Genomic DNA, 144,179 nt, shown 5'->3' with positions numbered 1-144,179 from the left:
ACTGAGTGTTGCCACAGCCCCAGGCACTCACCTTCCTGCCCTTACACTGCCCGTGGGCCAGTCACAGCATCTCTGTTCTTCACTGAGTAAATGGTACTTTTTTTCACTCTTCTGGTAGGCATCTAAAAATAAGTCAGGTAAAAATGTTTATTTCTTGTAGCCCCTGTGAGAGTGACTGTTGCACTGGTAGCAGGCACAGAATATGCTACCAGGGTGGTTTTGAAAATCTTCAGGGGTGGAGGTTCCCCAGCCTCCATGTTTCCCTGCTCTCGTGTCTGACACAGCCATCACAACAAAGGTTTTTCCTTTCATCCAGGTGGGATTTTCCTTGCTGCAATTTCTGCCTGCTGCCTCTTGTCCACCCAGTCTTCTCAGGGTAAATTAACCCAGTTCTCTTAGCTGTTCTTTACACATCACATCCCAGTCTTCTAACCATCTTAGTGCTCCTCTGCTGCACTTCCTTCATTATATTCGTATCTCTCTTGCACTGGGAAGCCCAAACAGGACACAGTAGCACAGGTCCAATCTTGCTGCTGCTGGAAACAAGGAAAGGACCACTTTCCTTCACCTGCTGGTTATGCACTTGCTGATCCAATCCAGTCTGGAATTAGCCTTCATGCTGCTGTCTCACGTTCAGGCCCGCAGGTCCTTTTCTGCAGAGGTGCTGCCCAGGTCCCCAGTAGGTCCCCACTAGTGCAGGTACTTATTCTAGATGAGGTGCAGGACTTTGCATCTGTCCATGCTGAACTTCATGGGGTCCCTGTTGCCCCATTTCTCTATCTTGTCCAGGTCCTGAACTGCAGCCCTGGTCTCCAGGCTATTGACCTCCTCCTGCTTTGACATTGTCTCTCAGTTTGTTGAGGAGGTGCTATTCCCCAGCGTGCAGGTTGCGTGACACTGGTGTAAACCAATTATGGCCTCAGTATTGACCCCAAAACTCACTTATGGACTGCCTGATGGACTCTGAATCTGTGACCACTCCCTCCAGAAGCTAAGCATCCAGACAGTTTTTCACCTGCTTTCTAGCCCATCCATGCAGCCCATACCACCTCAGTTTGGCTACAGGGATGCTACAGGTGAAAGCCTTGCTAAAGCCAAGGCAGGAGACATCCACTGCCCTCCTTACCCCTGCAGAGCAGGGCACATATTCCATCAGGAGGGCAGGCAGGCTGGTCAGGGACACACTTCACCCTCGGACAACCCATGCTGGCTATTCGTAGTCACTCTCCCGTCCTTCATGAGGTAGACAAAGAGTCCCTCAGGACTTGCACTGAATTGAGTCTGACCATCTGGTCCTTCCCCAGATTCTCCTTTCCGCCTTTTTTTTTTCCCGAAGGCAGCTCTCACGTTGAGCATCGATCGGCAGATCAAACACAGACCTGGCTGAAGCTGATGGATGTACAAAGCAGCCTTCAAGTATGATAAAAGTGAAGGTCTCTGTGCAGTGAGAGCTGCTAGAGAAGCCACCATGCTCAGCACCTCAGTGAGCATTGTGCAGCCTGGAAAACACAGCCCAAATGTTCCTTGTAGGGGACAACACAGGACAGTCACAGTTTATAACTGCAATTACAATTGCAGAACTTTTGCAGTTTCACCAATAAATAACCCATGGTGTTACAGTCTATTTTCAAACAATTGAAAAAATCACTATATTTTGTTCCTCAGGTTGAAGAAATACAGTTAGTCCCCTGATGTGTTTACATTTCTGCTGGTACTTCTTAATCCTTTTAATTGCATGTATATTGCAGAGTTGAATGAGAGGCACAACTTCGGACATGAGGATCTGGTCCAGTTCAAGCCCTTCTGATGTGGCTATTTCAACAGTGAAAACAAAAGCAGCATCAGAGCAGGTGGGGAATACTGTGTTATTTCTGGAGGTATGAGGGAATTCTTTGTACTTCCTGGAGGCAAACAGTATTTCTCTTTGGTAGTGGGGGAACTGATTGCTTCTCACTATTTTTTTTTAAATCCCAGACATGGAAAACCTCTATTTTTTAAAACTGATTTTACATCTTTTCTTGATGTAGCTATATATAGGACCCTAAAAGCTTTCACCTAACTGGCTAATTATATTTTGTTTTCAAGAGAGAAATGCTTTAAACTTCCCATAATATTAAACAGCTTCCAAAGATGCTTTGAATATTGACCAAAGGCATGACATGGGGATGATTTGACTGTCAAAACAAAGCTCCCAGAACACCCCTAGGAAACTGGGCATCTCAGGATGCCTGACAGCAGGAGCTGAGGGTTAAGGCAGCATCTACACTGCCTTGATTGCCCTTAGGCACCCTGCTATGCTGGCCCTGGCAGGTAGCTGCTCTGGATCGAAAGCACAAATTTGTCTTTTAGGATGAAGTTTTGAACTTTTATTCTCTGATTGTGCAGATCCCAGAATGACGTGAGAAACTGCTAAACCTGTAGTTCCTCGCCAACAAAAAAGCTCTTACCTTTGTGCAAAGCCTGAAGTGCTGACTGTCTCAGACCTGAGGGTGTCTCCAAAAGCCCGTGGAGAGCTATCTGATCCTGGTGATCTGCAAAGCTATGAAGCCCTCTCTGCTTTTCAGGTTTCTGATGCAAGTGCCTTGCATAATACCACAGGCTTCCAGGTACAGGGAGCGTGGCCAGCCCACAAAGCCGAATGCATATCTCAGCCACCTTGAGGCCAAAATAACCCGACCTCTAGATGATCTTCGGAAGATGATGAATAATGTATTGCCTCTCCCAGAAGGCTGATTTTTGCCCGTACAGTAACTGACAGTTTTCCTGACATCCACCAACTGTGTTGGCTTGTATATTTTCAAAAAGGGTTCTGGGGTTATTGAGGGGGAAAACCTGTAGAGCAAAGGAAAGATCACTTCAAAAAGAAGTCAAATACTATTGCAACCACCAAATGGGAGTGACTTTTGGGACACACAGTAACTGCAGCGTTGGGATTCTCCTGAGCACAATAAAATCTATCAAAGAAGAAACAGCAGGAACTGAGGGCTAGGAGAGAACTTCCAAGGAGTTAATTAGTGCTGTATTAGTGTTTGTGGGTAAGCAGACCTGTAAGTAAGGACATACATTTGTGAGGTCATTTAGAAATTCCTGAAGATGCTCTCTTTCTTGGCAAATGACAGCACCAAGCCACTGCTGACACACATCCTACCCACTATGAGAGATAGTTTACATGTCACTCATTATGGAAAAGGCATTACAGAATAAAGTCCAAGTCCTTTGGTTCAAAGAAATCCCCAGGACTGCTTCAGACTAGCTGCTTGCCATCTACAGCTGTTTCCTGCTGGGCTGGGACTGTTTCCAGGAGTCATTGGATCCCCAGGATCAGCTGGATCATGGCAAAATCATCTTCTGGTGAAGGAACTCCCTACAGTGGACAAGAACCCTCCCATGCAAGGAAAGGCTTGTTTCCCTCTGCTCTCCCTTATCCTGGAGCTGCCATTAAAAAGGTTTAGAAGCAGCAGCCTCATGTCATGAGTCACAAAACTGAGTTTTAATTCCTGGAGGAAATTTTTTAAGTGATTTAATGCTTAGAAGTTTACACTTTCTGAGGGGTGGGCAAAGCTCCTAAGCCCTGCTTTGGTGCTTTTAAAAATGTGCCCTGCCAATCAGCTGCAGATGTGTTTGCTGGGTAAGAAGGGTGCTACTGGAGATTCCCCTACTTTTTTCAGCTAGACCATTTCCTGGGAGCAAGCCCTGTAAAATGTCTGAGCTCTCACCCTCATGGATGGCAGGAATGGGCTGCACTTCCTTCTGGTGTAGTTTTTGGGCAGTGCTGCCCTTTGATGCTCTGTCCTGCTCCCCTTGCTATCCTTCTCCCAGTGCTCCACTGGGCTGGCTGCCTGTTTGCTCTAGCTGGACGCTCACTGTAAAGCTGGGGTTGTCTTAAATGCTTTTAATAGTGGGGTGGCCTGCTATTCTTAAATGAAAATATATACTTAGACACAGCTAATTTTCAGGAAACCACATTTTCTGCCAGCATAACTTCACTGGAGTCAATGCAACTTCTTTTCCAAGAACGCCTGTGTGCAGGGGATCACATCCATTATCAGGATTGGAACTGCTTGCAAATAAGAGCACAGACCTCTTTTGAAACATAATAAAAATGAGTGCTTCTGTAGAATTTATTATATATTCATTATGCTCAGGCTGACACCACTTGTGTTCCTTATGTGCTTTTCTCAGTTAAATTCTTAAGCACTTGTATAATTTCAAGCACCTGGAGAGCTTGGCTGGCTTCACTGATGCTGTTTCTGTTTAGCCTGATGCCAGGGTTATGCTGCAGTGTGTGCTACAGTCTAAACAGGTAGAACTACTGGTTTTGACTTAAGTGTGTTTTGTCTCTTATTTCTCTTGGGGTTTTATCTTCTGAAGTGGTTCTCTGAACTAAGTACAGCTCCAAGGTCTTCTCCATGCCTTTGGGAGATAACATCCACCTTGTTGGGACTTGCTGATTAAACTGTGTGGGAATGAAGGGCCATTTGACTCGCCAGCCTGTCTTAGGCCTGCTGTGATCCTTTAACAGCCTGGGAGACACAGCAGGAGCTGGAACTTCCAGGGTCTGTGCTGTTGTGCAGAGAAGCTGGATGCTTAACTGGAAGAAAGCAGGGATACATGAGATGGGAACTGAGTGTCTCAGCACCAAGGGCAGTGGGTAGGAAAGTAGCTCCAGAAATACAGCTCTGAGTATAGCCACCCATTACAGGAGAAGGCTGTGTGTGTGGCTCCTCCTGTTCCTCTGACCAGTGGGTCAGTGCTCACCCCTCCCTGAGGTCACGGTAGGCTCCCATTGCTCCCCTGCAGGCTGCACCTACCTGGCTGAGCTCAGGCAGGGGCAAAGCTCACTCCTGGGGAGGGCTGAGGTGGACACGAAACCTTGCTCAGTCTTTCTGCAGCCAGCATCTTCTATCACAAGGAAAGATGACAAATTGTTTGTTAAATTATTTAAGATATTACTGACTGGTTATGAATTATTAAAGCGTTTATTACTTACCATTTGGATGGCAACTCGGGGCAGAAAATCACAAGCCTTTCAAGAAACCTGAGGCCAGCCATAGCGTGCCAGACATGCCGGGGACTCGGGGGTGAGCCGAGGTGGTGGGTGCAGCAGCATCTGGTGTGAGAAAAGGCACGGCTGGAGCCTGGAGCGTGATGCAGCCTGCGCTGCTGCAGATGGCTTTGCCACTGGTGCTGCAGTCTCACAACCTCCTGCCACTCCTCCCAGTGCTATTTTTATTTAATATTTGCATGATGGCCTCGCTAGGACCTCTTTATACCACATGCCATATAACCGACAACAGAGACAATCCTTGTCCTGGTGGTTTTCTCCCCACTACTGCAATTTTCTTACAGATTCAACTACCTTTAGGTAGGAGGGGACACTACAGAGCAAGAGAATGCTAATTCTCATCAGCAAATGTATGTTTGTTTATGATCTTGCTCTGTTGAAGATATTTGAAATTTTTTGTACTAGCCTATTTTCCCCCTCCTTTCCAGCCTCCCTCATGTTTGGGGGTTTTTTTTTTGCTTTTTGTTTTAATCTTCCCATTCCTTGAAACTGTAACCATGTGCTGATCATTAGGACTTCTGTTCAATGCATACTTATCCTTTGTGGTCAACGTTCACGAGCTGGAGGTTAGTGATCAAAGAAAGAGTGTACCTTATCTTCCAGTGTTATTTTGAGGAAGACAAAGCAAGGAGATAAGCGTAGTTTGGACATGAAGCTCTGCCTAACAATGTTAGACTGCCTCCACATCAGAGTGGAGACAGTCAGGATTGGGCAGTGGTTAAAATATAACTACTTGGAGCAAAAATTCTGCTGGTGGGTTCTGACCACACAACATGGCTGCTCAAAATTGAGAAGAAGTTCACAATTATCCTTTGAGCTGTGCTAGTTTGGTTTGCACGCATAGATATATCACAGCATCCAGAATCCACAGGGTAGCCAGCGATTGCTGGAAATCTCTGAAAGTTTTGTGAAAACAGTCAGCTGAATATGTTTGTCCTTGAAATGCACTGTTTCTTATTTAGCATCCTGTGCTCATTTTTCCTCCCTTGCAAACATTTCAGTCATTCAGCCCAGGAACTGATTAAACCACCCAGTAAACACAGTACAGATGTCAAAGTGAAAAATTCACAAGCTATTCATAACAAGCCATCTGCTGAAAATAATTTGCCTAAACTATTTGGGGAAATTTTACAAAGTAATGAAAATGCTCAGAGATATTTGGGAAGATTCTGATTACCAAAAATCATGAAAGGGCCTAATGATATGTTTTGGATACAACTGAAACCTTTACAGCTCGCTGCAGGATTTGGGATAATAAATGCTCTTTGGCCTGCCATGCTAAGTACTGGCTGCTCAGTTTTGAAGCACGTAAACCTTTTTCATGTTCACGATTACCCTACAAGAATGCAGTTTGGGCATAGTCCATGGTCTGATTTATATTCCCAGGGCAATAAATGGCCAAACTCCCACTCAGGCTGTATTCAGACTATATTGGAAACCCAGCCTTTAGAAACTCAAGCCATCCGAACAACACCAGGTCATGCCCAACCTTTGCAGACCTTGCTCAAGAAAAGACATACCTAACCTTCAACAATTTTTCATTCAGGTAAATCATTGTTTTTCCTTGGCTGTTCAAATTGTTTCTGTTGTACGTTATCCTGGTTTTAAGAGCTCGTGCTGAGTCCCAAAGATGGGCTCTTTCATGTGCCATGGCTCCAGGAGCATGTTTCTCCATTCTCTGCATCTTTTCATTGCCTGGGTTTACACACTGGTGCTTTGACAGACACCTGAGCTGGCTAAAGTGGTTTTTGTGTGTGAAATGCAGATTTGGGCCCCTGGGAGATGTATTTGCTGGTACATCAGACATCTCAGTTTTAAACCACAAGCAATTTCCTGAAGAAGGCTTGAAATGAAATAAGAAAGAAGGGGAAAAGATTAGTATCTCCAGGGGACATTTTCCAGCACATCACTTAAATCCTCCTCCCCAGCCTACAGGCTGAGTAAAGGTTAATCCTATAGCAACTAAAATCCCATACAATCCACACTCCCTCAATGTACACATTTCCAGGAGGAATTCCTCTGACTGAGCATAGTTGGCAGCCACACAGAAAGGTATCTCAGCTTAATGGCCACAAGTCAGTGGATATCTAGGTCCATCAATCTCCAATGGATATAAAAGCCACACAGGGACATTGCTGCTGTGCATGTGCGGGATGGGGGCTTCCTTTGTGAGGAAACCATGTGGACCAGGAAGAAAGACCTCTCTGAAAGCCCACACCCTCTTGGGTTGTCTGACCTTTCACTCTGGGATTAATGGGCCTGGGGTCAAACAGATAGGTAGGTACTTAATGAATTTTTCAGTAGATGTTACATCTGAAGTCTGTGTTTACTGAGTTGTTCCCATGTCCTGTTTCTTCTTTTCTTTGGAAACTGTCAGTATAAATATTCTAAACAGACTGAAAAGTCCATGAGTAAAGCTGGTTGCTGAACTTCCCCAGTGATGAACACAGGGAAATTTGTTTTATGTTTGTAGTCAGAACTTGTTTTCCATTTTCAAGTGACTTCTGGTATTGAAGTCCTAATTAGGTACTTTTAAATAGAGATGAGCTAATGCATTGTCCAGCTGCTCTTGCCACTATCCTGTACTTGCTGATAGTTGCCCATCTGCTCTTTGCCAGCTTAAAATAAACATCCACTAGTAAAATGAAAATACGTTCATTTAGAGTATTATCCTCATGCTACACAATCCAGTGTTTTCCATCTAAAAGTTCATTCTGTTCAATAAAAAACCACAAAAAATGCAGTAGCTTGTGTTAGCAGAGGGACAAACTGAACTCACTTTACGAAAATATGCCATTAAATGTAGCTGCCAAACGAAAAACTCCAAAACCTGCGTTAGCCTACTTCCCTTGATCTTTTACCTTCTAACACCCAGATCCACGAAGCTGTTAGCGTGTCGGATTCTCGTTGACTACAGCGGGAGTAAAGCTCCTGGGTGCTATCACAAAGGTTTGGTCTGAGGGTCTCCAGCCTTGCATTGTGCACAACCCTGGCGGAGCTTCGGCACGTGCCGTTGCCTGCGTTTCCGATGGGAAAACGATGGGAAAACGGGGACCCCCGCTGCAGGTCTTTGGGCAGAGCCCCTCGTCTGCTTCCCCGGCGGTGGGGCCGGGAGATCGCGACTCCCGCCACGGAGCAGGCGATTGCGGAGAGCTCGGGCTCGTTCCGGAGGCAGGAACCCGAGATGCGAACAGCGAGCACACGGCGCGGTCCCGGCGATGCTCCCGGCCAGCGCCGCTCCCGCCAGGACGCGTCCCCGCACCGCTGCCGCCCCTGGGCGCTCCGTGCCGAGGGGAGCGGGGCCGGGGGGGCCCAAGGCGGCGGGGCTGCCGGCGGAGGGGCGGGGGGCCGGCGGTCCCGGCAGCGGCAGCAGCAGCGCCCGCCCGGGCTCGGCGGGTTCGGCGGGGCTCGAGCGGCACCCAGCGGTACCCGGCGGCACCGGGACGGGACAGCGCCGCGGGCTGTGCGGCACCGCGCACGGCGGAGGGACAGCGGCACCCGCTTCTTAGCAGCGCCTGTCGCGATAGCACAGCGGGTGGTGGGTGCAAACCGAAGATGGGACGGCTTGGACTGGCTGTAAAGAAGGAGTAAGGTTTCTTACAGTCAGGGTGGTGAGACACTGGCACAGGTGGCCCAGAGAGGCCATGGATGCCCCATCCCTGGAAACATTGATGGTTAGGGTTGGATGGGGTCTCTGAGAGTCCTGATCTAGTTGAAGATGTCCCTGATCATTACAGGGAGTTTGGAACTAGATGACCTTTAAAGGTCCCTTCCAACCCAAGCCATTCAATGAATCTGTGATTCTGTGATACTGTGAGTCTGTGTTTCTGTGAGTCTATTGTTCTGTGACTCCTAACCCTGGGAAGGCCTTGAAAACTGGTGTGGTTTTCTGCTTTTGTTTTTGTTTTAATAAAAATCACACACACATGGAGGAGTGGCAGAGGCCAGGGAAAGCCAGAGGGAAGGTCAGGGCTTGCTGCTGCTGTGCTGGGGACAGGAAGGGAAAGGGCTTTGGAGCCTTTCTCTCTCTGCTACAAATATCAGGGAGCATGGTTTCTCCACCCTCTAGCTTTGTCCCGAGGAAATCCTACCAAGATGGAGCCAGAAGTGCTTCAGGGCTGGTTTGCATGATGCAAACTTGACCTTCTTCTGCCAACAAGAGAAATGGAAGAGGAGATGAAAATCTGTCAGATTTAGCGGCAATCCCAGCCAGTGACATTTCAGTGGAGCTGCTGTGGGCTGGGAGTGCTGCACTTAAGAATAGATTTTTTGGCAAAAATAATTTAATCCACTGCCTTAGAGTAACAAACACCATCTTAATCATGTCTAGAATGGTCTGCATGCTTGTGTGAACCAGCCACAAAGCCCACAGCCCATCCCTTGCCTTCATCCTCTGGGTCTGATCCAGAAACTGTGCCAGTTCTGCCAAATTTTGCTCCAGCTGAACTCCTCAGGCAAGTGAATCTTAACCCTATCCCTTTTTAGGGTGTTGAACATTGCTGTCTTTGTAAGAAACGACTATTGATAAGGATGATCCAACTGTGGGTTTGAAAACATGATAGATAAACAAATAGTGCTCAAATGGCTGCATTTCAATGGAAGTGGTGTTTAGTGGAAAAAATATTTTAGGAAAAAAGCTGTATTTATTATTGGTTTAAATCTTTTTAGCATGATTACAGACTGGGTAGACAATCTACTTTTCATGTGGTGTAAAAGAATCCTCTTAAATGAATAAAATATGGGATATCTTAAGAGCTCAGCTTAAAACCTAGCAAAAAAGAGGAAAGAAAAAAAGCAGAGAGAACACAGGCAAGTCCCTGTCTCAGCTCTCATTGCCATCTGAGAATTCGTGGTTGGGATGCTATGAAAGAACAACCCCTGGTGGGACAAGAATTAAAATTAGAAGAAGAAGGAAAAAACCCTAAAATACAAAGTGACCCATGAAACCTAGCCCAGAAAGAAAGAGGGCTACCAGAGGAAATGAAGTTAAGGATATGTTTGGAAGGAGTTTGTTTTCTCAAAGCCTTCCGTTTCACTGCAGCTGATTTAAAACTAGGGTTGTATTTCAGCAGCAGCAGTTGTAGGAGTGCAAGAGGGGAGTCTGCCTCCTCAGCCTCTGCCAGCATGCTTCACATGGAGTTGTTTCTGGGATTGGGCTTAGAAGCTGTTCTTGGGACCAGACCTGGAGGAAAAGCTGCCCTTTCCTTCTGGTGACCCAAGCAATACTGCATAGGGGCACAAAAGGTGTCCCTTAGCCTGGCTGCAGACAAACCCAGGAGATTGTTGCCCAGCAGTTTTCCCCACTTGCAGGAATGGTCAGCAGTAATACAGGTCTGTGCCCACCAACACAGGGATTTGTGCAGTGCAGCAATTGTACCAGATTTTGCTGAGGAACCAGTGCCATGCCATTTAAACTTTTTGCATCATAAATGCTTGTAGAGTCATCATTCCCCCATCAGCTCAGCTTCTTCCCTCTCAGTTCAATGGCTTCATAAGTATGCCTATTTACTTATTTTATTTACTTCTTGCCTTTGTTGAAAAGACAGAAAATCACTGAATAATACCTTTTTTTTTCCGGACAGTTTGTCTATTCAGCTCACTTACTGTTTAGAAAACATCACTGGAGGAGATCTGAGCAAGCCGTCGCAGAGCAGAGCCAACCCTGAAATGCTGTGCCAGAAAGTTAGCCCCAAGATGGTGTTCAACACAGCAAATTCCCATGAGGAGCTTGGGAATGGCTACAGGAGCAGAGAAGGGGTTTATTCCAAAGGACATGGGCCCTCAGGGAAGAAAGGCAAGCATGTTGTGTGGTGGTGAGACAGCCTTACTCCTGGTAGTGACTTCAGTGCAGTGAGATTTTCGTGTTGTGGCTAGAGCTCATTTTTTCCTCATGGCCAAGTGTTTGTTAAAGCAATGCCCTGCTTGCCTGTTGCCTGCCTCTCCTAAACACACTGGGCAGTGGGAGAGGCAGGACATCAAGCCAGGCTCAAAAATAATGTTTTAGCAACTTCAGTGAAAATGTCACTCCTCCTGCACGTGTACCTAGTCACACGGCACACTCCATTCCCCCAGGCGGGCTGTTTTCCAAAGGCTGGGCTGTCACAAACTGCTAACAGCAGTGCTTTTCATCTCACACTGCTGCTCCAAGTGGGCCACATGTGGGCTGTTCTCCACTTCTGGGCACAGACCTGCTCTCCTCAGGGCAATCCCACTCCAGCCAGCGAAGCCTTGCTCCTCTGCACACTCCCCCTATTACATTCTCCTTAACCACAAAATGCTTCTCTTTCTCGCCCCACACTGGGAAACTCTGTGAGGACCATGGCAATAACAAATGACCCCTGGGAGTTTTGTAGCTCCTTGCTAGGTCAGGATGTCGTGCAGCAGCAGGTGGTGTCTGCTGTTGCATCTTTCCCAGTTGATGGCAGGAGCAGCCAGCTGTGTTTTCCAGAGGCCCAGTTTCCAGCCCTCCTCAGGGGTGTGGTGGGTGTCTGTGATGTCCAGTGATGTCAGCTGGAGGTTGCTGACACCATAACGCAAACGTGTTTCAAGGGATGGTTCAAATAATAGATAAGCTATGGGGAAGTTTCTGCTTACCAAGGATCTTTACACTTGAAATACTTGTACTAACCATGTCTGAAAATAGCAGTGTGGATGGGGAAATATAAATTACACTGTCAAAACCCGAGCCTAGTAAATGCTGCAACGGGGATATTTCAAGTTCATTAGCTCTTTACAAAGCCATGCTTATACTGATTTGGATAGAAAAATATCTCCAGAGAAGGGGTGCAAATCTGCCATCATGGTCCAGGGACTGAAGAGCCCGGTTGTCCCTTGCCACAGCACAGGTGCCTGGGTGCTGAGCGGCATTTGGGAACACAACATCTCACTGCACGTCATGGCTGAGGACACTTTATTGCCTTCTGTCAACACCCCAGCACCGAGCTAGGAAGTAATATGTGCTTCTAGTGATGTGATCCCTCAGACAGCATTTTAAATCAAGCTTCTGTCTGTGGGGAGACATGAGAGTTCCCGTGACACCATTTTTATTTCAGGAAGAATAAAGGCATTCATCTCCGCAACATTGGATAGATTCACTGCCTTATCCCAATAGGGCATCTTCACATAAACAGCTGAATTAAACTGCAGTCTGGAATAGCAGTCAGGGGTAGGAAACTCAGGCACTAATTTTCTTTCTTCACTGAAACTATCCATGTTTTATCGCTCTGAAGGGGTTAGCCAGCAGTTTGTGCTGTGGCTTCCAAATAATGGCACCATTTTTCCTCTGAGTCATTTTTGTTTGAATGCTGATAACTGGTATTTATATTTTCAAGACCAGTTGTGGCCAGGACTGTGAGAAGAAAATCAAAAGCAAGTTCCAACCTTTATTTTCATGGAATCTGGCTGAGCCATGGAGGTCAAATTGCAGTTTAAATCTTTAAAATGCAGTTTTAGTTCTAAAAGGATGATTGCACCAAGACAGCCAAAAGAGGAATGGTGATAACAATTTTAATACCAATGGGGACAGCTGATTTGAATTAAGCCTTTTCTCTCAAGTGAGAGACAGCAGCCCTTACAAGGACCACAACTCTGCCATGGTGGAGCTTTTCATGACCATTCATAGTCACAACCTTCCTGAATGCCGTGTAAGCTTTGCAAATATTGTCCCAGTTTTACAGATGTGGGACTGTGGCCCAAGACTTGGCCTGGGACCTCCCCTGAGAGCACTCAGCAATCCTGCAGTTGAGCTGTAACTTGTGAGAATTACTTCCATGCCCTTCTCACCTTCCTTGCCCTACACCAGCATCCTCCAGGCTGGATCTCACCCTCTGCCCCTTGGGCTGATGACAGCCCTTAGATGCATGTTCATGCACTGCCCAGCTGCTTTGAGTGAGGGCAGAAGAACCAGAAAGCTCCTCTGGCCCTTGAACTGATTTCATTCTCCAAGCAGTAGCAAATAAAGATAAGGAGAAAAAAACCATCAGCGTGTGGGGTAGAAAGCAAAGCTGATGAAGGATATAGATATGTCTGCTCACCACAGCCTATGGTGTACTTAAGTAACATAGCAAAGATTTTAAAAATCCAATCCTTTTATTTTAAAAGTAAGCATCACTTGTGAATATACAGCTGGGTGAGTTAATCATTTGGTGTTATTTTTAGTTATTTGATTTGTTTATGCGTTTTGAAAGTTGCTTCAGCCTCAGTGGGTCTAACAACCCAAGAGGACAGGGAAATGCAAATTGTGTTGTCCTTGTATCTTTTCTCCTTTTTAGGTTTTGCATCAATCTGATTTTTTCAGGTCAGTTTATATTACTGTTGGAGCTGAGTGTGTCCATCACCACATTGTAAAGATGCAAAGCTGCAAAGCCACAAATTCACAGAAGGTTGCTGCTTTATCTCACCTTTTCACAGACCTGTCAGTTTTCCTTATCGCTGGCAGAAACTGGGGGCAAAATCTGCACGTGAACTGCTTACAACGGGACCCGCCCTATTCACCCCGTGGGATAGGACTTCCCTGTCTTCTCTCTGCCTGCCCTTTGCAGAGTTTCCAGCAGCATCCTGGCTCCCAGCAGCTCAGACTACTGCGGTAAGGGGAGAGCTCTGCTCCATGAAACCCCTTCTCCCTCCTCCCAAACACTGCTGCTGGAGAGACACAGAGATTTAGCATCTCCCACCTGACACCAGGGCTATTTATGCAATATATTCCCCCTCCTTTTGTCCAGAAAGCTTCATCCCTCTGTCACCCCAACTGGGGTGACTCCTGAGGAGCAGAAATCCAGCCCTGGGGCGTCCATCCTGCAGAAACTGCACCTTGCTGGAGACAAGTACTGCACATGGCTGCAGCTGCTCAAGCCAACTGCGACAGCAGCCGCCGGCCCCCACGCACCAGGTCCGCGGCTCAGGTGTCCTCAGGAAGGAGAGAATTAGTGAGGACTTTAATGCTGGATTAGGCTGCCCCAAGTTTTCCCTTTTTCTCCTACCACCAGCTCAGCCCAAGGAAGCAGGCAGTCTCCGGTGTGGGTTACAGCCTGTGACTGCCCCTCGGAGTGGCCAGGTCCTCTCCCTGACCCACAGCCCCTTTGCCTCTCCAAGAACCTTGAGGTGGCTGATGCCTGGGGGTGTGCCCCAGGGCACCCTGAGGGCACAGGGATGGGAGCTGCTTGAGGTTACAGTTTACAACCCCACCCTGTCCTCTGCTGTGCAAAGTCTGGAGCTGAAATGAAGCATTTTCTTGAGAAAAAAGGCTTTTGCCTCTTCACTGTCTTTTTCAAAACCCATCCACCTGAACATGGGTAGAGCCCCCTGCACAGACAAAATGTTCTCCCCTGTGTTTTTACACATTTCCTTTCTACACAAAACCTTTGGGATATTCCACCAGGCTGCACAGAAATCTGCAGCCGTCCTGGCAGACTTTAATGGCCCTTAACCCCCGGAGGGCTGAGCAACCCAATGCTGTGGCCTTGCTCTTGCTCCACAGAGGGAGACACACCATTCCCCCTGTGGCCTGAGCTGAAACCATTAATGTAACTACTGGGAATCTGGAGCTGATGACTTGTTGAGTGGTAGCTGGTAGGCTTCTTGGCTGGATTTAGACAGCCCGCCAGGCTACCCTTCCGCAGCAGTCATGTGGAAAGCCGCAGAGAGCATCAGGATATTGCAATAATTCTGTCTTTCTGAAAAGCCAGTTCAGTGGCTGAATGAGCTCATGTGGATTCAGGACAAAAATCTCATAGTCATGCATCACAGAAATAAGAATTATAAAAGATTTCATATATGATTTACCCCTGGGACTTAGAGATTTGCCAAAACCACTGTGCTGAAAACCAGGAGAACACACAAGGATATCACTTTTCCTTCATTTCTCATCTTTCCTTGAACATCTGCTACTTGTTGTTGCTAGAGGGAGGTTTGGGATGAGGAGACACGCCAGATCTGACCCACTGTCGTAATTCTTTTACTTTCTGCTATGTGGTATTCACTTTTTAACCCCAGTTGACTTTGAACAGCTCAGCAAGGCTTATCTACTACCGTGCTTGGGAGCTGCTCCTCACCTTCTGAGAATTGCCCATCTAAGTTTCCTCCTGATAATTCATCAGTATTTCCCAAAGGGTAATTAAAAAGCTTTGGTTAACATCTGTCCATCTGCCTGCTGAATTGAAGACACCTTGGAGGCAGTATTTGTTACAAATGTATCTGTGTCAAAAAGCTGGAGCGTGATGACCCTGCTTTGGCTCCCAGTTCTAGCAAAGGTGCCAAGTCCTGAGGAACTGTACCTTAAAAGAGCAGGTTCCTCCACTGTCGTGTGGTTTCAGGTAACCAGTGCTGTCCTCTCACAGAAGGATTAGCAGCAGGATTGACAAGCCAGGAGGAGTCCAACTGCTTTTTGTGGAGACACAACCTCGGAGAAACCTCTGGCCCTGGGGATTTGCTTTTCATTTTCTGCTCTACAAGTGCAAACAGAGTAGAGAGGCTGCACCCAGGCTGATGGCTCTTGACCCTCCTCCTGCTCGAGATGTGAGGCAGCAGGAGCCTGAAAGTCATGGCTGTGACACATTAAGTAATTGAATTCCATCTGCCACAGCAAGAGCCATGCTCTGTGCAGCACCACTTGGCTGCTGGTATATGAAGTTTCTCAAGGAGAGCTGAAGCAAAATTCTCACTTTGGGAACATGGTGGAGCTTTAGGAGTTTATGCAAAAATGCCATGAGGAATCAGTGTTTTTCACAAGAAATGTTTTGAAGTAAGCCCCATTCTCCTTTAGCCAGTGTGATTATCCCTCAGTATTTTCAGTCTTGTCTAAACCAGGCTTCTCTCAGGGAGGTTTCACTTCCAACACACATTTTTGTTCATAGGACGAGTAAGAGAAGGTGGGACAATCTCATGGTACAGACCCTGAGCTGAGCTACAGGATACACCGAGACAACTCATGGCTCAGGCCACAGACCCTGCCTGCATGTAATCGTGGCACTCAGAGCAGAACCCCGAAGCAGATGGGGCACAAGCATGTTGGGCTTCTGTTGAATGTGTCAGAGGTCCTGGCACATGTTTTGCATCGGATCATGCTGTGGGCATGCACTTCATGGACCAGAGCCCAATTCATTGCACACTGCCCATGTTCTTGTTCCCCTGCCATGAGCTCTGCAATGCTGCTGCTGTGGGTAAATGGCCATTGTCAGCCAAAGCTTTGTAAAAAACCTCAAGAAAAACATCCAGAACTCATCTCACCAGCACAACTCTTGTCTGCTTGGAGAAGTCACACTGCGCATCACAAGGTTTGTGTTCAGCCTCCTCAGCTCAGCTTGGTGAGCCTGTTTAAGCTGCTGAAGATGCTCAGCTTAGGTGGATATAGGAGCAAGTTTTCCTTGCACAAGCAAGTCAGTTTTTGGGAAAAGTTTTCATCAACTTTCAGGAGAAACTTCAATCTGTGCTAATAAAAATTCACCGATTTTTTTTGACCTGACACGAGGTAATCCTGTGACTTCCAGCACTAACACAGCCCCACTCATTTCAGCAGTCATGTGGCTGACAAGACACAGTTTGGTGGACAACCCCTCACAACCCCAGTGGGAAGAGTGAGCCTTGACAGCCCCCACAGCTTGGTAAGAGCAAGGTTTCAATCCCCAAAATAGCATTCTCTGCTCGCCAGCAGCGTGGGGCTGCTGTGCCAGGGTGTTTTAAGCCAGGACATGCAGTGGTGAAGTCCATAAAAACCAGTTGTCAGAGCCTTTGGGGCACTGCTGTCCCTGGGGGCTCCCGGGAGCCCACAGGCATCTTGGTGACAATGTCCCTGTCAGCTGAGGCACAGCCTGTGTGAGCCCCATGGGAATGGCACCCCTGAGCTCCCACATCCTTCCCTGGGGCTGCATGTGGTCTGGCACTGAGTGTTTTTAATTCTGATGTCCCAAAGGTGCGTCTGGCGGAGCGAGGGGGAGGTGTGTTGGCATCTATGGTTGTAGCAAGAATTGACCAGTGTGAAGGACAAAAAAAATAACCAACGGATCCCATTTTACAAAACGCAGGTCAGAGGGGTGCGAGTGCATTAAACCTGCAGTCTCACAACACTGCCTCGCCCTTCCTCCAGTGGGTCACGTAGGATGTTTTGGAGATGGTGGCCCACACACATCCTTTTGGACTGTGAGCAGGGGTCCCTGCTGCCTGAGTACATCTTACAGGTTTGAAGATCCTAATGGCCATGAACTTCCCTGTGCTCAACCAGGAGGGCCAAGGGCTCATGCACCACCTGATGTCTTCAGGTACCACTTGGCACCACTGGCCAGGCTGATCCAGTCTCCCATGAAAACTTTTTCATCAGCTGGCATGAGGTCCCATCTAGGTCAAGGAAACTTCCTATTGGAAGGCTCAGTTCTAACTTTTTTTTAAAGCAGCTCTCTGATTTCTATTCTGAGCTAAAATTTTTAAGGATCCTGAGGCAAATCTCACCTCGGATGGCAGATCTTGGTATTGCAGATGAAGGAAATAACCAGTAGTAAATAACATGACATGCACCAGGTTTTCCACACATCATTACAGAGGAAGCCAGGTGCCCAGAATAGATTTACGACATACAGAAGCAGAAAACTGCAGAAGTAATGAACATTTTAAAGCAGAGAACATGCCTGTTTAATAGATAAATCTTCTCAATTAAGGAAAAGGGAGTATTATTCTGAATATACCCTTTTGGAGTGATTTTCTAGTATCAACCTTTTGGATTTTAAATAAATATCTGCTCTAGATCCCCATGCATCCATCCAGGATATTAGCTGATGGCAGGACAGCTTGTGCAAAGCGTGTGCACGCAGATACTGGTGGCTCCTGGAAAACACTTGTTTTCTGTGTGACAGCCACCACCTTTCTGTGTGCCACCGTTATTTTGAGCAAGGTTGGGTGGATTGGTATAGAGACAACTGGCTTTGAAATCCTCTGCTGTGCTTTATAAGGAAGGATCCCAGGGATGCAGGTTGTGGGAGGAGGGCTGAGGCACAGGCGAGCCAGAAGGAAGCACTGGGAACATGGAGGTGGGGAGCTTTATAGGATGAAAGGAGGGGACAAGGACAAACTGAGGGGACAAGTAAAATGCTAAAGAGAGAGTGCTACATTGCTGAATATTTCAGGCAGTTAGAATAACCATTCACACCTCAGAAATGTCAGGGTTTATTTAGCATGTCATTTTTTTGCCCTTTTGCCCCCAGCCCTGGAGAGGAGAGAGCAGCTGCATGGCAGCCCCAGAAACCCAAATCCTGCCCCCTCTGCTTTCTGCAGAATAAATGTGTTATGGGAGCTTTGCTTGCAGTATTTGTGCTTTGCCAGCTCCTGCATCTGCAGGCCAGGACATGGTGCAGATTTTGTCTGCCCCTAGGATGCTCTGAGCTGAAAGCACCCACAGATTGGTTTTGCTGCACGATTACATTTTCCTGCTGCAATAAAAATTAAACCATTGAGTAAAATACTCCCAGTAGGAAACATGAAAATCTGCAAATGGAAAGCACAGGAAAGGGTTTTGTTTCCATGCCAGCCCCATATGCACTGATGAACAATGAAATATAGTGACTTCTGCAGCATTCATAAATGCAGACTGCCAGGGCAGACTTGGCACTGGCAGAGGCAGAAGATGGTCTCTGTGGATCTTTGGTTGGATCCAGAGGGTGGACTGTATGTTCCTCACTGCACCAAAAGGAAAGAGAAGGCAAAGTGTGAGTCCTGACTCATACCTGCACTGAGCACATATGCAGAAAAAAATTACCGAAGTTTTTCAGATGTTATTTGGGCAAGGAAGAAGCAAAGGAGGATGGAGGGATTTCTCACCAGTTGGGAAAAATGAGAACGTAATTGCAAAGATGCAATATCCTCTACCTTCCCTGCTCCAGGTCTTGAGTTCCCAGCATGAAATGTGCTGCTTTATTCTGTTATGATGGGCACAAAATCAAAGACAGCAGTGCAGCCATGTGGGCCAGCCATGGAAAGCCAAGACTTGTGGGCTCATGAAAGGAAAACTCTGGGTGCCTCTCTGCACCCACCTGTTACAGGGTGGGGCTCGAGCACCCCAAAATCAGTGTGGCTCTGGCAGGTGACCCAGTGGAGGGGGCTGGCCGTGTGAAGTGACTGCAGCAAGGAGACAGGGATGGAGCCCTGGGCGCCCACCAGTGCTTTTCCCCAGGCAAGGAAGGAGTCGGTTTCAGGCGGCAGGAAGGTGGATGGGGAAGGATAAAAAGGAAGAACCCCCCGATCAGAGGCCACAGCTGATGGCCGTGCCCAGGGCGCGCGCCCCGGCTGCTTCTGGTCCGGAAACGCCGTCGGGGGGCCCAGCAAGGGCGAGCTACGCGAGGAGAAAAGCAGCCTCAGAGCATGTCTAAGGTCATGACACTTGACCTTTCCATTTCTTTTCCTTTTTGAAGCCTGATTACGTCTATTTTTAGGCCCGTGCTCGGGGAAGGAGGGGGAGCAGGGGTGGGCTGACCCTGCCTGATGGTGCAGCTCCACTGTGTTCCCTCCTTGTGCCTGCCCATGTTTGCACAGTGCAGCAATGGCCCCATGTGCCCACGCACACTGAGTGAGCCAGGGATGGTACCAGGGTGTTTTCAGCACCCCAAAACCCCTGCAGACATAGGTCTGCTTGGCATGTGTGAGGAGGAGGAGCACATGCTACAGATGGTTTGGACAGGGAGCAATACTCCATAGTGAGCAGCTTCCAAGGGGATTCGCTCTGGGTGGTGGGGGAAGACATGGTTTGGTGCAAAGCAGTGAGGTTGCTGCAGACCTGTTCTAATTGATATAACCCTCTGGGTGCTGCTGATGAGTGAGGGGCTGCTGGGAAGGTATTGGAATGGAGGAGGGACTTGGGAATGTCAGAACACAGAAATCGCCAACTTTGAGACTGATTATTGCAAACCAAGTTAGGCTTTGGGTTTTTATCTTTAAGACAGGCCAAATCACACTTGAAGAAACAAGGAAAAGGGTATGAAATAATCATGGGTGGTGAGAGCAAAGCTGGTTCCTAAGTCAACATTCTCTTCACCAAGTATAATGTCTATTTTATTTTACCATTGTAGCTTGTCTGAGCAATAAGAAAATAACAAAAAACCCCCATAACCTTCTGGCAGACTGTTTTGCCAGGCAGACACAGTTTGTCTCCCACTTCAGCTGCCTGGAAAGCCAGCAGCATAGTGGGTCTCCCCAGTGAGGCTGGGCTTTCCCTTCTCTCCCCGAGACCTAGTGCGACTTCATCCAGTACGAGTTTTGCATCCTGCCTTTCCCAGCTTCCAAAAGCAAGTTGGGAACAGCAGTGGTGAGAATAAGGGCTGGGTGCTCTCCAGTACTTTGTGCTGTTTTATACATGGGCATTTGGAAAAAAATAATGCTTAGGGCCACTTTGGTGATAATGGCTGGGAGAGGGGTGGACTTGTCTCCCCAGGAACCAGTTCCTGTGATCATCAGTGTTCAGCTTTCCAGGGGATGTGAGATCATTCCCTAAACGTAGTCTTCCATGGGGAAGCACTAAGAAAGTGCTGCTTGGTCTGGCTGTATGGCAGAATCCCTCTCTCTCTTTTAATTTTAAAGCAAAGGTTATCCTGCCCACCCAAGGCCTGACTTGTTTCACATCACCCATGCAGCAGCATCTCACAAACATTCAACAAAAAAAAAAACTGGGTGCCTGTATTCCAGTGTGATATTTACATGTTATTTCATATACCAAATGCACACACACACACACACACACACACACACACAAAGCTTTCTGCTTTGTGTTTTTTCTTTAAAAGGCCCAGGGTATGGTCAACCAATTCTCTTGGCTGCTTAGCAACAGGCAATTGAGCCTGCCTATCAATTCTCAGTTTATAATAACCTGAGGCAGACCTAGATTTTTGTTTTCCCTTGAGCTTTTTTCTTCCCTTCCCTCTATAATAAATACCAGAAATGTAGGGGCAGCATGTGTCAGAAATCTCCCAGTGGAATATCTTTCATTGCGCTGGCGGGGCTGCTCCTCTGGCAGGACAGAGCTCCAGGTCCCCCATGCCCTACTCTCCTTTGTTAAAACATTTGAGAGATTCATTCTGCATTAGACCACACCTCATCATAGATTTATCATTTAAATAGCTAAGTTAAAAATATAAATTTTCTGTTTTGTATGAAAAACAAGACCCAAAGACTTCACCTGGACAGAGAGACTGAATGCAACCCTCAAGATACACAAAAAACCTGGATATGTCTGTCTTTGAATGTGCTATAAAAAAAAGAATATAATTAATTTTACTGGCCAGTGGAGCCCTAAACAGCATGTCCTGCACTGCAACTTAAAGGGCTGGAGCTGAGGGGCCTGGCTGTGTCCCTGGGGAAAAGCGGCAGTGGTAGAGCATGAAGGCATTGGGAACAGAGCGTTGTGCCTTAGTGAGCGCTGAGGAACTGCTGCCTTGTGTTGGAGGAGGGCAGCACGTGGTGCTGATCGAGAGGTGGGCATTCAGCCCATCCTGAGGGGTGCCTGACAGGCAGTGGGTGGGATGTGGTGGAGTCTCATGGCCAGCTTTGCTGTAACAGCACACTTCCTCTGGAACACTTCTATTCTCCACTGGCAGCACTTTAGGGATGCTGCTTGCTAACTCTCAGTGCCTGTACTCAGGAAGGAAAAGCAGCCCGTAAGACCTGGAGATAAGGCAAACCTCTGGAGATAAAATGTGAGCAAGTGGGAGAAGCCTGTTCACCCACCTCTGCCCCATGAGCAGGCACGTTCATAGAGCTTGGGGTGGGGATTGTTTTAGATGTGACCCCTCCATACCAGGATGACTACAGTTCTCACAATTATCCTGTACCATACCTAAGCATTTCCATCATAAAGAAGCATTTCCAGGAGACTGACTTTTTTTACAAGCAGGTGAGCAGGAGTAGCCCAGCCACCCTACATGTCCTGGATCACTCTAGAAAGAATCAACATCCCTGGTGCTGGTCTGCAGCCCTCAGCCTCAGCACAGCTCTCGTGCTCACACAGCATGGTGCAAAGCCTGCAGCCCTCCTGCCCACAGCCATGCTCTCCCTGCCCGTGGTGGTCCTTGCACAATCTCCAGGTAGCCTCCAGCTCTCCTGGCTGGGCTCCCCACAGAGGATTAGCGTTTTCCCTCACGTGGGGAGTCCTGGCTCTTGGGGAGAGGTTTTGCACCATCCAGCCCCTCACTTTACCGACACATCCCCGCCCAGTGTGGGTCCCTGCACTCCCCAGGCATGGCTGGCCTGTGACCCACAGCAGCAGCAGCAGATGCAACATCAGATGTAGCACTAATTGCTGATGACCAATGTGACAAGAACACAGCACTGTCCCTCACGTCCCTTATGACATCCCAGCCTGTCTGAAGGGGACCAGCAAACAAAGTGTTGCAGGGAGAACTGAGCCACTCTCCTTTCACCCAGGTCTTTGCAGGGTCTGCAGGCAGACTCTGATCCTTACCTGGTCTCCACTGTAGGCACATCACAGGACCAAGTGCTCCCTGGAGCTCATGACCTGAAGGATGGTCAGAAACTGCTGGCAGTGCCTTTGCTTTCTTGATCTTTCTGTGTGGACCAACAGGTTCTTCAAACTCTGGTTCATGCTGATTCTGGAGATGGCAGAGATGATGTGGATGGAGAAATCCAGTAATATGCATGGATCTTCTCTCACAAGGACACCAGAATGTTCCTCTTGCTGCGTGAGTGGAGGTCATGCCAGGGAAGCAGAACTGGGGGTCCCCATGGTTCTAGCACAGCTCATGTGCTCACAGCCCTCCCCTCCGAGCTGGAGACTGCTGAATTGATCATATAATACCTTCACCCATCTTTTGTTTGCCAGAAATTTAGCTGAGGATACAGCTTTTTGTAAAATAGAATGCCTGGAAATGAAATGAGAGGACTGGCCTAGGTGTTCCTTAAAGTGTAACTTAATGGAAGCAGCACATCACTGGGAGTGCACGTGGACAGGACCTTTCTCCAAGAGGCATCCTGCAGGAAAGCCACATCCCTGCATGATGAAAATTCAGTCAAGTGAGTTTGTCAGTGTGAAGCTCATGGTATGGTTCTCTTCAGAACCTTTTTACAGTGGGAGGGAAGTGTCACATTGTTTTTGTTGAAAGTTCAATTATAACCGTGCTGAAGAATGTACCAATCTATCTTCTCCCTCGTGTTGTGCCCTCCTGTTAGGGCAGTAAAATTACAGGACAAAGCGAGCTCTTCCTTTCAAAACAGGATATTAAGGGAAAAAAATACTTTTCACAAAATCTGTGCATTTGACCTGTTCATAGCAGGAATTAAAAATCTACAAAGAATTCCAGAACACTAGGTGCACTATTGTTTCCACAGTAATTTCTGGATGCAAAGCTTCCAGCAGGGCTTACAGAAATGCTATGCAATCCTTCAGGAAAGGGGAAATATTATAAAACACATTAGCTGTCATGTAAATGAGAAAACTTCACTGAAGCCACACAAGGGTTCATCATCACAAAATTGACAGCATTTGAATTGTACATTTAGCTTACAGTAACTCTGGTGCAATTCTCCACTGGAAACCCACTTCTGCAATAGTTAATAAACTTCTAAAAGTTCACTTGTGGCTAAGAGTGTATGTTTAAGAAAACAGAACAACCAAGAAGAAAACAAAATACTGGAATAACTATTCAGACAAGACATTACACTATTTTAGCACCCTGAATTAAACTCTGGCTCTCAAAATGTTGACATTTTCCTGGATACACTCTTCCCATAGACCCCTGTACATTTATGCACCTGTACATCTGGTGCATAAAGTGGAATGAGACCCTTTCCTGCAGCAAGGATGCAGCACTGGCAGTATTTGAGGGAAACAGCTTTGCTTTACCAAAAAAGAATCAGCAACAACTACAAATTCCAAACCAGAGTAACACTGAGGATAGAAGAAACGGAACTGGGAGTGCAAACTGCTGAGAAAATGGCTCCAGTGTACAAGAAAATTATTCTTACCTAAGCTTTGTGTGTGTTCAACTATTTATTATGGTCACATGCATGGTGATATATTAAAATTCTTGTTGGCAAAATGTCCATTCAAAATTAAATGATGCTTTAGCCTCACCATGAGGATTTTTGTTGTACCAAGTCACGTTTGTAATAAACTTTATTAAATGTGATAAAGTATTACACAGCTCAAACAGAGAAATCCAACAGGGAAATCATGTCCAATTTTGTTAAACTAAGTAGCAGAGCTTTGTTGTTGGCATTAGAACAGCTCTGAGCTTTGCTAGAGGTATGTTCTAGAAAATCTCCTCATAGTTCTTAATGAATAATTGAAGACAATATATAACCGAGATGCTTGTTTGCTACCTCCAGAGTTGGATCCTAGAGGACCATTAAATTAATTTTTAATAACCTATGCTATGGTTAAAGCTATAGGACACAAATACTCATTATAAATATACTTATCATATAAAGAAAAATCCCAAGATTATAACCTGGCTAGCAGGAGGTGTACAAAGACTAATAAAGCAGAAAGGGAAACATTAGCACAGCTTACAGCTACTCCAAGTTATTTTTCAGATATCGTCTGTTTGCGCCTCTTACCTACGCGTTCCATGACTTTAGCAGTGCACCATGGTGAATGCTTAAATTTTCCAGTGCAATTCTCCTTGCTTTTGTGGTCACCTTTTCCCCCCAGAAGCTGGGAACTGATGAGGCCTTTTGAGTGTACGGGGTCTGCACAAGATCTTACCCATCTAAATTATTTATCAGTGAGGAGGCAATTTCTGTTAGTGCCTCAGGGTGATGCTGCAAAATGTTTCACAAATTTATTATCCAAGAAAAATTCAGTATAATAAGTTGTCTGCAGAATAAATTTGTAGAGAACAATGTAATCATTAGGAAATCCAGGCCATTTAAAGTAATTGCTAATTGCACCTAGGCCTCCATTAATCACTACATAATTGTGTTTCACCTAATATTAACTCAGGAAAGGCTGGTTTATCTTTGGAATAAATGAACATAATAAAAGAAGGGAACAATGAGGGAATGACAAAATCAGCACAAACTTTAAACCAAAAAAGAACAGAGGAGTTACCAAGTACCCCGTGCCACGGATGACTCAATATTTGTATAGAACCTTTACAGTTTACCAGCGAGGTGAGCAGCATGCAAGAATGTACTTGAATGCGGGTAGACTACATGTTGTGGGGCTATGATGGAGCGTGAGGGTTTACGACACAGTGCCTGTGCCCAGCAAAGCTTTTGTTTTGTCAGAAGCAGAAAGCAGTTTTGGGAACCCTGGTTTGCAATTTCTTGGCAAACTCTCACCATCACAGCCAATGGTCCATACTCAAGGCGGAGAAGCCTCACTAATCCCTGAAATGGCAAATGGAGGAGAGGAAGGAAAACAGGAATGTGCTCAACACCCAATCTCTTACTGTTCTCTTCTTAACTGCTTTTGAACACAGGCATTTAGAATAAACCTGTCTATGATTTGTACCTACCAAGACTAACCCGATGAAGGAGGAATTCAGGACACAGGTACCTAGCCAGAACAGAGAGATTTCCTCCTTCTCCAAAAGAAACTTCTAGTCCCAACCAGCTATGATATACTGTGCTCACTATACAGACTTACACAGCTTTACTTGGACGAGAGAGTATCTTCAAGAGATTTTTCAAATAAAGACATGATTAAATTTCAAGGCTTCTTAGAGAGACCCTTGAGCTGAGAAGGTCCGTTAGGACTCCTTGAAGACATCTGAAGATACCTGCACACGCAATAAGGTTTCTATGGCTTTCCCCTGCCACCCAGGTAGGGATATGCTACTAAATTATAATTAGGAATCTCAGCTGGAACCTGTACTTTAAAGCTGCTCAGTGCTGGTCATGACAAACTGCATTAGGAAGGAGATGGGTAAAAACTCGTAAGTGCCAAGCTGAAGCAACCCTAAATTTGGTTGTTCCTTTTCCTCATTTTTAGGCCAGAGCATAAAGTGTAGATGAAATGTGGCTCCTGCCAGAAGGTTACAGTTATGGTTTCTGTACCCAGTAAAAAGGGAAAGAACTGTACAATATATGTTATTTTTTTTTTAAGTCCTGACTTTGGCCATGAGGGGTTTAGATCTGCAGGGCCTGTTGTCCCACCCACTTTTCACCATCTCAAAATGAAGCACAGATTACTGGCTTAAACCAGAATGCATATATATCCCTCAATTTACAGCCCAGCTTATTTTCCCTTCAAAGTCTGTCATGCCAGGACAACAAAGGCCTGAGCAGTGAAGAAACATTTGCAGTCATATGGGCTTTTAAATTCTGATTCATTAATTTGGTTTTTTTTGTTTGTGGCAATACAGAGTGCAAGAGACGGAGCTATTCCAGACATCATACAAATACTGACCAAGGCAAGATTCCCTGTTACTAAAACCTTTGTGAAGTGGTTAGTCACATCTAGATTAACACTTTGTGACCTTTAGAGAAAGGTCTAGCAAGCACAAAGGTTAAACAGAGAGGAATGTGCATCTGATCATGCAATACACTAATGGCCCTGTGTTTAAATATCACCTGGCTGGAGGGATTGTCTGTGTCAAAGACAGCAACATCATCCTCCAGGAATCTTCCCTTATTTGAATTGTGCAAAATTGAATCAGAGAAATGGCTCAGAATGCTGTAAGCTGTTAATTCTGTCAGCACTGCTACAAACCCCGGTAGTAGTTTAGGAAAGGCCCTTCCTCACTTTTGTTTCTGTGGTTATTTTTATTTATTTATCTGTTTTTTAGATAAGCAGGGCTCCTCAGGTCACTCCACCCGGGAGGTTGCTGTGATCAGATGTCCTCCCCTGGGGCTCCACAGGCAGTCCTGATGAAGACATTGGCTCACCCTTGGTAGCTCGGCTTCTCTGAGATGTCCCCTTCACAGCACCCTGCTAGCAGGGTGAGCCCCAAATCATACAGTCTCTGTACAACACTGCCCTAGCTGCCAATTGGTGAGAGAAATCAAATTAAAGTTATATCTAGGGCTCCTTGTTAAGTACTTTATCACAATTTTAATTGTGTGAAATTGAAGGATTTGCATTTACTTTTTTTTTTAGCACTGTGTAGAAGTTACAGCTCTGTCTCAATGGACTGTCTGAAATCAATACAAGATGAAAACAGACGTTACCATGTCCTTTGATTGTAACACAAGCAGGATTCAAAAACTCAGTCTACAACTACAACCCACTGACTCAAGATGAACTTGAAACATCCCATTAAAAAAAAAACCAACTCCAAATGACAAGTTCCCAGGAGCATGACAAACCCGATGGGTAAAATAACGTGTGGGCTGGACAAAGCACTATCAAGGAAACGCCTTGATCTTGAACTGTGGCCGCCAGATCACAGAGCATCTTGAGGGAGGACATCAGGTTCCCATCCGATTGCTGCTTTTAGTAAATGGTCCCAGAATATCCCATTACAGAGAGAGGGTGCACACAGCTACCACAGGCATTAGCTGACTACTCAACTATGTCCCTGCAACATATAAAAATCAAATGACAAAGGAGATGATGAAAGAGAAACAATAAAAAAGAAATTAAAGCTGACTGGTATCTTAATCTACAGTAAATTGCCTTGTGCTGTCCTGATGAGCTAGGTAGGGGTGTTGGTACTAAATAAGAAAATTAACCCTGCTCTTTTTATTTAATCTCAGTGTTAAAAACCGTTCCATGTTGCCATTGCAGCCTTTACATTTGGCACAAACTTGGGTCACTCTCACTTTTCTGAAATCTTATTATCTGTTAAAATCTAAGAGAAGTTTACAAAGCGGATAAGCAGCTCAATTTCAGGCATGTTGGGGGTGTCTGTAGTTAGCACAGTTCACAGCACAGACATTTAAACCTGTGCTCTTTTGGTAAATACGTTAGGAAAAGCAAAAGGGTTAAAAATCATTAACTAAAATATGGAGCCACACAATAGCCAAAAGCTATGGAAATAGAAGATCACAGAAGAGACCCTTTCAGAATATAAAAGCTGGCAAGAAAATATTAAATTTCAGGTCTACTAAATAAAATATCTTCTAAAGGTTTTTCGTCTTAAAGACATTGCTGAGATCACAATCAATCAGTCTGGCTACTTAGATGCAGCGCCCCATCGGAGGATTTAGCAAAAATGAAGTACTAAATTATTCAGCATTTAAGCAATTGTGTAAGGAATATGTAGCTGAAAAGGATAAACTGCAAAACAAGATTATTTCCCCATTACATCAGTATATACTGTAGTTTTAACAGGGCTTTCCAGGGGGATACGTAGACATTTTTTCCATGCACAGAATTGAGACCCCAGCTTTTGATCTTGTATTTTAAAGTCAGATTACTCTAGTATTTATATGTAGCTGAAAAGGATCACCTTTCTCTCTCAACGTTTAAAATTAACATTTTTACTGTATTTACAGCCATGTTTTCTCTTTCTCAGCTAGGCTACCTTTTTTATAAAAATACCCAAAAAAACCTCCTGCGCTTTTCTATTAAAAATTTGCGTAATGTTAAGCTTATAAAGAAAGACTAGGAGTCCCATCTTTGTATATACATACTACACACATACCATACATGAATATGTCCAGGGAGTCACAGAGACAACACTTTTCAGACAAAGACAATATATTTTCAGAAAGACAACTGGAAATTACTGTTTAAAAATTTCAGTTTCCTCAGAACGATTTTTCTAGCAGTCATGTACACAAACCAGATGAGATTTACATTTTCCATTAAGAGTTCTGATGAATTTTGGATATGCTTTGATACATCAGCTCTAGTCTTCTGGAAGACTTTTCCTTTTTAAGTCTTCAAGATTCATTATCAACCTTTGAATGTCTTACAAAACATGAATACAAGCCTCCTGGTGCTGGAGACCGTATCCCAGCAATTAATAGCCGTAAGAACAACAACAAATGTGCATTATTGCATGCAATTTCATGCAATTTTCATACACAGCTGTTAAAACATAGGCAGGAGTTCTGTAACACTGCAATTCACAAACAACCGATACTGTAAAATGTTACGCCAACACCTGACAAAATGGAAAGTGTTGTTTGCCAGTACCTGCATCTCAAGGACACAGTATTTAACAGCATCAAAATAACTTGTTAAGGTGATAAATTTTGTCTCAAGTCCCCATCTCTTTTATTTTAGCATTGAATTTCCTTCTGGCAGCTGCACTAAAATACTAAACCACTCTCAGAGGCTGAATGACACGATCTGGGCATCACGGCTTATTGACTCATGATGGATAACCAACACACATTTCAATTCTTTGATCAGTGGTAGGGTTTCTTACTTACCTTTCAAATGTATGGTGCAAATTTCCGAACAGTAGAAAACCTCAAATCTAAGCCAAACAATAATGATTAAAACAGCAAGACACCAAATCCACCTAATTTAATATTAGGATTTGTTTTTAAGGAGGATGCTTCTTGAAACTTCATATGGAACGTTTTTAGTTGTTGGTCACAGAGCAAGCAGGACTTTGTACTGGATAAAACTACAGTAGATGTTAGTAATCATTCAAATCTATTTCCACAATGAGGTGACCACACTGTCTGTTGAGTTTGAGGTGTTCTGCACTATTTAAAAACACAAGAGTTTCAAATCATTATCTGTTTCCACCCTGCCATAGTGGCAAAAGATTTTCAGAGTTCTAACCCCTATTTTTTCCCTGCCATATATAAAGTGTTAGAAATCAAAATGTAATTCTGACAGATTTAACCCATATATATTTACCTAAATGGATAATTCTGTTACTTTGGTGATAGTTTTCAAAATAAATCAAACATGACCAAATAAACACCTACAACATGCACCTTTTTACCCCACTGTTTTCCTAAGTATCTTAAAGAATGTAAAGAGGCCCATATGTTTGTAAAGGCAACTTGATCATTCAGCAGCAAAACCGTCTTACAGAAAGTGCACTGTAAAATAACACTGTTGAGACAGACCTTACACTGCTGAATTACTGACCTATACTCAACCTTCATTTTTATATTGCTCAACTTCTGAGCAGTTTTAGAGATTGTATAATGCATCTCCTTCAAAACTCAGGAAAACAAAACCTAACAGAGGAGGGGAGGCCCACCGCCATGGCATGTGAGCTAACCACCTCCCTGGTGGGAGGGTTGCAGGACCGGAACGCTGGTTAATTGCACAGACCCAAGACCCTAGCCTGGAGGAAACCATCAGGCAAGCAAGCTGCCATGCCACCCTTTGAGGGGTGACACATTCTGCCAGAGGATTTTGGCTATTTTCCCTTAGAAGGAATGGTGAGAATCTTCAGATGCATCCCAGACTAGCAATGTTTTACAGCAACTACTTCACTGCTTCTACTTTTAAGCTCAGCCCCAGTTCCCCTTATCAAGCTTTGCCTTCTCCAACTCCCATTCCAGGTCAGGGTCTCCATTACTTGTGGAAACATCCCATACTCTATTTCATAAAGGCTCTTTATGTCTTCTTCTCCCGCCAGTTTCAGTTGTCTGTTCTGTGCCGCGAAGAGAAGGTGCAGTCACTGGTTTCAGTGACATTGGTGTCAGTCCTCACAGGATCACATCAGGCTTGTTTGCATCCACTCACCTTCCCTCAGACCTTTTATCATCTCCTCTACAATCAAAGTGGACAGCTGCTTCCTCCCTCAAGCTCCAGAAGGAGTCATTCAACTCACGCAAGAAAAAACCCCACTACTATAGTCTTTTTATTCCCAAAGATATCCTACTTCAAAGAGCTGAATGAGGGAATATTGCTAAGCTACAGTGGGTGGGACTGGCTCACTAGCTTAGCACAGCTGGGTCACAGAGTATCAGCAGTGCTAGATGGACTGAGGGAGAGGTCATGTGCCATGGAAGTTAATTTAGAAGAAACGGTCAATTGATCTTCAAAACCTCTCCATGCATTGCTGGTAAATCCCCTGGATTGCAGGCCTGAGGAAGTCACAGCTTCTGTCTTGACGTTTTAGAACAGTCCTTTCTGAGATCACAGTGGGGGTTTTTGCTTTAAGTTTGACATCTTAATAAACAACTTGATACTGAGCCTTCTAACAGGAGAAAACAGAGAACCACACCAATTGCCCTGCTCAATACAAATAAAAATACAAGGCAAGTAAGCATTTGACAATTCCTTTTCTTTTTGCCAGTTATGGTAAATTCAAATCCAGAAATGTTAAGCAGTTGGTCTTTCTCAAATGATATTTTGCGAAGTAGTAATCCAAATATCAAAATGCATCTTGGCATGTATTACAATGAAAAAGTGTTGACATGCTTTCACACTTTATTTCATTTTTTTCCAAAGAATAAAGTACCAGTAAGGATCCACATGTTTGCCATACTGCAAACTCCTTGCTCTTACTGAGAAGTACTTACTCCTGCAGACAATCCCACACAGATCAGTGCTTCCTTCCCATAGATGTCACATTAAACTACTCAGGTTTTAAGGGTTGTGTATGGGATTTGCAATCTGTTATAGTGTAAGTAAAGAAGATTGTCTGTATTTATGGAGCAAATGCCAGAAAACAAGAAGAGATTGATGTCTGCTTTAAAGTAACCACAGACAGTATAACTGGCATATTTTGGAATTCTAAGGCAACAATGTTGGACCAGCATGTGAAATTCTGCTGTAGACACCAATGTACTGCTTTCTTCTGCAAAGGAGAAATATTCTGATGTTTTTTCCCTTGGTTTTTTTTCTAATTCAGTGATAAGCAGCAATATGAAATGCCAGCATTGCCACCAGATAACTTCTGTACTTAACTTCTGCCTTCAATGAACCCCTTAAGATGGCATGTAATGTCCGGCTGGAGTAGCACACTCTTTATTTCAGATGATCTATCCGGCAATATTCATGTATATTAAAAATACACATGCACATTTTTGCAGAGTTGCAATTTAATGTATTTTCAGAATTCACTACAAAAATGCTGTTTCACAACTGTAACCATACACTGGGACTCCTACAGTAGTATGAATAATGTACAGATTCTTTCCCAGGACTACCAATACTGTGCATTGTGCAAATTGTCTAGGACTGCAATCCTTCCTCAGCAGCAGCCGGAAGAAAATTTGTGAGCTGAATACTGATATCAAAATTCAGATTTAAATAATTTACTCTTAAAAACATTCATATTTATAACCTCTTACAGAAAATAAAACAATTTATCTGATTATCAGATACATCCCTCAGTTTTTCCAGTTCCAAGGTATACACAGGTCTCCATCCTGCAGCACAGAGTAGAAATGGGAAATGCAAAGGTGCATGCCTTGTAGGTAGGGCAACGATTCCTCCAGCAGCCGCTTACAGCAATCTATCATCTGTGCACTGGAAACACTGGGTTCCTTATACAGCCGATCCAAAGAAAATCTTTCCGTGGAAGTATCGATGAGCTCTCTCTCTGTAATCATCATCCTGGCAAATGGAGACAACACACAGCGACAAAATTACAACTTCATCTCTTAAAACCCCCACCTTAAAATAAGCATTTCAATGTATACTGAATATCTATTCAAACAAGAAATATTGAAGTAAGTAGATTATATGCATGTAAACAAAGGTGTCAATTCATGTACAGCTATGGTAGAGCTGAGATTTTTGTGCAGGTTGTTGCATGTGTCTATCTCAGAAGTCAGAGTGAACGTTCTTCCATGACTGTGGGCACCGCATGCCCATGGAGTCACATTTCAAAGCCTGTGCCACGACATCGTTTTGCTCACTAAGTAACTGGGAAAAACACAAAAATAAAAATCCTGTAAGGCTCCCTTTTTAATGTAAGGAATGAAAATACTTACATAACATTGGAAGTTTAAGTTTATGCACAAAATCATCTTCATAATTACTCTTAGTTACACCAGTACTCTGTATGTCATCAAAACCAACAACTGGTAAGTACAGTAAACTGATGCATATTAAGTGTGCTAGTAACTTCCCAGTTGCAGAATTTTGTTGATCTGCTTGGACCCAATGATCTTAAAGGTCTTTTCCAACCTAAACGATTCTATGAATTTTGAATCCGAAGTTTACGGACAACTTTTTCCTCACTCCAGAGAAATAAGACACCACGTGGCAAACTCAAACTACTCAGAAGCAAAGTTAATGTGTAGATTTAATTAAGTCACTGGAGCTGTGACTGATCAACTAATGAAGAGACAGTTCAGGTTCAGCCAGCCCCACTAGCTCAGGCACTGTGCCACATGAACACAGCTGCATTTCCAAGCCAGCCTGGCTGCAGACACAGCACCACTGCTGCCCTGCAACACAGACCTTGTGCTAGACAGGGGAGGAGCTACAAAGCAGCAGCAGCACTGGGACGTTAATCAGCCCAAGCTAAGCACGACAGCTACTCAGACCATTTGCCTCACATGAAAACGCTACCGTAGGGCCTTGCCACCACTCTCTCCAGAGCTCAGGATGGGACCTCTGTGCCTCTGTGTACTTGCATGGCACTGAGCTCTGCTGAGGCACTCAGATCACTGCACAAGAGCCCAGCCCACTCTGGCAGTCAGCAATGAGCTGAGCCAGTGAGTTAACCAGAGCGAGCCTGTCCTCTCTACGGAACATTTCCAAATGACCTTCCCGAGTGCATTCGCAAATACCTACGCACCAAGATTTCCTGTTCTGTGAAATCTTAGGCTCCCTCGAAGGAATTCCAGTTAGCTGGAGAATTGCAGGTTTGTTTTCAGTCACTTCCACAGGAAGGTTTACACCTTTATTACCACACAAACCTGATACTTTACAGAAGCATGGGAAGGAGAATCTTGCATTACTAGAAGACTTGACATTATCCACACAGATAACAGAACTTTCTAGAGCAGCAGAATTTGGACTTCCTTGAGCATTCAGGTTGGAATTCCAGCCATTCTATGCTGTTTACTACATGTAGAACATTCAAGTCCATGTGCAAAGTACAGCCAGTCCATCTCAAAATATTTTCTGCTGCAGTTCACCGCAACAATTTTCCTTTATCTTAAGGCCTTTTTAACCGCCACATGAGGCTAAGGAAAATCAGAAGAACAGAATGAGTTCTGTCCAAGGAAGCATTAAGTGGAAAAGGAGTTTTCAGCTTCGATAAAAGACAAGTAAAAGGAAATATGACACAGCTACAAAAAACCCCAGAGGTGATAGAGAATGACTGTTTTGTATTTCCTATCACACAAGAACAAAAGAATGACAAATGAAATCATCAGGCTGTGGGTCTATAAATCACAGAACACTTCCTCCCTCTTTCATATACACATGCCATATGTGGTTCAAATATGCAATTTGTTGCCATTGGATATTTGGAGCCACAAAATGCAAATTGGCTCAAAAAATAAGACAATTAAGAGGAAGGGAAAATAAAAAGGTCGACTGAATGCTGTTAACATGAGATAATGTTTCCAGCTTCAAGTATTTTCTCAAGTGCAGTCAGACAGAAACTGGGAAGGAGTATGGAGTAAAAAAACCCACCACATTTTTTGCCCCATCCATAAAGCCTCTCCTTAAGCTAATGGATGATGGGGACAGACATTGCGACCCAGTACAGTTGTTTACTATTTCATACAAACCAGCAATCATCCAGCACACAAGATACGCATCTTGGCTCTTACATTCTTACAACACAGCTGCTTGTACTCTGAGGGCACAGTTTTCCTGGATCAGTGTCTTTATGAAGTGTGGTAGTGTGAGGTTTTTTGGAGAGTGAGTTACCCAGATGCAAATGCATACATTTCCTACAACATCCCTCCCAAAATCTACAGACAATACTTTCCCAGCTGTCACATGTGGACAGCTACATAGAGAGCTATTCAGTAGTTGCAATTTATATGGCAAAAATCTAATTTCCAAGATGGACTAGGGTTGTTGAAAAATTCCAACAAATCATGTTTACTGAAGTCCACCTGCAAAACATATCTTTCCAAATAATGAGGTCTTAACAGAGCTAAAACCATAGTGCCTTCAGCATCTCATGCCTAAAATAACTTCACAAAAACAGATCTGGATCTATACATCATGTATACACTCGTGACAGTGTGATAGTTCAACAGCTCATTAAAAACTTTCCAAAGCAGAAAAATAAACTTGCAGTAACAACCTCTGAAAGGACAAGTACCTACCACCCACTTAACAACCCCAGTATCTCTACTTCATCCTCAAGGACACATGCAGTGTACAAGGTCAAGAAGCAGATTTACAGTTCTGATGGATATTACAAAGCATGGCCCTAATATTAAGTATGGTGCTGTGACTCCCTATTGTAAACTCTCGCATCTCACTCGCACCTGTGAGAGAATACCCACAAGGTGTTTCACTCATCATTCTTCCCAGATTTTTTTTTCTTCGCCTTGTTAGGTACAAAGTAGTATTTTTCTCAACTAAGTGACCAATAACTAGAAATAACAATTCTCTAGTTGGTCTCAGTTATTTTTATTTAGATTTCACTGCTTTTTTGTCACATTTTAATTAACATTAATAAAAATCCTTGCTTTTCTTATTCATTGAGAAGGTGTTTTCCACCTCTTAGATGGGGAACTAATCGTAAAACATATTATGCAATTTTGTCTTGTAAGCAAAGGTATTTTACTTCTGAATGAAGTACAATTGTCTCTACAAGGTGACAGAGGGTATTTTCTAGTAACTGTTTGCATTCACTAATGCTGTAATTCTTTACTTAGTAAAGCTGATGGGTAGAGCTCTATTTTAGAAACAAAAGGGGTTTTCCACCAAAACAGTATGAATACATTCTTTAAAATCCTCCTCCTTCTCCAAATAAAAACCAGGACATGCAAATATTTTTAAAGGGCTAAATGTATCGAGTCACACGAACACTTACTCCTCCTTTCTTTTCAAATTCTCTCTTGCTTCCTGTGCTTTGGCAAAAATAAACCATTGAAGAGCTGCTGGATCACAGACCGTTGGGATCATAAAGTGTCCAAATTCATGTAAGCTTGGTGCATATCTGTCACTAATGAAACATGATGAAAGTCAAGAAAAAGGTATAATTTTTGAATGCAACTATTTATCTATTTATGTAAATTACTTTCAGAAAAAATCTAAAGATAAAAGAATATAAACTAATCACAATCAGAATAATTGGTAAAAAATTATCAGGCTTGGTTCATGACACTAGAGAAATACAGTAGTAATGCTTTTTTAAAATTACATTTCAAAAGCAACTGGCAAGAATACTCAAAAAATATAAATACCAACATGACAGCACAAAACTTTTGATTTAACCCAGCACAACACTGTAAAATAGACAGAACTTTGAGTCCAATTTGAATGAAATTAAGCAGGATTTTCTTCAGTCTGATTCCTTCTTAACCCATAAAAATGCACTTAAATCCTTCAGAAACAAAAAGACTTTGACATAATGAAAATCCGAGATTATATTACTTTTCTTCTTAGTGAGAGCAATAAGCAGTGTAAGAAAAAAAAGAAAAGAGTAATTGCTCTAAAAGAAATCAACTTTCCCTGCAAATACCTACCTTTCCAGAATCATTTGCAAGCCTCGCAGACTGCGAGGATGAAAAGGTAGTCTGCTGTCACGTAGTTTATTATAGAAAGAGTTGAGAGTCTCATAGTACTCTTCTAGAGTCAACAGAGGTTGCAGCTCTTCAATATATATTACTTGGATGCCTCCCAGAAGTTGGCTTATCCGATCTTCCAAGAGCAGGAGCTTTTTTTGAAGCATATAATAATTTGGCAGTCTCTCAAAAATCTGTGCATACACATGAACAAACAGAGCTTAAAAGTTAGCTTTAATAAATTAAAAAAATAACAAGAAACTATAAAAGAGACACTTAACAATGCAAACATGGAACCCAAGGGGAAAAATTAAAATTGAAGAATACCAAAGATGAGAAAAATAAAGTATATGTGTTTTGGGACAGGATATAATGGAACAAGTTTCTAAGTATTTCCCATATTTATAACATAAAGGCACCAAAAGGACATAAAACCATAGATGGATGTCCTCTAGATATTCAGAAATTAATAGTTTCACATAAACAAAAATACATAATCTGACACCTATACAGAACATTTATCACTACAGTTATAGTGGTAGAGCTATTCCTCATACAGTAGTCACTACCTACCATCCACTCTGTTGTTATTTTAAAGCAGTTTTTCATACAAAAAAAAGCTGCTGCTGGAACAAGTCAAGTGATTTCAGAACTATCTCTTTAGAAACCCAGGAGAACAGCAGAATAGATAGTAGATAGTTCTGACAGTAGAATCAGAACAGCTTTTGGCACAATAACAGTTGGGTCAGCTTTTGCATTTGTTACAGAGAAAACCAGCAAAAATCCTTTAAATATTGTACCTCTGACCAAGCATTCTACAGACTGACTTGGACAGTATTCTACCGCTTCCTTCTTCTAGTACTTAGTAACAAAAAGTAATAGCACTTAGGATTGCTTTCTAAAATGGGGTAGAATTGGACAAACATGCTCTCTAAAAACCAACTGACTCATCCACCTCATCAAAATTTTCACTGACTTTCTGTGTAACATTTCACATGATCTTTAGTGCATTTCAAAATAAAAACCCTTTGATTTCAGGTTCAAATATATACCTCTCTTTTGTCTTCCCAAGCAAATACCATCACTACAACTAACTACACACATTACTCTATCTGCATGGCATTTTGTGTGGCTTTATGACCCCTTTGGAAAAACCTGCAGCAAAGGTTAGAAAGACGAAGCATTTATCTTTTCAAGGAAGTTAGTGTTTATTTTAATATTAATCAGAACACCTTTATTCCAACGACTGTCAACACTCTCAAATCCCAGAAAATTTTCTATTGAATTCCAGATTCTCAATTTAAGTTCTTAGTAAATCATTCACACTAACAAGCCACAGTTTGTTTTCTCCCACTCAGTAAAACATATATAGGCAAAAATTCAAACTACCACCAGAGAAAGAAGATTGAGTGTTAACTTTTCATTTTATTCACTGATTGGAATACAGAAATAGAATATTCTGATATTCTAGCAGGGTGAAATTCCCAACTATGAAATTCCACCAATAATCTCCTTTACAAAGAAATATTTTTTCATAGCTTTATCAGTAATGTTTCAGTAACCAAGATTAAAGAAAAATTCCTGAAGTGACATGTTGATATTGCCACATATTTAGTTTTTGGTCCTTTGCATACAACACTATCATTTAGGATGTCAGAAATCTTATCACTCTGAACTTTACACAAGCAGCAGCAGAACGGGCATAGTCACTAAAGATAAAATTCTGCAACATCCACATTAGCTGCCTAAAAGAACAAGATGGAGTGGTAGGGTTGGTTAGTAGTCATTGACTGAAATCATCAGTTCACAACTTCCTTTAAATCTCATATTTACAAAAGATTGGAATAAAATCCATTAGCTCTTCACGGGAATGAGCTCTTTATGGATCACAAAGTACTCTGCCAGGACTCACTGCACAGACTGGAACAGTGCATAACTAATTAGTTTTCTTTACATCTAATCAGAAGCAGTACTGACTTATTAATGAAAGCAGCAGCAAAGATCTAGCAAAGACTCTTGTTAGTAACAGCATACACAGGATTAAATTTAGAATGCAGTGTACACCATCATGCTAAACACATTAGCTAAGTGTTTGCTTTAAATTACTCATTAGTTATCTGCACCTATTAATTTTTGCTACAGTTTAAAAAAGGATGTCACAACAAGGAGTGTTATCATTTACTTTGAAATCTTCTTACTTTGGTCCAGTGATGGTGAACATCCATGGTCCCCAGCATTATGTGACCTGCTGCACTCATACCTGAGCGATCTGTAAATACCACCGTGCGTCCTAGAGATTGAACAAAGCTCTTTACTAATTTGGGTTACTGCAGTCATTCCTACAATTACTGAAGACTTAACTATGCTGCTAACATGTCACAAGCAGCGCATTTCTGCAGCACAAACACATGTTGAATAGATGCTTCTGTTATTCTCAAAATTTTGAAAGAGATTCTTGAAAAGTCCAGTTTAAGAATTTTTTTCATACAAACCTGACCCAGCATTTGCCTTCTCTCTGTTTGAACTTGATAAGAGTTTTAGTTACTCAGACTTTTTTCTGACGACTGTTTTAAAATATGAGAAAATCTCATCAGAGAGGATATCCAAATAATCTGTACGAATCCTGTATGAAGTAGGAAACACACGCTAAATGCTTGAAGCATATACAAGGTAGAAGTTGGTCAAAGAACTATTAATAAGGCCATTCAACTCTACTTCACAACTCTCTGCAACATGCAAGCTATAAGAAACACTTGCACATTATGTTTTCATTCTTTTTAAAAACAGAGACAACATAAAGCGCTAATTCTAGATGGACTTTTAGGGGGATAAATCAGTTTTGAGTCTGTTTTTTTAGCTGAGTACAAAGATGGTCAAGAAATCTTTAGGGTAATAGCACAGTCAACTATTTATCAAAATAAGCTTCCACAAAAGTCTTCAGTGTGATGTATTAATCTACAAGACAAGGCTTAAGTAGAAGCTCTTGCTCTCAGAAATCAGTTTTCCAAAACCCCAAAGAAGGAGCAACACTGGCTTCAAGGCATCTAGTTAAACCTTGTACCCAAAGGCAACATCAACTGTACTTGTAAAATTACTGACAGGTACTTATCCAGTGCATTATTAAATATCTTCAAAGATGGAGACTACAACAGGTTCACAAGACAGACTTCTCTAATGCTTTGAATCTTTAGCATGCTCAGGTAAAGAACTAATTTGAAATCTGATACAATTTAAAACTACTACTTATTGTCCTACTCACTCTTGTCTTTTGGCAAAGGATTAGGTGAACCCTCAAATGAAAGTCACTCAAAACTGAGTATCTGGAGACAGGCATAAAATGTGGAATTACAATTAGAGGAAACAGCTACTGCCACAGGTCAAACAGATGTATGAGAAGAATGGTAGGTCAGGTTTACAGAATATTTTAGTTTTTCCTGAGAAAATACCAACTTTAATACAGTTATTTTATGGAACACATGAGAAAAGAAAGCAGTACAATTTTAAAGGTATTCTAGTAAGTCCTCGCTAGGGTTAGAGACTTACTCACATTTTTGTCTTGAATTCACCATGGGCTACTATCTATTGCTACCTCCACCCTTTCAGAGGTTCAGTTTACATTTTTTACTTTCATTGCTAATATTAAGTCTGGTGCCTTCAACAGACTCCACTCGCATTTATTAAGAAGTAAACTAGAAGCTGAGTGCAGTGAATAAACTCTAAGGAAAGGTCACTTTAAAAAATACCCAGCAGCTTAAAATGTAAGTTCTCACCAGCTTTTCAGTAAGCCTGACAAGTTTGTTTTTGCAGTTATCAAAAGAATTTGTAAAAAGAATCCCTTGCAACAGAAGACCCATGCTCATTTCCGAATCAATACTATATTAGGATATACGAATCAAGCAACAGAAATACCTTTAACGTTCTTTAATATTTCAGGTCGCTGTTGGACCAATCGACCCAGACTGTGTAGCTGGCTACAGCGGTGAGCAATACCCCAGCTCCTCTGCCACCTAAATGAAAATGTAATTGAAAGCATTTAATCCTCAATATTATTTAAAAAAAAAAAAATCACAGAAGTTAAGATGCAGCTCAAAGCCTTGTAGCACAAGCAGAATAGCACCCCAAAAGTAATAAAAGCAAAGGCTACTCAAAACCTGTCCAAGTCATATGCTATTTGAACTGATAGAAAGCCTAAATAAAATTACAGTGCTTCTCAAAGTGAGTCCCAAAAAGCAAACAAAGAAAACCAAGACCAGAAAAAATAAATATAAAACCAGGTAGACAGACATAAATCTCTCCCCCAGTAAGAAGGGGGTTAGTAAGAGAACAGCAACAGACAAGCCAGTATTTGGTTTGGTCATGGAGCATGCAGTTTGTTTGGACACTGCGTAATGTTTGTCCAGAGGAGCAAATACAGTATGTAAGGACATTATCTTCTTTTCCTTTTTCTTTGGTTCCTAGCCCAAAACATTACTATGATTCCAATGGAAAGTTGCTATGTATTATTCATATTTTACAGTGGAGTAATTTTTGTTAAACCATACAGGAGCCAGGTGTTACCTTGCTGGCTTTAATACACATAGTTTTGGCATCTTTTTCATTACAGACTGATCAGACAGATTGCTAAACAAATTTCAAAAAGCATCTAAACTGTGACGTTGTCCCAGTGTATTGGAAAAAAATACACCTTTTTACAGACTTTTAGTTGATATAAAACGGTCTCAAAGTGGAAAATTCCCATTCCTTTATTGTACTGTGTCTGTGAGGAATTGAGTTAATTTTCTTCATAACACCCATATTTTTTTATTTTTTACTCTAACAGTGATCATAAAACATCAATATTTTGGCTATTCTGCAGTGCTGGCACAGCGTCCAGGTCTTCTCTTTTTCTTCCCACCCTGCCCCCCACCATCAGCAAATAGGCTGGGGTGGACAAGATGCTGGGAGGGGACACAGCCAGGATGGGTGACTCCAACTAACCAAAGGGATATTCCAGACCATATGTCATGTTCAACAGTAAATGCTCAGGGAAAGGAGAAGGAAGGCGGACCCTCATGGTTATGGTGTTTGTCTCCCCAAGTAAACATTACACATGCTGAGGCCCACTGAGGCCCAACTGTCCAGAAGGGACTAAACACCTGCCTGTCACTGGGGAACAGAGAATTAATCCCTCCTTTTGCTTTGCTTGAACTGTGCTTTGCTCCACTTCAGCTATTAAACTTCTACTTTAATTCACAAATTTTCTTGCTTGTGCTCTTTCTATTCTCTTCCTCCCATCCCACATGGGGTGTATGAGCAAGTGGCTGTGTAAGTACTCAGCTGCTGGCTAGGGTCACCCACATAATCTCTTTTAGGGAAACCTAACTGGCAAAACCTCACTCTTTGGGATGCAGAGAATGGCACTACGCCACAGCACATGTGAGGCAATTTAATCTAATACAAGTAATTCAAATAATTATTTAGTTACCTAGCAATATCACTTTGCTTTCAGCAGCACCAGACAGGAGTGGAAAAAGGTGGCCATTTCTTCAGCTGTCCTAAACTTATACATGGAATAAAGCCAGTGACCCAGTCATTTTTCAGATCTCTGTGAACACTAGCATGAGGCTCCAGAATCACAAGTAATAGTGTCCTATTAACACAGTGGCTTGTCAGGTGTCCGGCACTCACATTCCTCCCTGGATTATAACAGTGTAACTCATGGAAGATTAATAACTCTTCATGGAACACAATAATTTTAATGTATTTCAGAAGCACAAACTATTTAAGAAAATTAATATAAGCCATGAATAAAATCAAACCTACGCGTTTAATACTGAAGACTGTTTCAGAATGTTAAAAACCTTCACCACAGCACAGTTACAGAGCATTAGAAATTGTGTTCAAAAAGCCTGGCTTCAGCTTAAAGGAAACCACAGTCTTTTGCAGGGTGAAAGGACAAAAGCATGATTTTAGAAGCTCCAACTCTCTCTTTCCTGGTTAAAAAAATAGAACCTAACAGACTAGCCCTTGAAATAATCTCCCAAAGTTTATTTTTCCATTTGTGAATACCTTCGCTGCCACTTCCCCCACCCTGAATATCTCATTTCCCAACATCCTCAAAGGCACAAAATTTAAAAAAAGATAGCAAATTATTTTCTGGAAAATATTCTGAAGAATCAAGATCTCCAACTGCAATCAGATCTTTCAAACAAACGAATCTCCTCCTCCTCTGGAGAGTGAGAAACTAAACACTAGAAGAAAGAACATTTTTATTAAGCATTCACAGGATCTCATTATGTACCATGTGCAAAGTTGCATTTCACTGCTGGCCTAGTTACCTTTGTAGATATTAACTCGAATTCCGGAAATGCAGTTTTAACCAGCAAAACATCCAAACTAACACATACACACTAGATCTATTTCTGTGTCTGCCTCAGCTGGAGCCTACACTTTCAGTTACAAATAGGAGGTTGCTCGGAGCAGACTGTAACAGGAAACTTTTGTCCCAATAGAATTCTTCTAGAAAAACACTCAGTGCAGTAACACTTCTTCATATATGAAAGATAGCTGTTTTGCTGAAATAAGCTTTTAAAGTTCATAGCATAGTATTAGACAACACTTCCTTGCTTTGACTGTCTTAATCCAAGTACAACTGATCTAATTAATTACCTGATATCTGAGAGCTGGAGTTCATGAGAAAGTTCAATTTTTAAACGTTCTAATTCTTTTCTAAGCGGCAAACTCTTTTTCAGCTTTTTTACTGCACTTGCTTCATTATCATCGAGCCAGGATCTGGAAGACAAGGAAAAATACTCAACAGTAGAAGCATGCTGCTGTATGATCTACCATGTAAACAGTACAGGTAACTCAATTCTTACTGCTAATGTAAGTGTTTCAAGTCAAATTATCAGGTAAAGGGATTTTTTTAAAAATAGAGAAGATGAAATTGCTAAGTGCTTCACCCTAAGATATCTACAGAAGAAACCCTGGCACTTAATGTCTTTGGAGGGGACTAAGGAATCAATAGAGAAGATGAAATTGCTAAATGCTTCACCCTAAGATATCTACAGAGGAAACCCTGGCACTTAATGTCTTTGGAGGGGACTAAGGAATCAAACTGAATCAAAAACACTGACAATGTTAATGACAATGTTTTAAAACTGTAAGACTTGGATGTGTGTGTAAAAGGCATAAACCAACAGATCAGTGAGACTTCACGGGACATCTTCAGAACTCTGTGGTCTAATTAAAGAAGTTTCCACACATCTGCCTTTAAAAAAAACCCCAAACGAACCCAAACACAACAAAACCTAACAAGAAAACCCCAACCAAAGTGATCATAGTAGACTATCAAATATGGGAGGTGGTACTAAAGGGCTAAGTTAGGTAACTTTTACAGAGCTGACATGAACATAGATTGAACAGGTCAAAGTTTTATAGTTTTTTTGCCAATAATCACAACCAGACAAACATGACTCATTGAGTACATCTAAAATTTCAGTAGATAATTCCATTTCTAGGAAAAGATTACTATTTAAGAGATTTAGCCTTTGTTCATAGTATGAACTTATTTTCATACTCTTTTACAAACAAATAGTTCCATTCTCATTTTAATTTGAAGCAAAAAAATTCAAACTCAAGTAAAAAGGGAGGCCTGATGCCAGCTGTCTATGTATTAAAACGAGACTGTTAATACATAATTGTCCGTGGCATTCCTTGTAAATGTGTAAAAATAAGTAAAAATATTCTTGAGTACGTTAAATCTCAGTTAACTGTTTTATAAATGTGCATATTACAGTAGTTTTGTGAGGTGGTATGCAGGACAAGGGGTATACTTTGCTCTGAAGATCCTTCCAGCACAGCTCTGCATTCATTTCAAATGGCACCTAAAACTCATTGTCACAAAAAGATTTTAAAGGCCCCAAAATGCCTGTGTCCCAAAATGAGGACATACAAATTTTTTTTAAACCACCAACTTTACTACATAACTTGCTACATGTAATGCAAGTTCAGCATTTGTAACTACATTGACTTAAATATTAAGGTTTTCCTGCAGAACAACAAATGAGAAGCCCAACACTAAGATACCATGCCTATTAAAACCTTTTAACCTTAGTTTTCATGTATTATCTCCCACCCTCAACAGAATGTGATAATGAAATAGGAACAATAAAGTTAACAGTCATATAGGTTTGTGTTACAGAATTCCTGTAAGAGGTAAGGAGCTATCTGGAGCAAGTGGAACCTCTGTTTTCTTTTGAATTGCCACCAATATTCCACAAATCTGAAAAACAGGATCAACCAAAACTAGATTGACCAAACATGAATGCTGGGCAAAGAGACAAGAATGTTTCAGCTTTGCTGGCACTGTAGTTGTCCCAGGAGCTCATCTGAACTCTAATTATAAAAAGCATGGCAAAATTACATGTTGGACAATAAAGTTTTGTATTGTTCAGAATGTTTATTGCCTACCTTTAAAAAACTCAGCATTAGAGTAAGACCAATTTAGATTACAAAATTTCAGTTCAATGAAAGCATTACATACATTAAAGTTGTTTCCACTCTCTGGGCTTGCTCTAGTTCCTCCTCAGGATCCTTGAATCCAGTAAAGGAGTAATAGGTCTTATCCCATTTGATAGGTCTGTTTACTGTGCTTTTTGCTTCCTTGTGGGGCTGAGCGTTCACATTCAAACTCTGAACATGCTCTGTAGATAAACTGCAGGAGTTGAGAATATCTAATACTGTGCTCAGGAGATCCCTAGTATGTAACGTAAAACTGACTGCTCGAAACCCTGTAAAAACAAGTATTATTTAATTAAAATTATTTAAAATGCATTCCCATTTCTTTCCTCTTACACAAGAGCCTAAACAAGGCACAGATAGCTGGAAATTATGATGATGCTATTATTTCAATACTCACTGCAAAATTCACATGCAATTTAACTATGTCCAATCACTTAGCTACTGGGCCTACCTTCCCTGTTAGAAAGCAAGCTTTTGACTCAAGAGCAGAAGACAGCTTCCAGTTCAAATATTATGTTAAGTACACCAGACATAACACTACTATTTTCTTAAAAAACAGCATGATTTTGTTTCCTAGCACAAGGACACCTCACAATTTGCAGTGTTTTGACTGTCAGGATATAGAACGTAAAACTCTTCTGTTAGGTAACACATATTGGTACTGGAGACAAATATGTACAATCAAGTTAATCAATAGCAACATTTAAAATTCGGCAATATTTTTTGTATTCTCAAAGATAAGAGACAATGAAGTAAATTGGAGCTTCAGATGTTATACAGCTGCTTAGAGAGTAAGTTCTACAAGTGCCCTGACATTATGTACTACACATGAACTGCAATGAGGACAAGGACCCAACATTGCTCCACTTAAACATGGCAATGGTATTAAAAGCAAAAGTATAATCATTTACATCCACTTTTTTTACTTCCTTATACTGTAACTTGACCTCAACACTGTAATGTCTCATTCTTTCAAGGCTTTATAAAGCTTAAGATGTTTAATTACTTGGGATGGTCCCACCTGCCTGATCTAATACAGATTTTCACAGTTTGACAGGATTTTATTCAGTTGTGAAGTTATTATGACTGCACAAGGCTAAGCAATGGTCTGAAGGAATTTAAGTACAGGAAGATACATTCTACACGATATAAAAGCACCTGAAGCACTGAAGGATTCCTGAACATTAGAAGAGTTTGGTTCTCTTTCTCTTACATAAAAGGTAAGCTGAGTTGGCTTAAAGGAACGAAATCCTGGTTTCTGTAGGTTCTCCAAGTAGCCATTTAGCCTCTTCAGAGAGTTTTCATTTACTTCCTGTTTAAAAAAAAAAACAAACAAAAATTACAGATGATGAATTAGGCCATTTTTCATCTAAACCTTTTTAATCTTACATGCAGAATTAGGTTTCACAAAATTCCAGTTGCTTTTAACAAGTAGTGATACAGCTCATATTCTCAGCATTTGTAATTACCTTGCATGAATAAATTTGTATGGTGTACACACTTGTACATTTGTGTGCGTTCCAAAATGCACTGGCTTTCAAGCTTAAAGAAATTAATTTATTCAAATATAATGCACAGCATTTCAAAGGGACAAAGTAATATGTATTATAAATTAGCCTGGAAGGATTCAGTATTTTCTTTATAACGATTAGAAAATATGATTAACAAATAATGAACTTTTAAGGGACCTATCCTTGCTAAAAATTAAGGAAGTGCATCTTTTTGTTCTCTGGTACCAACGATATTGAATTCTAACATTACTTTTGTCTCTCTGGCAGCAGGAAAACTAGAAAATTTCCATCCTTGAAATATGAAATATTTACAAAGAAAGCATACAAAATATTTTTACCCTCTCTTTGGGATGCTGGCCAAAGAAATCTGGATGTACAGCAAAATAGAAAGGTCTGAGAGCATTGATGGCATCAGCGCCTGACAAAGTTCTTGACTGAAGAACGCATTGCAGCAATATCTTGTCCAGACATAACCTAACAAAGCAGTAAAATGTTTATGCATGATGCTACCAATCAAGTGACAAACTGATATAATTACATTAAAATGGGGAAGAATGGAGTAAACATTCATAGTTGCAAGTATAATAATTTAAAACTGGAGAATTTAAATTAGGAGTCTGAGTTCTGGATCTTTCCCCTTGGGATTAACAAAGCTGTGTTTTCACAGCAGCAATCCAACAGGTTTGAAGAATGGTGGATGCTAATGGTTTAATAAGACATGTAAATAAGTATGGTAACTTCTCTCTCCTTTCTCAAATATGCCTCACATAAAAATTCCCCAGTCAAGTAGTTCAAACTGCAAATACTGGCTTTAGTGGTATTTTTCATAGACATTGCTGAAGCTGCTTTTAAAAGTCAACCCTTATATATCTTTGAACCTCCAAGTTAAAAAGCCAAACACAGTATTTTCCAAGCAGTACCAAAAGAATCTTAAATTTTACCCAGGAATAATAAACCCAATTAAGTGAAAAAAAAGTTCTGCATTAGATTGTGAGTTCCATACTTGTGTCCAGTAAAAAAAAAAAAAAAAAAAAAAAAAAATCTACTTTCCCAAACATATTCTTTTATAGAAAACATCAAGTAAAAAGACAATACTTTTTGTCTTCTCATCTTCACTAAATTACGAGAAACAAGGACTTAAAGAAAATTACTGGTAGGAGAAGAAAACTGTTTTACCTAAGATCAGAAGGAAAAGTTAAGTTGAAGAAGTTCTAGAAAGTTCAGAAAGTGCAAATTATTGAATACCTGCAATTATGTGGAAATTGAACAACAGTTCTGTAACAAGTACACTTGTGTAACAGAAGACTGAAATGGAAAGAGAAACCAAGTCCTTCATTACAGACCACCAAAATATCCTGCCATAGCTCAAAGGTAATATTCAGGTTTAGCAAACTAAGTACCAAGAGAGTATACACAAAAGCAGCAAGAAAATGTGAACTGGAAAATATACAACAACAGGTTTCTCCTTCAGCTGATTTCACAAGCTAACAAATTCAACAGGCCTCTTTCTGTGATTAACATTAATTTTAGTTTGCAAATCATAAGGGCAGGGACTCTGCTCTGTTAAGAAGTACAATGCCGTTCCACTCCTCACAGTATCATTCAAACTGCAACCCCTAAACAGGAAAATATACAGCAGATTAGAGACAAAGCTGCTTCCAATTCACATAGAACTAGTAACTGTATTAATAATAGTTTGCAGGACTGTTCTACAGAGAGCTCTTTGTCCAGCATCCTAGACCAAATAATCATCCTGGACACAGAAACATGTGAGACTTTCCTGACTGCTGTCATTAATTTAAAAATATTTTTAAAATCCCCAAATTTGTCCTCAGACAATATGCAGAATGTTTTATTTTGGCAAATGATAAATGACAACATTTGAGTTGTCAAGCAGAAGCAGTGACCCTTAGTTTACCTTTTTTCTGTCAACCTTCCCAACTCTTCAGTTAGAAACATGAAAGCAGGTAAGACTAATGCTTTCTGCCTAAGAGGTGGGCAAATATTTAATTACCAGGTCTTAAAAGTCAGCTTGCTGAAAACAGAAGTTATTGTAGAAAAGTGGGACAACAAACCATGATATAAGGCTGATGAAATTCCAAATCTGCTATGACTTCAATAAAAAAAGTGAAAATGTATTACTGGCAAACACTTCTACTTCCTTCTTGGCTGCATCTCAGAGACTCTAAGACTAAGACTAGTCATGACTACAGCCCATGATCCTACTCAAACCTGCAGGAGATGGTGAAGTATCACAGCAATATAATGTTTTTAGGGAGAGTGAAAGCTCTTAATGACAAAATCATGTCACAGTTGCTCAGTAATGCAGCAAGAACACCTCTACTGGACTAGACAGGGAGCAAAGCACTCTGGATAGAAGTCCACTTTGTCAGATGCTTTACCATTCTGGGTCTGGAAACACCAAAATAATTGTCTTGCTGAGAAAAAAAATAGCAAATTTTTCTCTTTTTTGGGTAGCAAGTGGACACAAAACAGTAAAAGGAAAAAATAATTCCAGCAAAGGAAAAAGTAAACTAACCAGTTACCCTTCTAATTGCAGATTACTGCCATGCAAGAAATTCACATCCTCCCAGACCAAGCTGCTAGAAGGAAGAGGAGCTCAGTTCTCTGTTCACCTTATTTGTACACCATTTCCCACATCCACTCTCAAGCTACACTGCATGATGTTTCCAGTAGTTCAGAAAAAAAGTTTCACCATAACTGGAAGCCATTAATCATACTTCTGAGTTTATTAATTATAAAGTTCCATCTGTTAGTCTACATGAAAAATGGCCAAGGATGGCTAACTTTAGTTCCCTTGTTTTGTATCTAAACAACACTGTCATGCTAGTAGGAAGGCTCAGGATTCCAGCCAAAGTCTATTTTGAACTTGCTTAAAAGAGAAGTGCTCAAAGGCCAAAATTAGTCTGCGTGACAGAAGGAAGAATTCATTCACTGAAGGTGAAAGACAGAACTCTGAGGCATCTTTTAACTGAAGTGACGAAGTAAGTGAATTAAAATGGATTTAGAGAGAGAAAATGCAAGAAAGATGTTTATGACTTCACTCACAAGGAGCAAAGATTGTTCCAAGAGCTTCATTTAGATCTGAAGAGCAGAGAAAGGCTTTGTATTAAAACCAAGGTCACAACCACTTTGAGGACAGTGTCTCCATGAAAGACATGAAACACAATCTCCACTAGAACACATTATGCAATCACACTCTAAGACTGATTTAATTTATTGATTAAATAATTCCCTTCAGCTTTCTTTTTCTTCACATCTCTCCAAAGTTCAACTTTTTGGCGTAGAGCTTTGGCACTGAAAAGCTCTGTTACATTAAGTTCATAGTTGTTGGGGTCCCTCCCCTGCCATGGAGCCCTGGGAGAGGGGCCCTGAGGGCACAGACACGGGGTTTCCCTGCCCCTGCTCAGCCTCGTTCCCATTGGTTGGTTTGTGTTCCCTGCGCGGGCAGAAGGACCCTTGGTCCCGTGACTGGAACAGTTCCTCGGCAGAGCTCCGGCCATGCAGCTGGAGAAATAAACATCTCTGAAACAGCTATCAAGAATCCATCTGCCCATATATATTTCCTTTCCATGGGACTCCTGGTTTGATATATGCGTGTTGCAGTATCCCCACTGCAACATAATGGTGGAGAATTGTGAGTAGAACGATCCCTGGTCCCTAAGCGACTGATTTATGTGAGTAAACCCTGGAAACTTTGGATTCCTCTTCTTGGTTTTGTTTTGCTGTTCCATATCTAAACTATGGAGGAACCGTGGGAAGACTCTTGGCTCTCAGAGCCGCATATGGACATTTATCTTAAACTTAAAATGATTCTTGAACAACGATTTGTAAATTTTAGCTTGATTCAAGCTCAAAAAGAACTGAAACACTTCCTGGCATGGTTGTTTAAGAACTTTTTCTATGTTTCTTGGGATTTAATTCTTACGAAGGGCTTTTGGAAAACCGTTTGGACACAGTTAATACTGGAGTCAAAATATATGCCGATGGAAGAATATTTTCGTGAATATTATTTAGTTACCGAGACTGTTGAGCAATGTCAGCTGTGTCCTGGCGAAGGGAAGCCTGGCGCAGGGACCGTGCGGCCCAGGCCATGTGCACCGAGCGCTCTGCGAGCAGCAGCGAGGCAGTTCCCGCGCGCGGGCGGAGCCACGCGAGCCGCAGTGTCGGTGCCGGAGCGAGGCGCGGCGGGACCCGGCGGTACCCGCCCGGCCCCGCACAGCGCGTGGTGGAGCGAGCCCCGGGAACGCCCGGCCGAGAGGGGCGGTGCGTGGGCGGCGGCTGGCAGCGGTAGAACGGAGCTGTGCCCAGCCGAAACGTGCGCTGGGGCAGGGCGCGGGGGGGTCATCGCTCGGGGGCCCGGCCGAGACGTGGGTGCAGCGCCCGGCAGCGGCAGCAAAGCAGCGACCAGAGGAGGCGACGCACGGAGAACTGAGCGGCGTGGCCCGGCCCGGCCCACGCAGCCCCGAACGCGACCCCGGGAAAAGCGCGCAGGCACCAGCAGCCCCGACAACTCCAACACGGGAGCGACCGAAAGAGAGAGCAAAGACGCAGCGAGACAGAAAACAGCAGCCACTCGGAAAAAGGAAAAGATCATAGTAACTAAGATCTTAGGGATAGTAAAATGGTATAATGTTAAGCAAAATTATGGTTTTATAATAAGGTGTGACAACCAGCAAGACATATTCGTGCATAGAACTGCTATTAAAAAGAATAACCCTGAAAAATGCATCCCAAGCTTGGGAGATGGAGAGGTAGTGGAATTCAAAATTATACGAGGTAGAAAAGGGTTACAAGCATCGCAGGTCACTGGGCCTGATGGTGTTTCTGTGAAAGGCAGTATATATGCAAAAAATCGTAGTCATGTTAGACAATATCTCCATTGTAAGCCCCCCCTACAGTCTCCCTTTCCTAATCCCACCTTTCCCTTTTACCCTATGTCCTATTACCCCCAGTGGATTCCCAATCCGTTTTTTCATCCATGGTTTTCCTCACAAAACCATGCTTTTGCCAATTGTTTCCCCAAAAATCCCTTTCCAATGCCGAGTGAGGGATGAAAAGGGGGAGGGAAGAAATTAAACCCTCTCCTGCCTCAGTTTCCCCACAAAGCATGCTCAGAGAGTTCTGTCTCCCTTCTGTCAGCCCTAAGATGTTCCACAGAATCTGTTTGGACATTTAAAGACTCAGGAGGGTGGCTTGTTTTGTTTTGAAACTGTTCTTGTTATGTTTATCCAGTTGTTTTCATTCTCCTTTTATTAAAATAAAACGGGTGAGGTGTTGGGGTCCCTCCCCTGCCATGTAGCCCTGGGAGAGGGGCCCTGAGGGCACAGACACGGGGTTTCCCTGCCCCTGCTCAGCCTCGTTCCCATTGGTTGGTTTGTGTTCCCTGCGCGGGCAGAAGGACCCTTGGTCCCGTGACTGGAACAGTTCCTGGGCAGAGCTCCGGCCATGCGGCTGGAGAAATAAACATCTCTCTGAAACAGCTATCAAGAATCCATCTGCCCATATATATTTCCTTTCCACGGGACTCCTGGTTTGATATATGCGTGTTGCAGTATCCCCACTGCAACACATAGTTACAGACATATTCACACATTTTGAAACATTAAGCTTTAATAACTCAATAATGCAATAATACATTGAATATCATATTCATGTTTCTCATAATTAAGCCATTTAAAACCCCTCATTTTGTTGAGAGCCTTTTTAATGTCTCACTTGAGGACAGGCATATGGCTTTGGAGGATTATCAACTGTGGATGCTCTGCTGAAAGCTTCAAGCTGTAAAGATGAGAATGTCAAAGAAATAAGCATGAAACAAAAATACCAAACCAGTTTCACAAATATGCAAGTCATAAGCAAACACTGAAACATATGCTAAAGGTAAATTAGGTCCGTAACATGCCATACCTTCTCACGGTTCTCAAGCAGCAAAACATTTCAGCAACTCAGTAGTTGAGCCAAATTTCAGCCATCCACTAACTCACTTCAAAAAAAGGAGAAGAAAATCCCTTTCAGAAATGGACATGGGTATTTTCCCCTGTTACTTACCAGTGCATTTTCTAAACCCTAGCTGATAACTTTTAAAGTCACAACAGTAATATAAAATTGAGCAACCAAATATAAAACCTAAAGCTTTGTGTAAGAATCTTTCTGTTTCCTCTACTAACAGTGAGTCTTGCCAATATTAAGAGTTATTACCATATCTTGATTTGAGAATGAACATTTAAAGGTACTCCAGTTAGGGAAAAAGAACTCCTAAGAATTTTAAAAGCAAAAAAATAGAAGCTTTAAGCACTAACACATGGAATTTCATGTAAATTTTTAGTAAGTCCTACACTCAAACAAATATTAATACTTTAAAACACATGTGCCAACTACTTTATGGAAGGGTAATATAAAACCAGAGGGAAAATCACTGTCATACAACAGTGCCTGGGAATCTTTCTCAAAGGTTTGCTGACATTCATAAAAATGAATTAGCAGTTCTTACCAGTAACTTCTGCACTAGGCAACTGTAGGCGAGAGTTTTCCAACAGGAGACAAACCACTTGGCATGTCAGAGTGCAAACATACAGCTAATTATTAGAGATTATGAGGTAAGCTCCCTATTGGCAACGTTTTCAATCTTTTTTTTTAAATACGCTTTGCACTTTTCAGAAGAACATGCCTGCTACGTATGCTGTTTCAAAGCACCTGAGATGAACAGCTATCAGAGGAACATCGTCCGTGTTCCAATACGGCATGACACTTCCTATGCCTACTTTGCAAAGCACTTGAAGTTTTAGAAGTGCGTATTACTAATACAAATATACTTAACCAAGAACCTAAATTTTTACTAGAGGCAGATAGTGGGAGGAAAAAAAATACTGAGCTAAAATAGCCCTAAAACATTCGATAATTTTTGTTTTCTGATTTTCAGCTAGGTGGGCAAAACAGCAACCATATCATTTTCACTGTCTATAACAATAGTCCTAATCATAAATTAAGTTAAATACATTAACAAGCTCTCTGGTCATAAAACCAGTTTTCCCTCACTGTAATTTTAGCTTCAGGCATTTGGGTAGAGGATGGAAAAAACTCAACAATCTCGCTTAATCCGCGGTGACACTTTATATAACCAGACAAAAGCATCATTGTTTCTTGCTTTAAATGCTCTATTAACTGCTTGGAAATTGGTACGCCGCTTAACTGAAAAACAAAACCTCCTGGTTTAGACTAAATTTCACCTGCCCCCACCTCAAAGACAAACCCACTGAAACATAACAAAATATGAATTATGTTGCAGAAGCCTTTGGCACCACGACGTCGCACATCGCTGCCACCTCCCCGCTCAGCCCGCCCTTGTCTATTTCAGGTGTTTACCTACACTTGAGGCAGCACGGAGAAAACAGCGTGAAAATCAACAAGATGACAGGGCTCAGAAAATAAGCTCGGGAAAACGTGACTCGCTTACTGCTTGAAAGCAAATAAGCTGCACTGGTCCGACCATTAACAGTTTTAACTACTGAAAACAGAGCCCCGGTAGAATTCGCTTTAAGATCCACTAAAGGCAAGGTCTTCCCAGAGGGCGGCAGAGCTGACCGCGATCCGGCTCACGGGCCTTTCGCACCCTCAGGAACAAGGCGTGCGGTAAGGAGCCGCCGATGCCGGGCCGAGCCGGGCCGGGCAGCGCCGAACCGAGCTGAGCTCGGCCGAGACCCGGGGCTGCGCGTGCCCGCGCGCACGTACCGCCACGCGCGTGCCAGCGCAGAGGCAGCCCCCGGCCCCGGCCCCGGCCCCGGCCCCCGCCCCGCCGGCGGGCACCGAGCGACGCAGCCCGGCCGGCTTCAAAGCAGACCCCCCCCCCCCGCACCGCCCGGGCTCGGCCGCGCACCGTCCTTCGGCCACCGTCCCAGCGGACCCCCCGCGCAGGTGGGCGGTGGGCCGCGCTTCCTTTCCTCATGCCCTCCCCTCGCGGAGAGGCGCGCCGAGGCCCCCAGCCCGGCCCCGCTTACCGCCGCGGCCGGACGGCACCCGCCGGGGCTCGGCCCCATCGCCCCCGCCTACGGCCCCGGAGGGGGCGGGCCCGGGGGATTCCCGCCGGGGGCGGGCCCGGCGCGCGCCTGCGCTCCCGCCCCCTGGTGGCTCCTCCGCTGAGCGGCCGCTCGGGGCGGGCGGGGCTCCCCCCGCCCGGGCCTCGCCCCCGGCGTCAGCCGCGCTCCCCGCAGAGCCCGCCCCCCAGGGCCGCCTGAGGGAAGCGACTCCTGCGCAGTCCAGAGGCTGCCGCGGCCGTCAGACCCGGGACGTCTGCAACGGTTCCTCAGGGATACAGAAGGGAAAACTCGACACAAGAAATGCCTACCCTTTTGCAGAGATGATGGGAGCAATTTAGCCAAATGCTTGCGTGCGCTTCACCTCTCCTTTTGTTCTGCAGAAAGAAAACACCAAATAGGCGAAGAACCAGGCATGAGCTCTGCAGTCCCGAGGGGAATGCAAGAGCTTCTTTCCTGGAGTTACACAGAATCACTTAGGTTGGAAAAGACCTATGAGATCATCGAGTCCAACCTGTGACTGAACACCACCCGGCCACTAGACCATGGCACTGAGTGCCACATCCAGTCTTTCCTTAAACACCTCCAGGGACGGTGACCCCACCACCTCTTTAGGCAGCCCATTCATAAGTCTAGTCACCCTTTCTGTGAAAAAAACTCTTCCTATCGTCCAGCCTAAACCTCCCCTGACACAGCTTACGACTTGTCTTATGTTAGTAATGCTCGATGTACACATACATTTATACATCTATTTTTCTTCCAAGGTAGTTGGTGTCAAAATGCAGCTGACACAGGGACATGGAAGCTCGGAGCAAAAATGTCTATTGCTGCCAGTGTTTGAGAACAAAAGGAGATTAACTGTTAGGGATTGGAGTTATTTGCATGCGATCTATTGCATTTCCAGCCAGAAAAGGTTAAAAAGAGAACTCACAAGGTTTAGGAACTATCTGTAGTTCAGTGAAGCTTTAAAACAAGTTAACAGTCTCACAGCCCTTGGGGGATTTTTGTAATTTCTATGACGTGCAGTGTGTTTCTTGCTTCCCCATAGAAGCCAATCAGTTATGTAAACAAATTGGTTGGACAATTATGCAAATGAAAAAATAAATTTAATTGATTCAACAGAAAAGTGTGCTGTTCGTTTCACCTGGAATTTATTTTAACTCGTTGAGGAATGAAATAAATTGGGAGAGGTCATCAGCAAGTGCCAGCCAGATACCAGCTCCACTGCTTAAGGTACACATTTTCAGAGCCCCCCCTCCTGCCCCGGCAGAGGAACTAATTCCTGCTTTTTAGCTAAGTCTCAACGTTTATTGTGTTGATGGGAGTACTACTGTGGCTTTATCAAGTCAGAACATTCCCTATCCATACCCACGGCACATCCCACTTAGCAAGAGTGGCATAGATTTCCAAATGCAAAGCTTGTTTTATACCAGATAAACTTATCATCTGAAAAAGTTTGTATTTTGATGCCTTATGCCGTAACAGAGGATTTTAAACATTCTTTATTCTTAATTCTAAGTTGCTACAAGTCGCAATTGAAACTGTTTTCTCCTTGCTCGTTTGTTTCTGTTTTGGTCCTTGGTCTGTGGAAGGTCAAAAAATAGGATCAGTTTCTCCAATCTCATCACATGCAATGGTCTAGAACTCTGAGATGATCATGTCAGCATTCATTTCTGATACTACACATCATTCTAGTAATTTTAGAAAAAAAAGTTATGCAGGAGTTAAGACTGAAAAATGTAGAGCTGGGATTTGCAAAAAACCCCTCCATTAAAACCACAAAGATGCAAGATGCATCTGGAGAATGTGAAAGGACAAAAAAAGTGAGTAATTGCTTTTACTGTGGCTAAATTTTACTAAGCTGAGGAGTATGGCATTGAGACTAGTAATTAAACTTCTACTACTACAGCAGAGACATTTTACTATTTCTCCTCAAGTGAAATCCACACTAACATCCATCTGAATTCTTCAGTGAACTGAGCACAGCCTGTAACCCTGGCTGTAGTCTCCACTTCCAGTTAAAGCTGGAAGCTGGCCATCTCCACAGCTGGGAGTTTCAGCCCAATTTATTCATGAGCATTTGCTACATTGCGTGCTCTGGTGTGGTGAAGAACTGCATAGACTCTGACTGATTTCATACTTTCTTAACCTCCTCATGCAGCGTATTACTCTAGATTCTTGTAGTACTTACAAGATATTAAACTCTCCACAGCTACTTTGCTGCTTGCCTATTTTCCTGCATATTCATTACAGGAATCTGAATATAATTAAATAATTTAATGACAATACAGACTCACAGATATTTTGAATGCTTTATGTAAGTAATAAAAAACGTTTATTAACAACTTAAGAACTCCTCCAAAATGCTCCTCCCCTTCCCCCTCGTTGCTCTTTATAAAACACCATAAAACTTTCAAGCTCCTATTTCCAGCTTCTCACCTCCATCCTGCATTTTGAAACTCTCAAAATTATCAATACTTTGAAATAAAATTGTGGTAAGTCTTCTGAACCACATTATTCTGTTTTAGTTACAAGAAACTGTCCATACCCAACAAAAATAATCTTTCCAAGAGCATAGTGTGTAATCAGTGAAAACTGAAGATTTTCACAGAGGGAATTTCTCATGTATCTAACAACATACTGAAGGAGCACAGCGTTGTTTACTCCAAGCTACTGAGCACAGCACAGGGAAGGTTTTATTTGCACATTTTTCCATCTCTCTCTGCAAACAGGTAAACATACATTTTATTTTCTAGATGAAAAATTATATCAAATAAGTTGCTTAATGTCAAACATGGAAGTTTTTTCAGCTTAACTTATACTGGGAGAAAGCAAAAATATGGATATTGTCTACTGAGTGGCTGGCTCTGCAAAACTGCATTGCCTCTGTTGTACTTAACTTTATTCTTCAGGATATTTTTTCCATCTTTCCAGGCTTGTTTCCATTCCACACTGGAGTTTTGTCCTGTTTGGCACATGGAATTTCTGTTACCAAAACACCGAGAATGTTACTCAAGAAACCTTTCTGGCCTTTTGATACACATCCAAATGACGAGATTTGCATTGTGTTTCATGTGGACCCAGGCAGAACACAAACGTGAAATACAGGACTTAACATCAAAGTTGTTTAAATTGCCTACTGGTTTATCATGGGGATACAGGGAGAAACAATATATTGGCAGAAACATCAGAAGCCTCCATTGCAACAAAACTTCTGAGCAATGATGTGGGCAACTTGCTTTGTTAATATAAAACATGACTGAGATTACATCCTATCAGCTGAAGATGATACTCAGGAGATGGAGCCAAAACATTGCAAAAATTTTACACAGTTCCAAGTTAAGCTTGAAGGTCAATGATTAACCTCTGTCTGAAAAATAAAGTAACATTTGGAGTTTTGTTCTGGGGATGATCCAAGTGAAAATTCAAGGTTACTTACAGAGGAAAAAACTCTGCTGTCTCTAGAACATCCCAAGTTTTGAAGCCATACAGATTACAAAGAAAATTTTGTCCTTCTGTGTCTGTCAAACACACTATTAGCCACATTGGGTATTGCTCACAGAAACATGGGATTTAGTCGAGGGTCAGACAGCCTCTGTCTAATTCCAAGGGAGATTAAGCCACAAAGGATCTTACAAGAAGTAATTAGGAAAAATTACTTGGTATCTTACTACCAGTTCTAGTTTGTTGGAACCTTCCAAAATTGCTCTTTTCACTAACACTGGAGTGGCTGCAAGAGCATCAGTTTAGATCCCTCATCTGAAACCTGATTACTTCTTACCCAGTCTTTCAGCTACTGGGAAGCAAAATCAGTAGAATCCAGTCGGATTTGACCACCTGGATACCCTTAAAAATGGCAGAGCCATCTTTGTGAATACAAAGGGGTGTAACCCAAAGTTTGTTTGAACCAGTGCCAACTGTACTCTAAGACTGAGGTCAACGGCTTCTACAGAAATGCGATCTGGTACCATTGGTACTGAATCTACCATTTTTTACAAGGTAGGCAGATGATCCCTGCAGAAGAATGATACCCTGTGAAAAGACAAGAGCCTCTATCCTTGCATTTTTCTGTACAGGTGGCACAGGAGGAAAGTAGTGATCTTGGCGGTCATCAGATTCAATCCTCTCTCTTCCAGCAGCAACTCCCTAAACAGACTGGATGAGAAGTGGTATTGGAAAAGGTCAGGACCTGGCCCTGAAGACATCAGGAATCTAACAAATGACAATCAGATTCATGACATCAGATTAATGGCATAAACCCCAAGACTGGAGTGGCAACCTCCCCCAAAGAGAAAAACCACTGACACCAAAACCCTCCACACAACCCTCCAGTACTAAGATCATGATGGCTTTCATAATTTAGAGCTGCAAAGAACACCTGAAATAATGCGGCAGGAACTGGGAAGAGACTTACGCTCCCACAAAGGAGAGACATTTTTCAAACACTGAGGTCCTATGCCACCATCCACGATGGAACAGCCTAAAAACTCATGAACTTCTATATCCAAAAGAGCCAAAGTGTTCAGAACAAAAGGCTTTAAAAAGGATGGAGAACAGGACCAAAAGAGCTGTATTATTGGCAGGTTTGTGAAGGTTGGTACTGGAGGTCTAAACTAACAACACTACAGAAGTGGTGAGCTCAGTAAGTATCAGCTTTGACAGAGGCCGTGTTGTTTTGCCATGGGATGTTTTCTGATAGTAAATGTTTTGTTCTTCTTACTCAGGCTGCAGAGTGTGCCTTAAGCAACTCATACTTTGAATGTGGTTCAGGATTTTCAGGTGGAAAAAAAGCAGAACCAGGAATGGTGGAACAAGCATGCTGGCAGTCTCCATCTCATCGTGCAGTTAGTAGAACCTAAAAGATGGGCAAACTGACCTCTCTCTACGAGCACAATCAAGGGAGAAAGCAAGTTTTCCTTTTCAGTGGAAATATCCATCCATACAAATGTGAAACCATACACAAGCTATTATCTAATTACATTTTTATCAAATAAATATCTAATTAAATTGTCAAGCAAACCTTCAGCTGTGAGCAATGTGTAGGCTCTCAGTTCTGTGAAGAAAGGTATCCTAAGTCAGGCATGTCTCAAGTGATTTTGAAGTTATTTTATTCTCAGTGCTTTTCATTGGGCTTTTGGAGTAAAGAAATTAAGATCTAAGGTGCAAACAGTTAGGACAGTAACCTCACACGTTGCTGTGAGAGGCAGACAAAAGAACACATGTATTACTTCTACAGATTATGAATGAATGTGAAAAATGTCTCACTCAAGAACAGTAAATGCACTCAACCAATCCACTTACCTATACTTTTATCTATGCTTATACTATACTTATTTGATTACCTGCTGGGAGAAACAAGCTAAGTGCTAATTCTTTGTACAAAAAGAGAATGTAGGTTCTGAGGCTGCAACTTCCTCATTATCTGGTGATGCCATTGCAAAACAAATATAAAGTCAGTGTGACAGTTTATATAGTTAGGGAAAAAATTACTCTTTCTGTGCTACTATCTGCATTATCATCAATATAGTATTTATAAACAAAACCTGAGTTTGAAACCTTGCTGTAAATCAGTAAAGCACCATTTGAACACAGTGGGAACTATTTAATAACTACTGAAACAGCCAGACCTTCTCAGCCCATTTCATATTCTCATGAAGCCATTTTAGAGCAGATGAATGCTCCAGGCTGTAAACTTCTTCCATATTAACATTCATTGTCATATGCTTAAGAAAAAGCTTTGGATCAGATAAACGAGCCGCTTGGATCAGCCTCTCCACTGCCACATGGTAGGCACTGTTATTCTGAACTGTCTGATCTTCAGATCTGTAAGGGAATTTTAACAATCAAATTAGAAATCATACAGGCCCTGTGTCACTTGCCTGACACTTTATACTGGCAGGAAGATTACAAAAATATTAAAATAATGCCTCGTATTCACTTCACTAATAAACATTATGTTAATTTCTAGACAGATTAGATTATTATTCTGAAGAATTAAGAAGTTATAGAAAGTATATTTTCAACATATTTAATGGTAATGAAAAGTAACAGGCTTTAACGCCAGTGCAAAGTAGCTCTGCAATATTCACAGCACATTTCGTGAAAAAATGTCTCTCGGCTGGAAAATTCAGTAAAGGAATGCAAACTATTTAATGAACCGGATATAGCAAGAATTCATGTACATGCTTGAATCCATAAGGTTTACTCAGTTTTGGCATGTAATCACTTTTGGAACAAGGCTGTGTCTAAGTAACATGCCTACATTTTTTGCAAGAGCAGAACTTACTCTTTAAGGAAACAGACATACAATAGCATACACATGGAAACAAGAGATAAAAAACTTCTCACTTATCCAAGGAACAAAATTAAGAGATATATTCTTTGGGAAGGATAAGGAAAATAAGAACTATTACTTACATGATCACCTGAACAAATACAATCAAAATGGTACATGTCTGACAACGAACCTTTTCAGTATTATTTGAAGAGTCTGACTAGTAGTCCTCAGACTTTGAATATCACTGGCATTTGAAACAAGAAATATTTCAATGGTCAACAGCATCTCAACTTCAGACAGGTAAGATGGAATCTTCAGAAGTTTGTGACATAAATTTCCCTGCAGCTCTGGGTAGCAACCCAGCGATAAAGCATCTGAGAGTAAATGTGGAAACACGAGGAATTAGGATTACCGAAACTGAATATAGATCTGTTTTCTCCTGTGTGACTAAATGTGGAAAAACCCAAATCCCTAATGGATTTTACTATTTCATCTATGAAATGGCCTGATTTGAGAACACAGCACACAGTATTCACACATAATATTCACTGTTGTAAAATGTTTGTTGTTTTTTTTTTCAGTGAGTATTATCAGCTATGATTAAAAAGCTCTGTCAGAAGTCTGGGGACACCAAGTGTGTAATAATACAAGTACAATTTAGGCACGTCAGACAGAAGCTGCTAATCATGGTTAAAGTGAGAGAACATCAGAACAGCATCTCCTGCTTTGTTCCCCTGTCTTCTGTCACGTGATCCCAGCAACCCTATAGAGCATTTCAAGGGAAAAAACCCAAAAGAGATGAGGAAAAACAATCATTTTAATGTTAACAAAACCAAGTATCCATCCCAGCAAGGATGGACTCTTTATGAAGTCTGCTAACCTCAACAATTCTAAGACAGAATCAAACAGTAAATAATGTGACAATATGGAAGGACCCTAGGCAGAGTGGCACACCCAGTATTAACTTAGCTCAGAAACGGGGAGCTGAAAACAATTACAGACTATTAGCTTTTAGTTGAAAGGAATTTTCTTATAGTTAGGATAAACTAATGAGCCAGACTTCTCAAATCTTAAATATTAATAATATTACCACCATGGAGATAGCGGTTATACTTCTAGAAGTATCAGGAAATCTAATCTGCCTAGAAGAGAAAGTAAAGATGATGCACTTTTCAACCATTTCAGGGTTCACATATCTGAAATTCTGAAACTGAATGTAAAAACTAATTTTATCATTATTACATTTATTTCATGCCAGGTAGTATGCACTGATTCTTATTTTCAACTCACCATTTCCTAGTAAGTATTTTGGTTTCAAATAAATTCCTGAGAGTGACACAGAAAGTACTGTTTTTCTTCTTACTCATTTCTCCCCAACAGACTGAGCTGTTATGAGCATATTATCCAAAGAATGTAAGGGGAGGATATTGTTTAAGAAGCAACTTACTTTTGTAATAGGTCCTAGCTTTATACCATAAAGAACTTCTTCCCAAAGCTGTGATTAATCTTCTAAGTAAAAAAAAATCAATAGCAATTTTTTTGGAAAGCATGAAGTCTACTGCAGAAGACGAAACCCCGAGGTTCTTGTTCTCAAAACAGGCATTTATCAGCTTGTTAAAAAGGCAGCTGTATTGAGAAGCATCTACAATATCTGAAATGAAATTAAGGACGTTAACAGCTGAATTAATTCAAATGCAAATCTAGTTGAAGGATTTTTTATCAATCAGTACCTAAATCAGAACTTTTGCCTCTATCAGCAAGATGGAACAAGGTTGGACTAACATGAATGCTTTATTCATCAAAAGTCTTCTCATACAGTAGTTCATTCACATTGTGATGGAGAAGTGTTAAGGTTCAAGTAATAATTTGCTGCCAAAACCAAGAGAATCAGATAAAAATACATTCACTTGCTCAAGCCTATAAATACAATCTTCACCTGATCTCTAGATTTAAGATTTCCACCAATAAAAATCCCCTTGGTTTTCTGCTTCTACTTTTACTCTGAACCGTCTCCTTTTTGGCAGGACTGAGCAGCCTTGTATTCACCTCGTAACTCAAAGAACTAGATCCTCTAAGTAGAAGGTCCTCCAACCAATCTCTCCTAACATACCTAAAAGCATAACTGGCAGTAGACTGAGTCCTACACACAGGAATCAGATGAGGTTTCCTCAGTGGAGCCTAAGTAACTGTATCTCATTTTGAAGTACTCATCCAAAATTTGTCAGATAAATTGAGCCTGAAAGAGCACTCGGTTCTTGACATAGTATGTAAGAGACACTTATGCTGGCTAGCTCAGTTAAAGAAAAAGATCCTCACCTCATTCACCTGAAATTAAGATAAAATAAAACTAAAATATCCCTATTTTATCTCACTGTATAGACTGTGTATGATCCTTAAAAATTTAATGGGTACTTCCTGTTGCCCTGTGTAACTGAGCAAAAGAGGACAGGTCTGTGTGCACATCCATCCAAGTGTGTGCACATGTGCAGCAAGAGCAGCAGAGCACAACAAAAGAAACAGGCCTGTATAAACCCATCTTACTTCTTCAACAAATTTTAGCTAGAAAACACTACAAGAACAGCAGAGAATCACCTGTTAAATTTTTAGCTCTTGACACAGAGCTAAAATAAAATAATAATAAAATCTCTTTCTTTACTTACCAGAATGTTTCTGCAAACCTGGTAAGTTCTGCAGAACTTCAAATGCCTGCCTGTACAAACTCTTCCTCAAGTATTTGTGCACTATTGCACATAACAGATTATGTCGATTAAGGATGTCCATTTTATCACAGGGCCACAACGGTGCATCTGTGATCCACTCTGACTCTGTGGCAAACAACAGTGCAGTGTTATTTCTAGGAACTGGAACTTCTGGATGTTGAGACGTTTGACCATTAAGAATGTACTGTAAACCGTACCATGACACAGATTTCTGAATTGTACAGAAAGTGCAGCTCGAGTTATTAATAATTTGTTCCTTATGACCAACACTCCTCAGACTGATTCTCTGAACCTTTATATTGTAAATCATCCCTTTTGTGAAATATCCCTGCAGTAAAATGGACTGTCAGTATATAGATAGGCATATATAGATATGCATATATGTACAGCTATAAAACTGAATAGCAAATTTACAACCTCAATATCACTTTATAGCATACATTTTATTCTTTATGCTTCTGAATTCCTTATCTTTTCAGCAATCAGAATTCCGAGAAGCCGTATGTAATAATTGCAGAAATATGATACTGTTCTAAAGCAATTATATTAAATGGGGATACTGTGAGGTGCAAAGGAATGTTGCTTCTACCCAAGCCAGAAATTTTTTTGACACAGAATGCCCCCTGGTTCAAAGGAAAACTACACATGGGACAGGGTCATTTTCCAAGTTGCACTCCTCCCTCATGGCAGATTTGTGGGTAGAATGGTGTTGATAGCAGAATACTGTGAAAACTGAAAAAAATCAGGCATTAGTTGTAATATTTCTTATACATTTCAAGAAGAATACTAACCAGTAAGAAGGATCACATTTCCTTTGTTGCCCCAGTATTATTAACTGTATTTAGTAACACAGACCAACTTGTAACTTTTATCTGAAATCTGTCATAGAAGTGACAAATTCAAATGTGACTGTTCAAATTTAAGTAAAAACTGTAAGACAAGCTTACCTCTCAATACCCTTGTTGCTCCATCCAAATTGCCAGAATGAAGAAAGATTTCTGCAGCTTTATTAACAATCTGACACCTCGATGCTGACCTTGCTGCACCTACAAGTCCTTTCAAGAGTGTAAAATGTATCTGTAGCTCATGCAGTTTATCCAAAACCTTCCTTCCCTAGTATAAGAGGGAGAAGGGAAAGGGGGAAGGTCAGAGAAAGCAGTGACATCAATGAACACAGAGTATATTTACATAAAATAGAGCAGATTTAATTTAGTTTACATGTTTATAGGTATCAGTTCAGTTATCCAAACTAAGTCAGGGGTGAAGTATAGTAAAACTTCTAATGAAGAGTTTAGTTTTGTTTACTATGTAGACAAAAAAACTCTACCAACCTCTTGTCAAAGAGTTCCCAAGACACTATTACCCATAACATTATTTCTATTATATTAAAAATACTGTACTGACATTATATACTTTGTAATTAATTTGTATTTGCTTACTTTGGTTTATTAATATTTTTAATTTTGATTCCATTCAGTACTACACAATCTACGAAATTCTAAAATATCATACAGAGAATTTCCATTTTGCAGCAGAGATGTAATTGTTAAACTGAAATAATTACTCCAGCATAAGTCAAAGGAAACACTGATGATTGTATGCAGCAGGACAATAAACTGGAAGAAGCTGGGCCTAACCGGCCAACACTGTAAGAACCAACAACTTTATCACTGGATTCCAGATTGATATTTAGACTGGTTTTCTAGAGAAACTTCATCTTAACTTTTTGGCTGTCCCTTTCAGTCAAAAATGGAAGAAAAGTAGCAGTCTCAATTAAGATCTGAATCTAAAAAAGAGGATGATTGAGTCAAGGTGAGGTATCAAAATCATGTCTCCAGCAGAGCAGGGCCAGGCAGAATTCAATACTTGTCCTGCCTGGCTGCACCTTGCTAGTCAAGGAACAAAGACAAAACTCCAAACCAGATGTGTTTCAGCTCTTGCTTAGTGGGTGCATCAATGAGGAGGTGGCTTATTAAAAACTGTGGTTGTGTGTTAGCATGCACTGTGGTGGCAGAGCAAGGGCCATGGAGGCAGAGGGAAAGAGAGGTTTAGGAGAACAGAGAAGTTGACAGAGTTACTTATTAATAAGCTCATTTTTTAAAAATGCTTTATGCCTATGTACATATACACTATGAACTGGTATGTGCTCAAAATTGGACTCTTTTGAAGGCCTACAGGTATCTGCGATCATTTATTTCAGCATAACCCATAAAAAATACGAACATTAACTTCAGTTAACATCTAAGGTGTAAAGAACCCATTAAACTACAGATGTATGTGGCTGAAGGGGAAAATTACATACCAGAAAGACTCAGGTGAAACTTGAAATTTAAGGGCAAACCAGAAATGAAATATAAAATTAAGGACGATCTGTGTCTATTCCACCCTTCTGGAAAAGAAGGGGCCACTAGGAAGTGGTCTTTATAGAAAGATGGAAAGTATGCAGCTATAAGCAGAAAAATGATCCTTAAAGGAAGGGCACTCAATTAAAATGCAGTTGTGGAATGAGATCCTTAACTGGACTAGAACCTCTGACCAATTCTCTGAAATACTAAAAAGCTGAGTAAAAATAAACCATAGCAATGTCTTTCAAGAAAAAGCTGAAATAGGAAGTGGATGAAACAGCTGCCAAAGGAGCACTGATGTTACAGAATTCTCTACAAGTAAATATCCAGAAAGCAGTCTAGAGTTGCTTGAAGAGCTGTCTCCATACAAGACATATTCATGTTGCATGTTTTTTTGAAGTACATCTGTTCTATGAACTTTCCTTGCCTCTTACAAAGAATATTCTCTTCAGGACCAAGGAGCATACATATTTTACCCCCAAGAGCCACTAATCACCAAAGCGCTGCAATAAAGGGGTTTGACATTCTTGAAGGAAAAACATTTAGAGTTTCAGGCAGTCCAACATATTCATAAAACAGCACAAGGCATGTCCTAAAGCCAAAATTAATTTGGGCAGAGCAGGAAGAGCAAAGCCATTACTACCTTACTTTCTGGACCACGTCTGGAGCAAGAAAGACACGGTATCAAGTTGATACTAGCCCATAACCACAGGATTAGGGATTTATCTGATACACATAATGGAGTGCAACTGGTAGAGAGAGGTAAGAATGACAGCTCCCTGAAGCAGGGATCAATTTGGGATCTGCCAGTTCTGATAAAAATCATTCAGAGCAGAGCCTCATTCACACTCTGATATGGTCAACACAGGTTGTCTACAACACTGTTCGAGGATCTTGTCAGTTATCTCTTAAGAAGCAGGTTTGAGGCCTAACAAAATACTCTCAAAGAAACAAAGATCTTTTGCTCTAGACATGAAAGAAATCATAGTATCATAAGAAGCATCTACTTTTAGTAACTCATGTTGTACAAGAATGACACTACACATGCTTTTCACACCTTGCACCTCTGAAATTAGGACATGAAAATGAATCTCCTTGAAATGTCAGGAGCTGTGCAATCCAAGATCAGGCTCTCCCTTAAGATGGATCTGGAAAACAGCTGTGAAGGCACACAAACATATGCTGAAGAAGACAGCCAAACCCCAAGCCAAACTAAATTCCTCAGTGGGCATGTGAGCACTACCACACCTCAATGCCAAGAATTTAGATTCTCTCTTCTGTGGTCAGGAGTATCTTAACTGTTCTAACTGCTAAGTTTTGTGGAACAAAAACGCCTAAAAAGTTCTAGCGCAGTATTAGTAAACTGCTAATGTAAAGACCCTCTCTCCTTCCTTTTACTCTTAAACAGTACCACACTGTGCTGTAGCTTGATAGGGACCTGCCAAAGACCACTCAACTCAAGAAGCCAATGCTGCAAAATTAATGATTCATCAGAACAGGTATCGTGCTGCTAGACTAAGCCCCTCTATCAAATATCTCCTGGGACTCGGTTTGATCCTGGAAACAGACTGAGCACTGCACAGGTTTTTTACATAACAGAATTCCTGAAGGTCATCCCCTAGAGACAATCGTACAAAAGACAATTTAATTCCTTGATGCGAACCAGAAAGGGTTCCCTGATGATAACTCACAAAAAAGCCAACCCAAAACCTCAAGAGACAAAAGGGGATGAGAGCATTTGCTTCCATTCATAAAAATTCATGGTAGAAATCATCTAATATGGGATGAGGAACATCCCAGTACAGCATAATTAGTAGCTGAAAGGATCAGGCCCAAGTTCAGAATGTGATCACTGACCAAAACACACTCTAAAATCACTGGTGGTTTATATAATTTCTTATGCTGTCACTTGTCATGTTGCTTTCTGTAAGAGATCTGGTTTGGTACGCACTGGCTCCTTCCAGGAAGAAAAAGACAAATTTAACATTGAAATGGATCTTGCTGCAGTGGAATTATGACCAATACTGCCTGAGGCCTAAGGAATGTAAAACATCCAGTCAAAAGTCTATTCTCTTAGCCCTGGCCCTGTGTAGTATTTGACAGCAAAGATATGATTGCAAAGGTATTTCTTTGTGATGTCTGAGTTTTGCAAGATTCACAGAACTTAGATTCAGTGGAAGAAAAGCACTTCCAGCAGTGTTCTGGAGAATAAGCAGTTCATCAAGTGCAGCCTTGATATGTTGCTCTTCTGTCTTCCTGGCCTTAATCTGTTCCATTTGAGGTCAGATGCAGAAGCACCAAGTGCAGGAAATAGCCCAAACTTCTCTAAATATCACTTGAGTTGGAGATCTCAGAATGCGGCATGATTGCCAGGTGGAAGAAAGTGACATTTCTGGGAAACAATCCCATCAGCACCTCACCCCAGAATTTCAGGAAGACCCGTCTCTTTGTTCAACCTCAGCTCAGAAAAATCACAAGATGAACACGAGCAATCAGTTTCTAAGTTGCAAGAACAAGTTATGATGGGCTATGATGTAGAAGACCACTGCTCAGAAAGGCATAATAAAATGCTTCGGTCCAGCTGGACAATTAGGAAGTAGTAAGACAACTGGGAGGCAGGTGGCACACCCAGTCATTCCACTAGAGAAACATTGTTTAATATCCAGAAGAGAAATAACTAATTCTTTTTCTTCCAGACAGGTTCCTCTAGCCCTGCATACCTTTACCCACTGCAGTACTTTGTGATACGAATACATTACGCTTATCCCAGTCCTTCCAATGAAAAGTCTGTCTGCTTCATTATGGTGTGAATTTTTCATTACTGGAAGGAAGAACAAAAAGGCTTTTTAATCTTCTTTTTTTTAACATGTAAATGCAGTTTTAAAGAAATCACACATTTCAAAAACACAGTCATTGTGAAAATACTAAATACATGTTCTGAAATATTTTCCATTGAAAGTAGCAACTTCCTAAGTCTTAACACCAGAAGTAGGGTAAATAACTATAGTTTTTTCAGACAATATTCCATAGCAGTCTAAGTCATCCACAAAATGCTTGGACATGTAATGGCATAATGTAATAACATCATTATTTGTAAAGTAAGCTTTACATTTTCTGACACCACAAAGAAATTTTGGTAATTGCAGAACTAAGTAATCACAACCTCTTTGGAAGCACTGTTAGTATTTCAGAGCAGTGGTCTCAAAGTAGGGTGTGAGCACAACAATCCGTTCAGCTGTGGGAAGGAAATTTTTTTTGTACTATTTGAAAATAAAAATAAGTAAAATACTTTAAAATGTAGTGTTTATTTAATATTTATCTCTTATTTGTAATTCCTATTTTTATGTATGGTTTATAATGAATTTAATACGTTGGTGTAGTAGCACTTGTATATAATATATAAATAAATAAACTGTGGGTGCTCAAAAATTTTTTACTGATGGAGATGCTTATCAGTTAGGAGACCACTGCTCTAGGGAAGGCAGACTAAGTCCCAAGCTCTGACAAAATCTTCTCTCTGTGTCCCGACTGGAAGCTCTGACGGCTTTTTTATAATACGAAAGTCTGTGGTCAGAAAGCATATGTCACATATCTGGAATAAATATTCACTATGTTTTAGTAGATAACACAGGTTGAAAAATATCTAAGTAATCCTTTATAAAATGATTTAATATCCCACTAACACTTCACCAAGCCTCAGCAATCTGCAAACTTATCAGGAAGAATGATACAGATATGCAGATGAAGGGACATAGAGAGCAAAGAGGCAAGAAAACCTGCCACAACTATTAAAACATTGGGTTCTTGAGCACCCAGCCCTTGCAGAAACCATTGGTTCTTTAGAGAATAAAATAATTCTAAAAATCCAACTTACTAAAAAAGAAGTACAAATTGTATACATGATGTAACCTGTTCAATGTGTTTTAAAATACATAGCTATATATATATTTACAGCACTGAAGTTTGTTTATGCTATTAACACAGTGTGACACTTCACATGACAATACTTAAACACATTTGCCTTTGTCCTGAGCATAGACCATTTTTATTAAAAGACCATGAATTCTGGGTTCTCTTTTTGATTTCACAAAACTACTGTTCCTCCTTCAGTGCCTTCCTTGACTTTAAGTGTAAGCAACTATGCACTTTACTTCTACTGGAAAATAGCTTCTTCTGAACACTACAGTTGATTGTATTTGCACCTCAAAACATTCAGAATATTGTAACATAAAATTAACTAATAATCAGAAAACGATATGAATTGATTTCTAATATCTTTTAAAAACTCTACAAAAAGCACTTCTTGCATCTTAATTTTACCTGCATCAGCAAAATCGCAAAAAGGGACTCCTGGTCTGTCTGTCTCAGAATCTTTGGTTAGAATTTCAGCCATAGATAAAAATAATTTCTGAAGATCATCAAAATGTTCACATCCAGTTCTTGCATTAAGATACAAAGCTCCCATCTTGGACCAATCCCTTTTCTCCTTGCAATGCTGTAAAGAAGGCAAAGGATAAATGTAAGTAAACCTGTTTCCAGAAAACCAAACAGAAAATACATTGAAATTTGAGATATGTACCTGGGATAGGACTTAAAGAAGAAAAAAATGGAGATGAAACGCTACTGCCAAGAACCTTCATGTTCATATGGCAGTTACATGTTGCCAAACTTTCATGGACTGCTAATTACTTCTGTCCCTCAAAAAATTAAATTCCTTTTTTCATGTCATGACCCCAATTGAGAAAGCTCAAAACTTATTCATCCTATTTAGGAACTCACATTTATACAGGTTTGGGTTTTTTTTCCCATGATGCATGCTGAATTTATGGCTATTTTCTATATGAATTAGTCTTTTGCTTCCCAGATCACTTGATGACTTCGGTGTTAAAGGAGTAAAAAATCAGTCCGTTTTTTTCCCTTTTTATATTTCAATCTCTGGATCTGCACAGTATGTGTGATAATATGTAAATTATATTACAACTGTGCATAATGAGTAATCTGACCTTGAATAGGAAAGACACAAGTGTCCAAATAATGTTTCAAAATATTTTCTTATTCTTTAAATTACCTGCTCAATGTTGTCAATTGCAGCTTTTACAATTATGTTTTTTTATACTAGATATGAATTCTATCTGCTAAATAAGGTATTAAATAAATTTTTGGTGAATGATGTACCACTACCAATTACAAGCACAACAAATGTAAAGCAGAGGAAATAAATACCTGAAGTTACAAAATCTTTGAATTTGATGCAAAACGAAGATAAAAACTACAAGTATGTAAATTGAAATACTGACATTACAGAAAGGCCCTTGAGAGTTTTCTCCTGCATGAAAAAGCCTTCCCAATGCAAAGCCTTCCCAAACATGGCTTTGCATAGATGTATTTTGTCTATAAGCTCACTATACTTAACAATAAAGCCCACTAATTTAAAAAGGTGTAGAAATTGCTATATCTTGTAGGTTTAAAAGAAGTAATGAAGAATGCACGTACTGTACCTGAATTTCAGCCACTGCCAAATTGAAGTCAAAAATCCATGTCTTTTCAAAATATCTTTCCTTAATTCTTCCAAATGAAAAAAAAAGAACACTTAAATTTTAACACATCCTATTGAACTAGCAGAAGGTGAACAGCAAATTATAACATATGAACAATGAACTGATGTGATTTTTGATCCTATTTGCTTCACATTACACAAATGTGTAATGCACACTGAAAACACTCATTTAAAATCTTGCCAAGGGAAGTTAGCGCACGTATTAAACAAGTAACTGAGCAGAGCTATTTTCACAGAATATATTCCCTTCCCTCAGCAGGAATGTAACTGAAAAGGTACAAATAAGACTTGCAGTCCACCAAGTAAATGCAGAACTGCGTTGTCTGTATGTCTGACATAAAATGACAAGTGCTACCTTCAAGTACCTAGGAGCACAACACTTCATTCTGGTGCTGCTACTGAAACAATGGATTCATCTTCCCAGTGAGATGCTATCATGAAGAGATACATAACCTACACAAGAATGTGCCAACACATGTAGCTGAAGCAGCACAGCTGCTCAGTCTTCATAGATACAGATCATTTCTCACCTTCGGCTGAACACACGTACATACTGAGGCAACCTGCAAGAGGTCATGCCTTTGTGAAGCAGATTCCTGATAAAAGAAGTGATAAAAATTACCTCCAATGTGTGTGGTAGGTTGCACTAGTAAAACACTGAGATCCATGGCTGAAGGTACTGTATGAGAAGAGTATGCAAAAGCAGCAAGTAATTTCTACAGTGCTTTCAGTTGGAACTGTGGTGACTTGTTTTCAGACAGCAGAGGTTGCATGTTTGGTTTGCTCTAAGAATTAAAAGTATGTTTATGAATCAAAATTTAGTTTCTCAACTTTGTGTGTGTGTGTGTGTGTGTGTGTGTGTATGATGCAGATGATACAAAAAAGAAAAAGGATCCAATCTTGTTCAAGCAATGGGAAGTACCAGCAGTTTTGGAACAGATTCGACATTTTGCCCAGCATATTCCAGCAGTACTCAAAAAATGACCCTCCTCCCTAGCAGTGTTGGCACAAATGTTTATGTAGTCACATTGTAAAGGAAACTAGAAAACTACTTCATATTATAACTAATATTCTTATGCCTCGAAATACTGTTTGCTTATGTGGGCCTAAATGATACATTAAACCATGATATTTCTAATTTGGCTAGCTATATAAACTTGGATCACAGCTGGCAGCAGATTGTACAATGATGACTGATACGGAAAAAACTAATAATTGAGGTCAGAATCTAAGTTTTGATTTAACAATCCTTGATCTTTGAAACACAGCAGATTGACAGTGCTTTAAAATACAATTAGGCATGATATGATAGTATTTTCATCCAAAACATCTTACAGATTTCACATAAATTTATAAAAATAGATGCTGAAGAAGGAACTAGACAGCTATAACTAGAACAGCTCCTTAAAGACATACCTGGATTTTATGTTCAAAACAGAACTCATTTCCCAACTGGAAACTTGCAATTGGTGGAGTAACTTAATAATGTAGTCAAAATGTTCTAACTCAAGGTACATACCAGCATCAATGAGCTGTAATATCAAACAAAGTAAGAAAAGTAAGTATACAAGAAATTGTGATGACTTAACATATCTTCAGAAGTAAGTGGCAAACAACACTGGGAAAAATCACAGTGAAACTCACTGAAAAACGAAGGAATAAATGAAAACTGATACCACAAATTCAGCTTCTCATAGTAACACATTTAATATTATTTCAGTATTGTTTTTTCAATTGATATGTTTGAGTTTTAAAACAGGCAACGTATTTCAGAAATTCCAACAAGCAGCAGTAGAACAAACAAAACTCATACCTTACAAAAGGTACTGATTAATGCAGGCACAGCTTTTCTTATATTCAAAGAAGCCACGTGCTCAAAAACTTTCAGAAGAACATCTACAGCTGGCTAATATAGACAAAAAAAGCACAATCAGTTTTGCAACTCTGTTCAATTACAAAGCTTAGAGATTTTATAATAGGGTATTCTGAATTACTCCCCTCACCCAAGATTTGAGTACCAGAGTAAAAACAAACCTATTACTACAAATGGCATAGTACTCAAAAAACTAAAATCATGAAACTAAGGTTTAAAAAATACTACAAAGTCACCTACCAGTGTCTTGATCTGTACAATTGCATTCAATATCTGAAATACTTCCTGCAACAAACAGTTGTTGAGCAATGAAACAAGAAGACCATTCAGCACTTCAGAAGCAAAATCTGCACCAGGAGTAACTTCTTTGTAGTACTGCACAAATATTTGGACTGCAAAAGCAATTAAATTGAATTTCACTTTGGGGTTAACTGATGCCAACTATTTAAACAAGTTATTTCCTTAAGTTTTAGAGACAGTGTAACAACACTTAATTGTCCAAAATCTTAGGGACAGGGATATGGAGAAATATGGGTGAAAGGATCCAGTCTGAATACAGTGTTAACCTTACCAGAACCAGACTGACTATTCTGAAATATGTTGTATCGCTGAACTGAGCACTGTAAGCCCTGAAGGTTCCAAGAAAGCTTAGCTGAATTGGTGCAGCACAAGAAGAATGCACAAACCCCCGCCAGATTTGGTATGTGCACCAAGGTAGTAAGGCCTTTCCAGACAGGAAGCTCTAGGAAGTGAAGTGCAGTGTTACAGTGGATGCTCTTAGAACCTGTTCCAGTGCTACCCTTCCTTGATAAACACATCCTATAGCCTGCTGGTAGCCAGTGTTACCCACGCTAAAACACTCATGTGCTCAGCACAGGAACATTGCAGCACAGGGTGCAACTGAATTCCCCGTTCTCATTCTGCTACACTCTAAGAAGCTTTCAAAAACTTAAAAGAATGCTCAGGACCGGTATAAAAGGAATCACTCTTCAGAGTAGAAACAAAATAAAAGCCCTTTCTGACTGAACTCAAAGGCTCAGAAGGATCTGAACGAACTGCAGTCCCTAAAATGCGTTAATCAAAATTGTTCGCATATATGGTGTAAGGACTAAACTAAAGCTGTTTGGGGTGGGTACAGTAGCAACACTTAATTTCAAGAGTTTCCATTCTCAAGTTTTTCAGTTTTTGATGTTTGGCCAGGGTGTTCAAAAGCACCTTAATAAAATTTGGGTTCTTTTAAACCTCCTCCCTGCCCCATTTAAATATTTCTACTCCCAAGTCTAGTTACAGTCAGGTTAGGTTCATTTTATGTGGAAGTAAGATTTCTAACAACCTCCCCAGGCAAGTGCATATGTAAATTTCTAGCCTTACTGGGAAACTGAACCATGAAAACGGAGGGATTGAATGTATTCTTTCATTTGAAGTAAGAACTTTTTATTCACTACTGAAGAGGCAACCATTTCTCTCTTAACAGACTATTTAATTTGCTTTAAATAAGCTAAGTATCAAAGATACATCAGCAGCTACTACTATACCATACCTGCACGTTTTAGGAGACCTGATTCTTTGATACTAATGTATGTCCTAAGAATTGCCATGCAAATCTGTTAAAAAAAAAAAATTATAGTAAAATGTAACCTCAGTTTATGCCAAACAAAAGAACTACCCACAAACATGAGTTCTATTATATAATGAGCTTTACATTGCTTCTATTTAAGCCATACATACTGACAAATGATGTAAGAAGGTAATGGGGTCTGTAGGCAAAGGCTCTGTCAAAAGGCCAGCAAATCTAACAGAAAAATAATGCAGATAAATGTTTGGGAAAGAGGCTGCTGGGACCACAAATATTTGTATGTGTGTATTTACTCATAGCAAACAAACAAAAAAAGAATTTGAAAATGCAGTCACTTCAGAATTAGTATAAATGTGGCAGACTATAAACGAAGAAAGGGAAGCAAAAATGTGAAAGTGAAACATGGTAAGTAAAAATTACATTCATGTACCAACTAAGAAGTCAAAAAATCATCCAGAAATGAAGATGGTAACACTGATTTGTCACAAAGAATCACTCATAAGGACACAGAACAAAAAACTCAGAACTAACTTCATTTAATGAGCCATTTCACCACAGACTGACTTGACCAAAAAAAAAAATCCACACCTAGGTATTTTAATGTTATTTGATATTGGAACATTCTTGTCTTAACATCTTAAGCTGTCAGCTTTGTGATACTTATGTTTTGCTCCATCTCTGCAGATGAAGAAATAAAGACTACTGATATTACATCTTAGAATTCCAAGTTAGGGAAAACCTCCACCCCCTTTTTAGAAAGTCTGTGTCACTTCTGGAGCATTTACAGTCTTTCTGCACAACAATGTACATCGGTCATATTTAATACAATTTTGTTAAATAGTTAAACATCAAGAGACAAAAAATGCCCTAAATGTCATGGCATTACAGAACTGAATCAGGTATATTTTTACATGCAACTTCAAAATAACACAGGATTCACTCATGAAGTTAATTATACAGCAAATGAATTGTCATCAAAACAGAAGACACTGGTTTATGGCCAAGACATCTTTCTTTTTTTAAAACCATTAACCTGTTCAGATCATCAAGCCAAAGAATACGAAAACACCTAAGTATAAATAAATCTTATTGTTTTTATTTTGAAGCAGTATTGTAATGTTGAACTATAGTCCAGGATATATCTTTCAGAAAATCATGTCAAATTTTTGATCATTAATATATGTGAAGTGTCACTTGAGAACAGGTTAACTCATTTAATCCAAATCTATACTCCCAGGTGGCTGAGGGCATTTCCAGAAAAAATTTCAGCACATGCTTATAGTATGGAAATCAGTTTGCTTTCTTTTGGAATTTGTTTTTCTCCTTCTTTGGACTGACTCCCAAAAAAAGCCAAGATTGCATCTGGAGCTCTGACTGTTCCAAGTATTGTGAAATTGCTTGGACAACCCACTTGTAGTAGTATTTAATCATGGGACATGCTGTAATACATTAATAAAAGAAACTAAATGTGTTACTCATTTACACCTTCTAGAAGGCTTCAGTTGATTTAGTTGTTCCAATTTTGAAAGGTGTAACTGCACCCACAGACTACAAAAATATAAGAATCTTTAAATTTTGAGTTAGCTGTAATAGATTTTGAATTAAGGTACATGAAAGAGATGATTCCTATTTTCAAAAGGCAGTGTAAATCGCACTATTCTGTCATCTATCAGTTGATTCCATGATTCATTTAACATGACAATTTAATAAAAACCATAGTAAAGGCCTCTCTATCTTATACAATCAACCAACCAAATCTCCAGTAAAACATGGTCCTACTACAGTAACACAGATGTGCTTATTCAGAAGAACAAGCACAGGAATTCAGTAAATACTTCAGCATCTCCACTCAGTGCCCACTCTATTGTTTAATAAGGGAGAAACTCCCATAGTGCAGCCTTTATCTCAGTGAGATCAAAACCAGGATCGTTCTTACAGGAAGTTTCTGTAAGCTGTGGAAGCTTTGAGATGCACACTCTATTCAGCGTGGCTGAAACTGACCAAAAGGTTCAAAGGTCGTTTAGTGGTGGTTAGAGACAGTAACAAAAGGACAATGTAGAATCTCATTTCTTTAGGAAGCCACCTTAAAAAAACAAAACCAAAGTCCACCACAACAGAAGCATATACCCAAGGTCTCAAAGTTTAAGACAACACTAATGAAGGCAGAAATCATCCTATTTTATATCCATTTTGTTTCCAGTTAAGAGGTTCATAGGATTAAGGAATAGGAGAATATGAAGCCACAAAAAGTAAAAATTTCTTTAATGGATAGGAGTCCAAAAAAATTAATGAGTAAGGTACACAAAGCTAAAATAAAATCACGAAGAGAAATACAGCTTGCATAAAGACATGTTTTCAAACAACTTATTTAACCATGAAATGATTGTCTGTGCTACACTCGAAGTGTCATTTGAACAAAACAATTTCCTGTATTAAGCTCACTGCCTCTTGCCCTTTCACCGAGGACCACTGAGAAGAGACCAGCTTCATCTCCGTTACCCTCCCTCCATCACTGATCCATATTGTTAAGATCCACCCTCCCTTTACTTTGGCAAGTATTTAAAACAGTCTTAACAGTTTTGTTTACCTAATACAAAACAGATTTCACTGTTTGAAAATGAAAGGCATCTTCTAAAAAAAGGACAAAAAACTGGTAACGTGTACAGCTTGCTGAGCTCAAGAGTATGCTGATTTTCAAAACATATGATGTTTTTATGAATTCAAGCACTACTGTATTGGGTGATCAACCACAACTTTAAAGTGTTATATACTAGGAAGTTATGCCTTAAAGCATCAACCAGTTACTTAAAGAAAAAGAAAAAAATATACATTATGTGGAAAGGTATTTCTCTTCAAAAACGCTGGAAACTATTATCACTGAAAACACAGCTCTAAGCAAGTGGACTATCAGTCTGCATAACAGTTCCTGAAGAGATTTATTCCTCTTGTATAAGATTAGATGCCTTTGTCGCTTCTTTACCTGTTTTTCGTTTATGTACTTTGGTGCCACCATGAGGTACTTGGCCTATTATCATTTTTAAATTGACAGGTCTAAAACCATAAATACATACACAAACAAACAAAACCCAGGTATACTTTCAGACTACCACAAAACTTTGGCTAGGGTTGGTGGGCAGAACTGTTGAAAGTGTGCTGGAGTGCTGCGCCACAAGTAAAATCAAATGGAATGGATTTTTAATAGCTTTAGGCAAATAATTCTTTCATGTGCCTGTAATATAATGAAGCACTACAAACCACAATTACTTAGATAAGCCAGCTGAAAATTGCAAATATTCACTACAGCCTGCCAAAGATATATCACACCTGAGAAAAAAGGAAAAATGTTCCATACAAAACTAGTCTCAAATTATCTTAGTATTTTTAAGATGTCATACAAATTTTCAAAGGGGTTAGAAAGCATTAGAAAAAATATAAAGCAGCTTTTTTCTTGAGATATATTAAGGAAAAGAGAAAACATTAAGAACAATAAAACCAAATCACACTGATGTATTTCTAAAATTCTGACACAGTATATCTAAGATATCAGGAAGACAGACAAGCTCCTTTAGATGTTAATTTTTTTTTAGCAATTATGTCTAACAGGTTAACTGCAAGTTATTTTCTGTATTTCGATTCTGAAATGTTTTACCTACTGACATTAGTGATAAAATTGCATTCATACCAATAAGATGGTAGGTAAGATATAAGTCTTGTAAGACCTTGTGAGGACAAGTTTAGGCGTTTGTTATTGGTTACTTGTTTCGATGTTTTTGTTTGCTTCCAGTTAACTTACAAAACTTTCACACAGCCAATTTCAAAATCTTATTACATAATGTCAGCACAATTAGCTTGCCTTGCACAGTTCTTGGAAGCATTAAAATCATAATATCTCTGTTAAATGGTTTGAAAACACATTTAATTTGCCTGTCACTGGAAAACTATTTTTGCTTGCAAATATTATGAGAATTGTTGCTCCATTTAAGGAGATTATAGCATTTTAGAACAACTATGCTCGTGTTGCACAAAACATGCAGGAAGTAATATACCACAGATGACTTTTGGCTTTAACAATGCATAAAAAGCCTTTGCAAAGGTTTGCTTAAAGTCCCTGATGCTCAGGATAGAAATGTCTCAGAATCTGCCCATTCTGCTACTCTGTATTTGTACAGCCTAATTCTTGCTCTTCTGTTGATGCATGTTCTCTCAAAATATCTACTAGTTCAAAATTATACCATGTTTAAAAAAAACTTTAGAAGACCTTGAGAGGAAGAATTTCTGAACAATTTTTTCATCCATCAACCCCTGAAATTTGCTCCCTTTCCATATATAAATGAACAAAGGAAACGATATTTTGCTCTAAAAAGTGTTCACACTTACAATCTTTTCCTTACTTCAATACATTTTTTTACCTTTTCTTCCCCTTGTCCAGGAACATGACAGAACCAACATTTTGCTCTTTCACACCCACGTGAAGTCATGAAATAATATCTGCAGTATCTACGGGGCAAGTTAAGTGCATCAAGGATCTGCTGGACTGAATGAGAAGCCTGGAATAAAATAAAATTAAAACAGGCAGAAGAAGCCACCTAGTATTTCTTGAAAGCAAACATGTTCTTTGTTTTTTAGAATTTCAAAATATCTACAAATTATAAACAAAAGCAGCAGGTGTGATCTATAATTAAGCCTCTGAAACAACCCTCATCTCTATACTGTACTTGCAGCTTTTCAAAGGACACAAAGATCAATCCCTTGTCCTGTCACATTAGTGTCTAACACAACAAAAGGCTGTCTTGAAGACCACAAACAGGGATAATGCAAGAACTGCTAAATGAGATGGACAATGAGTAAAGAGGAAGGAGAAAGGTGACAAGATCCTGCAAGGCTCTGAGTAACCATCTGAGAATTCTGGGGCATAAATTTCCTTTACCCTTTTTCAGTGCCCAGCATCATGGATAAAGCAGGCTGTCCTAAGCATGTGAAACCTTGTCTGTTTTTCAGTTCTACAAAAACCAATAAAGCAAAAAGCATTATTTGATTTTGCTTAAGCTAACAACAGAAATCAAGAAAACTCCACTGTGAATAGCTGTCCCTTCATCACTGATTTTGTTCTCAGAAACGGTATTTACTCAGTGATAACATCTTTAAAGGTATAAAAACATAAACATGTACAGATTCATAATTTCTGACTTGATATATGGGGAACTGTCTGAATAGCCATACGAAATTTAGTGCAAAAGGATCAGAAATCAAAGATTTAACAACTCACAATTGCATTTTTCTCTGTCTTCCATGGCTCAAAATCTCCACAATTCTTCAATGGCAGTAAAGTACTTCTTCCTGAAGATTTGTAACCTAAAAATTGGGATGAGGGCAGCAAGTCACATAATAAAAATGAATCATACTGAAACCTCTCTCATTTATCTTATTTTCCTTTATATTTATAGTTCCTTCAAGTCACAGCAACTATTAATGAAAATTTGATTAATGCAGTCTAAAGCCAGTAATTTAAATTACAGTTTTCTTAATCATCCTGAAAGTGAGACTTTACACAAACTTCAAGAGTAATCACATTTAAATTAAAAATTCACTATTTTATCCAAGGTTCCTACTCTAACTTACAGAGATAAGAAAAGAAATAAAAATATCTAGAAGTTTTAATTTCAAAAGGAAAAGAACCTACCCACTTTATCAGTAATCTTTGCATTCCAACATCACTAGCCCTAAATTTAAGCTATTTTTTCAGAACTGATAGAAAAACTTTCATACTCATATGTTTTAAGCAGTGCAGTAGTGAGCTTTAGCCCAATGTAAGTCACTGGTTTCTTAACCGTGAAACTTGGTTTTAGAACTTTAATTATTACTGATTACAGTTTTCTTTCTTTGAAAAATGAATAATGTTAATGGAAGATAAAAGTTCAAAATTTCAGCTCCGTATCTAAAGACAAATGAGAGCCTTTGAATGCCCTGCTTTCTAGGATTCCCATTTGGCTCCTTCAAAGAACTGAGTGTTCAAAAGACAGGGTGCTTAGCCCCTTCTGATAAACTATAGCTACTAAAGGGCATCCAGTAACAAATGTTCTGCTAGAGACTGGCACTAGGTATTCGGTTCTTAATTTGCATGTCTTTCTAAACAGATAGGGCCATCACAGGATAGGAAGGAACAACATAGTGTAGAACAATGAATATTTAATGTCAGGTACTGTCACATCGCAAAACCTTGTGAAGTGATGGTGGGCCATTGATAAATTCAGGATTGGATACACTTAGTGACAAGAAAAAGACTGAGAAAACAGCCAACCACTATCTATGGAAAAATGCCACTGGGAATTTGATCTTTCCTCCAGATTCTTCCCATCCCCAAGCACAGAGTTTTTGACCAGGTCCTTTCAAGTGTTTGTACTCTTCCTGCGGACTGTAGGTCAGACTTGTAGGGAAGCAGGCACTAAAGTGAAACAGCTAATCCTGCCTGTACAGGTCTGGGAATAAAAGGCTGTTTTGCCCTGTACTAGCACAGAAACTCTTGCTTTGGCAACTTTCAAATGATTTTAAGAAGGAAGATGTAGAAGAACTCTTCAGAAGGCCAAAGACATGAGCAGTTTCAAACAACTCGAGTCTGAAGACATATTCAAAGTTGCTTTTTATAGCATCTGTGTTTCTTGCACTACCTCAAAATACTGTTAAATGACATGATGATAAAATTGTTCTGCAAGCTCAGACTGACAGTGTAATTTGAAACTAAACAAGAACCCCGTCACTGATCTTAATTCAAGAAATCCATGTTTATACACATCCATATTAAGCAATAATTCTAAAAACATTGATTCTAAAAAATTGATTTCCAAAGCAGCTGTTGCAAAGAAACAGAATGCAATATCTATCCGTAAGTAATCAATTCCTGTTTTATCTCTATCTTGTACACCAAATAAACCATGCATTTATGTAAGGCTAAGTGTCAGATTTGTTATGTGCAGTGGCTACAGTTCCATTATGATTTCTCTGGTGGCAAAGATACTAAAGAGGTATCTGTCCCAGGTGTGAAATATACTGGGTGAATATGAAGTGCTATTTATTAAATCCACGTAATTTCCTTGATCCAGTCTAGTGAATGCCTCAACAACATTTGAATTGGCATAAACAACAAGGTTCTGACCTTCAGTAAGGTAGGCAAACCATTTAGCAATTTTTATTAAGACCAACCAACCAACCAAATCTGCAGTCACATTCTCTGACCACAAATAAAGGAAAACAAGTTACTTGCTAATAAGGCACCTCAAACACAATGTGTCAAACTACTAAGAATGCAGGCCCTGCTGTACCATTAAAGTATCTGAGAAGAATAAATATTAAGATAGAATTATTTCTATCTGATCCTACCAAATAGAATTCTGCTAAAAACCCAACCCAAAACCCCTCACTAACCTATCACATGAGAGCTTTCAGTTTTGCTTTTATACATGCAAAGTAAAATTCCAGCCAACACCCTCAGGAACTGAAAACAGTCCTTAAGATTTCATGGGTAAATAAAGCGCAAAAAAAAATTCCAAGGGTTCACCAACACAGCATACAATACCATTTGTCCAGGATTTCATCTCTGTAGCTTCACTGAAGAGATTTACTTTTCGGTCATTCAATGACAATCCTGATAACAATTTGCAGTTCCCTTTGTATTTACAGTCACTGTTGAGTATTAAAAACCAAAAATTTGTTACAATTAATTTGTTTAACCAAATTAAACAGGTGTTTCTTTCATGTACTGCATGCCTAAAAAGAGGGATTAAGCATATAAAAGATGAGAATTTCTTCAACAATTTACTCAACACTTCAAAACCTGCGGTAAATTAAATAGCTAGCAGTCCCAACAATTTTACTTTCATTACTCTCATTTGCCTGGTCCAATCTGATTATGATTTTAGCTGAGATTATTCTGCCCTAAGGCGTAACTATATGAAATTCAATAAATAAGTAGAAAAGGCACCTGTGAACCACTCCTCCCCCCTCCCCATGCTGACAAGAAGACTGAGATGATTTGTCACCACTGAAGAAGTATCTAATTTACAGTAGTCTGTTATGTAGTATCTGCCAAAGGAGGAAGCCCCAAGGCTTTTCCAATTACATTTGAAGAGTCAACTGTTTTCTTTCCTAAAAACTGACTACGGGACAGAAGATTTAGGTGATTTCAAAGGGAAATTAAAGACTGTTCTGCTTTTATTCCCAAATATGTACATTCCGGAGAATTAAACTACTAAAATGTGACGTTTTCAAAAAGAAGCTAAAAATATTGCTAGCAAAATACTTAGTAATCTCTTTCATATTTTTAAACAAAGCCACAGGTAAAAAAATCATCCCCTTTCATGAGATCTCCCTCCCCTTCCCCCTTTCAATTAAGAATCCTGGTTCAGTACAAAGGACATTTCAACCTGCTTACTCCTCTGCAAACAGAAACAGAGTTGCTATCTCCTATGAGGGATTCAAGATACTTAATACTTCTCATAGCCAGGATAATTCAAATAGTTCATAAACTTCAGGATGTTTTCAAGGCAATTTGAAATAAAAATGCTACAGTAGAGAGGAAGAAATTCCATCTAACAAACCCAAATTTTTCAAGATCTTTATTCTCATCAGTGCATTGGGTTGGTTTCCAGAGGGAACAAAAAATCTGCAGTTTCAGTTACTCAGAAATTTCAAGTTACCACGTAAAATTTTCTTAGGCTTCCTCAGGATGCCAGGCTCAGATCTGACACAACAGGATTTTCATAGCAGTTTACCTTCAGAGCTCTTTAATCTAGACATGAAACTACACACAATTTTGCCAGGAACTGTAACCTATATAGCCCTACAAGCATTTTTTTTAGTAACAGCATCACTAGAAGTGGAGTTTGCTAAATAAGAACAGCAACTATGTTTTCTTCTAGATAAAACTTTGCAATGTAACATTTTTCAGTAAAACTAGAGAAAATAGTTCAACTCCAAATGAAGGCTTCTTCTCTAACCACACAGAGTACTGCTTTGCACAAACATATTTTATTCAGCACAATCTACTTATTCTACAGTATAAAGAACTATTTATGCTACTAAGGTAAATTTAAATGGGTATTTTACAGCAGGAGGAGCTTGGAGCTCTCTAGTGGATTAACAAAAAGATGCAGTATTCTCCACCAACAGACTTTCGGCACAGTCTGTTGCAGAATGTGAGTGGTGTTGGAAAAAAAGCAGTACTCTCTTCTATGTCAGCTAAGGTTTATTGGTTATTTTGAAGATTACTGTGTCCTAGTTCCAGTCAGGACAGGGTTAATTTTTGCAGTAGCTAATTGCTGATTACTGCTCCTAAACCACAACACTCTAAAATATGTTATTTCTCTTCTAATTACTTAAGATTCCATCTTAAGTACACCTTCCCCACAAAAACTAATTCTCTGCCACTTCTGGACTGCTGATGAATGAAAATTTCTCAGTCTGACACTAATTCAGGATCGGACAATCACACACCGTATGAAGTCCAACAAGGGAAAGTGACGGATTCTGCACCTGGAATGGGGCAACCGTGGATGTACAGACAGACTAGGGAACAAGAAGCTGGAGAGCAGCACTGCAGAAAGGGACCTGGGGGTCCTGGTCATTGACAAGTTGAACATGAGCCAGCAGTGCCCTGGCAGCCAGGAGGGCCAACCCTGTCCTGGGGGCATCAGGCACAGCTTCACCAGCCAGGCAAGGGAGGGGATTGTCCCACTCTGCTCTGCACTGGGGCGGCCTCACCTCGAGTGCTGGGGCAATTTTGGGTGACACAATGTAAAAAAGTTATTAAACTGTTAGTGTGTCCAGAGGAGGGCAACGAAAATGGTTAAGGGCCTTGAGGGGAAACCATATGAGTGGCTGGGGTCACTTGGTCTGTTCAGCCTGGAGAAGGGGAGACTGAGGGAAGACCTCACTGCAGTTAAAACTTCCTTGTCAGCGGAAGAGGAAGGGCAGGCACTGATCTCTTCTCTCTGGTGACCAGTGACAGGACCCAAGAGAATGGCCTGAAGTTGTGTGCAGGGAGGTTTAGGTTGGATATTAGAAAAAGGTTCTTCACCCAGAGGGTGGTTGGGCACTGGAACAGGTTCCCCAGGAAAGTGGTCACAGCACCAAGCCTGAGAGAATTCAAGAAGCATTTGGACAGTACTCTTGGGCACAGATTGACGTGCTGGGCCAGGAGTAGGACTTGATGATCCTTACGGATCCCTTCCAACTCAGCTTATTCAGTGATTCTGTGATTCTGTGAATCAGACTAATAAACAATGTGTACAATAAACACTGCAAACGCAGCTTGAAGCTAGAAGAACAGTAAAGCATGTCCTTAACTCCATGTGACATGTTTTTAAGCACCTTTTTTCTACTGCTGTACAAATATTTGTCAGCCTGAATCTGAATGAGATCTTTCAATTCTTTCATAAGCAGAAAAGAAAAATGAAAGCTTCATGATTTATTTATTACTATTTTTTGGTTTTGTTAAGTTCTGGTAAGCGCTATTGTGTCAAGAAATGCATTTTATGCTACATTAACACTGAGATGCAAAAGTGAGACACTGTCATGAAGTGAATATATTTTGTTACCAGTCATAAAAAAAAAATAAGCCCTATTGTCCTGTCAGGCTATGACTATACTTGTTCTGTACTTTGTAGAGTGAAATGATATTATTTCACATATTTATTTTCTTCGTCACATAGTTACAGTAACATAGAAAATTGAATTAAATACTGATGATGTTTAGGTAACAACATCACGTTTCATTTGTATAATAATTGGGGAACACCACAGGTTACATGAAGGACACGCTATATGTACCTTTTTTCAGCTTCACTCTTATTTTCTTCTTCAACATCAGGCACTCCATCTGCAAGCTTGAACTGTGAAGATATTGAAAAGTTATTTTCAGGTACAGCAAAGCACTACTAAGCCTGTTATGCTTTACTCTCCAGACTTAAAACTGTTAGTGATCACTGCAAGGTGTGGTAAGACAGTCTTAACTGTAGGAACTATAATTTGGTGTGTAAGGTTACTCTTAAAACATCTTTGTTAACGGACGTACTGCCCTTATACTCTGTGTTCTTGAAAATAGTGATTGTTAATTGGAAAAAAAGGTGATGTGACTGCCTTCACTCCTCTTTGCTCCCGTGATAATTTCAGCAATTTTTAGGCCCACTGCCCAATTTTAACTGTGCCTGGCAGATGTGTGGAAAACCACAAGTCATTTCATCAAGTTTAATGAAATTTAAAACTGAAACGAGAAGGAATTTAAGCCTTTTGCTCAGCTGTACACCATCATGGATAGTTAAAAAATCCCCAACAATATGGAGAAAAAAGACAGCATGAAACATATTTGGAGGAGAGAATGTGAAAAGACTAATACAGAATGCAGTCATAAAATCCTGGCTTTGTTTCATCCATTATTCAGGAAGTAACTTAGGACTTAATATTCTATCACAAATTTATGATAGCCAAAGAATGAGAGATGCATATACTCTCATCAGATTTCCAAACTTTATTTTACCAGGTCCCGAATATTTTTAGCCTTTTCTCCATGGTCAGTTTTTGCCCTTCTCACAGGATTATTACCTGGAAAAACCATTAAAAAAGCAAAATCTGAAAATCTCCCCAAATGGCAGAGTACCTGCAATAAGTGTTCTGCCATTGCATTCCCCCTGCAGGTGTGCAGGTATTTTCTACCCACATACAGAACAGGTTTAGGTAGGGCTTAGGTAGGGTATGCATTTTGTGGTTTAAGTTTGGGTTGAGTGAGATCATTTGTACATATTTTCTGCTGTCCAACACAGCACAGAAAAGCAAGCACTAGCACACTGATTTTACAAAGCAACAAGACTATGAAACAACCCAACTAGGACTGACTGACCTGGCAATATTGCAACAAGCACCCCACCATCAGCAAACTGTACTATTTGACAGACCCTTTTTGTCTCTCTAAAAGGTCAGGAAACAAAGCACTATTAACTTTGTGAATCGCATGTTAGCAGCCCCAATTCCATTTGCTAAAGGAAATGTTTCTCTTCTTTTAAATGATTTTGAAAGGGAAACTGATTCTCTGCTGTTCGATTAACTTCTCAATCACTTACCAATTTTTAACCATGTGAATTTTACATTTTAACTTATCCAGTTAAAACCACTAGCCACTCTTGAAGTAGGAAAACAGTAAATGCTATCAGCAACTATGTATGAGTGGCAGAGAGATGTAAATTCCAATTCCTTATCAAAAAAGCAAATAGTGTAAAACTTCAGCAAATCTTAAAAGAACTACACTTATTATCTAGAGGAGGGAGGACAGAGAAAGTAGAAAGGTCAGATAAAGTTAGTGAGCATGAAAATGGTTCCCTCTGAACAGCTAGAAGTCCGTATGTTAACGTAAAGGCCCTTTTGCACAAGTAATGAAGCACAGAATGATTCTTCTTGGATGCATGATGGCTGTGCAGCTCCCCAGCTTGCCAACACTGCCCCATCCTGTTACTGTGTGGTGAGAGGCATTTAACAGCAACATTTAAAACTAGGTATGTTATGTAAAGATGTGACATATGCAAAGCACTACTCATAGGTGTTCATTGGAACAGTAGTTTTCATACCATTAGGAATACAGCATTACTGCAACAACTGACATAACAATATCCTGTTTCATTTCAAATGTGAAGCTTAATTATTGGTGACAATAAAAAAAAAATCAAGTTCTGTTAAGCAAAGATTACATTGTCAATACATATTAATCTATGAAATGCTAATATTCTTTTTATTACAGAAAATTTAAAATTTTGTTGACAAAACAGCATTAGTAATTGAAATTATCCAATTATGTGGATTGTAATTTCCTTAACTGTTTAAGGAGAGAAAGTGTAATTTCTCAGTACCTTTTCATCCACATCAAAACTCTTCAAAAGTTCATCTAGTTTGCTCTGTTGCCTGTCTTTAAGAAGGTCCTCACTAACATCTCCCAAAGGACTGCTTCCTCTGGAGGAGTTGTGGGTTTTCACATCTGCAGCTGAAAATGTATAAACACCTTGCTTTATATGTTTCATATGCTACAAGACAACAAAGCTTTTATTTCCTAAATATTACAAAGGCTTAGAACTTAATGACATTTAACAACTCCTAGGACTTCCGAAATGTGAAATTTATATGGAAAAGTATTTCACACTTAAGGCCAGGACCATTTCAAACAAATATTAGGCTGAATCTGTAATTAAAATTCTATCCAAGCTGTATGTTCTTTAATGGTCCCTGTAGAACAGTACAACAGGTTTATTTATAGAATATTGAATTCAGTATTTTAGAAACAAATTCAGTTAAGCTTTTTTTATTAAAATGCAGTTGAAGATATGTGTGATAATTTGCAAGCAAAAAGACTTTAGTCTTTGTTAGAAAAAGGCATAAGTTAATCATACTGACAGGATGCAACCCTAAACTAAATATAGATAGCTCTGAGAAACTCCAAATTCCTGTATTATAGTAAGCTCAGTAAGAATTCAGTGTCAGGAAATTTCAGCACCTTTTGCAGATGCCATAGGAAATGAAGAATACACCTGGCTGTAACTTCCTGAAATGGCTGTTTATGTACAACAGAAGAGTTCTGCATAGAAAAGAAAATCACTACTGGATTACATGAATGAATTTCAACTGCACTGTGTTGTCCAGACACAGGAAGAAAGAATCAGATTAGTATGGGAAAGGCTTTTCTCTTACAGTCAGTGGTCTCTCTGGGTAATCACCAAGTACAAGACATATCTGGTTGAAGACAACATACACAAGATTTCCACTTGAGAGGTGAAGAGGACTGATGTCATCCAGAATACTTTTACTGTAGTACTTTTCCCCCTTCTTAAATGGTGAAGCCACTAAGGCAAGCAGCCATGACCTCACTACGTAACACACGACACCAAAGCAGTAACACATATTTCTAAATGAACACATAAATAGTCAGTAATTAGCAAAACCAGGCACCTTTCTTTTGTTCTATGCAGGTCTTTTTTAAAAGTCATGTCTTAAACGTAAGTTACTGTGTGCATATTCATCTAAGATTATGATGTGATCTTGTTTCTCAGATCTGGAAGAAGGACTTAATTTTCTTTATTTTAAGCACCACACGAAGAACCAAAGACTTTTAGCCTCAAACTTCAGTAGAACATGAAGTAAAACAGCAAAGAAAATGCAGAAGTTAATGAATAGTACAGAATTTGCTGCCAGGTTTGGCCTCAATCACCTTAGCATTGCAGATTCCATGGCAAAGGCCCCTCTGTCTCTTTACATGACCAGAGGCCTAACTGTGCACTTCCTCTCTACTTCTCCTCAGGGAACTTGTGTTTATTTCTTGGTATCTGAGCTCTTAAAACCTCATTACCTTTGATTCTGCCTTCTAATCCCTGAAGCCTGAAATCTTCTCTTCCCCTAACAGTCACTAGGCACTTCCTTCCAGGAGGCACTATCTGCCCAAACCACTCTTTCTACATGAACATAACACATTAATGTGGAAAACCAGCACAAGAGGGACTGTCACAGACACCTTTCAAGCCTGAAGCAAAATCAACACATAATGTCAGATTAATAACAAGCTGACAAACTGATACCAGAAACACCATGAACCTCCAAAACCAGTCTCAGCACTCCATGTGTTGCCCACTAGGTCAGTAACAGGCCTCTATTCAAAGTCAAAATCCTTTTCCTCCAATCTATGTAATAGAAACTTCCACACCAGGTATACCTTGCACAGTAGGTCTGGTATGCAAGCTGTAGAAAACAAAACAAATCATATTCATGTGCTGCCTAGCTGGACTGTTCTGCTTTAAATAGGAAGAAAAACCCCACTAAGTCAGAAGTAGCCATATCTTACTAAAAAAGGGCATCCTTTAGAAACAAAACTGTGTCTCAATGGAATGGGCATAGCATCCACAAAAAACCCCAAGAGGACAACCTGGAAATACACCTGATTACAGAATTCTGTGTGCCGATGAACACAAGAGAACAACCACCTCTAACTGTGAGCTAAACTCCAAAGCACGACTCAGCACCTTACTACGATCTCAACAACTAACAGAATTCTTCGCCTAAACTACCGGAGAAATGTAAAAAAACCCACAACCAAAACCAAACTAAACACCCCACCCCAACCCACCAGTATTACCAACAGACAAGTACTACAGAGAAGATGTTCCCTGTATGACTCAGACTTGTGCCATTTTGAAAGATGTTGATTTATATGCATGAGGAAACAAACTGCTCTTACAAGAAAAAGATAATACAAAACCAGATAAGTTCTTCTTTTTTTTTTTTTTGTGGAAAGCAGAAAGTTTTGGCGTTGCCACAAAACATCTTTTTGGTTTCCTTCTTCTTTTAATTACATACCAAAAATTTCCAGAGACCCTTACCTTTTAACACCAAATAATGGGAATTTTCAGTATCACTTGACACTCCAGATTCTTGCATGCATCTGTTTTGAACAGAAAGTGTATTTAAGATTTCCATCTTGCACAAAAGCAAAAATAATCTACTAGTTACATAAAATCAGAAGTTCTCAGTGATACTTTTAGTCATGAACAGTGTCCTTACATCCAACACACTGTTTTAAGACTCTTTTTAACTTTCTCTTTTGGCTTTCTTATGTTCATACCTTCAGGTATATGCCTAAACATTTTAAGTAAAACCAAGACATTTCAAAACCCAAAATTTTCAGTAAAAGCTCACTATCTCATTTAATTTTTGCTTAAAATACCGAGAAGGGAAATTTTCTCTGCATAGCAAATCAAGGAAACACTGTGCTAATGAGCCAATTCATCAGTTTCTAAAAAATGTGATTTATAGTAATTTTATATTCAAGATAATTTGCATAACAATGAATCTCAAAGAAAGTAACAAAAACAACTGTTCATAGAAAGATATCTATTTCAAAGATAAGTTGGGAAAAAAATAAATATTTCTCCTTAGAATCAGGAGGTACAAATACATATTTAAATGTTACATACAGAATATATAAAACATCATCATCACAGATTCTAGAAGCTTGTACCTGGTGAATAACACCAAGTGCAATGACAGCAAGCTGTCTAGTCAAGGCAACAGAAAATGGCAAACAGAAGCATATATGAAAAATGAGTTCTACTGCCCCATTCAGGCTTCAGGCCAGAATGTTTTCCTGATGCCTGGAAGTGACCAGCACTGTTCTCTATGTAAAATGCAAGCACCAGAGAAATAACCTGTTGAAGTTCCAACTGTATTTGGTAAAAGTCAACAACAACAAAAAAAATTAGCATGAACTGGCCATGATCTGGTATTATCTGGTGATACCACGAATTACCTGATAAAACTGTGGTAAGGTCTATTGCCTTATTTCAATATTCTCATATTCCGGTTCATTAATATGTTCCTGACTGCTACCAGCTATGGTTAACCACCATCTAATGATCTTTGCATCAAATTATAGAAAGTAAAAAGCAAAGTAAGAAATTTTGCCTGTTTCTTTAGCAAATCAAGAGGAAATTCTAAGAAAGAATCACCACGCATTTTTATTTGCCTTGGCTAATGGCAAAACAATTCATCAGAAAGAAAGTTTTAGTGTGACTTGCAAACAAGTTCATTGTTCATCTAGTTAATAATCTGTAATGTTACTCTAAATGTAATTAATAATTAAGGGAGTATTTGTCCTCCCCTATAAAGTACTTACAAGATCCAACAAAATTTTCAGTTAATATTTAGATAAACAGCAAACTTTATTACCATAACCAATACACGAGGGCTCAGAAGTTCTGGTTTCCCATTCTGTGCAAGAGTTGTCTGAACAGTCAATTGGAAACCACTGCCATTATTACCCTGGGTAATATACAGTAAATACTCATTTTGTTATACAGTGTGTATGAGGTATTGATGCCTTTCCCTGCTCTTAAAATCAAGAATCAAACATGGTTAGAAGGGAAAAAGGGATTTTACCTCGGTATTTATTGTAAGGATCCTTAGGTGCACCAGGTCCAGGTGGAATGCACCGAAATGCACCCCGCAATGCACAAACACGATAGATTGGGTATAACCTTATAGGTCTTACTAATTAGCATATCTACCAGAGGTTCCCGGGTGAGAGGCTCGAGTGAGCCCCCCTCCCCAAGGAACCTTCCCCTGGATGGTTCTATCTTAGTTCACAAAATTTCCTTCTGGAAAGGACCTTGGTGTCTGGGGCTTTCTGATCCATAACTACGAGCCTTCTAAGATGTTTTGTCTCCTAGCTTAACAAAGTAAGTCTAAGAATGTAGGCTAAAAATCACTAAGAATACAAAAAGCTATAAAAGGGGTATAAAAGAAAATGCAAAAAATCATCATGGCATCAGTATCATACACACACTGTGCCCAAAATGAATACTCCTTCTAATGAATTTACTATGATACAGCCTAGCAGCTTCTCAAGAAGTTGGATGCTCCTACTACAGACTTGCCCTGTTCCCTAGAGGCTTGTTTTAGCAGAAATTTTGTTCTATTATCATCTGAAAATTTTATAGTCTCATGTTCAAAAAAGTGTTCAACACCTCAAAGAAGATTTTCTTCCTCTTTTGCACATGAGTTTAATGAAAAGGAAAGGATAAGGAGAGCAGCGAGTAAAAAAAGAGAAGAATGCAGTTATAAGGTGACACAATCCTGAAAATAATTGAAGTGTTACTTAAAATACAGGTAACATAAAGCCACCTAGAAAGACCACACACAGAAAATTAGAACACCCATCCCAATAAAAAAACTAATCTTCAGAGAAAAATCTTGCATTATTTCTATTTAAACCTTATGTTTTTCTTGGTAAAATTAAAAACTCAATCTTAAAACTTTTTTCACTGAACACAAGTATCAAAGCTTAAGAGAGAAAACAGACTGGACAGTAGATCCAGTAGTTCATCCATTCCCCGAAGAACTACTACCTCATTTACAAAAGTTAGTTTCTACTTTAAACTTCTTTTCCTCCTCCTGTGACTTTTATTATTATCTCAAAACCCAGTAAAACATTAACACCTAGTGATTTACACCAGGAACTTGCTGAATGAAGATGCAGGATTATAAACCTTTACACCACCTGAGCCAAATTACACATTTGAAAAATATTCATATGGCTCAGGAGAAAAGGAGGGAAGGACAATGGCAGAACGGAATACTACTGTAGAGAGAACCATTTACTCTTACAGATCCAAGAGAAGAATAAGATACACCTAAAAAGTAAAAACATTTCTAAGTATTATACCACTTTACAACTAAGAAAACTGCCTTCAAAGGGGTATCTGCTATCTCCAGTCAACCAGATTGAGTATTACTTTTAATTACCTTTGTTTCTATTTTCATAATTCACTTCGTTTAAACAAGTCCTTTAGGACTACCTTGTCCTACAACTCAGAGTTTATCCCAGCTCTTACGAAGAACAAATTAATTTATCTGCATTCAGAATACTGTCATAGTTCAATCAAACTTAGCCACTTAATACCAAATAAAAAATTAATTTCAACAGAAATTAGTGAAATTCTCTAAGGAAGCCTGACCACTACAACCAAAGTATACAGATATGAGATAAAAGTACTTAGGAATATTGTGATTAAAAAAAATGAATGATATGCATACCTAAAACTATTCTCTACTGAATAGGTCTTTTCTGAGGTAACGGGAGACTCAGGCTTAATACACTGCCTTGTGTCTTTAATGCAGTTTGCAGAGGATGCTTTCACTGGACAATTTTCACAGTATGCAGGTGCAAACTCCTCTTCATTACTGGTTCCAAAAAGGTCAGGGTCATTCTGAATCACATCAATGACAAGAACGTCTTGGTTGTAAGCTTCAAGGATATCTGGTAAATTTTCACTTCTGTGTTGTGAAAAATTCCCTCTTGATTTTCTATCATCATTTATTTCTAATCCAACAAGGTGGTCGACTGCATTCCAAGAATGACCAGGAAAACTAGATTTCAGCACACTTTCAGTACCACAGAAATCTGGCACAGATGACTCTAGCTGTCCATCACGAAGAGGATGCGGATATGCTGAAAAACTTTCAGGGAGCACAGACATCTCATTAGAGAATTTTACAGAGCCATCACGCTGGAAGTCCTTACTGTCAATGTCATCTGTTTTTTTCTCTATGGAAGGTGGAGATGCTGCATCACTCATGACAGGAAGAGGACACTGCTCAGAACTCACCAAGAAAGTATCTTCACCTGTCTTCTGCCTTCCTGGAGCACTAGTGCTTTCAAGAAGCTCTAGTGGACTGCAAGTTTTTCTTTCAAATGAATGGACAGATTCCAATTTCTTGGATTCAAGTTTGTTTCTGCATAAAGGAATTTTGAATTTTGTAAGGTTTCCAGAGGTTAATGGTTTAATTAGGTTTAAATGAGCAAATGTCTGGTTCACTACTGATACTTCAGGGCTGGAGTTTATTCTGCTTGTGTTATCTGTAGAAGTACCATTCTGGACTGTTGCAGGCAGGTTTCTATTTGTCACATCTCCTTCACTTTTATCCTTTTGTTTTGTTGTGCGATTCTGGACTGTCACAGACAGGTTTCTATTTGTCACATCTCCTTCATCTTTATCCTTTTGTTTTGTTGTGCCATTCTGGACTGTCACAGACAGGTTTCTTTCTGTTACATCTCCTTCATTTTCATCTTTTTGTTCTGTTGTGCCATTCTGGACTGTCACAGACAGGTTTCTTTCTGTTACATCTCCTTCATTTTCATTTTTTTGTTTTGCTGTAAAATTCAAGGTTGCTTTAACTTCTTGCACATCATCATGGTTAAGAGCCACAGCACTTCTATCTGTATTAACTGGTGATTCCCCATTTTCATTGCTCATCGTCAAAGTCTCATAAATATCCACAGAAGAGGATTCTGGTGTTTCAAGTGAAGTCTGACAGTCAATATTTGGATCAATCTTTTTATGCATAATTTCCTTTGTAATGTCTGCCAATGATGTATACAAATCCAACTGTCTCAAATTCCCAGTCACTTCACTATGTCCTACAGCTTTAACACTGCTTTTATCAGAGGAATCCTCCAAAGTAGCCTTTAAAAGTCTTTTTCCTTCTGAGACGGACCCACGATTTTTAAGAAACCATTCAGAAGTCCTGGCACAAGATTCAACAGGCCAAATTTTTTTACCAGTCATGGGAACTGTTCTTTGACAGGTAAACTGCAGCAATTTCTTATTAACTTTGTTCAAATTTCCTCCTGTCTTGCTTTTGTGACAATCAGAAACATCATGGATGTGAGCTAACACTCTCAGGCTATCTGAAGCAGCTGCACAATGTGCCACACGGGTTGAATTTTCTCCTTTTGCTATTACAGAGAGCTCAGATGTCTTCTTAAAGCCAGTTTCAAATGCAAGTAATTTGGTACTATTATTTCTCCAGGCTGATACAGTTTGTACTTCATGAGTATTTTTTTCTGTATGAAAATCTGATGTATGATCACATGAAGCTGACAGAGTATGATTTAGTCCTGAAACTGCAAACGAGCTTGACATGGCAACTGCTGTTTCTGTTTGTAACTCACACTTTTTCCATTTACTAGCCATGTCTGCAGATTCCTCCGTGATTTTCATATTTTTTCTAGGCTTTCTACCAGTATTCCAGTTTTTCCCCCTTAAACACTTATTGCTTTCACTCAGGCAGCTTGAAAAACAGCCTTCTTCATTTTCATTCTTTTCTTTATTAGATGATAAACCACCTTTTATGAGTGATCTCTCATTCTGCATTCTACTAGTGCTGCAAATTCTATCATTCAGATCTCCAGTACGATGGGCTACATGGAAGAATCCATTTAATTTATAACTGTTGGTAGTTCCACTAGCTGAAGGCTTCACTAATGTATTGATGTAACTACAATCCTCTAACATCACAAATGGATTCTTTCCTGTTGCACAGAGCAAGCCACTACAGCGCTTTAGGGCACTACTGCAATGTTCAGCATCACATTTTGCAGATGTATTCATCACTTTTTCAGCTGCGGTCACACTTAAATTTTGCAAGTGCTTGATTCGACCAGATCTGTTCTGCCTTTTTTTATACTGCACACCAGGCTCTTTTGTTACAGCATGGCATAGAAAGCTCTTGCTTTCAGTCCCACCTGAAGTAGAAACTGCAGAAGATCTAGAATAGTGAGATTCCTTTTCCTGAGAATCTTCTGCCCTGTTTTGCTTTGTCTTAACTTTCTTCACAGACTCTAAAGTACCAGAGTCCTGCTCAATTCCTTTCAATTGTTCCTCTGCTGATTAAAAAACCAAAGAAGTGTCATTAAAGAAAACTTTAAGGGAAAAAGACTACCCTATTGAACTCTTTTATAGAGAGAACCAAAACCCCCAAACATTCAAGGCTGCTAAAGAACATGACACTGTATAAGGCTAAAATATTTCTGTAAAGTTCTATGATGTTTTTTTTAAATGAACACTATTTTGAGACTTACAGTAACAAAGGATGTAGTATCTTCAGAAACAAATGCAAAGAGGAACAGACCCTTACAGTGTCATAAGGACATTGGAAGTTGTGTATCTGTTGTGTATTCCACATAGGTGGAAATAAATTAGAGCAAATCTAGCAAAAAAATGCAGATGCCGTTTGCACGCTCAGCCTTAAAATCTTTTGTTTACACAGCAGATTCTAGTAGGAACACTTATTCATAGGAGTATCTTCCAGAGACATAGTCCAATCAAATGCATCAGACTGATCAAGAAGATCCAGGAAAACTGAAGGACTTGCATTTTTAGAGACTACTACTTTTTATTTGAAAGCAAATACAGATTATGTAAAAAACTGTATATCTGAAAATTTAGACTAGAGAATGAACTCAAGAAGATGCTAGTATAATGTCATTTTTTTTAGACATTCCTTTTCAAGGTAAGACAATTTTAATACCTCAGTTTTTCAGAATATGGCTTTTAGATAAAATATTAATAATCTATAGTAAATATTTGTCATTTGAATGTATCCACTTTGAAAGTAAAAATCATCCTGGAAAAAAAAGAGACTTTTAGAACTCCTCTTTCAGAATTGTTCCAGTTTGACTCAACATTCTCTTAAAACATCAAAACACAATCATTGCTTCTACATCTTTTGGAATTTTGCAGAAAATAGCAGCAAAAAAGTTCTGAGAGCAAACCCCAGCATCCTATAAAGGCAGACATTGAAACAAGACAGCATGATACATATTCAAAAATAAACAGGTAATAGATGAATGAGGAATTGACTGTCTTTTATTCTGGCATTGCTGAAACTACTGCCTCCTTTCTTGCTTGTGCCTCACCACCTCTGCAGAAATGAGGAATGCTTTTAGGGGAAACAAACTCCCAACACTTCTTACCAAAGGCCTGCCTATTGCTGCCCATACCCCTTCCTCCCTCCCTCCCTCTCTCTCTCTCCTTGGTGTTAAATAGGCTGCTTTCCTCCTCCAAGAAAAGCCTTTCCTTTTTCTGAAAATCTGTCTTCTTCTAAGACTGGTGGTATTCACAGTACTGGGAAGCACACCCTAGCTTTTCTCAAACTAAGCCAGCAGCCAGTTTTTAAAGGGGTCTTACTGCAGGACCAATTTAGGAGCCTAAATTCTGTATCTGTACTTCTACAATGGAGCTCTACCAGTGCTTACCCCTTTCCCCTGGGCTGTCTGGTCCTTTCTGATGGCTTGAGCTCTGCTGCTCTTCTTTCATGCAACGCTTCTGAGTCTTTCTTCTGGTTGTTGGCTGCTCTTGTCCACTCGGACCCTGTAGCCGCTGTGACAGGAGTGCATTTCTGTTCCTCATACTCAGAGCTCGTTTCCTAGACTCTGGAAACAGTGTATGCTGTTCCAGCAAGGCAGAACTACCCCTCTCTCTGGGACCATGTACTTTTGGTTTCACCACCGATCTCCTCCTTTTCCTGCCCAAGCATCTCTTTTCTTTTTCCTGTATCCCTAGCGTTCTTGATCTGACTAATGGACACCCCATCAAGTTTTCTGGTATATCAACCTCTTCCTCAGGTTTTGGTTCAGGCATGATTTCCTGAGCCCCCAAATTCTTCTTAAGATCTGGGATTTGCATGTCCTGTGTCATTCCAGAGTCAGTGCATTTCATTCCAGTACTCCATGTGACCTTTCTGGGTTGCAGATCTTCTGGTTCTGGAAAACAAGAAATTCTGTGTCTCTCTGTGCTCTCAATCTCCCCCTTCAAGGATGGGACTTGTAATTTTATTTCCATACAGGAATATTTGCCTTCTTTTCCTGAGCTCCTTGAACCCTCCTGGAAATCTGAGAGGTTCAGGTCTTCTGAGAAACTTTCATTCCTTTCAATCCCTGCTGAAAACTTATTCTCCAAAGTAGTTCCTGAGAAGAACAGCTGTTGACTTTGACCTGTCCCTCTTCTTACGGTCTCTTCCCAGCACATCGCTGCAGCCGTGGCTGCTGCTTGCCAATCGTCACACTCAGCTGTGTCTGAAACTGGTGAAGCTACACCCTTGCTTCTTCTGGGAGACTTCCTGTGCTGGATTCCCTTGGTTTTTTTATCTGGGAATTTCCGGTTGTTCTCACCTTGCTCCTTCTGCTCGGGCACAGGAGGAGCAAAACGCTTAAAGGAAGCACCGGAAAGCCTGGCAGGTTGCGGAAAGGAAGGGAAGGGCTGCTCAGGCTTTCTCTTTGGTGCCAGGCGAGGGCTCCGCCTCACTACCAGCTTCTCCCCTGCCTCACACCCTGCACCAGAAGAGCCGGGGCTGGTGACCTCCGGATCAACCGGCTTCACCTCGCTGGCTCTCACCACTTTCCCTGACCTCAACCGCGCCATCTCGGTGGTGCAGAGACAGCAGCAGAACCCACAAAACCCACTCGCCAGCGCACCTCTCGCTGCAATCTCGCTAGCCCAGCACCCGCAGTGGCTGTAGGCCCGACCCGGAGGTGGGGACAACCCCTCCCAGGCTGCCGCCTCAGGCGACAACCAGGGGAGCCCAGGCCGCCCAGAGAAAAACCACGGCCACCGACAAGCCCTTTCTGACACACACCCCCCCACCCCCCCGCCACCAACACACACCCGGAGCAACCTCTCACAGAGCAGGGCGGTGAAGGAAGCAGTCTCGCACCTCTTCAGACTCAAGAAGGCCGCTGCCTGCAGCCTCGCACGCCACTTTCCCACCTTTTCTCTCTCTACCCTCGTCTACCGATCCGTCCCTCGACGCCTCGTCCAAGCGCCCGCTGCCCGCCCAAAGCGCCGAGCTGCCGCCGCGCCGGCGGGCAATGGTGATCGGCGGCGTGAGGCGGCTCCGTGGCGCCGCCAGGAGAGGCAGGGGGCGGCGGGAACACCCGCCTGGCTACGCTCGCCCTCTCGCCGGGCCAGCGGTGCCGCCTGCACGGTTAAACCCCAGCGCTGGGGATAGCGAGAGCGGTTCCTCCGGGCGGTCGTGCCTCGGTGTTTGCAGCGCCCGGGCCGGCGGGCGTGCGCCGATTTACGCTGCGCAGCCGTCGTGCTGCCCCGTGGCGCCCGAGGCGCTATGGGGAGCTGCCGGGCCCGGGCACAGCCATAGCCGCGGGCTCATGGGGCACCCAAGGTAACGGGCTTCGGTGTGGAACTGCCAGAGCCTGTGAGCAAACGCTCAGCTCGCCCCGAACTCGGAGTCGCGTGGGTAAAGACCCAGGCTCGCCTATTTCGTCGGGTGTTCCATCCACCTCAGGGATGCAGTATTCCTTCCTTCGAGCACAGCGCTTCAGAAGCTCGCTGACACTGAGGGGCCATGCGGTTCTTTCACAGAATCACAGAATGGGTCAGGTCAGAAGGGACCACACCCCTGCTCAAGCAGCGTCATCCCAGAGCACATGCCACAGGATTGTGTCCAGACGGTTCTGGAGTGTCTCCAGTGAGGGAGACTCCACACTGTCTCAGGGCAACCTCTTCCAGTGTGTGATTGTCTGCACAGTAAAGAAGCTTTTCATGTTCAGCTGGAACTTCCTGTGCATCAGTTTCTGGCTGTTGCCTCTTGTCCTGTTGATTGGCACCACCAAGAAGAGCCTGCCTCCATCCTTTTGGCACCCCCCCTTTAGATACTGGCAGACATTGATGAGGTCCCCTCTCAGTCATCTCTCTCAAGGCTGAACAGGCCCAGCTCCCTCAGCCTTTCCTTGTGTAATACTCCAGTTCTGTGATCAGCTATAAAGCTGTCCACTGGACTTCCTCTAAGAGCTCCATGTCTCTCTCATGCTGAGGACATCAGCTTTGTATTTCAAATAATACGGATTCTTAGGACTTGAGTTAGGGGGGAAAAAATCATTCAAATAGATTATATAGTCAGAAGACAATGGAAGTTGGTGTTTGGGCTTTGAATGGGGTGATAGTTTCAACACAGGTAAAGCTTCAGGACCATCCCCTGCGTGATAATGTGAACATGTAGAAGTTAGCTTAAAAAATCAATGTTGTACAAAGACTGAATCTAAGTGGCAGGTGCTATGAAAATCCCAAATTATTAAACTTGATAAGGTGGTACTCTAATGCCAACAATGCAATCAGCAAAATTGCACATGGTTAGTAAATGACCGTGTCCTACTAGCAGTCCCTTTCTCTTTGCCTCAGGTGGTCTCTGAGGGATGAAGTACCTCCCTCAAATTCATTTCACCATGGCTTAGTGCTTTCTGGTGTTCACATTTCATACATCCTAGTTTGAGATCTGTGCAAAGAAATAAGGCACTTTACATCACAGCTTGCTAGATGTGCAGTCCTGGGGATGTAAAAGAGTAGTTGGAAAGGTGTATTTTACTAATTGGCATTGGTTCACTATGTAACTTCAGCCCATGTAACTCACTTTATCTCTGTTTCTCCATCCAGAGGTAGAGATAATACATTTCAATCCAAATAAAGACAGAGAACATAGGATTTTTGCTAAAATCTCTCCATAGATAAAGAAAGAACAGGAAGGCTAGGAAATGGTTAAACTTTAATTTGCTTATCGTCTTTTTAGATTGCACATACATGCTTAAATGCAAAAAGTCAGGAAATGGCTAACTAAAGCTAATCAAAGCAGAAAATACAGATTTCTTAGGCAGTTTCTCCTGTGGCTCAGTATTGTGCTTCTGGTCCTTGGGACAGAAAGGACCCAATAAAAGGGAGTTAACTGCACAGTATTTATCATTGTCAGTGTTCTGCAAGGCCAGTATTACATAAAACATTCAGCTCTGGTGAAATTTAACCATTTAACCTTTCCACTTCAAACTTTCTTCAGTGTGTAACAGAGTCTTTTATGATAGAAAGATGAAGAAGATATGCTGAAAAGCAGAAGTAAAGGAAATCTGGAAGAATGGCATATGAATTATCTTACTGCTCACTCTAATTTTTAGGATTTTAGTATTTAGTCAGTTATTTAAAAGGATGAGAACTCTCCTCAGACCAGATTTTTATGAAATGAATAAAAAATCTACTTGAAATGAATACTAATTAAAGGCATTCTTCATTAAAGTACTTTGAAAAAGCACTAGAGCTTCAGAAAGGACATTTTGAAGCAGCTGTGGATTATGTTAAAAACCAGATTGCATTCAGTTTACAATACTGCTAAAAAGAGGTGGTATAAACATTGTCTTGCAAAGTGGATCAATTTAACCATCTTTTAAAAATACTTGAAAGATAAGAGAATTTTAATATATAGGCATATTTAAAGAAATTCTGTGTCAAGTGTTTATTAAAACTGTAGGTTATTAAAGTGGAAAAAACTTTCAAAAATCATATAAACAGCTTAAGGATGAAAAATTAGTTATTTTCACATTTCAACAACATTTGAATTAGTAATACTGCTAGGAAATGTTTAAACTTTATTTTTAAATTACATCTTGTTTAGAAATAAAGATAAATGCTTGTTCCTCTTGAGTTTTATAGTTCTCTATTTCAATGCCATATCTAAATTTTAGAACTAATTCAGCTTTTGCTGATCTGTTGCTTTGTTTCAGTGATTTCTTGTTATTCTAGACACTTCAAGACAGTTATAGAAAGATGAGGTACCAGGTGTCTGAAAGTTAAAAGGGAATCGTGGTGCCTAAAATACTTTTTTCCCCCAGAATTACCAGTATACTTAGAGATGTCTGGCAAATTTGAAATGGGAAAAAGGAACTTCTGTGACTACATTTATGTGAAGTCCATAATTTTTTTTTTCCTCAGAGGAGTGTGTGCACTTAGCTCCCCAACTGATGTAATTTACATTGCTACTGCAGAGAAATTGTGGTTGCAGATCTAACAATGATACATTTGAGCAATCTTCCAAAAGTTTTTGAAAGATTGAAATTTATAAACACATAATCCAGCTACACAGGTGAGCAAATCATATAAATTTTTTATTGGGCTGTATTTTAGACTTTGCTAATGTACTCACCTAGCAACAGGAATTAAACTGTCTTGTTTTAGCTAGGGAACTGGAAAGAATTAACTTGAAAATGAACCTATTTTTTTTGTGAGGCAATGTGAAAAATGTCTCCCTGGACCACTTCTTTTTACACTGCTTTTTACACTCCCTTGGCTGAGGGAGAGATTTGTTATCTCTAGCAAACCATGGTGGAAAGAGTTTGGCTGTGCTGTAATAACTGAGACTGAGCTCTGAAGAATATGTCTAGTCTGTTACATTCTCAAAACACACCAAATTAAGTCCTTAAGTAATACAGCTAAAAAGAAACAGGAAAGTGTTTCATTCCAGTATGTCTAAGAAATGATCCTTTTGTAACCCCAGGGATTTATTAACAGTTCTGAGCTATTGGTTTTGCAAAGTTAGAACCCAGAGATAGTAAATATTTTTGTGATAATTTTAAGTAACTTCTTTATCCCCTGCTTTCTGTTCAAATACATTGGTGCTTTGGAAATACATGTGTTGCTAATCTGTTGAAGTAAGAAGTTGGTCTTTTTCTCAATCCATTCATGTATATCCCTCTAAAATTGCCTTTGCTTTTCACTTCCAGGCTCTTGAGTCAGGAGCCACCTTTGACATGGCATCTAATGAGAATGCTGCTAACTGCCCTTGTATTGGGCTTGAGGTACAATGTTCGTGGTCAGCTCATGTCCTTGGTACTCCTGTGTGTAGGTGTTGACCCAGTTCATACTGACAGCTGTTTCCTTGTCTGCCCTGACACTGTGAACTCTGTGAGACAAGGGCCAGTAGGGTGGTGAGAGCGAAGATACCGCGGTGAAAATACGTGATCTGTTTTGTGAAACTGCTGCGTGATTACACTCATTGTGAGTGATTACATGGCTTTGTGGTGGCAGACTAGGTGAATCCAGTGAGTAGCTGGATACCTCAACCTTTATTTTAATGTCTGTTTTTATTATAGAACTGTACAGGGCAGATTAAAGTAACTTCATTTTCCACCAGTTTAAAACGAGTCATTGGAGGAAAAAGGACAGCTGCTATATTTTGTAATGAACCATCTGGCATTTCTTGGTAGATCCTCTGATTCCTAATTTACTACTGAATTGTGACAGCATGAAAATCAAGATTATTGATTGTATAGAATCAGTGTTTCCCTCTGGCAATTCTGTTTCCGTCAAAGGATAGACATAGGAGGGATAAGGACCTCTCACACTGGGTTTTGCAAGCCTTGATAATTTGCCTTCTTTTTTGGTAATGGTGGTGCTTGACATTTATTCTGGAAGACTGACTTTCCAGATGATCACATCTGATCTGAACCTTACAGAAAGTGGCACTAATCAGTTTTAAGGTTCCACAAGGGAACTCCTGTGTAAGGTTCGTATTCTGTTTTACTCCCTTTCATTCATGGCTCTTTTTAAAATTTCAGCTGCTAGGAGTTTAAGAATAAACTAGCTGTCTAGCTGGAATTAGAATAAAAAATGCACAAGCAATAGAGGATTAACTAGTCAAGTAGGGGACTACACATTCTGTCGCACTGACCACTCGCTGCTCTGCTCGGCTATCCCCTGCAGTGTGCGGCAGGAGTGAGGAGCAGCCGGAGGCTCTTGGCTTTAAAGCTGCTCCTCTGCAGTTCAGCTCTGTCCAGGGGGGCTGAAGCTCCACGCACAGTGGCTGTCAGCAGCCCAGAAGAGGGAGAGGATAAAAAGTAGCGAGGAAGCTTGCCACAGGAGGTAATCCAGGTTTATTGAAGGGTCTCCTCAGAGAACAAGCCCAGAACAGATCCGGGAAACATCTTATAAAGGGAGGCGTTACAATGGGGATGGCTTAACTGGGGACCAATTAGGGATCTCTTAGGGGAGGGATATGGACAGGGATAGACACTCATAGGGGCCAATAGTCTCGAGGAGTGGAGGGAAAGGGGTCACATGCCCCAATGAGGCGTCGAGGTTTAGCGGATTTCCAAGAGGGGAGGTATCTGAAGGGGCAGGATCTCGGGGGATTGACGGGGACCATATAGGGGTAATTAGGGAGGGCTTTGGTGACAGGCACAGAACGTTCGGGAGTAGTGGGCGGGGTTTGGGTAATTGATGGAGAACCGACTAGAACACGGGGAGGAGAACAACCACATGGGGAACACCGGGGGAGCGGCTTGGGTCTAGGGCAAACCAACTGGGAATAGGAATGGGGAAGAACCCTCGGGGTACAGAGAACATACGAAAATACAATAAAAATATCGCATCACCACAACATTCAGTCTCAATTTATTTTGAAATTCTCTAAATAAAACATATCTTTGCTTTCACGTAGATAATACATACCATGTACCTACCACTAAGTCTGTCTTTAGAATCAACAACTTTTAGTGCCTGGATGAAAAAGATGGAGTTAGGAGAAAAGCATCTGGACACCAGCAAGTATGTGACACCTCCATCTTGGTGCCAAAAAAAGATTATAAAAAGTGATTTTTAGATGAGAAAGTTAAAAGAGAAAGGAAAAGAGGAAATTAAAGTTGAATAAATCAGAGCTAGAAAAGGCATAGGATTAGAAATGATAGGGGTTCAGTAAGGTATAGATAGAATGCAGTAAACCGGTAGATAATCAGGGAAAACAGTGCTAGACAGAACACAGACGAAAATACCCCAAATTGCTTCAGAAAACCACAGAAAAGAGTGGTGAAGACTAAACACAGTAATAGAAAACTTTCCTGTGGTTCAGACTGACTGAAGAAACAGTGGGGGGTCGTCTTTAGCAGTGCTCCTAGGAAAAGTGAAGAGAGCCTGAACTTTGAATAGTGACAGTGATCAATCGTAAACTGGGGCCCCAATCTGAGACCTAATTCATCTTGCTGTTAGGCATTGAAAGTGACTGGCTCCTACATTCAATTTCTTGTGCCATGGTCATCCATTAGGACCTTACATCTTTGTCTGCTTAGTAGTGTCAAGGTGGCTGACATACCGAGTGTGGAGCCTCAGAACAGCCTGCTGTGTCTTTTCTTCCTTGGGTGATTTGTCCATAAGCATCAGGTCACTCCACATCCCCTGGTACATTACATAATTTGTATATATAGTTTTGAACCTGAAGAGTGCATTTGCAGTTACTCTGTGTTTTTAGAGCTGCAGATCTAGGAAATGTCTGCTACTTACATATGTATATATATTTTTGAGGCAGTATTACTCTCTAGTAATATGAAAGTACCTTTTACAGTTGATGAAACCATGCTGACTGTTGTGCAGTGCACTGACTATACAGCTTTCCCTAACTGCCATTTTGAAATGTATACTGACTTTACCACTGAACATTTTCCCCCTGACATATTCAGGGTAATCTATGGGAGGAGTTGCATGAAAGCTGGCATTATTGGTTCACATATACAAGACTGCAACATCTTGCTGTGTAGGAAAGAGCAGAGTGGATCGGATATTTACCTGCATTTGCATTCATCTGCTTACTTCTTTGCATGTACTTAACTATGCTATTTGAAAACAACAGAAAATGATCTTCAGATAAACCAGGCACATACTAGGTGCTGTAGTGGAGGTTGGAAGTAAAATTCATTGATGCTAAGTCAAAGCAAGGCACCCATTCAGCATGGAGTTGCATCCAGCATAAATTATTTGCTTAATATTGACATCACTTGCATATCTTCATACTTTGGTGGGCTGAGTAGCTGGGTCATAACCTCTGAGTGGTATCCCAGCTATTTGCTGAGATATCTAAATATTCCTTGCCTGTTGTGTCCTACTGCTTAGCCAGCATTTGGGGACAGAAAATTTCTTTTTCACTTCTTCACCTAGATAAATATTTTTCTAATCAGCATGAGGTTTGTTGATGTGTTTGTGATGGCCCAGGTTCCATGCTGTGCTAACTGCAAGAGTGTCCACTCTTTGGCTTGGCTGTCACTTGGTGGGTCAGACTAAGCACATAAGTAATTGTGGAAAGTGTAATTTCTGGAGACATTTCCCCACAAACAACTACTCTGTTACTGTGAAGAGCTGATCAGAATGTCTCCGTGCTTGCTGGTGTAGACAAATATATAATTACTGAAGACACTAGATGTTTCACTGTTACAGGGGGAATTATTTGCTGGACTTCCCTTCAGCCTTGCCACTTTCTAAAGCAATTCCTTTGATACCAAACAGAGAAAACATCCTTTAATAATATAACACAATAGCTCTGAAACCCCATTATGAGTCATGACTCCACTGTAGTTTTTCTGCATAATATTACTATTACTATTACTATTACTATTACTATTACTATTACATTGGTAGAATTCTTAAGTGAGTAGTTACATTCCTGGTCCCCGGATCAGTCAGCTGAGGACAATTGAATGAGCCATCTCAAGTGCTAGTTTTGTGAAGATGTGAAGACTTTCTGAGCAGAGACTGTACATGGATGGTTTAAAGACTTTAATTCATAATGATAATTAAAACCGTAGTTTCACATTCACAACATTTGGCACGTTGCTCAAGATGAAAATTGGGGTGCTTTGCATTAATCATGGTGTGATGATCAGGTAGGAAATGAGGTTATGTATTCACACAGCACAGGGTACAGAAACAAAGAAGAGCAGGTCTTCTCTGATGTTATAGTATCTATGCAGAAGTACCTTCCTTGCACCTCAGGAGCCTTTCTTTCAAATGCTTACCCACCTGTAAAAAGGCTGGCAAAAAGTGATAATTCTCAATGAATAGCAGTGTTGTTGTCACCATTCAACACACAAGTTAGAACAGCAAGGCACTCAGTTTCCTTCTTGGCTGCAGCAATTGTGTTGCATTCACTATTTGTGTGCCTGCTTATGTCAGTCATTCCTTCCTGGTCTCTGAGTAAGTATTGGGGAATTTTGTCTAAATTTGACTGTTATGGGATAGAGAGCAGGGCTGTTAAGTTCCTGCATATTTCATGAAGATGGACATTCATGTAGATGAGAAATCTTCCATGGAAAGAAAGGCTCACCCTTTATTAAACACGAATGAATTCACAGAAAAGAGAGATGTCAGATACCAGGTCTTTTCCCACTGCTTACAGAGCTACTGATTATAAGATCTTGAACAGGGTTTCAGGCAAGACTGGGTGTCAGGGGCCATCTTGCTTGTGAGAAGACCTGCTGGAGGGGAAAGAGCTTCCATGGGCGTTAAAATTGTTGGCAGAGCTTTATGACCAGAAGGCCGTAAGTGTTGTTCCTGAGGATTTCCTAAAGTTGAGGGACACAAGCTGCAAAGCAGTATTAATCCCTCTGTGGAATAATATGTTTCCATATGTAGCGCATCTGAATGTTTTTCAGGACTGTTCCAATAAATGAGCCTCTTCCTCAGTCCATGGGAATTTACAGGAAAATAATTTATATATATAGTTTATGTTGTGTAGTGAAATTATGAATAAATGTAAACAATATATTTGTTTACATTAGAATGATGTAAGTTGCTTTTGTAAACATGCAAATAGTTATTTATCTTTGCAGCTTATGTTTGAGTTTCCTATTCTGTTTTGAATCTTGAAAAAAGCCAGATATTTGTATTCGTTTTGCATGCTCAACAGTCTGAGAACTGAAATCAGTCACTTGCCTTATGTGGGCTAAGAATGATGCTGGCAGGGATTCAGGTGATCAGGGCTGGGCAAATGCTGAACTGAAACCTCTTCCTGTGCTGCAGGATACACTCGGTACCTTGTCTTTTCCCCACCCACCCATAACATTTACGCTTCATCTTCACGTAGTAGTTTGTCACATAAGTCTGCATTGTGGTCTTCCTGGGGGCTGTTAGCTTGTTTTCCTGGCTGCTGAGGAAATTAGTATGTATAGCCAAAGACAAATTATTTCCAATCGGGAATCTGTTTGGATGTTTTTAACTAACATCTTTCCTTTGAAGTAGTTACAGGCTTCTGTGAATACGTTTCCTTACTTTATAGGCTGTATTTATTAAAACAGAAAGGTGAATTAATGAATTGCTGCCTCATTAAAAAAGTGAGGCACTATGTACAGCATTTGCTTTTTCAGAGACCTGTTTTCTGATACCCTCATTCTCCTCTTCCCCTGAATAAATGCTTTCTGTGGAGTGAGATGGGAAAGTTACTGTAAACAATTCAGGGGCTGCACTGAGTCCTTACATTTAATTTACTTTGGAATTTGTTGGTGCAGCTGAACCTACTGCACTGCCAAGAGGCTACACATGGGGTTGCGTAGAGCTCTGTGATGGGTTTTCTTGGTCTTCCCCTTTTATGTGTGAGTAGATGCTAAGGACACACCCCAGTGTGAATGAGAACTTGTATTCAAATCTCGCCATGCTATAACCTCACCTTCTCCATGCTTGAACGCTCAGCTTGGATTTTGCGTCTGTTTTTCACTTTCAGGGTGACAGGTAAACCTCCTTGACCAGCACGTGCTGGCCCCATGAGCTGGAGTATGTGCTCTGCCACCACAGCCAGGCTTCACACATGTACAAACCTCCGCATTTTGGGAGAAGAAAAAGAAACAAGAGAAGCAGGAGACTATGGAAAGAGAAATCCTGGCATGCTCTGTGAGGAAACTGCCATTTCTTTTCTCTTGTCTGCTTGCTGCTCCTCCATGCATGAAGGCTTCAAGCCACATAATATGAATTAGTACATAGCCTATAAAACGGCTACAGCATATAGCTTATTTTTGCTATAAAAACCAAACTAAAGCAGCACGCCTCATTAGTCAAATGGAGATGCAGAAGAGATACTGTTCTGAAAAGGAATTATATACACTGCAATAGTATTCACTGGGACACCCAACCTATACATTTTTATTATCCCCTTCCAGATAGCCCTTCATGTCATCCTTTTGGGGAGGCCTGCCATTTAAACGGTAGGCTTTTGGGTCAGAAACCATTATTCTGGGTGTCTTTGATTCTCAGAGTGAGGAGCTGATGGAGCCTGCAAGTTGCTGCTGTGCCCTGAACATGTGAGATAAAAGTGGTAATGTTTGCAGGGGCAACTGAACAAAGAATTTTATCATATATAGCCTTTAAATATTGACTAATTGATTTAGCGCTTGAGAAATACTTGAGGCTTGTGGATTTGTCTACTGAAACTGTAAATAGCTGCTGTGAGCAGTCTCCAGCTGGATTCAGAGAGCACTGCTGGTCACAGTGACCTTCCCTCCTGTCCATTTTTGTTACTAAAAATAGTTGGAAAAAAGAATTAATCAGGACTGTCTTTCATATCCAAACTATATTAATTCATATGTTAAAATGTACTATTTGTGAAATGAAACCATTTTTATGAGAAGGAAACTAAACTATGTTGAATTAAAATGCCAGAGCTTGTTACGGTTAGGTATTTATATGGATTTATACACTCAAATTTCCCAGCTATTTTATGAAATTCTCATGATAGAAATTGTTTTTCAGAATCATAAAATGTTTTAGGAGAAATATAGGCTGTGGGTAGTAGATTGGATTTTTCAGGAATGAATGGCTGCCCTGCTTGCAAATTCAATTGTGGAGCAGATGACATGGTGGTATAGTGAATTTGCAAAGCTGTAGCCAGGTGGTGATGAAAACCTAGTAATATTTTGATACATTGATAAACAGGAAGAATTTATTTGAAAAACATGATGGATGACCCTTTCTTGATTGTTAATCCATGATGACATTCTCAGTGAATAAAAAGTTAATTCTCACTGAAAGTCTGAACACATAAGCAGACTTGTCTGTGCTAGCTGAGTCCACAGGGTTACCAAAAGAAGTGGAAGAGTTTTTGAAGCAAACTGGATGGATTGGCTCTCCTAAGTGCCTCTGGTCTTTAAATCTCTGATATATTTTCTAATCTTGAACCACTTTACAGCATGCATAACTGGTTAGCTGATACTGAATAATGCCTACCACCCCACCAAGAGTTCCTGGACATCTTTCCTCTCTTTTACTCAATGTAAAGTTTCTACCCTAAGATAGTATAATTTAGTTCAACTCACTCTAAGCTGCATCATACTAAGGGATCATTAGCTTTCAGAGGTTTTGGGTTGCTTTTGAAGGAGATCCAGGAATAAAGGTTTTGCCAAAAATGTCCCCCCCCCAAAACTGAAACCTCCAGGAGTATCACTCTGTATTTCCTTCTGTAAGCAAAACATTTGGACATTTTTCATTAATGTCTTTCTGGCCCTGCCTATGTCACTCAACAGGATGGGATGAGGAGATCCCTGAGGAAGGACTAATCAAAGTTTTTCCCACAGCAGCAACAGTATAGTTGCCTCAGTGTACTGCCTGTACCCTTAACCAGCCCTTCTGAGGTTGCAGAAATTCTGTCCTGCAGTATTTTTTCAGGGTAAAAGTTTTCTAATTTCTGTCAAAGGTTCAGACTCCTCAAATGTATGTTTTTCTGAGAGAAAAAATAAAAGCCTGCCAAAATTTTCCAGCTGGCTCTTGTTGTTAATGTAGGGAGGACGCATGGTGTTTTTCATAACTAATAAAGATGTTGGTATCCTACTTTATAATGAAACTTAGTTTTGACTGTGAAAATGTGACTGATTCTTCCACAGATTTAACTCTGACATAATAACTCGGCTAGTGCTATACTCACGAGCTTAGCTCTCTCACCTAGCAGCACCTTCTGCTGAATTAACCCTTATCTTTTCTGTCTCACTTTTGAATGTCTGAAACCAGTCTCCTTACAAGGGTTGAACACCCAAAAACATTGTTCAGTCCAAGGGGCCCTGCCTCCTGTTCCTGGCTTCATTTTAGCATCACTAACCTGTAACTGTATTAAAGTGACTTATTGAACAGGACCCTAAAATGCCAGCTGTGTACCCTATGGCTTTCTGCAAAGTCCTCTGAGCTTCCAGTTGCTCAAGTAATAGTCTGGTTAGTTAATCATTTCATCTTTGGTGGTTAATCACTTCATCTTTGTAAGAAGGGCAAAAAAGTGGGGAGGTGGAAATTTTCTCTGTGTGTCATGTTTAGGACAGGTGGTGACAAACACTGATGCTGGAAGGATTTGTCCAAAGTGTTTGTGTTCCCAGCAGATGGTGCTGCACTGGTGGCCATGAGCGAGGGATGTGTCCAGGACTGACAGCTCCTCGTTCCGGTACCTGCCCTTCTCCAGCACGTTGTGAGATGCAACTTAAGATGCAAAGTTTATTGAGGGAAAGGGATTCGGGACACTGAAAATTGCCACCACACAGTATGGAAGTGGCCTGTTTACACAAGTGCATAAGTACTACACAATCTGAATTTCCCCTTGTGGAGTTTTGTTATGTTTGTGTTACTCTTTAGTTCATTTGCACTATTGGCTTTGTATTGTATTCCCTCAAGGTTTGCATAATTTGTATAAATATACAGCTTACTTCTGGGGCTAGAAATTATGTGCACCTTCATTTTGTCAGTCCTCTTAGATGGGTCAGGGCAGTGCTCCTCTTTCATTCTTGATTAAAGAATTATAGAACCTTTTGGTAAAGAAAGAAAAAAAAATATCTTTGTCTCACTTCCTACTCTGCTATTTTGGAGTGATTTGTAAATGTGAAAAGCACTTAGCAGGTAGGTAAGCAAAACTGCAATTTTTATGGTTTGCGTTTTAAAAATCACATTTTTGCTACTGTAACCACAAGCACTGTTGTCAGGAATTAACACTAAAAAATTTGAGTTTTCCCTAAGCTCTGTCTTGTGCTTCTTGAACAGGAAGACACTGGCAACAGTCAGAAATTATTTTGGTGATATACTCCTGCCATATGGAGGACCTGTGACCCATGTAGTGACTATTAGGGGATCAAAGGTTCTGAGCAGTGGGGAAAGGACTTCAATAAGTGACCTCATGGCTGATAAGACCAGCCCTTGCAAAAGTAATTTTTTTAATAGTAAAGTCTTCTCACAGATTTTGTCTAATAGTCTGAGCAGACAAACTTTTTAGGGCAGACTTCATATCATTGAAATCTTTTGTGCCTCATCTAAACATGTTTCATAGTGCTTAAATGCTGTATTTTAAGCATGTGGGAGGAAGAAAAAGTATGTGCAAAATGCTGTAAATTGCCCTGTACTTTGGAATACCACTTGATTTTTAAAGACCTTACTACAAAGCTCATGGTAACAATATATTAGAACCCTTAGCATTATTTAGTAGTAATTTTTTTTAATCCTGGGGTCAGAAAACTGGATTGTCAATGTTGAATGTAATCAGGTAGAATGAGCATATAAGAAATCTTCACAAGCAAGAGAATAAACCAGCTCAACGTTTTAACCCTTGCAAGGCCAGGGCCTTTTCATCACATTGACCATGTAGATAGAGCAGTATTTTCTTCTTTGCCTTTGTGATTATCACTAAGCAACTGGCCCTTCACTGTTTCTGTGCTCAGATCTGGTTTAGAGAGATTTGCCTCATTTTGAACTTTTTCTCTTTTAGAAACTGCATCAGGAATTAATGGACTGAAAGGAGAGTGCCTTGGATGAGTGACATTTCTTTGTTGAAGAATTAGAAATTACATTATCTTCTCCAGCCCTCTATGGAGAGAACATGAAAAGTGTCTCTGCCACCCCCACAGCATCCTACTGCTGTTGAGATTTTGCAGGTTTGGAGAAGGTGAATTTTGGAGGTGCCTACAAACAATACAGCAAATGTATGTGCTTGCACATAAATGTCCTAGTTCAGCAGTTGAGTAAATCATATGCTGTCAGTGCAGTTCAGATGGTTTGCTACACTGCAGCACAAGACACAAGATACTTCTTATGCAGAAATCCAATTTATAGAACCTGTTTCCTCCTGAGGATGAAATCTACTGAAAAAAAAATCTTCCTGTACTGCTTCTTTTAGGTCATTTCCTGGGAGAGGGGAGCTCTCTATAATCACAGAGTTTGAACTGCCCTGGTACATAGAATCATAGAATCTTCAAATGTTAAGGGTTGGAATGGACCTTAAAGGCCATCTAGTCCCAGCTCCCCTGCCATAACCAATAAACCTTTCTGTCACACTCCAACATGTGTGTTGGAGACAGTGGGGTATCACATGTTAGCTATGGGACAAATAATTTTTAAATGTATGTCTAGATTTTCTTCCTAAACACTGGGCATAAAAACGAGTGTAACAAGGAGTGTGTGTCTTACACTAGTTCTATTCCATGCTCACTGAATCTGCTTAAAAAGAGTGGTAGCTTTTTCCAGAGATGCTAAGCTCTTATAAACCGCATCACAAATTTTTCAGGCTATCAGCTGAGTAAAGCCTTTTATTAGCCTCTATTTAGTATCGACAGAGAGAGATAAAAGAAAAGGATGTCCTGGAGATTTTCCTAGGGCAGACTTCATCCCTTTTTATTCTGCCATGAAACAAAGAGACATCCCTGAAGGTGCCACACATTTATGATACAAGAAGCACAGAGATGCTTTGTAGTAAAGCAGCAAGATGCAAAGATGATGTGCAACCCCATCATTACAAAGTGGCACATGTCATGTTTATAAAATGGCTGTTGCTGACATGAGTTCCTGGGTAAAGCTGACCACCCTCAGTGGAAAATATCTTCAGGAAATAAAGGAAAGTAAAGTGACTCTCAGTTCCTCCTTTTTTTTTGTGCTTTAATCTACTTCTGAATGTCATGGAAATATGGGTTGCTGTGTAGCAAAAATCCGTATTTGTAATTCAAGTTTTAATTCCATAAATGATTGTGTTCTTCAGTTCATCCTTAAAACAGACTTTCATTAATAAGTAGTAGGAAATTATCTGAGAAACTTCATTGCTTGATACACATGATTGTGGCAAGTTAATTGCTGGTTCAAAACTCCTCCCCAATGACTAAAGTTTCAGAGAGCCTTGTGACACAGTTATGGGACACTGCTTTTCTTTGAGATTAGTTGTCTTTCGTTAATGACTAGTTTTACAACTTCTGGTATTGGATGTTTCATTTGAAGAAACCTCATTTTTTTTTCCAAGCAGATAAGAGCCATTCTTCTCTCTCTGGTGAGACTGTATTGAAGGGCAGCATACTGTCTTGTGAAGATGGTATGAAAAATCCCATTTCTGGATGACAGGCATAATAGGAAATGCCATTCCTACACTCCACAGACACACAAGGGAAAACATGCTCCAGCCCCAGACAATCAAACCTTTAACTGTAAAACTAATGCTGATTTATTGCAGACAACAGTGTGATTTTTTTTCCCCTTGGCACTTAACTCAGAATAGCCAGGTCTCTCCCCTTTCCCTTGTGCCATTCCCCGTGCATGGCATACGCCATGGACTAAGGTAGCTGCACTCATGCCTGGAGTTGCAAAACTTCCCCTTACAGCAGCACAGCAAGCTACCATTTATTTTTAATTGCTCCCCACCGTGTAGGCCAATTAAGGATGAAGCCAGCAGGGCAAGGATCACTGGCAAAGCCTTTGAAGGGAGCAGACCCAGCATTCGCTTCGCCGGAAGGCTGCCATTCACACATTTGTGCAAGAATGCAAACAATTGGGCTCACTCAGTGGGATCAAGTGCTATCTAGTTCAGTCTGAACCGCTTTCTAGTGCAGATGGCAGTGAGAGTGGCAGCACCACTGAATATTATCCTCGGGGTTAGAAACTTTCCAAATGAGATTTCCATTCGTGACCCTCCTCATTTCAGCAGGAAACACCTGCTAAAGCAGCTTTAGGAAATGCCTCTCATTAGCAGCTTCTGTTTGAGCTCAGGTTTTCCTAGCCATCAGAGTTCAGCAGGCTTAAGAACTTGATCTTTTGATAATATGAAAGGGAAAATATTAGAGGATAGTGGGTACAGCTAACATTTTGGGCTCATGTTTTCTACCACCTTAGTTATTCCTTTAAAATCCTTGTTTAACACATTTATTTTTCCTAGCTTTTGAACCTCCTAAAAAAGAGGATTTCTGGGCATCCTAAACCACTTGGCCATTCCCAGGAAATCCTGGATGAAGGGTCTGCTGGTTAGATTGGAATTAGCAACCCGATATTTTTAACGGTTTGGGAAAAGAATGAGTCTGCAAATTTGGTCATGAGTGTTGTGAGCAGTCTGTGCTTTCCAGCTTCTGCAGAAGAAACCCAGGATTTACATCCTGTTTCACACAGAGCTGGGAAATACCAACCACCATGCACAAACCCAAAAATCACTGCAGAAAAGTAGGAAACTCAGTTTTATCCTGGGAAAAGTTTTCAGGAGGGCTTGCTGTTCCTTGCAGTGGGCTTTTACAAGCTGTCAGTTGTGGCTCATACATCAGCAAGGTTGTGTCTGCTCAGTGTTAGGGACATTCAAACACTGGGTTTGGGGGGGGGGTTTGGCATCCCTTCATGTCTGAATGCACAATATGCAGGTAAATGTTAGTCAAAATAAGGCCAAATTCTGTCTTTGTTCTTCTTCTGTTCATTGCATGAGGAACATGCTGGTGTTTCTGTGAGCTAGTTCTCCAGGGAGGCTTTCCAGTCACCCACTGGTTGGGATGGTGAAAGCAGTGGGTGCAGCCAGTGCTTCTGGCTAATAACACCGATCTGCCCTGCTGATTGCATATCTCAGTGATGCCAGCTCCACAATTTTCAACCTTTAGAAAAACCATTTAATTTATAAATGCCTCCATGTTTTCCAGTGGAGAAGACTCTGTATCAGAAATCTTAGCTTATTGACAACTAGCCTTTCAAGAATCACTTAAAATTCTGGCCACAGCTTATATATATGCACAGAGGTCTTTTCTAGATGAAGATAGCTTTCCAAGTGCTCATGAAACCCCTTACCTGGGTGATTGTTTAGTCATCTGTCTGGGGAAGCCCTGTATGACTGAAAGGGCAAATGTCAGGTTTTAAATGCTATTCTTTATATGACAGCAATGGAAAATTATGCAGCTGAACTGAGACTGCAATTCCATCATGAGTAGGCAGGTTTCATTTTACATGTATCCCATGCAGCTGGGATGTTGGAGGCTTTTGCATGTCATAGAAAACAGCCACTCCCTGGTTTGTCTGTATATTGGATTTCTCCACAGAAACTCCTGCAAACATCTATGAGGCAGAAGGCCAGTGTGACTTGGATTATTCCCAGGTGCTTCCCACCTCCCCAGACCCCTGCAGCACATCTCCCTCCTGCCTTCCCTGAGCTGCTCCTACTGCCAACGCAGCCACTGCAGCCCAGCCAGCAGAGAAGAGGAGGAATTTCCTGACACATGCTGAGCCCCAGGAGCCCGAGCTCCCCGGGCTGCTGGGCTCTCACTGACATGGCATTGATGCTGCAGATAAGAGGACTGGCATGTCTCTAGGGCTGGAAAAGAAATGGAGCTTCTGCAGCTGCTTCTGTTCTGATCCTAGTTTCTCCCTGTATGACTGCTTTTTGAGATTTCCCTGCATGGAGACTTCTGGGGATACTGCAGCTTTCAGTGCCACATGAAGTCATTGTGACGATCAGTTACTGATGGCTGTTGAAGCAAACCAGCTATTAACATTGCTAAGGGTATTTTCTTTTTTGTTGTTACATTAAATGCATTTCAGCAGTAATGTAAGATTTAAATTAAATTTTGCCTTTCATGACGCCAAGAAAGCACCGTTGTTTTAAAAATTGCTCACATTATCTGATGGGTGTGACTTTGTCCTAAATTTTAAAAAGCTAATAATTATATACAAAATATTTATAAGATGAATTGCCACATTTATGTCTTTCTTTCTTTAGATACCAGTGACATTACTGTGTGCTAAGGATGGAAATTCTCAAACAGTGTTTTCTGGAAAGAAATTCAGCTTCTTAAAACTGTATAAATAATAACTGAAAGAAGATGTATTTGTGCTTTTCTGATCATGGAGTAATATGGTGCCTCTGTACACTTTAATCTGGCATTCGGTGATTGTACAGCACGGTGATCTAACAGTCTGCAGACTTCAGAGCCTGGATTCAGCAGTACATTCAAAATTGTTTTCAACATGGTAGAGAATTGTAGCGAGGGAAGAGACAAAGCTGTTCAGTGTTAGACAAGGGTTTATCGCCCTTATTGCCAGTAGTGTATGTTTTGTAAGTTAGGATATGACTGAGTGTCTATTTATATGGCTATTATAGAAATATGTGTGTGTGTGTGTGTGTTTGGAATGTGATTTTTCCAAAGCAAGCTGGATGTGCACTCCTGTATGTAGTTAATCATTTTACTATGATGCTTATATCATGAAAGCTCAATAATTGTGTTGCAAACCCCCCAATATTATGATGGTTTGTCTTGTTTTCCCCATGTTTGATAAGTCTTATGTTACACCAATACCTCAAAACCAAGTTTATATACTAAAACAGGAACCTGTCATTTCAGAGGAAAAAAACCCTGTTAGATAAAAGTAAACTGCTAACTTATATTCATGAGCACCTATCAGCTTTTAATAAGATGGCTTCCAGTTTACACCAAATGCCATATCCTGCCTTGTGTTGACAATGCTATCTCAGCCTGGGGATTTGACTTGCTGTATTTGCTTCCCATGTTTTTGTAGTCAGAAAGTCTTTGAAAGAAAACTTTTGTTCTGATTTCTTACTGAGATGAGAATCACATTTCCGTCAACGGGGAGTGGCTGGGTCTGCAGGTGCTGCAGTAGTTTTGGGTATTATTTTGTGCCTGTGGTCTGGAAAGTGCTCTCTTGCATCTCCAGAGCCTGAATATGTGCTAGGGCAGCTGAGATGAGAAGGCAGAGTCAGTCTACCATGACTATCCATGCTGCTAAAACGGAGTGTAGGAAACATAGCAGGTGTTGGAGGCTTTAGGTATCATACCCATTGCGACTGAGTCATCGCATGCTGGGGAGGGAAGATGGCCATGGCAGTACAGGCAGGGATGGTCAGGGACAGAGGATGGCCAAGCCACAGGAAAGCAAGTACAGGTGGAAAGAACAATCCCACTTGGAAACAAGAGATGGGAAGAAATGCTGGCTTTGGCTGAAATTGTGAGCAAGACTGTTGGGACCTGGGTTCACTATTTGCCTTGGCTTGGGCTCCCTGTGTCATAGTGGGTAACACAAGTGCAGTATTTCTGTCTTTCAGTTGCCCATATGCACCCAAGGTGTCCCTCAAAGCTGAAGATGGTCATAATGTAGAAAAACTTCTGGTCAGCAACCTCCAAACACCTTAGCAGTGTTCTTTGTTTGAGGGAATTGCCTCACTGGGGTTCTGTACAGTTCAAGCCTCTATCACTTTTCCCGGGAACTGTCTATTGCTTTCAAAAGACAGGTTTGTGCTATCTGGGTACAAATATTTGCCTTTCAGTTTTCATCTGATTTCAGTATATGGGCAACACCCACTATTCAAGAAATGTATGTTTTCTCTTGCTAGAGGGATTGCTTTTCTTTCCCCTGTTGACACCAATCACGGGATCAAACGTGGTCCTGAACCCTTGCTCGGGTCATGGAGCTGTAAAACCAGCACTGCAAAGCAGCTAGCATCAACCTAATCCTGTGCTGGCTCAAAAAAAACCAGAGACACTCTCCAACCTCCCTTTACATGCACAGTGAGGGGAGAGAGCAAAACTGGAATTACTGCATGTCAGCAAGTATCTGGAATAGAACAAATGAGGATGTGTGTTTCAAATAGGAGCTGGACATCTAAATCTCCAGTTTGTTTCAGATTTATTGATCTTTCATGGTCGTACTGAGAAGCAGTTGTACAGGGGATGATCAGTGGTATGCCACAAGAACAGTCCAATAAGACATTTTTATCGGTGTATTTCAAATCCCCACTTTTATCACATAAGCACTAAAATTAGAAATGTCCTCTCAAAAATCATTATGCCCGAAATGTTAGCAAAAATTACTTTTGCTAACAGTGGTGCAAATAATTCTCCTAGTGCAGCCCAGCATCTATCTTATTAGCCCAAATTTGCATTTGATTTAACTGCATGCCATGGATTTTGTCACCGATTATCATTCTTTTCAAGGGAGGATGTTTGTGATTTGGGCTGAAATATGCTAATTACTGAAAACCACCGACACGTGAAGAACTCAGTATTTCAGCCTACTACCGATACCAGCGAGAGCGGTGAATGTGAAATACCACCTGTCAGGCACTCGTAGCAGATACAGTCCAAATTCTGCAGTGTCCTACGGAGTAAGAGATGTGGGAAATAAAACTGCTGGAGGGGGCGATGCCGTTGCTTGCCTCTACGTTCTGTGCACGGAGCAGCCCGGCAGCGTGGCATGTCAGGAATTCCTCCGCTGAGTGGGAAAGGCAGCCTCGCAGCAAGCTGCTGAGCTCGGCAATGCTGCCCGTTCCAAAGGGGGGAAAAGTTTGCATGGGGATTTTTTTGTTTCTTTAAAAATCCGTACTTGCAAACCAGCGACTTACACACAAGAATAACACCGAGGATTATTTTGAAAGTGCTTTAAAAAGATTGCAAGAGAAGGGGACTGCTGATTGTTCAGAGCCACGCAAAGCTGTTGCTGCCTATTCATTTCATTCATCCTAAATACCCAGTCGCAGTTTAATTCCTAGATGTGCTGTATGCCCTTTCGTGTATAATCAGCCTAATTTGTCTTCAGCTGCAAGCAAGTGAACCAAGATTCATTTAGTTAAGCAAGCTAAGCAAAAACATTCTTTGCTCACAGATGGGCAAGCCAGCCGATATCTTAAGATAAATGAAGGGAATTTTGTTTTCTTTTCTTAGCTACTGTAAGGACTCCTACGGACAGAAAAATGACAAAACAAATTTTGTCCCTCCATGTTTTTAATTAGTTAAACAGGGAAAGACTAATAGATCTCATCCTGGAATCTGGAATCCTAATTTGCAATATTGGATGTTGTTTTGACTTCAACTGGCACTTTTAACAAATAGACTTTTCACTAGAGGTTTTCAGAAAGACCGCATGTAATATTAGATGAGAGGTACTTAATTAATGTAGGAAAGCGCCAACAAACTATCAGCCAGCACTGACTTGTCTTGGATTTGAAATAAAAGGTATTTGCTCTGTGCTGCCTGCCTAGCAATTACCACTCAATGTGTGTGGATTTAGGCCAATTCTTAATGAAAAAGGGGCCAGCTTACAATAAATGTCACCCGTGTTGTCTTGGGTTACACTGATAGTGTGGTGAATGAATCAAACAAAATGCAAACATTAATCTGGCTGACCCCAGGGCAACCAGTGGGAGGCAGAGATCAGCTATGACCCCCCTTATCCCCGTGCCCTGTCTGAGGGCACAAGGCAAGAGCCAAATCTACCCATCACACCTCCCACACAGAGAGCAAAAAGATTTGCAGAATAGCTTCAGTAGGACATCATGTTGTCAAAAGAGAGTGTACACAGAGCAAAGTGCTGAGAACTGAAACCCTTTTAATCCCAGCGATCAATTTGAATATTAGCAGGACTTCCTACCAAGAGAACTGTGCAACCATTTTGCAGCCATATCCTTCCTCCTGACTGCATGCAGGTGAAAGCAGGTGGGGAGGGGAGAAAAGTGCACCTTTCCAGGCGCTGGCATTTGTTTTGGTAGAGGAGGAAAGTTCAGGACAATTTGGAAGCGTCTCAGCTCTTTGTCTCAGTGCCGCATCCTCACAGGGTCAGAGAATAAGTGAGCATGAACTCTTTCTGCTCATCTCTGTCTTCAGGGGAGAAATTCTTGAAGGTGCAGGAGCAAGGGAGGACATATCCCATTCTGCCCCCTGGAACCAAGGGGGCAGTGAGCCCCTCTAACTAGGGATGCAGTGGAAAGAGGAATGGTTTGCTCTAGATTCAATGGAGAAGGAGACTTTGCAGTGAAGAGACTATATCTCTCCAAGACTACAGAAGGAACCCAAAGATTGTGAAAACTGCCAAAATCCTGAGAGCCCTTGGTGAAAGGATTTTGCTTGTTACAGTGCAGGATGATTCCCTTGTGACTGGTAAGAAATTAGGGACCTGGATACCCTTTTATGTCTTCCATTCCCTGTCATCATGAACGGCCACCATGAAGGTCCACTCCCTGATTTCTCACCCATGTTCACCCAGTGGGCAGCAGGGAGCAGGTTGGCAGCTCCTTTGAGCAGAGGTAAAAAATCTGCTAACTCCCCAGCCTAAAGTATCATTTCATCATCATTACCTTCCTTCTCTTCTTTTTGAACAGTTTGCAGATGGCAGCTTAAGGTAAAGATTTTCTTTGCCACTGTCCTACTGTCTTTTCCCTGTCCTCTCCTTGTCTTCACCTGCTCCTGGCCAATCTCTACAATAGACACTCCAAGAGACGCTTTTTGCATGGGAATATTTTTCTAATTCCAGTACTGTGCAAAAGGGAGTTCAGCCCCGCCTGGGGCCAGGTCTCTGCATGCCCTGCTGCTGGATAAAGCTTCTTCTCCATTTCAAGTTCCTTCAAGTCTTTCAGCTCCTCCTGGAGCACCTTAAAGCCAAAGCATGCCCTGTGTATTGCTCCTGCTGGCAAACACCGGCTCATCCTGAAGCAGGTCAAGCTAATTACTTGGAAAATAAATTCTGTTTAGAGAACTTGTTATTTCTTCAGGTTAGTCAGGCAGAGAAGTCAAATGGGGATTTTCCTCATAATCTTCAGATCAGAAGTATGGGAAACACTGCAGTTATCTGGGAAGGTACGGTTATATTTTGCACTGGCCGCTCACCGGTGTAATCACACCTTCAGTCTCAGCCTCAGCTTTTCTGTGGTAGTGGTGCTAAGCAAGTCATTCTCTTCTGACGCAACTTCAGATGCACTGATGGAGCAACCTTTGGTATCCACCTGCAGCCCTGCTTGTGTCCCATTAATCCCCTTTGGCCTGCTGCCATTTGGATGAGCAAATCTTTCTGTTCTTTCTGTTATTACCTTTTTATTTTTCCTCAAAAAGCAATCAAATTTGTAATAATTTGAATTACTTTTTCAGTTACCTGGTTGTTCGTGTAATTGAAGGAAGTGGTTAATTTTTGAACACAGTGAGTTATTCACAGCACTAAAATTAGTTTTTCTTTTGTTAGACCAGAGATACATTTGCTGTTGACACAGTTGAGGCACAAACCAGTATTTAGATGAGAGGTGAGAAATCAAAAATCCATTGATTGGCCAAAACCTTCTGTGCCACTGAACACTGTGCAGTGATCTTACTAGCGGTGAAACAAATAACTTATCACAGCTTTGGAATTACATGCACGTATTGGGAAATTCTCTTCTTTTTTGTTCACAAAAGGACTTGATCACATGCCATTATTCAGAGACTAGCTGAAATCTCTGCAGGCCTTTGCTCTTGTAATCTAAAAAGCCCTTTGCTTTTTACTATGGTAGGTTTGGCAGCTACAAGAAAATGCAAAATGATGGCTGTGCTTGTATCGATTATCATCCTAATTCTGCTCCCAGTGAAGTCCATCATAAACCTGCCACAGCCTCCCGTGGGAGTGAGTGCAGGCTGTGTATAATTGCAGTTACTTTAATACAAATTTACTTACTTGACACTTAAAATTCTGCATTCTTGCTGCAGTTATGCTGTGAGCAGCATTAAATTAACTGTCTCCCAGAAACAGGCTGAGACCACTTGAACTCACCTATAGCCCTGCTTTCCTCACCTATAGTCCTATTTTCTGCCCGAGGAGTGACAACCCCTTGTCTGGAGCAGGTAGCAGTACAAGGCTTTCTTCTGCTTCCCCATGTCACCTGTGAGATCCCTGTGACATACCATGTCTTTGTGATGGATGTGCTGCACACTGGCAATTGCTCATTTGATGCTCTGTGTGATGTCTCTGCTTCACGTCTGGTCCTTATCTCCTTATTTATTTTGTGACCTCTCTACCCATTCTGATCTTCAGTCACTCCAAATTCTCTTTGTTGCCTACTTCCCCTGTTTGGTTTGCTCAGTTAGTAGCCCTGCATCTGGATTTTGGGTCACAGGGAATAAATAGGCTCTGGTTGAATGCCTCCTTCTTCAGGTGGCATGTATATATAGTTTTAAAGCCATTCAATGCCTTTTATGGGTTCTTTGCATTGTCCAAACACAGTATGTATAGACATTTAGCTTTGACAATAGGGCACCTTCAATTATATCTTTAATTCAGTCTGCACGAGAGGGGGTCACGAGGCTGTGGCTTTTTCCAGTCTATTTTAGGTTTGTGGGTTGGGCAAAGTAACAGAAATTGAGCAGTTTCTACCATCTCTTTAAGAGGTACAGTGTAAACCTGAACAGCCCTGATGCTGTGTCGCACTGGGGAGGATTCACCCGCTCACAGCTGCTCTCTAAGTGTGTCACTGGAGCAAAGCCTCTTGACAATAACCCACGAATTACCTGCTTCTGCTGTGTGCCAGGGCAAGGTCAGGACCTGGTTTTAACCTCATGTTAGATCTTAGGAGCCTCCATGCACCCACTTTTTGCATAAGAATCAGCAACTTAAAAACTGGCTGTTCTTTTTGCCTGCAGTTCACCAGCTGCCTGTCAATGCAATATCCAGGTTCTACAGAGAGCTGCTGAGGGAGGAGGCAGAGCAGTGTGTCACAGCCTACTTGGTTTGCCTTTCAGAGAAATCTCTCTGCCCTAAAAGAGCTGCAATACCTCAAAGCATCATTTGCAAATGTTAATATGGAGAGCACTGGGTACCCAGTGGGTACGGGCATCCAGGTAAGCCTTTAGAAAATGTCCGTCCCAAAGCTGGAGAAGTCTTAGATTTGTGTTCCCTATTGAACTTAGGACCTGTTGCAAAAAAATAAGTACTTTAAAGATCTCCAACTTGTCCTGGTTTCAGCAGAGATAGAGTTCATTTTCTTCTTAGTAGCTGGTACAGTGCTGTGTTTTGAATTCAGTGTGAGAATAAAGTTGATAACACGCTGATGTTTTGGTTGTTGCTGAGCAGTGCTTACACTAAGTGAAGGGCTTTTCAGTTGTCCATGCTCTGCCAATGAGGAGGTGCACAAGAAGCTGGGAAGGAACATAGCCTGCACTGTTGATCAGAAGTGGTCAAAGGGATATTCCATATCACAAAACATCATGCCCAGTATATAAACTGGGGGAAGTTGGCCCGGAGGTACCAATCTCTGCTCAGAGATGGGCTGGACATCAGTCAGTGGGTGGTGAACAACTGTAGTGTATCAAACATTACTTCCTTTACTTGGGGTTTATTTTTCTTGGTGTTTTTTTCTGCTTTCATTAAATAGTAACAATAATAATAACAAACAACATAATCACCATTATTATTATTATTATTATTATTATTATATTTTACTTTGTTTCAATTCTTATTAATTTCAATTATTACTATCTCAACCCATGAGTTTTTACTTTTTTCCAGTTCTACTCCCCATCCCACTGGGACTGAGGATGAGTGAGGGGCTGTGTGGTTCTTGGTTGCCATCTGGGGTTAAACTATGACACAACTAAGTATCAGCAAGTTAGGGACCTCATGACTACTTTGGGGGAGGACTGTGCAAGCACAGCTGGTAAGAGTGTTCAAAACAGTGGCCTTGTGATAGGCTTCTGGTTCCCTGGGTCAAGTCCATATCCCACAGACTTGGTAGGTGTAATCAAAGATGAGAACAGTTCATGTAGGTGATCTTTTCATGGCCCACATATTAGTGGACGTGATTCCATACATCCAAGCTCCAGTGGTCCTCTCCACAGAGATCCTCCGTACTCTCACAGCAATGGGATGTGGCTGTATTCGGCATAATTATTTTCTTTATTTTACTGAAGAAATTAATTGGAGCCGAGGTGATCACATTGCCTCCTGGGAGCTTCCTGGGTGACTGGAGCAACGAGAAAGGCTTGGGAGGAGTTTAGAAATGATGCTTGCACAGAAAGTTTGCTTCCCCACATCTCCTCCAGCCAGGGAGCAAAGACCGCTGGTTAGTCTGGAGACAGCTGTGTAGTAGGGGTTGTGATAAAATCCAGTTTAAACAGGGAGAATACAGTGCAAAATTTGCACCAGACCATTTTTATATCACAATGTCACAGAATGGGTAACGTTTGAAGGAACCACTGGAGGTCACCAAGCCCAGCTTCCCTGCTCAAGCATGTCAGGCTCATCGAGCTCAACTTGTCCAGGCTGAATTACCTTGCAAAACAGAGCTTCCAACTTTGCAGGTTTAGAGGCAGAGCCGCATGAAGACCCCAAACACAACTGGTTTGCACCCTGGACTGGTGCTGCTGTGACTTACACCAGGGCACACTGACAAGTACTTCATGGTAGTCAATCAAAGCTAACTTAGAAGTGTCTTTTCCTTCCTATACCCATATTGTCCCCTTGAGGTGATCAAATACACAAATAATAATTTGACAAGACACTCTTTAAATCTGACAGGAGAAGAGAGAGTTTGCGAGTGGATACCAGCCTTACTGGGGCAGCTTCTGGCCAGTAGCTCAGCTCTGGAGATGCAGGAGGGTAATGGCAACATGTCATAGGGCTCTGTCCCTGCAGACAACCAGGAAAAGAGGAAGGGTGTGCACATGCATATATGAAACTTGGTGCCTCCATAATCAGACTGGGGAGATTTTCATGTGTGGCTGAGAAGCTGTACTGAATCCATCCGTGCTTACATCTGTTGCAAAATGAGTGATTTTACAAAGCCCTTGGTGAAATACAAGCCTTGACAGTTTTTTTTGCCCCCTCATCATGAAATAAGATTAAGGGAGTAGCAGAAGACATCAGATAAAATAGTGTGGGAAGGGCCAGTCTGCTGGCTGCCTGCACTAAGGAAGGAGATGAGGACCCAGAATCCCGTGGGCTTATATGAGCCCTGGTCTCTGGTTCCTGTTCAGCTGAGATGTCTACAAGCTCACTGAACACTGTAGAAACTATGGGTGCTTCTCTGGTGGTTCAAGAGGCAGAATGTTTTAGTCCCCTTTAAAGAGGCCTACAGAACTCATTTTACCTGGCAATTGCACATAGACAAGAAATTTAATTTGAGAGAAAAAACTCCCCGTTGCAAGTTTTCCACCCCTCCCAAAGCAGCATCCTTGAGGGCCAGCATCCCAGCCCTTTCCTTCCCAAAGCTCAGGCACTGACTCACCTGCAGAGGCTGAGGCTGAAGACACAGCTCATCATCTGTTGAGGCTGAAGAAACTTTTTCTGGTTGAGACTTTTGGTTTTTGTTCAGCTGACAAACAGGAATTATTGGAAACTCATTTGCATTGCAAGTGTGCATTAAAATGCATGAGGCGTGTAAGGCTGGGGCTGGTGGAAGAAAAATGTGTGCAATTTGTGGAAACTGTGGATTGTTATGACTCCTGAATTGGCATATTTATATGCTTCATTGTTCTTAGATTTGGGATTTTCGGTTTGTCAAATCTAGTGTGTGTGTGTGACATACATACCATGACAGACTTTTTGTTGTTTTTCTTTCATGGAAGACCTTTCAGTGCAACCAAGGCCATAACATAGCCATCACTACGGGGCAGCAGGCTAGATGACCCAGGAGAGATCCTATCCAGCTCAAATTATTCTTTTTCAGGAATATAGTTGCCAAGCTATGGTATTTCTTGAGAATTCATCATACTACAAATCACAGTTGGGCAATGAATACAAATCTTGTGTGATGTCTCCAACTGAGACGGTATTTTTAATCTTCCTTTCTCAGCTGTCTAAAGGCAGTAAAATTGAAGGCAAGATTAAGACCTGCTATGCACAGGATCAAAAAATGTTTTTTGAGGCATAACATTAAGAGGTGTTTTTTGATTTGGGAATTCCAAAAGCAGAGGTGCTTTGGAAAGGTGATATCTGCAAACATGTACTGAGTAACAGACAAGCTCATTTATCTTACTACTCTTTTGCAGAACACTTGGAGGAGCTTTATAGATCCTGAAAAACTTCAGACTTTTGCAGGTAGAAAAATCACTGATGTGAAGAGAACAGATTTTAAAGTCTTAACCACTTTTCATATGCTGCTCTATGGGACGAAGAAGTCATATAATGCCATAGCATGTAAAACATTATGTCACTAATTATATAAATTTTATTTCTTCTGGTCTCAGAAATACACAAGTGAAATTTATCAGACTGCATAACAAGTTGGATATTGCCACATAAATATGATAGAGACTGCTTTTTCATTAGATCTATTCAGCATTCCTCTCAGGGAACAGATTTATTGGATAAGGTCCTTTTCATCCCCAGAATGATGCAGGACAGCCTCATCATTACCTCCAGGAGCTCTGCAGACCTCCACTGTACCTGCTGCAAGCCCCTGGTCCCTGCCATGCCTCAAACCACAGGGCAGTGAGGTGGGTTACAGCACCCATCTCTAGTGCCCGACAGAGAATGAGCTTATTGGCAGCATGAGCAAAGCGTCAGCAGAAAAGGAAAAAGAAATTGAATGTCTTGTAGTTTTTGTCATACAGGCAGCAGGACAAGCTGCCAAAGTAAAGAATGACTGACCGCTGCTGGTGCTGTCTGCTGGATTTCAGGAGCCAGGAATATGGCAGGTGTGGGGGAACTGTGAATGGATGGGGAGAAGAAGGAGCCAGGGAAGTTCCTTTTGTTCAGAGCTGCTCTGAGGGAGGGGCCGTAAAACTGGCATTCCCTTGTGTGACAGAGGTGCTGACAGAAACACCTCAGTTCTTGTGAGGGATAATAAAAAGGGAAGTTGGATAGCTTCAGGCAAGAACAAGTTATCCCTTAAAAACACGGGAAAATACAGTATATTTTAATGTTTGTGTGGCACTTTTAAGCTAGAAATTGTTATGAACGCTAAATATTATGTTCTCTAATGTGTAAAACGGTGACTAATACTATTACATTCTGTCATACAAGAGCCCTTGGGATGCAAATTCAAAGAGATACAATAAATAACCGTAAAAGAAAAAAATAGGGAGAGAAGGAGAACAGAACTCCATTTCTCATTTCAGTGGGAATGTGCTGATTCACAGCAGACTTATGGAGATACTTCTCCTCCCTGCTTGGGCTGCAGAGCCCACGCCCTTTTCAGGGAGAATGGGGTAACAAGAAAATGGGTCTGGCTGGCCGCTGCCTCACAGAGCAGCTGTGGATGGGCACTGCCTGACTGCAGGTACCCCCTCTCTGGGTAGAACCTGTTGTTATGGGCCTCTTTTCCCCTCATCTATTTCAAACCGGTGAACATAAGCAGCAGTGCTGCCCAAGCCTTATGCTTCCGAGCTGTTAAAGTAAAGCTCTTGGTGGGTTTTTGAGAGCCCAGCAGCAGCTTTTCCTACAACAGTTCTGTTTCAAAACTGCTGCTTGGGGAAAGTGGCATCTCACTGCCACCCACTCTCCTGACTCCTGCTGGACACTGCCAGTGCTCTGCAGTGAGGGATACAGCCTGCCTTCCTCCTACACTGTGTCTGCATTCATTTTTTTCACCGAGTTTTTGCATCGTTTGTATGTTCTGTTGTCAAATGAAATTGCTGCAGGCTGGGGGAAGAGTGGCTGGAAAGTGGCCCAGTGGAAAAGTACCTGGGGGTGCTGGTTGACAGCCAGCTGAACACGAGCCAGTGTGTGCTCAGGTGGCCAAGAAAGCCAATGACATCCCGGCTTATATTAAAAATAGTGTGGCCAGCAGGACCAGGGCAGTAATTATCCTTCTGTACTCAGCACTGATGAGGGCACACCTCAAATCCTGTGTTCGGTTCTGAGCCCCTCACTGGAAGAAAGACATTGAGGAGCTAGAGCGTGTCCAGAGAAGGGCAACGAAGCTGGTGAAGGGTCTGGAGCATGAGTCCTATGAGGAGCAGCTGAGGGAGCTGGGACTGTTTAGCCTGGACAAGAGGAGGCTCAGGGGAGACCTTACTGCTCCCTAGAACTGCCTGAAAGGAGATTGTAGCCAGATGGGATTGGCCTCTTACTCCCAGGTTACAAGTAACAGTACAAGGAAAAATGTCCTCAAGCTGTGCCAGGGGAGGTTTAGGTTGGACATCAGAAAAAAATTCTTCACTGAAGAAGTGATTAAGCATTGGAATGGGCTGCCTGGGAAAGTGGTGGAGTCACCATCCCTGGAAGTGTTCAATAAACGGCTGGATGTAGCACTTAGTGCTAGGGTTTAGTTGACATGGTGGTGTTCCACCAAAGGTTGGACTCAGTCTTGGAGCTATTTTCCAAGCTTAATGACTCTATGATTCTATGACTGGTTTGTAATCAGTTATGGGGGGAAGCAGGATTGTGCCTGACCAGGCATTGCTGCATTGAGGTGACTACCTTGGTCTCCAGGGGGAGGGGAATGGAGGTGAATGCCATTTTTCCCTGCTGTAGCAGGCAGGGGTTTTGCCACAATAGCCCACACTATCCTTGTAGCCAAACTGGTGAGATGTGGTTAGGGGGTCATTTCTGGGACTGTTTCTACCAGTGAGCTGGGTAAGGGGACAGAGCACACCCATGACGAGTTCCTGATGGCACTTCGGCAGGTGTCAGTTCTTACAGGCAGGGGTGCTCCTGACTTGATGCCCTACGCCATTGGTGACAGCCTGGTCAAAGCCCCAAATAGGTCACGGCTGTGGATGTCCTGCAGGTCCTGCTGGTTGCTGCTGCTGGCTCTGCAGAGGGGCAGTGTGCTGGAGGCAATGTGCAGTGGGAAAACCCAACCCAGAAAGAGAGTAAAAAAGCAATGGGATTGTTTCTCTAAACCCAGATATAATAAGCAGAGCTTGATGAAATGTGCTGGGTGAGTGCGTTTTGTATGCGGCTGTTTCTACGGGAGTAATTTTTTTTCATTTTGCTTTTAATTAGCCAGTCTTAAATTAGCAGCATCTACTGTTTATATTCCTCCTTGAACAGCTAGAACACTTTCAATCAGGAGACTTATTAATATGCAAAAAAAAAGTGATTTGTTTTGATTTCAGTCTGGAAGGGTTTTTCCCCCCCACCCAAGTTTCCATTTCAGTATCTTCTGTTCTAAATGAAGGTGAAATTGCTGTGGCTGTGTAAGAGAATTTGGGTTATCTGGGGAAAGAGGAAAGACTTGATGGAGAGTTTCAGAAAGTCCCATGTGGGTTGGTATTTGTTCTGCTGTATTTTACTGTGCTGGAACAACACCCTGCCATGGGATACCAGGAGCCTCACTCAGGCTGCTGTGCTTCCTCACAGGGTAATTAAAATGAAGACTATACAAATATTTTTTGCTTTCCAAAGGTACTGGGACTCTTCTCAGCTATCTCCTCCCCTCCCAACCTACAGTTTTGGATGGGAGGAAGGTGTAAGTTTTTTCGCTCCATAGTTCCTGAATCACTTCACAGGTATGTTTGCATCACTGTATTTATACTGCAGATGACTGATGCTGACCTGCACACAAAAAGACAACCCAGCAAGCCTCACACATGGTGGACAGCTTCGTTAGTAATGTCAGGTCCAAGCACCATTTCCTTGCTGTGAGTTTTTTGGGCTGATGTGGCAGCAAACTTAATTTGTTTATTTCTCTGATCTGGAAGTCTTTGGGGAGGTGCAGGCATCGAGAGTGAAATTGGGCCAAAATGCTGAAGCAGGTGGCCGAGAGGCAATTTTGGGCTGTAGAGCATCATAGGTCTCCTCCCCATCTTGCAGTGGTGGGATTTGGTCAGCCTCTCTGTAGGCTCTGTCCTGTCCGTAGCACATTATTTAAAGACCATGGGGTCTTAAATCCATTTCTGTGAGACACCCAGAAGGGGATGGTGTGGGCTTTTTATTATTACTTGTGTGAGTGTTTATAAAACCCTGCTGTGGGTCATAACCCTGCTGTGTTGTGTGCGATGCCTATACAGAGAAAGCTGGGGAAATGCTGAAAGGAAATCTGAAAGGGGACAAATTTCTTGGCCTTTTAAGCTCCCTTGGCACAGCAGGAGTGACAGAAGGAGAGAGCCATGCCTGCCCACCCTGCTCACTTGTGGAGGGGACTCGGGGCACCCAGACCCTTGCCACTGCACTGCAGGGCAAGGTCAGTGTGGGCAAAAGTTTTTCTCTCTGCCTTAATGCTTATTTTTGTCAGAAAAAAGTCATTTAGAAATGGTTTGGATTTTTATTTTCCTCTAAGAAAATCCCAGAGTCTGTCACTGTTAATCTGGGTTATATTCAATAACAGAGTGTCTGACTTTTTCTATCAAACTTTCCAAATACAGATTTTTCTTTCTATAAACATATGGGGGAAAGTATTTTATTTTTTTCTTCATCAAATGTAGCTATGAGACTTGGTGGACACCAGTCATGTGCCTAAATTCAAAGAGACGTGATTCTTCAGATGCAGAGTCAAATTTGTCTTGGGTTTGAACCAAACAGATTGTGAAAAGCAGTGATTTACACAGTGCAAAGCATCCGTTCTGGCACTATTTGCCTTAGGCTGGTTGTGTAATTACAAGTGTTGAGTAACAGAATGTTACCTGGTGTTCATACCACCTCCCCAAACAGGTACACTTCCCAGCTGGAGATCTGGGGACATGAACTCAAAAAGAGAAAAGAGGTTACCCCCTAATAGAGTCAGCAGAGGACCTCAGTGCAGGGTGAAGTCCCTGTGCTCCCCTTCAGCTGGGGACGTGCCTGTGAGGCAGAGGTAAGACAGAGAAACAGCCGCTGAAATGGGGTTTTGAGGAACCTGGAGACAAAACTGATGGGACAGACTGATGGACTGACAGACAGAAGGAGAGGCTGTAGGTTCAGCAAGTAGAAAGTGTGCCAGAGTGCTACAGCCCTGGCTTCTGTCTGTGCCCAGGGACCATTTAATATTCAAAAAGCCTGTGAAGAAAGGGACTTGGACTGACAAAATGTTGCCTTCAAAAGGAAGAGTTTGTGATTGAGAGGCATAACAGCAATGCCTCTAAGTGACATTTGCTTTGGCGGATTGGAAGGACACACTTTCAATGTGTTTTCAGTGTGCCTTTCTTCAATTGCAATTCCTCCTGACTCCAGGGAATTGGAGCCCTGTGTGTCCCTGGAAATTAAAACAAAAACTGGCTTCCTGGTATTTCCTGAAATGCGTTTTCATCTCATTGAATCTGTCCTAACAGCAGCCCTAAAGCGTCCAAGATTTCATTTTCATCTAGCAGTGATCAAAAACATCATCAGCAAGGAATAAATAGACAGAGCCATGCTGCGGGGATATTAATTCACATGACAAGGCAGAGCAGTTTGCTTTATTAAAAAAGAAAGCTCGTGTGAGGGTTTTCTTGGTCACTGAGTATTTCAATCACTATAAACATCTGTATTTTGCAATCTGGCATTTTTCGGGGTCTTGTCTTGGAGAGAATAAATCTTCAGCTCCTTATGAATGAAGCTGCAGCCCTGGTGAAGGTGCCTGAATTTGTGATGTGCCTGGGACAGAGGCAGGCAAGAACTAGGGCTGAGGGAGCTTCATGATGATGGAGGCATCAGTGTTAATGGTATTTGGCCTTTGGGAATCTGCTTGCTCATCCTGGCAGGGGCGGGGGGCTTTTTGGTGAATGTCCCCCTTTTCCCCAGCACAAATAGAGCTCCTTTGTTTATAAAGGAAAAAACCAACCCCAGCCACGTGGGTTGTCTTTCACATGGGTTAAAAGAAGTCCACTTCACCCAAAGCTGCCCAGGACCGAACCACCCATGCAGTCCAGAGCGTGGAAGTCTTACGGTGGCTGCCCTGGCCCTGGGGCATGCACCACCTCCCACGCAGGCAGCTGCCTGCATGCTCACTGCTGCATTGCTGTGGGCAGAGAGGGTTTCTGTGTTTCTTTTTCCTAACAGCAGACACTTCTTCCCCATGACAGGATGAGTGATGCTGTTCTCTCTGCATGTGCTGTTGGGAGCAGTCACCAGCTCCGCTTCCCTTACCTTGTCATTAAGCAGCAGAGACATTGCCATTTTGAATTCAAGGCTCGAAGACAGTGTGATTTTGAGTGATAAAACTAGAGGGCTCTTACAGCAACACAGCTTCCAGAATGTGATTCAATACTTTTGGGTTTAGACTAGCAGAAAGTGGGAAGAGATCAAACCCCATTCCTGGAGGAAAAGAGCTGCTGCTTCTCACCAGAGACTTACCACACACTGCAGCTGACATGGGAGATGCTGTCATTGTGCGACGGGTCTCTCTGGAGGTCCCCACAGTTGAACAACAACAAGTTTATTTGGAACAATAAAGGAGTAAACTAGATGTGTTGAAATATAGCAAAGGGAGAGGTTATGGAGTGCAGGAGTACTTTCCCATGTGACACCCTGTGGATGTGCAGCAGTTCCCAGGGCATTTGGGGATTTTTAATCTCCAAGAGTCTTCCGCAACATATCTCCAGAGTTACGGTATGTGCTGGCCCACATGGCTGTTACTATGGAAACCATTATTCTGACATAGTGAAAAATAGTCATGTAAACCCCCTAAAAAGGCTTAAGCCATTTGCCGTTTATCAAGGAATAGGACTGTCAGGTGTATGGGGATAGCAGCACCTTTTCCAGAAGACTGTCACGCTCCGTCTCAGTTGAGGCTGGTGGGCACCTACAAAAACCAGCACAAAGCTCTGCCTCCTCAGACCTCCACCAGATCTTACATCTGCAGTGGTGAGATTCAGCTGGAGCTTTGGAAATGAAACACAATTTGCAGAGTTAGCAACTGCTTCAGTCCATGGCTGCTATTCACGTGGAGAAGCTGCTGGCTTTCCTGGAGAGCCCAGGGACACATGCTACCACAGCCACACATCCCCAGTGGCAGAGAGACCAGGGTAAATAGAGTTCAGGGAATGAGACCCCTATGCAAAGGAAGGAATTTAAGGTTTAGTCGTCTTAATAACCACTTCACTAAAGGCATATGGTGGGCAATGCATTGGGATGTTGAGTTTTTGGCGTATGCCAGAGTTCTCTAAAATTGAGCTTTTCTTCCCAAACTGCCAAAATTTTTAGCTGAATTGTGGAGATACCATACATTCAAAGTACTAATATAGACCTCAGACATCTTCCCAGCTCTGCTTTTTTTGTGCTATTCCAGACCAGGAATGAACCAGACCATCCCAAGCCCCTGCCCCAGACTCTGCAGACAGAGCAGCAGCAGGGACAAAGCCGCAGTGGCACGGGGTGGGCACCTGGTGCCAGCCTCCCTCCTGAAACCCAGACCATGTCCCTGTGAGTAGAGGAGTTTTCCTGGCATGAAGTGGGTATCAGAGTGCAGATGGCTGGATTGCTTTGCACATCATCTTTTTCGAAATGATCTCTGACGGCAAGAGCTGCGTGCATTAAGCTTGCATGCGTGGGCAGTGCTTTCCTGCTAATGCATGGTTGGTGAACTAGGTCTAATCAAATGCAACATAAAAACTCATTTACTGAGGCACAGGTAGTTAGCCTTGTTAAGGAAGGAGGCAACTGTTTGTCAAAGAAGCATCATAATTTTTGGAATTTCCCATATACATAAAGACAAGGAGTATGACACAGCAAAGTCTCTGCTGCTTTGGCTTTTAAGTAGAGAGAATCTCCTTAGAGGATAGGTTATAAAATTTCTTTGAGTAGTTTATGTGATCTTCAGAGACTGCTTGCTCCGTTCTGTTGTTTACATCAACCTTTGAGTGAAAGTCATTTAGCCTTGGTTGTTTAGCCTAGTGATTTTTATGCTTTTTGGTGCTACTTCACTGCACAATGGGGATGTTTTGGCCCCTTTTATGTGCACATTTGAGGCCTGACTATATACTGTGAGAACTCTTGATTTTTCTAAAAATACCTTTCTAATATACCTAATATGCTTTTCAGGTCACTTGTTTAAAACAGTAGCTGTGAACCAGCCTCTCTTCCTCCTCCTTAGTGTCACCTCTTTCTCACTGTGTTAAGATGTCTGAAGACTCTTTCTGTATTTTCTCCCTCCTGCTGTGAAGCTTTTATAGCACTGAAATAAAACCTGACTCAGGTTTGTGGGTACCAAAATTCAGCCCCACCTACTGTTTGCTTTGCAATGCTGCCTGAAATATCATTTTAATTTCACATTAGTTGCTTGCCAAAGAGAAAGCCCAATTAAAGAGACAAAGAGGAAATCTGTTAATGGCACTTTTCATGAGGAACACCACAGTAACAAAGCAGCATGCGTGCGAACACAGAAAGTGAGAGATGCTGAGCCCTACTGTGCCTGTCAGCTTGGCTGTTGTATGCAGGGAAAAAGAGAACAAAATTTACAAGGCTGCTAGTCTCTGAAGTGGTACGTGAGCTGCTGGTGAGCCCAGGAAGGAAACAAAAAACCCATTCAAAACAATTGAAGAACAGCATGGATGTGCTGAGAAAATAAACCCATCACATTTAAATTCCAAAGGGTTCAAGGGTGAAATTAAATACTATTTGCTTAGATATAAGAACCACTTTTGGAATAACAACCCCATAAAAAAATTTCACAAGAGACTACAGCCCAGCATTTCAGGTTCGATAGACTTTGCTCTTTTTTCCCCCTCCCATTGCTGAGCACAGTGTTTTATTAACGTTATAAAACTAGGCCTTTCAACAATTCTAATGGGGTATATTTGCAGGGTAAACTTCCACTTCTTTACGATAATACACAAGTAGGAGAAAGGATCTGTAAAGCACCAGAAAACTCACCCACAGAATGCACAGGCCTCTCTTTTGGGGGGCTGTCCAGAAACCTGGTGAGCACCTGTTTTTCCATCTTAGCAGCCAGGACTGGGGTTGACATGAACTGTAGGCGCTTATTAAGAATAACATACAATTTAAAACCTATATTGAACTATTTATTTTGTGCATTCACCTTTGTGCATCTCAGCACGTGCCAGCTGCTGAAGGGAGCAAACAGAAATTGGTTCCATCACCTGAAGCTGACAGTCAGCTATTCAACCTGCAATCCACCTCAGGAAATGACATGATCAGACTTCTCAGTGACAAGGAGGAGTGTTTTATTTTCAGTAGCAGTGCTACATTATGGCCTGCATTAATTTGCTAGGAAATCGCTTTAGAAGAGCATAGAGGGTGATGTAGAGCTGTAGTACAATACCAAAATACCAAAAGTACCTCTGAAGTGGGATGTTCCCATGAAATTCTTTAACAGAGTGAGCTGAAAATGAGCTGTCTCCACATACCATACTTGGAGAAGTATGGAGATAGTCTATCAGGTCACCTGGCAGTGGATATTAAGCATTAACGTATTTCAAATGTTTATGTGTATTTACTGACAGAAACTGAATAGGTCAAACAGGTTTCTGGCTCACAATAAAATATGAAATGGGGTTTAATTCCATATATGAATAGCTGCTCATGTAAATTGGTGTGCGTGCATGTAAGGGTTGTTGGGGCTATTTCCTTGATGACTTCTGTTTCTAAATAATTTTGTGCATTGCCCCATGAAACAAACTCTGCAGAGGAAAGTTTCAAGCTTTGAAACAAGGTTATAAAAACCAATGAGATTACCACACAGAGCACACAGTTTGTGTTAGCAGAGAACAAGTTTAATTGAAAACAGTGTTCTTGCATGTTGGATTCACAAATTCACAGTGCATGAACAAGAAACACGATCTAGCTTGTCCGCTCATCAATGACAAAAAGCCAATGCTAGCCTGTTTCCACAGGTTGCCCTCCTAAGGTACGAATGAGCCTCCCATACACCTCTTACATTGTTTGTGGTATTTAACTTTTTGCTAGAAGAGGAATTCAGGGCTACTTGTGAAGGAAGTCCACCTGAACAGAAAGATTAGGATGGGTCCAATGTGACCACTATTGTCACCTCTCATTTGCATTTTCAGGCTGTCCCGTACTGTTTCAGATCTTGTGTATATCCTGACTTTCCCCTACGCCTATCTCCCTGCCAGCAAGAATACATCCAGGATGGAATTTAAATAATTTTTACTGCTATCTTCAGTCAGATGGGTTAGGATAATGAAGGAAATTTTCAAGAAAACCTTCATTGGTTCTATGTTACCTGAATCGTTTCTCTCTGCACTTCACTCTTCGCTTTAGACCTATCTAGTGGTTTATATCATACAAGGGAACAGCCAGACACACCTGAGAGCATAGAGCCATCTTGAGGGGTGGGAGGAAATGAAAACCCAACAGAGAAAACCCCATCCTGAGACCAAGAGCATATGCCTGCTTTCTGAGATCAAAACTGAGCAGCGTTTCAGTTTGACTTAAGGGATTGTATACAGCAGCCATCAGCTGTGTGCCGACTTCCATGTACATGACCCAGTTTTGGATGGAAAGCACTCTTCTGTAACCCACTCCTCTCAAACTAACATCACACTGGTGTTGTGGTACAAAAGAGGAAGCAGACAAGAGCCTGTGTTTCAGATCTGAACTGCATGGCACATGTTACAGGGTCACTTGGTTTGAGTGTGCCTCGCTGTCCCTCTACACTTAGGAATTTATGAGGCACTCTGCTTTAGCAATGTTTTCTCTGTTTTAAGGACTGCAGTTGTTGGTACCACTTCTGGATGACCCCACCATTTATTTTGTCATTCATCACAGCACACCTAGGGCTGGTTTAGTATCAATACCAAGGAGTCCAACTTCTTCCTGGTATGTATAGGACTTTTTACAGAGAATAGGTGGTTTGGTGTTGAAATAGGGAAGGGATCAGAACAAGTCACAGGCAAGGACCACAAATGCAACTGTCAGGGAGAACCACACATGGAGCATGCAGAGGGGTTTTTTTTATTGTTTGCCACAGCTTAATGAAAGCTACCTGTTCTTTAACATTCATATGGCATGTGAACGGGCAGTGACCATACTGCTGACAGTGCTGCCCTGTGCCTACTGAAGCTTTGCACTGCACAGCGACGCAGGGTTTCGGGGCCAGACCCACAGAGATATTTAGGGGCCTAACTTCTATTTCAGACTTCAGTGGGAGGCTGGTGCCTAAATAGGAGTTGAGCACCTGATTACCTTTGCAGGTCTGGGCTTGCGTGGAAGCAGCCAGGAGGTGCTCCACGTCCCCTGCCTGCCCACAGGAAACGCTGCTCCTCTCCAACCGGCGGTCGAACCGTGGTGCGGTGCGACCCTGGTGTTGTGAAGTAGCCGTTCTCCAACTGGTGACGGCCTGATTCACAACACCAGCTGCTGCACGGCACCTTGAGGGGGCACCTGGCCAGGCTCCCTGCTCCTGGGCTCCTCTGCACTCTGTCCTTCTCCTCTGCAGTCCATCTTCCACACCATTGAGTGCTGGAAAGCAAAGTGACAGGGTTAGATCCATCGATCCCACGCGTTTTATACCCCTGTCTGTTTGAAATACAAACGTGTGAAGGGTGTATGCCTCCAAGAGAAAAAAACAAAGAAACAGAAGTGGCACTCAAGATCTAAGGCTTCGCAGATGGCCATTGCAGCGCAATGCTGCAAACGTGTACAGTTGCACTCCTGCAACTCATTCCCTGCACTCATCTCATGAGAGCTGGAGGCTGGAAGGTGAGGGAAGCAACCTAGAAACTCATCCAAGCCCTCAGAGACATGGCAGAAGCAGGCTGCTTTTTCATGGATCCCAGGATATTGTCAAAAGGAGAGCAGTGCCCAAGGGACCGCTTGGCTTCCTGAGTGCACCACGGCCATGAACCTTCACACCCACACCCTGTCTACTCCTCTGAGGTGGCTGAGACAGCAGCACGTGTGGTCCATTCCCAGAAGCTGCCCAGCGCGTTGGCATTCAGGAATGTGCTCCCCACCCCACAAATGTCCGAGCCTGTAGGCTCTTCATTCCCCTCCAAGGCACCCATCCCTCAGGAGCTCTCAGAAGCTAAGGAATACAACCTGCTGCTGACCAGGAAAAACAAGTTTCTTGTAAAATCACAAGGGGAGTTATGGATTCGGGGACTCAAGGGAAAAAGAAATCGCCCTCGCCTGTGCAGGACTGACACTGGTGAGCATGCCAACCATCACAGCATGCACACAGCGTCTCTCGAGCAGCACGAGGGCTCAGGGTTGCAATGCTGCAGCACTACAGGAACGGTCTTGGGGAGGCCACAGCTCCAGGTGGTCCTGCAGCTTTTCAAGCAGACAAAAAGAGGTGGAAACAGACATATGGTTCTTCCAGATTCCCCTTAGAATGCTGCACCAGTGGTACAATGACTCACTTGTCATGGTTGGGTCATTCTTAAGGGGTTGCCAACAACTCCTTATTGGGTTAACTAATCTAGGCACTTGTGAAAACTTGATCTTGTGTATTAGAGACCTTCCTCAGCAACCAAGATCCAGAAGAAGGCAGAGTTTCTGTGAGTTAATTCAGGACTATCCCTGGGATGAGGATTCATTGAGGGAGTCCTTAAGCACATTGGATAGAAAGAAAGTGGTATGCAGCCTAGCACAACTCCAGGGAGAACTGCTGGTTTTTAATAGATCTCCTGAAATGGGTTGGATTTGGAGGCATAGGAAACATCCCTCCCCTCCATGCCCACTGCTCAATTTAATCCAAGGGAAACTTCATGCCTTGTCTTTCCCCTGCAGAGAAGGGAGATGTGTATAGTCCCTGGGCAGAGAAGTGAGTAACATAGGCACTAGCAGAAAATATTCCAGAGAGCCAGGTTATGCAATCTAGTTGCTGTAGGAAATGGAACTAAATTTCTTAACACCTGTGCATGTGTACACACTTGTGAAGTCCCAGTCATGTTGTACTAACAGAGCTTTTATTTAAAGAGCAGTTTCCAAAATTTTAACATGTTGAAACAAACAAAAAAAAGAGTATTTATGTGTATCTATTATTCCCATCAGCCTTCAACTCTGAAAGGAAGAACCAGAAAGCTGAACTTGTGTTGTGGCTGGTGCTGATCAATGGTGACACGCTAATGCTGGATGAAGGGGAATCATCTCACCAGAGCAGATCTTTCACTGTCTGTGGTGGCACTGAGCACACTTGATGAACCACATTGTGTCACACACAGATCAATGCCAAATATTTTTAGTACATTCTCTGTTCCCTGGGAACACTAAAGTCTGCCGCTAGTACTGTGCGTGGGAAAAGGAAAAGCAAATGGTATGAGCCTTTTTCAAGGTTGTTGAAATCCTTCTGAATCCTTTAATACAATCTGTGCTGAAGCACATCAGATTACTTTAAAAAAGCACACTACCATATATGCATTGCTTGTAATCTGGAAGAAGCAAATTTAAAGGCCTTTTCAAGTTAAAAAACAGAATTATATGTTGTACAAATGAGAAATGAACGCTTAATCTACTTTCTCTCCCCTTAACACACCAGAGATAGAGGTTGGTTTTCTGCTTCTTTACCCCCTTGGTTAAATAGTCCAATGTAGTCTTAGTGTACGTCTAAGTTTTTTAATATTAATATTCTCCCACTTTTACTTAATATTATTTTATTTAGTCATCTATTGGCAATATCATTCATGTTCTTTGGCACTACATGGTCTGAAAGCTGTTTTACAATTTCAGCTCGATTGCATGTAGGGAAGTGTAGACTCTCCTGAACAGCTGAGGAACACACAGTGAAGGAATGGCATTCCCCCATGGCCAGCTGGGTCAAGAAGCCCTGAGGAAAAGCACCAAACCCAAATATTTACTTTAGGATAACACTAGTGCATTAGGAGAAGAAAGTCATCTCCTATAAATAGGAAAATGAACTTCTCAGTTTGGGGGGAAAAAATCTGCCAACACAAACCCACCCAATAACTCAGATAATCCTGCCTAGGAATTAGCATTTCTCTGTGTGTGTGTATACATATATACATATATACATCTCTGTATATATACTTAGAAACAGGAAAGAGTAATAAGAAGCCATGCCAATGAGCTGGTTTTTGTACACTGAGTTGCAGGGGGTGAGCAGGACTTGGGCGTGGGGTCAGCACTAGACTCGGGGCATTAAGTACAACCCCACCCTGAAAGGTTATTATCGCCCTTAATATCCTATGCAAATAGAATTTCTTGCTTTGGTCACAGCAGTCTATTAATTCAGCGCTCTTGTCTGGTGCATCTTTATCCTCTGCAGGTTAATCCTGCCAAATTCCCTTGCTGTAGTACATGTCACACAGCATATAATATCCAACAATGCAATTTTGCTAATCCTGTTTTATCAGCTTTGTTGCCTTGTCTGGTCAATCCAATAGCGAAAAACCGCACATAAGGTTTTTGCCAAGATCTCCCTCTCTTTTGCCCCTCTACCCCCTCCCTTTTGTATGGTTTCAATTAAATAGTTTGAGAGCAGAACATAGCATTTGGATATCTGCCAATGTCCTTCAGAAGCAGAATGTCAAGGCACTTAATTATATAGGTCTCCCAATTCTTTCAGGCGCCCCACCTACCCAGTCAGCTGAATTTACTAAATGCAAGTGTAAAAAATCAGCTCAAATCTCCTTTTAAAACACTCCCCATGCATTAAGGACTTGAAGATGGCTGAATAGCGACATATTTATCGCCCATTATCTTACTGAAAGATTAAACAAATGAGTAAAGACTGTCTCATTAGCAGTTCTTTGTTGTCTTGTTTACTGTTTAGTGGACTCATTAACATTAATTATTAGAAGAGGAACATCAATTATTGCAATAACCTTTGTTAAGCCAAGCAAACTGACTGCTAAACAGCAAACGGATCCTCGTTTACCAGGCAGGATTTGCATGGACAGAAAGAAGAAAAAGAAAAGATCCCCATAAAATCCTCAACAGCACTCTAAAGCAGAAGAGATCCAGTGTCGCTTGTTAAGTCTGGCATCAGCGGCACGTCCTGCTCAAGAGCTCTAGACAGAGAATAAAAGGGTGAGTAAATTCTGAGGTTAACTCCACAAGACTTGCTTACCCAGCTCTAAGTGGCGAGATGTGAACAAAGGGATCCCTACTTCCTCTGGCGCTTGCCAGGCTGTATTTATTACACTAATTATTTTAACGCAGGGAACAGCCCTTTCTCTCCCTCGTCATCAGCGCAGTGCATATGCTTGTATAAATATAACGCAGACTGCAGCATCGATTTCAGGATTCTCCATCAACACACTGCTAGAGCTGACTGCTTCACTGCCTCAGGTGAAGGGCATTCTTACAAGATATTATGGCTCAGGCTTTTCCCTCTTCCCTTTCCCTCTTCCTCTGATTTCTTTTTCCTTTTGAGAAAACCAATCCCATGTGGAGATCTCCTCCCCTGCCAGAGCAGAGATTCGATGTTGTAGCAGTATTTTAAAGACACCATATATTTCAGCATCTCTGGCAGGAGTTAAATACCAGCAGTAGCACATCCATTATTTAAAATACTGTGAGGAAGAAAGCTGAGTCACACTAAGCTGGATCTGTCACCTCTGACACTTCTTCTCAGCCTAAATACAAGTGCTAGCCTGTGCCCAAGAACAAAACAAACCTTTGCAGAAGGACCCTGAGCCAAATCCAGAGGTTTTAGATTATATTTATATACAAATAGAAACAAGGGCAGCAAAGTGCTACACTTTCTGCAGATGCTTCCACAGCTCCACGCAGTGAGTGAATACACAGATCTCTCCTTACACCAGCCAGGTTTTAAAGAACAAACCCTTGCAATTTCTGAGCAGCTGCCCTGCGACGGCTGCCCCATGCTCGGCATCACCAGGAGCCTTCCTCTTCACCCCCAGCCCCAGCAGCGAGGTCCACCAACACCTTCCCCTTGCTGCCCCTTGAAGTACATTGACTGTGTCTGGATCTCCCCACTAATTAAAATGTGAAACAATTAAGCTGTTTGCTAAATGAATGATTCTGGCCCTACAGCCTCCTGGCCAGAGAGAGAGGTCCGCAGAGACAGTGTAGCCTGTTACCTCGGCACGAATTTGTGCTGACAGGACAGTCCATCCGTCTTCACATCTTTGGACAGCTGTGCTTACCTAGCAGAATGTAAACATCTCTGAACTTTGCTTACTGGATAAAAGGAAGCATTAGTTTCCTATTGCATTTCCTCCTATAAGATCAATCATACACACATGGGCCAGACACAGCATCCCTGTGTTTGTAATTAATCTCGTAAAGGAAGAACATCTCCTCTCAATCGATTGCTATATTTGTATGCAGCCTTCCTGCAAAGGAGGGAGTAAAAGAAAATAAAAGCCAGTAGCAGAATAATAATCAGCTGATTTCTTCATAAAGGCTGGTACATGCTTTATATGCACAGAAAGATGCTTTTTTAGGTGAGCTTATTCTCTGTTGGAAAAATCACCTTGTAATCAATGTCAGTCATTAACATTGGGGACTGCAGGATTGCCTTTGGATGTCCTGATAGCAGGACTCTTTGATCATGACAAAATTCAAAAGGATTTTCTGGCTTTTTTTTCGATGTTTTCACCAAAACAATACACGTGTACTTCAAAATAATCTTCCAGATGCTTCATTGTCTCTTGCTAAGTGTCATTGATTGCAGACAACCTAATGGAACAGCACAGAGTGTCTGTGTTCACTGTCTGGTTTGCTCATAGGAGACTCCTTCCCACCTACACATCTGGTCACGAAGGATGTCTCATTCACGTTTTCCTTACTGTGTATGGGGATGTTCAAAATCCAGACTAAGGAAATATTTATTTAAAAAACAGCAAACACCCCCCCAGCACAACCTGCTAGATCATCCACTTCATGAAGAGCAATTTCCTGCCCTCTCAGAGAAAGAGGTGTGTGCGAAGTTACTGCCCTTCTGAGGCCGACTAAGCCTCAAGTTAGTGGGCAGAGGGGATCAAGTGCACAGTGTTTAAAAAACAAAAAAGGGAAAGTGCTTTTCAGCAGTTCCAAGGACCCACACCTGCCTCTTTCTACTGTTTTAGATCCGTCTGTTTCATTGCACAAAGTGCACGGAGCTCACTGACATTTACACTGGGCCAGAATATTCTTTATAATGAGAAAATAAACAGTCTCTGGGACATGTTCAGATGAAATGTACACTTCTGATAGGCACCGTACTAGTCTAGGATGCAGCTGCCCATTTTGATTTAAGGGAATAATATGAAGATTTGCTTGCTCAATGCAATTGAGACAAGTCAGCGTCCTCTTCCCCATTAAGCAAACAGCAGCAGGACAGGACTGCTACCGTTCATGACAGAGCTCACTCCATGGTACCTCACACAAGCTGCTTTAGAGGGTCTAATGCTTACATGATCAAATATTCAGAAATACTGAATATTACTTGTCTGAGAGGAGAAAAAAACATCCATATATTTTAGGAAACTGATTTACAGCAATAGAGAACAGTGTCAGTATAATAGCACTTTAAAATAAAATGCAGGTGCGGTAATTATCTCCCTGATTGCCAACACTGCAGCCCCATCTGCAAGGCCTGTGAAGACCTGGAAGCATCCTTCTTCCCATCAGCATCCCACCATTCCATCAGG

General features: G+C 41.3%; 2 protein-coding genes and 1 long non-coding RNA gene across 7 annotated transcripts; all 3 read right to left on the bottom strand.

Moving 5' to 3' along the window:
* Positions 1-4,034: 4,034 nt before the first annotated feature.
* Positions 4,035-8,097, bottom strand: LOC125335216. Its single transcript, XR_007207384.1, has 3 exons — positions 7,927-8,097; positions 4,991-5,110; positions 4,035-4,902 (listed from the first exon to the last, which is right to left on the bottom strand). It is a non-coding gene; the product is annotated as an uncharacterized LOC125335216 (long non-coding RNA).
* Positions 8,098-28,619: 20,522 nt separating this feature from the next.
* TCAIM (T cell activation inhibitor, mitochondrial) lies at positions 28,620-54,621 on the bottom strand. 3 transcript variants are annotated; one of them, XM_048301196.1, is made up of 11 exons: positions 54,546-54,621; positions 52,459-52,534; positions 46,866-47,001; positions 46,175-46,328; positions 45,039-45,285; positions 43,163-43,285; positions 40,424-40,521; positions 38,713-38,804; positions 36,476-36,708; positions 35,821-35,952; positions 28,620-32,420 (listed from the first exon to the last, which is right to left on the bottom strand). In XM_048301196.1, the coding sequence occupies exons 2-11, from the start codon at positions 52,485-52,487 to the stop codon at positions 32,195-32,197; spliced, it is 1,470 nt and encodes a 489-aa protein (XP_048157153.1). In that variant the 5' UTR covers positions 52,488-52,534; positions 54,546-54,621; the 3' UTR covers positions 28,620-32,194. The 3 variants fall into 3 exon arrangements, with proteins under 3 accessions (XP_048157153.1, XP_048157172.1, XP_048157163.1); XM_048301215.1 differs by lacking the exon at positions 54,546-54,621 and adding an exon at positions 54,425-54,539; XM_048301206.1 differs by lacking the exon at positions 54,546-54,621 and adding an exon at positions 53,914-54,256.
* A 501-nt stretch (positions 54,622-55,122) lies between these two features.
* TOPAZ1 (testis and ovary specific TOPAZ 1) lies at positions 55,123-99,142 on the bottom strand. Of its 3 annotated transcripts, XM_048301160.1 has the most exons (21): positions 97,542-99,142; positions 93,539-96,167; positions 90,328-90,389; positions 87,817-87,947; positions 85,751-85,812; positions 82,500-82,606; positions 80,196-80,281; positions 79,339-79,476; positions 74,894-74,957; positions 73,594-73,745; positions 73,294-73,386; positions 72,897-73,012; positions 71,422-71,488; positions 70,244-70,418; positions 68,644-68,744; positions 64,526-64,691; positions 63,519-63,683; positions 62,306-62,509; positions 61,049-61,232; positions 60,209-60,404; positions 55,123-57,566 (listed from the first exon to the last, which is right to left on the bottom strand). In XM_048301160.1, the coding sequence occupies exons 1-21, from the start codon at positions 98,704-98,706 to the stop codon at positions 57,483-57,485; spliced, it is 6,147 nt and encodes a 2,048-aa protein (XP_048157117.1). In that variant the 5' UTR covers positions 98,707-99,142; the 3' UTR covers positions 55,123-57,482. The 3 variants fall into 3 exon arrangements, with proteins under 3 accessions (XP_048157117.1, XP_048157137.1, XP_048157127.1); XM_048301180.1 differs by lacking the exon at positions 73,294-73,386; XM_048301170.1 differs by having other exon boundaries at positions 57,482-60,404.
* Positions 99,143-144,179: the final 45,037 nt, after the last annotated feature.

The sequence above is a fragment of the Corvus hawaiiensis genome, chromosome 1 (assembly GCF_020740725.1).
Source record: "Corvus hawaiiensis isolate bCorHaw1 chromosome 1, bCorHaw1.pri.cur, whole genome shotgun sequence".
NCBI classification, from domain to species: Eukaryota; Metazoa; Chordata; class Aves; order Passeriformes; family Corvidae; genus Corvus; species Corvus hawaiiensis.
This window is presented reverse-complemented; position numbering and strand designations above follow the sequence as displayed.

Bases quoted from the DNA above. Each gene is read 5' to 3' on its own strand.
- TCAIM (XM_048301196.1), bottom strand. From the start codon at position 52,487: ATGTTTTGCTGCTTGAGAACCGTGAGAAG. The intron at 36,709-38,712 runs GTAAGAAGATTT...GTGTATGCACAG, and splicing joins TTCACCATCACTGGACCAAA to ATTTTTGAGAGACTGCCAAA. The intron at 35,953-36,475 runs GTAGGTATTTGC...ATGTTTCATTAG, and splicing joins TTGCAAATGATTCTGGAAAG to TGACAGATATGCACCAAGCT.
- TOPAZ1 (XM_048301160.1), bottom strand. From the start codon at position 98,706: ATGGCGCGGTTGAGGTCAGGGAAAGTGGTGAGAGCCAGCGAGGTGAAG. The intron at 82,607-85,750 runs GTACATATAGCG...AATACTCAACAG, and splicing joins AAGAGTGAAGCTGAAAAAAG to TGACTGTAAATACAAAGGGA. The intron at 80,282-82,499 runs GTATTGTATGCT...CCCAATTTTTAG, and splicing joins GATGAAATCCTGGACAAATG to GTTACAAATCTTCAGGAAGA.